At 43.7% G+C, this 143,582-nt stretch overlaps 4 protein-coding genes, 5 long non-coding RNA genes and 1 pseudogene across 11 annotated transcripts; 8 read left to right on the top strand and 2 right to left on the bottom strand.

Moving 5' to 3' along the window:
- The first annotated feature begins 27,890 nt into the window (after nucleotides 1-27,890).
- Nucleotides 27,891-35,910, top strand: LOC133510897 (uncharacterized). 2 transcript variants are annotated; one of them, XR_009797740.1, is made up of 4 exons: nucleotides 27,891-28,187; nucleotides 34,690-34,912; nucleotides 35,213-35,450; nucleotides 35,534-35,910. It is a non-coding gene; the product is annotated as an uncharacterized LOC133510897 (long non-coding RNA). The 2 variants fall into 2 exon arrangements; XR_009797739.1 differs by having other exon boundaries at nucleotides 27,897-28,187; nucleotides 35,213-35,910.
- Nucleotides 35,911-45,729: 9,819 nt separating this feature from the next.
- Nucleotides 45,730-67,514, top strand: LOC133511385 (BMP/retinoic acid-inducible neural-specific protein 3-like). Its single transcript, XM_061840262.1, has 9 exons — nucleotides 45,730-46,161; nucleotides 46,241-46,306; nucleotides 46,393-46,696; nucleotides 54,690-54,892; nucleotides 57,402-57,595; nucleotides 59,331-59,436; nucleotides 60,451-60,687; nucleotides 62,392-62,614; nucleotides 66,231-67,514. Exons 3-9 carry the CDS (start codon nucleotides 46,425-46,427, stop codon nucleotides 67,360-67,362), a joined length of 2,367 nt encoding a protein of 788 aa, XP_061696246.1. The 5' UTR covers nucleotides 45,730-46,161; nucleotides 46,241-46,306; nucleotides 46,393-46,424; the 3' UTR covers nucleotides 67,363-67,514.
- A 4,225-nt stretch (nucleotides 67,515-71,739) lies between these two features.
- On the top strand, nucleotides 71,740-89,178 carry LOC133511109 (uncharacterized). Its single transcript, XR_009797800.1, has 4 exons — nucleotides 71,740-71,781; nucleotides 86,282-86,369; nucleotides 88,680-88,768; nucleotides 88,895-89,178. It is a non-coding gene; the product is annotated as an uncharacterized LOC133511109 (long non-coding RNA).
- On the top strand, nucleotides 77,445-83,115 carry LOC133511108 (uncharacterized). Its single transcript, XR_009797799.1, has 3 exons — nucleotides 77,445-78,369; nucleotides 78,902-79,411; nucleotides 81,411-83,115. It is a non-coding gene; the product is annotated as an uncharacterized LOC133511108 (long non-coding RNA).
- Nucleotides 89,179-103,416: 14,238 nt separating the features above from the next.
- On the top strand, nucleotides 103,417-106,134 carry rgs5b (regulator of G protein signaling 5b). The gene is made up of 5 exons (XM_061839737.1): nucleotides 103,417-103,560; nucleotides 103,672-103,764; nucleotides 103,843-103,898; nucleotides 104,927-105,090; nucleotides 105,185-106,134. The coding sequence occupies exons 1-5, from the start codon at nucleotides 103,517-103,519 to the stop codon at nucleotides 105,392-105,394; spliced, it is 567 nt and encodes a 188-aa protein (XP_061695721.1). The 5' UTR covers nucleotides 103,417-103,516; the 3' UTR covers nucleotides 105,395-106,134.
- Nucleotides 106,135-106,518: 384 nt separating this feature from the next.
- On the top strand, nucleotides 106,519-113,660 carry LOC133511107 (uncharacterized). Its single transcript, XR_009797798.1, has 2 exons — nucleotides 106,519-106,661; nucleotides 112,538-113,660. It is a non-coding gene; the product is annotated as an uncharacterized LOC133511107 (long non-coding RNA).
- A 205-nt stretch (nucleotides 113,661-113,865) lies between these two features.
- Nucleotides 113,866-113,985, bottom strand: LOC133511591 (5S ribosomal RNA; annotated as a pseudogene).
- Nucleotides 113,986-117,457: 3,472 nt separating this feature from the next.
- dusp22b (dual specificity phosphatase 22b) lies at nucleotides 117,458-121,216 on the top strand. The gene is made up of 7 exons (XM_061839815.1): nucleotides 117,458-117,694; nucleotides 117,971-118,004; nucleotides 118,083-118,165; nucleotides 119,001-119,050; nucleotides 119,297-119,371; nucleotides 120,409-120,580; nucleotides 120,930-121,216. Exons 1-7 carry the CDS (start codon nucleotides 117,674-117,676, stop codon nucleotides 121,068-121,070), a joined length of 576 nt encoding a protein of 191 aa, XP_061695799.1. The 5' UTR covers nucleotides 117,458-117,673; the 3' UTR covers nucleotides 121,071-121,216.
- A 140-nt stretch (nucleotides 121,217-121,356) lies between these two features.
- Nucleotides 121,357-127,786, top strand: irf4a (interferon regulatory factor 4a). The gene is made up of 9 exons (XM_061839814.1): nucleotides 121,357-121,750; nucleotides 122,634-122,835; nucleotides 122,927-123,113; nucleotides 124,398-124,480; nucleotides 124,552-124,726; nucleotides 124,791-124,871; nucleotides 124,950-125,345; nucleotides 126,909-127,021; nucleotides 127,504-127,786. The coding sequence occupies exons 2-9, from the start codon at nucleotides 122,638-122,640 to the stop codon at nucleotides 127,642-127,644; spliced, it is 1,374 nt and encodes a 457-aa protein (XP_061695798.1). The 5' UTR covers nucleotides 121,357-121,750; nucleotides 122,634-122,637; the 3' UTR covers nucleotides 127,645-127,786.
- Nucleotides 125,137-129,897, bottom strand: LOC133511150 (uncharacterized). 2 transcript variants are annotated; one of them, XR_009797807.1, is made up of 5 exons: nucleotides 128,915-129,897; nucleotides 128,258-128,459; nucleotides 127,774-127,880; nucleotides 127,576-127,640; nucleotides 125,137-125,271 (listed from the first exon to the last, which is right to left on the bottom strand). It is a non-coding gene; the product is annotated as an uncharacterized LOC133511150 (long non-coding RNA). The 2 variants fall into 2 exon arrangements; XR_009797808.1 differs by lacking the exon at nucleotides 128,915-129,897 and adding an exon at nucleotides 128,572-128,902.
- Between the last annotated feature and the right edge of the window lie 13,685 nt (nucleotides 129,898-143,582).

Below are 143,582 nucleotides of genomic sequence, written 5' to 3'. Positions count from 1 at the left end.
TCCTATCGCCGATCGCCAGGCCAAAGTCCTCACGCCGTAGTGGATCTGAACCATTTTGCTTTAACATCTTCCAGTCAAGAAGAACTCACTGACAAAACGAAGTTGCGTTTTTCAGAGGAGTGTTCACAAAAACAAACAAAAAAAGAAAGAAAGCAATTGAACCGAGAAATGCAGTAAGACCTATTTTTATGAGACACGTTGGTGGCTTGCGACGCAGGAGACTACATACAAATATAATATCATTGTTTTTTTTTTTCCTCGTACGCTCGTGGCATTTCCATCAAACGTCTCCCCACAGGTGGAGGAAATGGAGGATTCACCTGAACTTTGAACCTTTTTTTTTTTCGTGTTTCAGGACCGTTGACTTAGGGACAAAGTTGCCTGAGTGAAAAGTTAAAAGTACAACTCTCTGGATGTTTTAGCAGCTTTAAGTCAGCAAGTACCAGTGAACCACATCATCATTTTCTTATGAATTAATGAATTAAGCATCACCAGCCGGCTTTTTTGTTTGCTTTTTTTTTTTTTTTTGGTCCTTTGTCTATGTGGAGATGGGAGACTTGAGGGCTGTGATGATTCACTCAATGGAAGAAAAAAAAAAGTATCACACGCACACGCGCGCGCACAAACACGAAATAAGATAGGTAATTCATTCATTCCCTTTTTCAAAAATCAATTTTGTATTCATGGGAGGCCGCCAGGGACCTGTGGCGGTACCGCCCTGGCAATATTCAGAAGGATTAGCGCTGGCGATGATAGAGGACACACTTGCGTTCCCACATTCCGGTGCAATAATTAGCAGGCCAAGAAAGACCTCTAATATTAATTATCTTTTTCAGAAAATTGCAACAACCCAACAAACCGCGGCGGATTATTATTTCTCCCTTTAACGTGCCAGTCAAGCGGCGACTGCGTGTTTTAGATGTTTGCCACCTCAAGATGCTTTGCGTGTCTTTCAAGATGTCCTCATCGCTCCCTAACAAAGACAACGTGGGAGCGAGCTGTAAATTTACATCAATTAGTCAAGTTGGCGAGATTAAAAGATAATTTCTTTCCCGAGGCCAGCTTGTCAGAAAGAAGTAGAAATTTTAATGTATTATCTTTTTTTCAACAGCAATCCCAATCATAGAAAGTGTGTGTGTGTGTGTGTGGAGCTGAATATATGTAAATGATAAATGTGTTCTTAAACTTGTATGCCTTTGACCTCATCAAAGGTCTCTTTTATTTTATAACAGTTATTATTCGCGCATGCATGTCAAGAATTACGTGCTATAAATTTTACTTCCTCAGTTTGAGAATTTGACTTTTCCTTCTCTTCCATATAATTCTACACAAGTTTTTTTTTATTATTATTCCTTTACAGTAGGTTTGATTTCAGAGCTTTTCACAGGCGTTAATGTAAATAAAAAGTCAAATTGAAAATGTAATTTCCCCCAAAATTGTGCGTAAATGCAAAGATGAAAGGTGAGCGAGTCAGTGGACGCAGTCAAGAAGACTGCTGGGAGAATATTATCATTTGTTTTAATCACCACAAAGACAACTCAATTATTCTTAAAAACATATTTGAAAGAAGGTGCACTTTCCATTTCAGTCATGCAAGATTGTAATATTCAAGCCACCGAATATTTGAAAACTGTCAGTTTGTTAAGTTTCCCAAACACAACGATCATTGTTTTACAAAAGCTTAATGATATCGTACACGGACGGGAGGTGATCCAAAACATTATGCAAGATTTAAGATACGAAGAATGAAAGGCGACGCTCTCAATTTACCGGTCGATCGACGTTCCTACCCTCACCTACGGGCAGGAGCTGTGGGTCGTGACCCAAAGAACAAGATCCCCGATACAAGCGGCCGAAATGAGTTTCCTCTGCAGGGTGTCCGGACTCTCCCTTAGAGATATGGTGAGAACCTCGGTCATCTGGGAGGGGCTCAGTGTCGAGCCGCTTCTCCTCTGCATTGAGAGGAGTCACATGAGGTGGCTGGGGCAACTGATCCGGATGCCCCCCGGACGCCTCCCTGGCGAGGTGTTCCGGGGACGTCTCACCAGAAAGAGACCCCGGGGACGACCCAGGACACGCTGCAGAGACTATGTCTCTGCGGCTAGCTTGGGAACGCATCGGGATCCCTCCGGAAGAGCTGGAAGAAGTGGCTGGGGAAAGGGAAGTCTTGGTATCGCTGCTGAAGCTACTTCTTCCGCGACCCGACCCGGAAAAGCGGTAGAAAATGGATGGATGTAGAATGAAAGCATTAAAATGGAATGCCGGGTATAAAAACGTTCACCCCCATCAGCTTCTCGTGTTTAAATTCCGGCCACGTATTCTCAAGGTTTTGCATCTCTTCTCACAATATAAAAGAAATGAAATTTTCCACAAATGTTCCAAACTTTTTTTTTTTTTTTAGTAGAATTGGGCCCAGTTTGTTTCATGCGTTTACCGCAAGAGTGGGGAAGAGTGGAATGAAAAGTTTTGGCTGTACTTGCTGTTGGGCCAAGTGGTTTCTGGAGTCTTTTTGATCTTGGAAGTATTGCGCGTCCCAGAAAGATTTTCCAGTGGGAGGCTCGCGAACGCCACACATTGGAACACAATATCGCGGCGAGATAACGTTGTGCAGACTGACGGGCGCCTAGAGTTGAGATTGCAGCGATTCAGCGCGGCCTAGGAAAATAATGAAGGCTGGAGCCCCTCATGCCCATCTTTGAGGCCTGGTCCCATCTGTTAATATCATCTCCCTTCATTTCGCACCATACTGTGTTGTGCTGTCTTCCTGGCAGAACGGGATGAACGCTTTAAGCTGAAGCTAAACGATGCAACCGCTCTCCCGCTTACGCTAAAACACGGCAAGTCGCGGAGATGGAACAGACGTTCTGACGCTCGGGCGGGAGGGCGTAATAAGGAACCGCGCTGATTGTTTCGACAACACAGCAGCTGAAGTGGCGTAAATATTCCCCGGATTTCGATGACCGGCGGCGGCAGCTCCTTCGCTCTGAAATGACACGTCACAGACACGAGGGCAACGTTTGCACATCTGTCACCAAGCCTCGAAACCGAGTACACGACAAACGGTGGCAGGAACAGTATTTGTAAGTCTGGGGGATCAGCGGTTGTGTGCGCTCTGAAAAAAAAAAACCCACAAAAAAAAAACCTAACGTGTACACACGGAAATCATCGGGCATCAGCGCTTCAACCGCGTCAACGTCAGGCGGCGGACAAATGAGACAGCTTTGCTTTCAAGGATTGGCCAATTGGATTGGATCGGAACACATGAAAATGTTCTTTTCATCTGCCAAGAAACTTTATTTATAGACATTCAAAAAAGAATGCCGAGGCAGTAGAAACTCCGACATTATTAGGAAAAAAATGAAAATGTTGGAAGTTATGAATTTCAATATAGAAGAAAGGAAGATGGTGAGGAGGGTGTTCTTCTGGTTATGCGCTGTTATTTTGAAATTAATGTAGCTTCTACAATCGTCAGGAAAAGAAATGCAACCCCACACCCTCCAAAAAAAAAAATCATCCACAGGATTCGCAAGGGAAGGAAACCAAATGGTGGTCACAGCTTTGCTAGAAGAGGAACGAGAATTACGAACACTTCTGAAACGAAGACAATTTGGGCCCAAAAGGTTTCGATGCTTGCTGAAGAGATATAAACATTTCTCCAGAGTGGCCTTTTGAAGACATACATACGGAAGCGTATTACTGCCACACCAAAAAAAAATGTATATATATATATATATGTATATACATATTTATGTGAAACTTTTCACGTTATTATATGAAACGCGACCTTTTTTTTTTGGGCGTGGCAGTAATACACTTCCGTATTTACAGTATGTCATCTCCTAATTTTTACATCTGATAACCAACCTAGCACTGTGTGTGTTCATTTTTGTCGATATGCATAGAAGACGAAATCTTGTATGTAAAATCTTTGACATTCCAATGTGCGTTGGCCAAACCAGAACACTTTTAGGTCATCCGACTCGGTGATGAGATCAATTGAGAAAACGCGATGCTTTGCTAAGAATTGCAGGACATCAGTGAAGTTAAGGTTCACCACATAATGGGCGGGTCTCGAACACATCCGAACATTTCAATTGATCATCCAATCGGAACAGCACCGGATGCACTAGAATGCACACTAAGACGCGCAACTTTCCCCGTGTTCATTAATTTCTCATCGGCCAATGTGGATAAATGTTTTCCACTTTGAAAGAAGAAAAAGTTTCCCGCTTTTACCGCCCGATACTTCCGCTTGCGCAAGACGACTCAAACAAGTACAGTCGACGTACTGAAGACAGCAAGAGCTAAGATTTCTGGGTCAAGATACAACAACGGTGGTCTCTTTTTTTAACACCCTCATAAATTGTCTCTCATTATTAATTGAAATTCTACATTTGGCACTCTAGCAAAGAACAGCAGGAGTGTATATGAGCACACATATAAATCTTGCAAAAGCAACCATCGTCAGTACTGTATCGTAAAAAAATATGGAACTGCAGCCACGATGTTCTCTTTGTTTGTAACCTTGTTTTAAATTTGCCACACAACAGCTCACGCAGTCTCTGCTGGATAAAACGTCGGCAGGTCTCTCTAGACCGGCTCCGTACACGACGCCGCAACCCCAGGAAGCCCCCCAAAAAAGCTCATCTTCTCTTTCTTTGCCTTTGCCTTTTATCTTTGCTCATTAAAAAAGAGCCTTTTAAGAAGAAAGCCCGAAAGACAACTCCATTCCTCAATGCACAGCCTCCCTTATCTTTGGTGGTCGTGAAAAAAGGAGTCCCGTATAGCGTTTCATTGGATCAAAGACTTTGAATGGAGCGACTGCGTCACTCCTTCGCCCTGCTATGAATGTCTGCGCCCCCAAAACATGTCACCTTGTTCTTAAGGTGAGAGGAACATTATAACCTAGATTGTACTAGACGCGCGATGACCTGAGGTAGGAATGGGAACAGGATGGAAAAATGAGGGTGGGGAGGGAGAGCACAAAAAGCTCTCAGGGCTTCCGCCACCAACCTAGCACCTTTAATGGAATAAAAAATGGACGTCGGACGCAAACTTGTATGGCCCCCATCTTGATCCACGCTGATCTAAAATGACTTTATAGTTCCAAAACACGATCGCGCCGCTCGCTCAGCCATCACTGACACAAAAGCATAGATTATAAATCCATTAAAGCGGGCGGTACCGCTGCAGAGCTGCCATTATCAGATGATGTGTCATTACTTTGCCTGCTTGCTGCAGCTGTGAGCAATGGCAGCTCCCGGTGGGTTCAAAAGTACAACTTGTCATTCTGTTAAAGGGGGCTGCAAATAATGCATGATGAGCGGCTGAAGGCTTTCCGGCCCAACGCCGGGGTGGGTGCTTACGGTACGGCACAACAAATAAATCAGTCTACATGGCGAGAGTACGGTATGTAACAAACCGAAAACGTAAACACAATACAAAATATAATGACATCGCTCATAAAAACTTCAGGACAAACCTTTGAGCTACTGCATTATTTGTATACAGGGTGGTTTGCAGCTACAATTAGAATTACAAATGACAGAAATTACAACTACAAAGGTGGAACAATTAGAATCAATTACCCAACCTGAACAATTAGAACACACTGGAAAGCAGAGGAATGAAGAACAGCCGAAGTAAAAGAGAATATATGTGCGTGAATGAGAGGGGCGGACGAGGAAGAGTGAAGCTCCAGGGAGAAGAGATAGCGAGCGTGGACGACTTCAAATACTTGGGGTCAATTATACAGAGCAATGGAGAGTGGGGTAAGGAAGTGAAGAAACGGGTCCAAGCGGGGTGGAACAGCTGGCGGAAGGTGTCCGGTGTTCGATGTGACAGGAGAGTCTCCGCTAGGATTAAAGTGCAAAGTCTGTAAAACAGTGGTGAGGCCGGCCATGATTAGAGACGGCGGCACTGAAGAAACAACCCTAGGAAGCAGAACTGGAGGTGGCGGAAATGAAGACGTTGAGGTTCTCGCTCGGAGTGAGCAGCTTGGATAGGATTAGAAATGAGCTCATTAGAGGCACAGCCAAAGTTGGATGTTTTGGAGACAAGGTTAGAGAGAGCAGACTTCGATGGTTTGGACATGTCCAGAGGCGAGAGAGTGAGTATATCGGTAGAAGGGTGCTAAGGATGGAGCTGCCAGGCAAAAGGCCGAGAGAGAGGAAGACCAAAGAAAAGGTTGATAGATGTTATGAGGGAGGACACGAAGATGCACGAGATAGGCTTGGATGGAAAAAGATGACGCGCTGTGGTGAACCCTAACAGGACAGGCTGAAAGGCAAAGAAGAAGTGTTTGACTTTCCGGCCCATTCAGTAAATGGCTAACTGTGACTTTTTTTGTATTTCATTCTACACATCATTGGTTGCTGTGCTTTTCTTTTTTTTTTTTTTTTTCGTCTTGCATGTGTCCAAGTGACTTCCTCTTCCCGCAAGCATTTAGTCAAGGCGTCAACTCGAGTTTGTTGATAGGACAGTTTTGCTCAACTCTGCACAGCGAGAAGTGGAAACGTGAAGCAAAAGGTGCTAAAAGTCATACATAAACATAATCAAGTCACAGTAATATATGACATTTGATTTTCCTAATACAATCTTAATAAGTTTAATTTGAAATGAGCTTCATTTGTCTGACTTCTGAGCAAAAAAAAAATAAAAAAATAATAATAATAATTTGCATTCATTCCTAGTGACTCGTCGTTGTCACGGCTGGCCAAAAAAGCGAGTCAGCCCACCAAAGTGCAGGAAAGCAGGGAGGCGTGACGGGAGTGCAGCAATCTCTAAACACAATATTTTCTAAAACAAACAGGCGGCGGAATTCTCACAAACACAAACCTAACAAGAAAGGTTCAGGTGACGAATAAATACTCGGGGAAAAAGTGACCCCCAACCAAAAACAAAACGCGACACCTGAAACAAGACTTGCAACGATCATGCAAGGAAACAGCCTGGCAGAAAACCGGCAACCCATTTCAAGGCACAACTGGACAGCTCGCCGGTGGCTGGGGGGAGCTGATTGCTGGAGGACAGGTGGAAACGAAAACCCAACGAGCGACACCAGACATGGACATGGACAAACAACACGGGAAAAAAAAAAAAAAAAAAAACAACAAAGTTTGACGTACCAGCTGCAATTTCAGTAGCACACGACGGCCAATTCAAACAAAGGCTGTCAATCAATTATTTATTGTTTTTAATAGCAATAATCACATTTCAACCTTGCGATTAATCATAGTTTATTCTTTGTGAAAAAACCTTCCCGGGACCAGATGCTGGGCTCTATTGTGCTTTTGTAGCGCTGGCGCCAATGAAAGCGCGGCAAGGTCTGCTTTGAAAACACGACCGTTGTTGCTGCTGTTTTGTTTGCGGCACAATAGCGGAAACCGGCAAAAAGCATCCCGACAAGACGTCCAAATCAAATGACAATCTACGGTATTTACTCAATTTGCATCGGGATTATGGCAGCGCCACCGACCGGACCCGCTGCATAGCAAATAAATGCAGTTTTTGTTGTATTTATTTTTGTGGGGGTTTGGGGGTGGGGTTAAAAAATTATAAGGAATACTGATTTCTGGAAGTAGGCCAACATTCAGAGGACTTAAATTGACATGATTCTTTTTTTTTTTTCCCCACGTTAAATCAATAAAGTTTAATTTCGTAAAATGCAGAAAAATATTCAATAAAAAGTAGACCTACTCAAATGTTTTGACTTTGTACTCCTCGTGTTACATGTACATATTAATAATAGGAAAGAAAACTTTATTTCTTAAGCGCTTGCATTAAAATTCGGTGAAGTAAAATGCATTTACAGGTAAGAGTACAATCAAAACAAAACACGGAAAACCATTTTGTACATAAAAAGAGAAACATAAAATAGGAAAAATGCAAAATTTTTTTTTTTTTGCTGTAAAAATGTCAACTGAGTCGGCTCAGCTGACAAGTTGAAGAGGAGGAATGACAATTTGAAATTTGCTTGGTGAGGTGAATTCAAAAGGACTCGATGTGGTGCATCCTTGACTATTGAGTGGAGAAGCAGCGATTTATAAAATAATTTAACATTTTCAGAAGATATGTAACTTGGATGTGACGATGAACAGAACCCGAGCAATTCCGTCTGTGTTGTTGCGTCTAGTTAACATTTCCATCAATGATGCAGTTTTGTGCACAGTACGTCCAAACTCCTAAATTGTTTATGCTTTATCGACAACGTTGCTACTGAAAGAGAATTCACCGAAATCCCGAGTGAGTATAATCCGAACAGAAAATGTATTAACATTTTTTACGGTAACAAGGGAAGACTTCAAGTTTACCAAGTACTCCGTGTGTCAAAGTAATGCTAACAAATTCCCTGCATCGTAATATTTGAGTGTGTGCATGTACGTGACCCGCTTGCATTGTTAACCGCGAGGGGGGGGGCGGCTGAACCTCCATAGTACACTTCACAAAGTAACTGCATGTGAATGATTCAGCAACAAACTTCATTGTCCTCCCCCCACACACTCGTCATCAGCTACCTTGACTGCCTGTACTTCATAATTTGGACAAAATTTTGTTTCATAGAAATTCACTTTTTACATTTTTTTTTAATTTTACATCCAAAAGCAGAACTCTATTTCGTTTTTTTTTTTTTTTTGTTTGTTTGTTTTTTTTTTTTCCTTCGGAGTGGTCCGTCTCCACGCTGCACTTTGTTCAAAAGAATTCAATTAACATGCTGGAATCAAAGGGGTGAAAAATTGATGGCGTGTTTTTTTTTTTTTTCCTTCCTTCCAGGAGCGCAAACAATGATGGCAAATGTTTCTTGCTGGAACGCTGCAGAGAAACAAGGGCTCAGATGTTCTCTCAATCGTGTGGGAAAGGGATCATATGTCTGTGCCAAATCATCTGCTTGTTGGTTTGTGTAGCAGGTGGACTTGCGCAAACAATAAAGCCCGCCACAATCCAATATGATTTCCGCTATGTTGTGCAGGATAGATAAGCTATAATCAAATGGCGTAGTGACAGGGAAATTAGGCCTTGGGAAATCACAAACAGAAGGCTTTTCTTCTGATAGATCCATTGTTGTCCTCTGCAGGGTAAACACATTTTTTTTGCTGTTTTTACTTGAAGGACCTAATATTCACCAGCAGACACATGCATCAAGCATTTATTTTTACCCTGATGACTTAGTAATTGATGTCTCCTTTAAGCAAATGGCTCGTTTTCACAGTGCAGATGGCCACCGAAAGCAAAGTCGTGTTGACTAATAAAAGACTAACAACTCTTAAGAGGACTTTAAATCCCTCTCTCGTATAACAGGTCCGATTCTATAAAACTCGCCCCAGAAAAGCAGTGAAAAGGCTAAATCTGTGTCCACGAGCCCAATATTTATCATAATCTGGCCCGATCTGAGGCTTTACGTTGAACGCACGTTCACCTTCAACTTTCTCTGCTGACATTATTTCCGCCATGAAGAAACATGCAAGCCTGTGGATTGTTTATGTAGCGCCTCTCTACGAAATATGAACTTAATGGTAATTACTCTCAACTTCTATGACAACTTTACTCTTTACTTGTGCACTTATACCCTCTCAAAAGGTCTCTGAAATCATATTTCTCCTTATGGGTTAAGGTTATCCTAATTTAAACAACCAAGCCACCATATACAGTAAACTCCCCACTTTTTTTAACTGAATTTCCGAGAATCAAATAATAGACCTGGCAACATAAAACAAAGAGTGAACATTTCATAATAAAATAAAGCTTTGAAAATTCAAAATTGTTTACAAAACAAAAACCCGTCTGAATAAATAAAGTCAACACAAAAAGTACACGATGCACAAATGAGCTAAGCTAAGGGCCCAAACAAACGCGAACATGGCCGGCAAACGAAAGAAATTCAAACCTCAAATGTCCCTCCAGCGTTTCAAACGGCAGGAGTGAAGAAAGTCGAGGGTTGCGTCCACTTGTCCAGCATCATCCAAGTCCTCGCGGTCCAGTCCATTGCGAATTATTCGTCCTCTTGTCGTCTTCTTCCTTGTTGTCCGACATAGGCCTCGCTAGCTTGCGTTAGCTTGTCCCTAGCTTCCTAGCAAAGTTCCATGCGTCCAACTAGCCTCTGTATTAGCGGCTAACTCCACCACGTTACGACGCGATTTGAGTACTCCACTCAAACGACACAGTATCACAACTGAACTTTCAACAGTCCTTGTCGAACACGTTGATCAATTTTGACAAATGTCCGACTTTACTTTTCTTCCAACCAGTCCTTCCCACTCCTGGCTTCTCCCTCTCACTCCCTTTCTCACCTCCTTCCTGTCCTTGTTAAACACAGGTTACAACAATAAAATGACAAACAAAAGTATTTCTTTCCACAAATGAATAAAACACATTTAAATACAAATCCTTGCAAAAGAAAATAAATTCAGCACATAACTTTAACAAATATTCCCCCACCTTGTGTAAAGAACCTAATTGCTACTCTATGTATTTGAACGTTTAACCGGAGCAATTTTTTAACTGGGTTACATTTACATTTTGGAACTATTTCTTTTTCCTAAGAAGAATTATGAGAATGGAAATAATCAGTTGCACGTCGAACGACTGGGAGGCGCCTCACCAAACTCATTTTGTCACGTTGTCAATAACATTTGACATCAAGATATGACATGAAACAAGAGATCAACAGTTAAGCGATTGTATCCAAGTATGTACTGTACATGTTGTATAAAAAAGAAACAATAATTTGATTCCAGTTTTCCATGATGAATGTGTCCTCACCTTTTGCGGCGCAATTCTCCATATTACAAGCCACTGCGCCACTAAAATAATCTCTGATCTTTTATTTTAAAGAGGATGGAGTCCATGTTGGTAATGTGACTTACATTCATTTTCAAAGACACCAGTGGTTCATTAATCTTCATAGCTACCCCCGCCTCATTGTACATGAGACACCGTATTCTTCTCGCGTATCGTTTTCAGCGGCAGCCATTAAATGATGCAAACAGAAATGATATAACGCCAATCATTTTCCCTTATTTGCATCCTCCTCTCCATAAAGAGACGTTTCTTTTCTTTTATGACCATTTCTGCTGCCGGCACATGCAAATGTAATATTTTTTTATTTTTTATTTTTTTTTGGGAAAACAGTCTCGCATCGGGATATTTTGACATCCAGACAGCACAATCTGAGATGTCTAAAAATATCTGCAGCAACCAAAATAAGCGGACGTTCAAAAAAAAAAAAAAAAAAAGAGAGACTTTGCGAAGCACAATCCATTTCCCGTTTCTTAATGGGTATCGCATTTTACTGGAGGAATAATAATCTCGCATTTGGTCCAAAAAATGATGGAAAACTGCGACGTTTCCACTCGTGCATTTGGAAATGATCAACGCTCGTGTGTGCGCAAATTGGGGAAACAAAATGATTGCATGACCTATCTGAGCTTTCTGCTGTTGTCAAGCTGGAAAGTGCACATCTGTTTTATAAATATAGCGCTCTCTGGTGACTCCGGTGAGTAAGCAGTGATGAGTTTCACCCCCGTTGTCAACAAGAGGTGGGAAACCAAGCAAAACAAAGCATTTCAACAAAGAGACGGGCCGATTCATTATTTTGCATCATAAGCCGCGGCAAGGTCGGCACAATTTGGTGAACGATAGATCCGACTAATATTATCTGCTCCGTACCTGCACCTCGAGGGTGGTTCTGGATTGATCGCATCGATTCATAAACGGGATGCGGCAGCCACATGAGCATCTGTAATGCAAATGCATTTAGGTATTTTTGTCTCTTAAGTGTGAGCGTCTTTTCGAGTATCTCGAGGTGGCTGTCATTTAAAAACAGATGCGAGTCAGTTCAAGGGTGAAGATGTGAAAGGTGCGTTCTTAATATTTAGTCGGCAACCCGGATCATACAGACGATTTCATTTCCAGAACGACTAGAAATAGCGTAGCGCGGGAATCGTTTTAAACTTTTGCAATCCCCGAGGTCCCTTTGAGCAAATGTGCAAAAAAAAACATCACGCTGCATGAAAAAGAAAAATGGTTTCATCTTTTTTATTTATAGGAAACAGGAATTGTCAACTCTAGAATTTACTCAAATGCCCCAAAAAGTAATCGACTATAACATTTGCTCAGGGTTAAGGCCAGTGCTATTTGGACAATGAGCAACTTTTGAGCGCAACCCGTGAAAGCGGAAAAACATTGTTATTGACTTGTGGTGGGGATATTTATGAAAAATAATAATGATAATCATAATATTGTAGTATATTGGTGATTGAATGGCTACCCGTTCAGCGTGTAGTCTGCCTTTTTCCCAAAGTCATCTAGAAAAAAAATGGATGGATGGAATGGATAAAGAATGGAAAAATATACAAATATTTTCATTGTTTCAAAATACTTCATATCCTGGACAATTTTTAGGAAAAAAAAAAAACGGTCCTGGCCACTTAGCATCATTTATAGAGAATGTGAATCCAATTACTATTTTTTTGTGCTTGTCCAATAAGACGTGCCATCCATCCATCCATCAATTTTCTTTGCCACTTATCCTCACTAGGGTCGCGGGGAGTGCTGGAGCTTATCCCAGCTGTCAGGAGGCGGGGTACACCCTGAACTGGTTGCCAGCCAATCGCAAGGCACATGGAGACAAACAGCCGCACTCACAGTCACACCTATGAGCAATTTAGAGTGTCCAATTCATGTTGCATGTTTTTGGGATGTGGGAGGAAACCGGAGCGCCCGGAGAAAACCCACGCAGGTACGGGGAGAACATGCAAACTCCACACAGGCGGGGCCGGGATCGAACCCGGGTCCTCAGAACTGTGAAGCTAACGCTGCTCCACCATGCCGCCTAGAATTGTAATCAACTGTAAATTTTGATGATTTATGAATGACTGAGGTAGAGCAGTGGAACGTGGAATCAGAACTTTTGCTTCACAGTCACCGGTTCTGGGCTTGAATCTTTTCCTTTTGATGACACTGTAAAATATTTGAAGGAGTTACCAGACAGTCATTGAGTCCAACAAAGAGAAAAAGCTACAAGTTCACGTTGTTAAAAAAAAAATAATAATAATAATCCCGAGGTGGGGGCAAAAGACACGATGGGAAAAACCTACGAGTGTGAAATTATTCACAAGGGGAAAATAAAAAAAAAGGGTCCGTGTGTGTCATGAATAACCCAAATCAGCTTCCCTTCGCAATCAACCGACTTCATCTGTCAAATCCAGAACTTACTCAGAGCCGAGCTGTCAAAGAGGGTTAAGCCTTTCAAAGTCTTGTGGGCAAACCAAAAGTCAAGTTTACAGACTTTTGCAAATTCTAAAACGTTGTTTAAAGAAAGAAAGAAAAAAAAATCTGCCTTTCCCCCTTCTCCTGTTAAAGGTCAAAGGTGAGCTCGAGTCCATCCCGACCAACGGCATCGCCCAGGGGGTCACCGACCTGACACCGAGCGGCTACTCCTTGGTTAGCGTTGAGAAGAGCTCCCATTTTGACGCACACTTCTGGTATTACAAATTTGCTCCAATTACCTTTCATTTTATTTTGTGAATATTTAATAATTTTCATCCGTGTGAAAACTGATTATTTGAATGACTTCTCACAAAAAATATTTAACAAGATGGAAAACATTTCCATATTAATATACAGTCCACCTTTATATTTCTGCGCAGGACATTTGTCAAACCATGGCTTCCGCCGTCCCTGATGAGTTATTTTCAGATACCCAGTTGGCTGCGGGCAGCGCGCCGGTGACCCCTGATATCATCAGATTAGCGCTCACACGGACCTTTACAGCAGCGGGCAATCGGTAGTTTTTGATGAAACTCCCATGCTTGTTTTTTTCGGAATGTGGAGGAAGCTGCCGAAGTAGTCGTAGAGATCGCACGCAAGTAGCCAGCCAGCGGCACGGGGGCGGACCCAAATGCAGGATTCCGAGGAAAGGGCATGATCTTAAGAATGGTTTTATTTCAGGAAGAGGTCGTGTACAGCTAATCCGTCTAAAAAGGTGGCAGTGCAACAACGCTAGGCAAGAGGCCAGGTCCAAAAACATGAAACGAGGTCCGATGGCTACGAGGCAAAACTTGGAAACATGAACAAAAACGGGACTTGACTGCGGCGGCACAGGCTCCCTGTGACAAAGGATTGCTCTAAGTTGTACTTGCGACTTACGCACAGTAGCGGATGATCCAGGGATGCAGCAAAGGATATGCAACGAACTGGCAATTGGTCCATTAGTGCCCAAAATGCAACACAGCTGTGACCGCTGACCCAGGGCAGGAAGCACCGCCCACATGACAAGTACAGAGAAAACATGCACGCTCCACACGAGTAAGGCGGAGTCTGGATTCAAACCCGGAACCACAGATTGTGAGGCAGACCTGCTGCCGTCATGCAACACAACGCTGCCAACTGAGTAGTTCCTTTCGCTTTTATTCCGGGATTCTTTCAGACGGTTGCGTCAGGTGAGCGAGTCATTTTCTCTTTTTGGCATTTGCCGAACGCGTTCATGTCAATGTTTCGCAGAAAAGCTCCAGTGCTGCTCCCGAAGAGTTGGATTCATTCTTTCGTGAATGAGGAGGGATGATTGCATTTTGTATTTTTATTTTTTATTTTTTTTCATTTTTTGGGGAGGGGGGGGGGCACAACAACATTAAAAGGCTTGTTGTTGGACTCATTTGGGAAGCCGGCTGCTTTCATCCATATTCCATTTGTTTCTGCGCTACGGGTGAGTAATATCTGAACAATTACAGCCCCAATTTATGATCGCAAGACCCGATTCAAGAAAAGGTGACCACGCTGAGCCGAGCGAAACCGTGCAGCCGCCTGATTGCCTTTTTACTCCGTTGGGAAGAAGAGAGAAGAAGAAGAAGAAAAAAAACCCCACATTTAAATGTGGTCGTGTGGCCACTGATCTATCTCTAATCCCAGACATAATTTTGAATATGACAGCGTCTCCAGATGGCAGCAGACGCGGGGCCACGTGGTCACGTGACCGCTGGTTCCTGTGAACTTCCTGCTGCGAGGAAGATGAGAGGATGCACTCTGTCTACAGTGACAGATTGCCGCCGCTCGTCTAAATAGAGAACAAATAAGCAATGAACCCAGTCCCATGTTTGGGGAATGCTTAAGTCAGACGTTTAAAATGAAATATTACAAGGCTCGTAATAACTGCAGTCATTTGTCAGCTCATGAATTTGATGCATCGCTGATGAGGCGTTTCAGATCGTTCCCGCTGCTGTCATTATTACGCCGATCGCGGGCTCCATCATACAATGCTTCACATACCAACAGCTTTAAAGGAATTAAAAAGTTGCTCGTTAATGTAGCCGTCCGACACTTTTACCATATTCTGGTCATTTCTGTGTACGTCAAAAATGTGCACGATTGGGTGTTCAGCCTGGTACGTATCACAGACCACTCCATCGCGCTACATGGGGTCGCCATGGCAATCTCGAATTCTAGCCAATGTACATTCGGTATAACCTTTACATATCGCTTAGGCTTGTTCAAAAATGCACACAGCAAATTATCGACATGGGTGGAAAATGCCGTATTTTGTATTTTACTCAGGTATAAAAAGGGTAATGCAAATACAGTCTTATTTTTGTTACTCACGTCACAAATCCTTCAATAATCAATAAAACATAAATTGTAACACAAATACTCAGTGATTCATACATTTGTTTATTTTTACACCTGAATTGTACATTTTCTTCTCCTAGTTTAAAAGGATTTATTTTTTTTTTAAAGAAACAATTTTTTGGGGGGAAATAACAAAATCAACTCATTTCAATTCCTAGCCAACCTGCTCACTCTGAGCGAGAACCTCAACATCTTCATTTCTGCTACCTCAAGTTCTGCTTCCTGTTGTTTCTTCAGTCTTCTTCAGCGTCTCTAATCCGTACATCACGGCCGGCATCACCACCGTTTTATAAACTTTGCCCTTCATCCTAGCGGAGACTCTTCTGTCACATAGAACACCAGACACCTTCCGCCAACTGTTCCACCCCGCTTGGTCCCGTTTCTTCACTTCCTTATCACACTCTCCATTGCTCTGTATTTTTGACCCCAAGTATTTCAAGTCCTCCACCCTCGCCATCTCTTCTACCCGGAGCTTCACTCTTCCCCCACTGCCCCTCTCATTCTTACGCATATATTCTATTTTGCTTTGGCTAATCTTCATTCCTCTCCTTTCCAGTGCGTGCCTCCATCTTTCTAATTGTTTCTCCACCTGCTCCCTGCTTTAACTTCACATCTGTCACGAGTGAGGCTTGAGGGCGGACCCAAATGCACGACTCAAGAGGTAAGCAGGCAGTACAGAGGAGGTCTTTATTTGTGCTGAGGTCGGTTACCAGCAGGTCAGTCCAAGAGAGCAGAAGTACTGGTAGTGGCAGGCTTACAAGGGTGGTCTGGGGACAGGCGAGGGTCGGTACACAGGAGATCGACCAAAGAAGGCAGAAGTGTCAAAGGAGTCAGGCTTACGGGGTCGGTGGGAGAACAGGCGGAGGTCGGTACACACGGGTTCACGATCAGAGATACGGGAGTGCTGGAACGGGACATGAGATGCGACGATCTGCCAGAGGACCAGTCGTCCCCTTGGTCCGATATATACAGGGGTTCATCAGATCGTATGAGGCGCAGGTGTGCGCCTCCCAATCAGCTGGCCACGCCCGGCCAGGACTGGAAGGCAGGGACATGACAATATCACAATATCATCTGCGTCACACATCATGGTCCAAGGGCAATCCAGTCTAACCTCATCTGTCAGCCTATCCATTACTACCGCAAACAGGAAGGGCCTCAGGGCGGATCCCTGATGCACTCCCACCTCCACCTTAATTTTTTCTGACACACCTACGGCACATCTCAACGCCGTTCTGCTGTCTTCATACATGTCCTGTACTATTCTACCATATTTCTCCGCCACATCGGGCTTGCGAAAAATGAAAAGCCACGTACTTTTCGTCAATAGAAATAAGTATTTTGTTCTCAGTCTTACCGATACAATAAAATACATCCAGAAAATCTCTCATCTTGTCCCGATGTAATTGATAAACAATTCGGTTGTCGTTCAAAGGTGAGAGGTCACGATCGCGCGACGCACTGATGGATGATCCTCCTTATTTGACATAGTGGACACAAATCTGTCCGCTAACCTAACGTCGAGCGTGACAGAAAGCACAATAAATGAAATATGAAATACACACTGGCACGCACACGCGCACACGGATTAGGAGAAGATCAATGACTTTCTCTTGGCTTTCATCGGTGTCTGTCAGCAAGGAAAATATGTTTTCTGACAGCCCCCCCCAGAGATTTATTTGCAAATGTCGCACACTTGTCAAATCGTCAGTAAGTGTAACTCCCGCGGATGCTTCGTCTGACCCGCGACGCACTCGGGGATGAATGTACACTTCAGAAACTACCTTCTGATTTTGTTATTGCGTTTCAATTTTTCAAGCGGCTGCCGTGGTCAAGTGGGGGCCCAAGCGAAGCTCCGGCCCCTTCTTTCCGACACTCGCGCAAATGCATAAAACTAAACGCGGGCCAAAGAACATGCTGGAAGTATCCGCGCATCAGCAGGCAAGCAGTCGCTTGTCTAGCACGTCTTAGTTTGTCTCATTAAAAATGTTTGCCTGGATGACAGCGCTCTGTCTTTAACCAACTGTAACCGTGTCAGCTGTGTTGTAAATTTGTGTGTGTGTGTGGGGGGGGGGGAGTACATATCTGTATTAAAAAAAAAATACATCTTTCAATCAGGCTTTTACAGACTTGAGAGTAATCACAAATGAAATTGTGACAACTGCAAATCTTTTCTCTCGATCGTGTCTTGTATTCAAGAGGCTAATGCGATCGTGGTTTCTCATCATTTCTTGCTAATGGGAAAGAAGCAAGCATGAAAATGGAGAAGTGCTTTTTGTCTCCGAAGCGGCAAAAAAAAAAAAAAAAAAAAAAAAAGTGCCACGGGGAAAGAACCCTTCCGTTCCATTCCATTTTCCAAGCCACTTATCCTCACAAGGAACGATTATAAAAATAAATTCTTCAATACGTGCTTGAAGGTTACCACATGATATACCAGCTGATGCAAATAAATCATTTGCCGTATTTCAGGTGTTAAACTGGTGGGCCGGGAGCCAGAATGGGGCCACTAGATCATTTTATGTGGCCCACCGATGCCAATCATCGTGTGCGTCAATTTTATGTCTTTGCTAAAATAGCAAAATTGCCAATTTTCTTCCCTTTCAATAATAATTTCAATAATTTTTTTTTTACTAACCCCTCTTTTAAAATAATTTGCGTAATAATTGAACAGATTTTTTTACTGGCTTCTGATTTCAAAACTAGCTACCCAACAATATGTTTTTTATATGTAATAATATAAAACCAGCATGCATTTATTTGTGCTCATGGTGAAAATGGTCTCTTGGGATACCATATCTAAAAAAAAAATAATAATAAATAAATTAAAATTAAAATCTTAAATTGACTAGCAGTAGTAATATGTTGGAAATCATAGCGGTGCAAAAAAAAAAAGATTTCCAACCGAGTTACTGTTACCAGATTACTGCTAAGATGAGTTGAGCATCCAAATAAATTTTACGATTAGTTGAGTATCCAAAAGAAATTTTACGATTAGTTGAGTATCCAAATAAAATTTGACTTTATTCATGTGTTTGAAAGAAATTAAGTTTCTTTATTTAATAGTAAAGGATTTCTTCATCTATATTTTTTAAACATTTATTTTCCAGGTGCCCGTGTGTCGGTAGTTGGGAGCAAACACGACAAAACATTTAATACGGTCAAATATCTCATCAAAAGTGTACCATTGGTGGTTCCACGGGATGAATTGAATTATGTGATGGAGTGTTCAATACATTTTTCTGGAAACATAACCAAAATAATGTTGACGCCGAAATTGCTCTGTAATTCCGTATTAGATTTGCGGAATATTCGCAACGCCTTTTCAATGTTTCGGATTGAATTTAATCAGCTTTGGCAGCACAACAGCGCCTTAGCTCGTGTGACTTATCATTTCAGTTTTTTTTTTTTATTATTATTATTATGATCAGGTAATTTTTTTTTTTTTTTGTGAAACTGTGCTCAGGGTTAGTGATTCACGGGGAGCCACACACGCACACGTCAGCTGACGGCATTGAGGTTTCGCCTTCATCCCGACTTTGATATACGACACTTTTAAGAGCCCCGTTTCGGGTTTACGCGCGTTCAAGAGCAACCACCGAGCAATACGTGCAGCAAAAACGTTGTCTGTGACACTGACATGTTTCTCACACACATTAATCTGCTAAGTCACATGCGTCTTAATTCTAATGTAACGGGCCCAACAATCCATTTAAGCAAAATTGAGGGAAATACATTTATACTGCCGCACTCTATCATTAACTGTTTGTATATCAATCAACTGTCATATAGCCTATACAATTAAAACATTATTATTATTGTTTCACAGCTTTAGTTTTACATTTTGATTCAGCTACTTTTATTTCATTTTTGATTTTTCTGCGCATTACAAATGTGTCATTACCTATCAATTATGACATTGTGAGATATTGGGTTCCAATTACCGCAATTTCTGGCTGATAATCTGCGCCTTTTTTTCCACACGCTTTCAACCCTGCGGTTTATGCGGTGATCCGGCTAATTTGTGCATTTTCCTAAGGGGGCACTCGAGTGAGTGAGACCGGTGGAATATATGTGCCGAGGAAGTGACTTTTACCGGTCCGGCCCTGTTAGCTCTGCGCTGACGTGTTACTGCCGTGTCTCTGTGATTTTTACCGGTATGTTGTTTTTTTTTTGTTGGAGCGGCGCTAGCGTTAAACACTCTGTGTACCGTCTTTCTTTGTAAATATCTCGTGTTTCAATGTGGGCACTTGCGAGTTTTACACAGCTGCGGCGTATGTATGTACCAAATGGTATTTCCTTTACAAATGTACATGGTGAAGTTTATAATCAGGTGCGCTCTGTAGGCCGGGAATTACGGTAAATTGTATTGGTTTTATACAAAATATGACAATAACAAAATTATCATCATGTCAGTCATTTTGATGTTTTTGTTGTTGTTGTCGGAAAAATCATTGGATTTTTCGGCTCCTAATCAAAATGCAAGTTCAGAAGTCACGTTACCTCTGATGAGTACCATTGCCCGACCGAAAAATGAACGCAATGAGCGAGAGACGTGACATCTGTCATTTGCGGCCTGCTTTCTGCGTGGCTACGTCCACGCCAAAACCTGTCGCAACGCCGTCAATGTTGCTGTGGATATTTGACGGGGGACCTTGTTTTTTTTTTTTTTTTTTGGTCTATGTCTATCCATCACTCCTCCGTGGTCATCACTTATCTCCTACACACACACACACACACACACACGTGGGCACGCACACAAAGAAACTCACTCACACAATTCCATGAAGAGCTTAACCTTCACCCCACTTGAAGCTGAAAATTTTGAATGTATTAATTGATTTTTTGGTTTTTTTTTTTTTTTACCATTTGCAATCTGTGTTCTAGTTTGCTCCATTAAGCAAAATGCAACATCTTGATTACTTGAGCATCACTTACCGAGCGACGGCCGCGTTCATTACTCTGCTGTCGTAATTCAAAGGACATCACGTAACTACTTGAAAAAGTGGGTCAAAGAAAGAAAACTTGAGCTGCAACCGGACCCGATTTAACACAGGAGAGCATTTTAAGCTTAGTCTTGGCTCTCTTCCACCCGTGACAAATCACAGCAGCCCTGAAACTAATATTCACAGTGGTGACGGCGCAGTAACTAAATTAACTCTGTACTGTATATGTGGCCACACGAGCGGAGACAGCAAAGGTAGAATTCACCTCAGGGTCGAGAACGTGAACACACAATCCGGCATTGCGGCGTACCTGATGAGGACATGTTTTTATGTATGAGGACTGCTGCCTCTCCTAATGCCCCCATGAAATGAAGTAGCAGATGGCAGTAAAATTCACGTCTCCTGATTGAGTCTTGGTGCGTTTCTGTGTCAGAAAAAAAAAAAAGGAACTCTATGACGTGTGCATCCATTATCTTATACGTCTTATCCTTGTAAAATTGTGGAGGGCTGCAGCGTATCTCAAGGAACATTAGGTGAGATGTGGGCTCATCCTGAGCGGCTTGTCAGTAAGTCATTGTCATCCGCATATAGTATAACATTCCTCAAGAAAAAATAATGGCAATTGAAGGGTCAAACATTTTCAATTACGTATAGCGTACGTATATAGAAAAGGTAACCACGGTCATTTTAATACATAAAAATAACGATTCACTCAGTAAAAAGACGTGCACCTTACGCAACTTTTCAACATTAACGCGAAATGTCGTAATCGTAAATCGTAAAAAGAAACTGGGCCGTTTGAATTCTGAGGTACCAGAATACACACCCGGTTAGTGAGAGATTGTAATTAACGGTGATGCATTTCACACTTCCACATATATGTGTGTGGATGAAACGGGTGGAGGGGGAAGAGATAGCGAGGGTAGACGACTTCAAATACTTGGTTGGGGTCAACAATCCAGAGCAATGGAGAGTGTGGTAAGGAAGTGAAGAAACGGGTCCAAACAGGTTGGAACAGCTGGCGGAAGGTCTCTGGTGGTCTATGTGACAGAAGAGTCTCCGCTCGGATGAAGGGCAAAATTTAGAAGACAGTGGTGAGGCCAGCCATGATGTACGGATTAGAGACGGTGGCACTGAAGAAAAAACAGGAAGCAGAACTGGAGGTGGCAGAAATGAAGATGTTGAGGTTCTCGCTCGGAGCGAACAGGTTGGATAGGATTAGAAATGAGCTCATTAGACGGACAGCCAAAGCTGGATGTTTTGGAGACGAGGTTCGAGAGAGCAGACTCCGATGGTTTGGACATGTCCAGAGGCGAGAGAGTATACTCATATTGGTAGAAGGGTGCCGAGGATGGAGCTGCCAGGCAAAAGGCCGAGAGAGAGGAAGACCAAAGAAAAGGTTGATGGATGTGGTGAGGGAGGACATGAGGACTGTGGCTGTGAGAGAGGAAGACGTACGAGATAGGCTCAGATGGGAAAAGATGACACGTTGTGGCGACCCCTAACGGGACAAGCCGAAAGGAAAAGAAGAAGAAGACGTGCGCTGCAGCACGGGGCGACAGATTCACAGATTCGAATCGCGCAACGGATCCAAAATTTTAAAATGACGACTACAGGTGTCGAAGAGATGCTAGTCTGCTTGCTGGCTACTGCGTAGGTGCCCTTGAGCGAGGCTCCGTCGGTCTCCACAGCGGTGCAGCACTGTTTGCGAGCCACTTTCACTCGGAGTCTGTCCTTGCGAGCCTGCACGCGTGGGATTGGGTTGTCTGTGCGGTGTGCAGCGCAAGAGGTACCACAGAGTGGAAATTGAAGTTCCCCTTGAGGGATTATTATCATGACTGTCATAAAAAATGACATTCAAATGATCACGGCCGCCGTAAGACCTCGTGACACACAAGCACATTCTTGAGCCATAATAGAACATAACTGGGAATTGACCCTGCCGCTTGAACAATAACAATTTTGGTATGAGGTGCCCATCCATCTAATTATTATTTCTATTTTTAAGAATCTTTCATGTCCTGCAAGTTCATTTGGTTGGGAACTGCCCAAAATGTCCTTGTTTGAGCAAGTGCATTTCGTCTTTTCCGCTTCGCACCTGAGACGCTCTGATTTTTCCTTGATATGCGACATGCAAATGAGCTCTGATCTGACGCTCGTGGCCAACGGCGCTACGATATTACATCACGTCTTGGCTGAATGCTGTTTATTGCTTTTTTTCCATTCAATGTCCAACTTAGACCAGGTCATCGACTCATTTTGACCAATGTTCTGTTCAGATGGAAGGAGAACTTCAAGCCATTTAAATTAAAAATGGTGGAAAGCATCTAAATACATCTTTTGGATACATTTTATAACCACAGTGGGAACACATTGATTTAATTCCAGCTCTCAGTTTTTACATCCGTGTCCTGGATATAATCATTTTTAATCCAAAATGATCCAAAAGTGAATTTATTCCATCTACTCGATATTGATCTTCTCATCTCACGTTTAGTGAGAAAGCAACACTTTTCATTTCCCAAACTGCCCAATTTATTCATTTGGAATTATTTCATTGGTGTCATTGGTCTTGGAAGGAATCAGGGAACTCCAAAAGGCAAAAATAATTAGAATCCAAGCGTTACGTAGGCCTTGGCAAACTAAAACTCTGCATTTGACCTATCCTGAATACTTGTAAATAGCTGGCCAAAATAGAGTGTGCATGGCCTTGACTTATCTCCACAGTCCAAAGAAATCAACAAAAACAAGAGCCGCATACAAGTTCCAGTTAAGTAAAAAACAGAAAAGAAAAAGAAATGATCCCATTAATACAGTAGAAAGAAACAAAGTAATTTAATTAGACAAATTTGCTGCAGTAGATAATGTCATGTCATTATTCAGGCCGCTTATCCTCACAAGGGTTGCGGGAAAGCCGGAGCCTATCCCAGCTAGCTTCGGGCGAATGGCGGACTACGCCCCGAACTGGTCGCCAGTCAGTCACAGGGCGGATTTCGACACCATCGCTGAGCCAATTGCAGCCGTGTGTAGCACTACACCATCAGTACACCTACAGGACAGAATGTGCAAACTGAAAGAGAGAAAGAGAAGAAGAAAAAGTAGACAAACAGAGAGCGCGAGAAGACAACCTCATCACAGGTCCATAGAAGAAGATGGCTGAAGCTCACAAGGTGATGCGTGGGTTGGATCGTTGTGGTGGTGGTGGGAGGGTGTTGTTGTTGTTTTTTTTTTTGCAACATTGGCCAACAACAAACTCGGGCATGTCCTGGTTTAAGCAAGCTCGCCAGTCAAAGCTGAGAGTTGAATCAAGGACAATGACCACCTTGTAAATATTGTAAAACGTGAAACGTAGCCTGGGTTTATTTTGGCCGCAAGACTAAAAAAACATCAGCGACTCTCTACTGGATGGATTGCATCCACTCTTGTTCTTTTTACTGAAAATGCAACTTTGCCACGGCCAAAGGTGTGACCAGGCCCCCCCCCCTTTTTTTTTAGGTGGGGGGTAAAGGGGGCACCATTAACAAGAGACTTGGTGCTCGCCAAAATTGTGAAAAAAAAATTTCTATTTCTCAAAGATTCTCATCAGAGGGAAACACGGCCAGCCTGCGGCTCTCAGTTTCCTGAACCCAAAAAATGACGTGTCCGTTACAAATTCTTCTTCAGCAAAGACCGCCGCTCGAAGTTCTTGAAGATAACTCGCGGAAATTTGCAAGATTAGGAGCCCGTAAAAGGCATGCTCGAGATTAAGACTGGCGATGGAAATTGTCCCGCGTCACTTACATCCACCAGACTTCGGAAGCAGACAGTCATAAACAATGCAAAAGCACGAGTCGGTTTGCCGTCATCATCATCATCATTATCATCATCATCATCATCATCATGCATTGTGCCGGCAGAGTAATACTGCGAGAAATGTATGAGAATTCTGCGCATCTCGACCAAACGCCAAATTCCATGTGAACAGAGTGAAAGTGAAGTCGATGCAAGTTCAGTGAGTAAAGCTCTTATTTTAATAACTGACGTCCAGAAGGGCTCAGCGGGCGGAGAGGTCTCAAGTCACCGCCGTGCACCCCCGACGACCCGCCGCCCCCTGCGACTGACCCGCGTTCATCCTGAGCGACTGACGCAGATGCCCAGCGAGGCGCAAGACCGTTTTGGCTGAGGGAAACAAGTCCGCGTAAACAATGAAGGAAAAACTTTGACAAGATAAGCCTTCATGTGGTGACTACATTATGTAGTTTCCCGTTTTTTTTTTTGTGGTTTTTTTTAAGTTTTTTGCTGGAGTTATGTTAGATTCTTTATGCTGGCTCATACACTTGTTTGACAATTTGACACTGGAACAGATTATTTACGATTGATATGATATTGTATGTTAATGCTCTTTATTCAAATAAAGAAATGTTTTTGGATAAAACTGAATCCATTGCGTCATTGATTTTTTTTTTTGCTTTTTCCCAATTTGGTCTTAACAACAACAATAAAAATAATAATAATAATGCATTGCACTTAAACGACACATTTGTAGGGACTCAAAGACCCTTTGCAATTGTACGCATTATTCATTCACTCCAAATTCCCAGCCTGGTGGTGCTAAACTACTAGCGTAGCCACAGCTGACCAGCAGGGGGCAGTCTGACAGAAAAGTGGCTGCCATTCTGCGCCTGCGGCCCCTCCGGCCACCACCAAACATAACAACCGCATTGATTCAGTCGAGCTTAAATTGCATTTTATTCTAGAAATTTGTACATAGATAATAATTTAATCTAATAATAGTAAAGCTATCGCTGCCCCTTTTTGATATTTCCCTCTCTCTCTCTCTCTCTACTTATCAAGACCACCCTCAAAATGGCTTTCAGTCCCAGCATGAATATCTCAGTGGAATGATGAAAGGTAACCATGGAGGCAAAAAAAAAACAAAAAAAAACGTGCAACACGCACGCACAGTAACTCTTCATCTTATCATGCAGAAATGTCCGTTTCTTGCTAAAAATCGTTGTTCACTGTCACTGCATGTCTTTTTCCGTCCAAAATATCAAATCAAAACTCAATCAGCTTAATGAGATCATTAATGACAAGAACACCTTAAATTGCTCAAACTACAACAGCGAGCACGCGAGACATTAATCGACAACGGCAATTAGGAGAAACCCGTGGGCTCCCATTAGCCCACAATCCACTTGAAGAATAAATACGAAAACATTCAGCCATCGGAAATGTCTTCTCAGCATTGTTTCTCCCAACGCTCACCGCGAGGAGCGACCAAAACCCCGCCGAGACTTTTTGATGACCTTTTCCAAATAGACAAGCGGGCAACGTGTGGAGAAGTCGATGTCAATTCTAAACAATTTCTCGTCGCACCTTTTGGTTTCCAAGTTTGAAGATCTCTCTGTTGTCATGACAACAGAAGTAACCTAGTTTGATGCCATGAAGGTGCATCTAAGAAGGAGTGCAACCTCGATTTCAGGGCCCCTGATTAAACTGACTTCAAATTTAATGGGCAGAAATTGTTTCCGTTTTTTTAAAATACTTTTTTTAAATTGTTTGTTTCCCCACGTGGCTCGTTTGCCGTTTTTGTTTTTGAAAAGAAATCGTCCGCGCTTCCCGGCATTTTGGATCCGCTGCCTCTTGCCTCTGACGCCACAAAAACCTGCCAACTCTGATTCATGGAGTTTGTTTGACATTTTGTTCACTTACTGTACCAAACGTAGATTTGCAAATATGGAAACGTGCCTGAATTTGGGCAGAGTTTTCCCCACAGCAAATAGTAAAGCACTGCAGTAAAATGTAGCCTTCCTAACTGTCATTAAAGAGAAAACTATATTAAGCACTGCTTTTATCGCGATAAAATCCCTCAGCCATAGCTTCAATGATTCATGACGATTTTGCTTTGCGGATGCAACCTCAAACATCTCATTTTTTAAACATTCGTCGTTGTTAAGCAAGTGTAAAACGTCTTGAGCCGCTGTGAAATGCAAAAACAACAACGCGTGCGCTGGAGCCACGGCTTGGAACGTGTATCGGCCTACTTCGGGCTTCCTCCAGCCAGCGCTAATTCTCACTGTTCTCCCGTTCTCGTTTCAACAGCCACGATTGAGGCTATTTGGAAAAGCCGCAAAAAGCCAAAGACGATCCTTTAATGAGGCTACGCAAACATCTTTATGCTGAGGTTTGGCTGCATTTTTCAATTGTCTACATGTAGCAAATATTTCCTTCTGTAGCGATAGATGAACCACATCATGAATGTACAAAACCCCCTGAACCTTGTACACACATGAGCTGATACAAATATGCGTCCGCACGCCAAATCCTGACGGTGGAGGTCGCCTGACATGATCTATGAGAGGGTTCGGGAACCACAAAGGCCAAATATTTTAAAATGTAGATTCAAAAGAGCCGCACAGTATTTTCAAAACTAAATACGGGTGTATTTGCGCATCTATGTAAGACCAACACTTTTAAAGTAGAATAAGTCTTTGTTCCGCTGTTGCTCACCAATGACGGCAAAAGTACTTCTTACCGTTAACGCGACAGCGAGTGCTGCGCGGTTTTGGTGACGGCTTTGGAGTTCGAGACTTCCATCCGTTCGTCGTGAACGGAATTCAATTTGATTTGCCATCATGCCGGTACGATGGTGAACGGTTCTTGCCGACAAAGCTAATTCTGTATTCTAAATACAGGAGGCAACATAACGTTAACCTGTTTTGGAGCAGGTTGCACGGTGGCTCAGCTGGTAAAGGGTTGGCTTCACAGTTCTGAGATCCCGGGTTCGATCCCGGACCCGCCTTTGTGGACTTTGCGTGTTCTCCCCGTGCCTGTGTGGGTTTTCTCCGGGCACTTTTGATTGTGAGTGTGGCCGTTTGTCTCGATGTGCCCTGTGATTGGCTGGCGACCAGTTCAGGGTGTACCCTGCCTCCTGCCCGTTGACAGCTGGGGAGAGGCTCCTGCAACCCTCGTGAGGATAAGCAGCAAAAGAAAACGGATGGATAGATGTCTTGGAGCATCATTCAGCTTTCAACATGCATTCTGCAAGCAATAATTCACTTTTACACCAAGAAAAACAGACGGGATATCATTGTGGGTTTAAAAAAAGAAAATGAAACAAAGTTGGAAGCGACATTTCAAATTTCTAGTTCATAGTTGGCTTGGTATGTATTTGTATTGTAATATATTTTTGTGTTTGTTGACATTTTCAGTGGAAGTTTGCAAAAAAAAAAAACCAAAATTGTTCTGATGGGAATGTAATTTGAAGCTTTTTATACAATTTAAATGGATGATACTGATTGACCACAATGCGATCCACAATGATATGATTGGTCGAGACACAGGAGTGGAAGGGAAACGAGAACAGGTGGACACAGTTGATAAAATGAGCACACTGAGCCCTGAAGAACATGGAACCCTGGAAAACAGGAAAAGGTAGACCATTACAATAATGGCAGCGATGCCAGGATTGACTGAAAATACTTTAAAGGAACATTTTTGGTGACGAATAAACAGCTTGAAGCAAGTTCACTTTGTACTTGAACTGCTAGCGAGGAAAAAAAATATATCAGCCAACTCCTGCCTAGCATAAACAGTACCAATTAAATGAGGAGTCGCAAGAAAGAAAGAAAGAAAGGAAGGAAGGTAAGAAATGTTCCGTGTATTCTCTGCACGTTGTTGTCAACATATTGGTTTCAACCAAGTACTTTATGGTATGAATATCTCGCTGGTGTGAACAGGACTTACAGTAAAACTGTAATACAAATCATCTCTCAAATTTTAGAGGTGTTGATTCAATTTAGGGCCAAGCACCACTGATCTAAAAAAAAAAAAAGTTGATAGCGCGTACAGATTGAGCGGTATGTCGATTGGTTGAAGCCAGTTGGTCGCCATCTTGGTACTCCCAAAACCGTGGAGAACATGGTTTATAGTTTGGATTATGGCAGTGTTTCCTCAATGTTTGGCACGTAGAATTAAAACTGGTCATGTGAGCTTGACAAGTTTTCAGTTATGCTAACATGAAAGATTTTTAATTCAACTTGGTAAACGAAAAAAGGCTAAGTGCAAAGGAAAGACGTATAACAGTGACTACCAAGAATCCTTGCATATTACCTAGGCCCCGATTTCTGTGACGTTAACTTTTCCCAAAATACGCTGTGAAGCACTATCTTTATAACATAGCAAAAAACTAGGCATTTTTTTTGTCAGAAAAACATGAAATTTTAAGACAGTTTGATATATTTTTGGAAATAAGGACTCTCAATGGGAAAATACATGCTAAACGCATTGTTCATTTGTTGTCTCTGCGATGTCCTATTTCAACTTGTTTCCTCGCATTTGAAAGTCACATTCAATTTTCAGACTTCTGTGTTATGAAATTCATAAAAAAAATTCAGAAATGTTTTCTTACTGGTTCACTGATGAAGTTTAGGAAAATATTGACATCACTTTTTCGTGAAAAACCATCGGCCTATAAAAGTAAAGCAGAGAGTGAACAACAACAACTGTAAACGAAACTTTGTCCGAGTGAATTAAGATCATCAGAAAATTTAAAAATAAAAAAACCTTTACAAACAAACTTAAACAGTGTCAAAGTAAATCTTTCGAACTTACCTGTGGAATGTTTACTCACAGCCACGAAACTGGCGATTTGGGAGTATCAAGATGGCGGGTGGCGACTTCAGTTTTGGTGGCCAATGAGCCAACCAGTCTTTATTTATTTTTTATTAGATCATTGGCTAGAAAGCCTATGCTTTCTGCATTATTGCGGGGAGGGGCGTTGTGAGTGGAGTGTTTGAACGTACAAAAAACGCACAAAGTGGTGTGATGCTCACAGTGCTGGAGAAAAGCCCAGTCATTAATGTAAAATAATGCTTATTAAATTCTTGTGAGAAGCCGACGCAGACCGAGCGCGTTGCCAGCGGAGCCGCGTCGTCGCCGATTCTGGGAGTCGTTCAGCTCTGGGTGTTTTCCTCGTCATGCAAATGTGATTCCAACATGCAGCTCCCACTGCAAATTGATGCGCTCCCACCCACCCACAATGCGAGATTTGGTTTCATTCTCTGATGTGTTTGCCACAAGCCACGTGTACGAGAGTGGTGGGAATGGGTTTTTTTCCTGGCACTGGCAAGTTGAATAATTATTCTCGGTTCAAATCACAACAACTCTCATGATGTGTGATGCAAAGTCATTATGAGCATACACGTGTGACAAACAGCGTTTCAGTGTGGATGCCAACGCCGCACTGCTAAACAAACTTGACATTCCAACAGCTTCTCCCTTTTTGCCTTTTAAGTTACAATGCCACTGTTACATGCTGCCAATTTTGTCTCAAATTTGTTGTCACATCACCGTCATCCCAATTACGCATAATTCGTGCCGTCACTGAAGTAGTCTTGTGTCTCCAAATGATTTGCACATCAGCTGTTGACTTCCACTGGCCGCTCAAGTGCCTGAGAACTTTCTGCACCATTTGAACAATGGTCATTGAACCAGACGACAGTATTCCTCTATTAGTCATTTCAAAGTGCTCTCCATGGAACTTTCCAACCTGTCAATCACTCGTACAATAATAGCCAATCAGATAGATGCATTGTCTTAACCCCTGGTTTGACACGCCCCTCTCGCCGTATTGTCCCACAAGCAATGCTGGTGGTCAGTAGCGTGCGCTTGGAAAAGTTCATGTTATGAAGGAAATGGTCCTCAGATGCGCTTGGGGACTGTGGAATTCTGATAAGATATCCTACTAGCTTACAAGGGGCCCGCTTGATTCATTTTCCAAAGCCTAAAACACAGTTGACGAAGTGTCTACGATGGATTAAGGCTCGCGGAAGAGCGCACGTACAACTAAATGTGGACAATATCAAGAAACGCAAGGCTGTATGTTCGAAGGTAAGTGAGGGAGAAGTATCTTCTCGGAGTTGGATTGAATTATTATCAGTGCTTTATACATTGCAGGAGAACAACTTTCACTTTGTTAGTGTATCACTGACCTATTGAATGAAGTGTGGAATGTTTTATGCCGAAGAGTCGGGTTAGTGATACGTAAATGCAAGAGAAATGTCTATTTGCCCATTTGTATCACATTTTAAGACAGGGCAAATGTATACGCCCACTCACCTATAAAGACTATAATGATTATTACTCGTGATCTTTCCAAGTAAAAAGTACTCACCCTGCTTTACATGCGCAGTACGATTCCACTATTTTATCCTGTTGGATTTCAATATGAAGCTTGTGAGATTGTCAAATCTTTTTTGCATCGATCGCCAACATTTCGCTGTTACTCTGACATTGTGTCCCGCTCCGTCCAAAATCTTAATTCCGTGTACATATCCTTGCGTGAAATAGTTGAGACCTCTCTGGAGAATTCTCTTGGACAGGTCTGACACATTTGGCAAAAAATCATACCCAAAAATCTGGAATACGCGATAATCGACTTCAAACATGTTTATATTGAAAAGCCATTTTGAAAGCTTGTGGGACGTGGCTAAGGGGGCGGAGCTTAAGGTCTCCATCGGAAAGGTCCATTGCCAGAGGATTCTGGATCATTTGCACAATTGTCAAACATCCGTTCACTAACCAAGCTCCTTATCCTCACAAGGGTCGCGGGAGTGCTGGAGCCTATCCCGGCTATCTTCGGGCAGGAGGCGGGTTGACAGCCAATCACAGGGCACGCATAAACAAAGAACCATCCTACAAAAAAAAAAAAAATTATTTATATATATATATATAATATATATATATATATATATATATAAGCATGATTCCAACATGTCCTTGTCAATTGTGAAGAACAGAGGGCGTACATGTCAACAGTCTAATCTGTCTTCACAACAGACAGTTACATAATAATGATTTTCGAGCCTCCGGGGAACATACATCAAGCCCATATATGAAAATATCAAACAGAGTTTCGTACAGCGCAATGAATTTTTCCATTTCGCTTCTCACAGCACGACACTTCGCGTAACCATTGGCAGTTTTCTCGCAAGAGAGCTTTTTCATATTGTTTTTACTCTTTTTCGTTTGAGGCTTTCATAGCAATTTGTAACAATCTTTGGACTCCATTTTGAAATTGTGGTGCGCTTCCGCCGCAAAATACCGTTTTCCTGCATCCTCGTACCAGTTGTACATATCACAAGATTGAATGTAAATTTGAATGAAGTATTTACTTTTTGCTCTTTTCTTTGGTTGAACTGTTGTATTGGATTGTGTTTAGCAAAGGAGCCGGCCGGGGAGCGTCACTTGATGCTTTCCTTTATATCGTGCGACGGAAGATGCTCGCTTGCGGGCGTCTGAATGCTTTTGTGTCCAGGGGGTACAATTGTGGGCATACACAAAGCACTTCTTTAATTTAGCTTGGAGAAGCACGGGGCCTTGAGCACATTCATGTCCGACTCCCGTTCGGCTCGTGCGTTTGGAATACTGATGACTTTCGCGCTTTGGAGCTCCGCGTTTGGCTTTGTCCTATAACGAGAAATCACTTGAATGCGTTCCCGTTAGCACAGATTAGCTTAAAGTCGTGTCACGGCGTCGACGCACGCACGCGGAACTCCAGCCGACATTTCCCATTTCCGATTTGCAGATAAAGCTGAAGAGTATATGCGGTGTTGATTTTCTCCAGAGGGTGCAATGCTGTTTGGGTGTTACTATGGAGGAAAAAAAAAAAACGTCATCTTTTGTCGTCCTGATGATATCTTTCCATTTTGTGGCGCTTCAAACGAAGCTGCCCCCTGGGGGGCCGACGCTCAGGAGGAATCTATAGCTCGGCGGACTCTCCTATCCGTACCTTCTCCGCTCAGCTGTCCCCTCGCACACCTCGCGGGGATTGAGAGGGGAGGGATCGATGCTCATTACAGAATCCCCCCCCCCCCGCTCATCTGCACTCGGGGTCTCTCCCACCTCCCATTTCACTCTCTCGTGGCTCTGAGGCACAAAAGAAGAAGAAGGCGGAGGAAAAAAAAACAGTCAATTGAAATATCCACTCGGGGAAAAAAAAACGTCTTTTTGGCTTTTTGCACTCCATAAAAGTCCTTTTTTTTTTTTTTTTTTTTTTAAATGTCATATTTAAATATTATACTTGCGGGAGTCTTACTTTGGACAAATTACTGAAATAGAGGTCCAGACCTCACTCACAATACTGCAATCCTGAACCTACTCGCATACAAATTATGAGAGGGTCCAGGATTGCAACTACGTGGAAGACTTAAAATATGAGAAATGATCCAATTTTTTTAAAATTACAATTGCCACAGATTATCCCTTAATCCACTATAGGACACATTTTAACACTACACCACACACATTACTTGATTAAATCTTTAAATTGTGATCTTTAGCGTCCACGTAAAAAAAAAAAAAATGGGGCCCAATCCTCAAAGCAGTATATTGTTATTCGTTTTTTTTTTTTTTTTTTTTTCAAATTGACTTTTCAAATGAAATTGATTGGTTTAAGTATTGTGTTCTTGGAAATGTTCCCCCGAGATGAATTGATATTGACTGCAGCTAAAATGAAAATAAATATTTTATGATGCATTACAATCCATCCAATACTGCAATTTGCGAGGGGATTGTCGACCTTATATCAAATAAAATCGCTCATCTGGCCCTCTGGACTTGCTGGCGGTAATCCAGGGACTCCTTACAAAACACCTCAGATGCTTTTTCCCCAGGTTATTTAAAAAAAAAAAAAAAAGTCAATTGGAATTTTGCTACCACTTCTGCAGATCTGGGCAAAAGCGAATTCCTTGTGTGCATATGGCCACCGCAGACGTTTTATTAAGACTACAAAAGAGAAGCCGGATTGAAAGGCAAATCACTTCAGCACCTGATTATGTAATCAAATGGTACAGTGAAGAAAATAAGTATTGGAACACCCTGCTATATTGCAATTTCTCCCACTTAGAAATCATGGAGGGATCTGAAATTTTCATGGTATTGGTAGCCCCATAGAAAATCTTTGGAGGGAGCTGAAACGCCGTGTTTCTCAGCAACAGCTCAGAAACCTGTCTGGTCTAGAGAAGATCTGTGTGCAGGAGTGGGCCAAAATCCCTCCTGCAGTGTGTGCAAACCTGGTGAACAACTACAGGAAACGTTTGACCTCTGTAATTGCAAACAAAGGCCACTGTACCGAATATTGACATTTGGTTTTCTCAGGTGTTCAAATACTTGTTAGCCGCTGTATCACACAAATAAATCATACATTGTGATTTCTGGATTTTTCTTTTTAGATTGTCTCTCTCACAGTGGACATGCACCTAAGATGAAAATTTCAGACCCCTCCATGATTTCCAAGGGGGAGAACTTGGAATGTAGAAGATGTTCAAATATTTATTTTCTTCACTGTATTTGGAAACACTTCATCTAATATTCTCGGTGCTCTAATTTTCTCTTTAAATCGTTTGTTTTTGGTTATAAACCGCAGATTATTTTCAAAGAAACATTTTAATATCTACTGTAAGTGTGTTTGACAGAGAAACTGACCACATTTTAATATTCATATATTATTCATATTCATTTCTGCTGTGCCCCTTTCATATGAAAACATATGAAACCGTTTAGGGATTGTGTTTATTAACAATAATGTTGATGGTTTACAGACGCAATTACATTTTGGAACCAGCGCAAAAATGTTCTGGATGTAAATGATTCAGTATTTTTTTTTTTTTTGGGGGGGGGGATGATTACTGACACCTTGTGAGTGATCAAAATCTTTATGAATATGGCCGCCGATCTGCGTGCCAGTTGTAATTTCAGCAGACAATATCCTGATCAGTCATAACCAACGCCAACTAATCAAAGCGGTCTTAATTTAGCCCAACAGCCACGCTTGTAAGACTGAAATGAAAGGCTGCTGTTGCTTGAAAGTGTTTGCCCTTGGAAAAAAAAAAAACAATCTTTGATCTCAGCTCAGTTGTTAGCAACAGAAATACAATGTTCATTAAAAAAAAAAGCTTATTAAACATCTTTCTCTGCTGGAAGAGAATCACTTAGTAAGGCACCCCCCCCCACACACACACCTCCTCTAAAAACAAAACACACCGAGACAGGTAAGCTGTTTTATTTTTTTTTGTTTTTTGTTTTTTTGAATTTGCTCCACGTATGTGATGTGTTTTCCAACTGTGAATTTCCCATTAAAATGCAGAGTCTACAAAGCTGTCAGAGTCCAGCTCAAGTGCATCCAAACTCGGCTCTTGGCACCATCATGATTCATTAACCCAGAAGCGTGTGGTGCTCAGATGCCTGTGGGCTCGCACACAAAACAACTCTTCACTTCACTTCTGCTTCTCCGGGCTGTTCTTTAAAAAGAAACATCTTCACGGCGGTTCATTAGACCTTCAAACGCTCCCATTGCTGAACACGCGCAGGTCTGTACTCACACGGGCCTTTTCTTGTTTGTTTGGTTAAATGATGGAATCCAGCGTTCCCATATGCGATTTTTGTCTTCCTAACATCATTAAGGTCGAGTACTGTAAAAGGGGGAATACAAAATCCAAATGCGCCCAAGATCTGACGCTTAATTAAACAAAACTGGGGAAAAATACAACTGCAAAATCATTGATTTCGAAGCTGACGTCATGACCTTGCGAGGAACATTTTCAACTAGCGTGAATCGTTCTTTTTTCTTTTTTTTTTTTTTTTTTTTTTCCCCCCCCTGTGGCTTTTAGTAAAAATGCCATTTTCCGAAAGGGTCAGTCTGGTGAAAAAAGATTGGCGTCAAGAACGTGTGACGAGAGGAAGTGGAATGTCCTTGTCGGCCGCATCACGAGATCAAATCCGCCAACCACTCAAACGTGTTCCCATACCTGTCGTCGCACTTCACTTCTTACTTCTGAATATTAACAGAGGCTATCTCATCTTTACGCTTCTGCGATTGATAAACTCTTACTTAAAATTGCTACCATGGTGAGTAAACAATTTTATGATTACAACAGTGTGACTGGAATGTAATTCTATTCATTTTATGTCCTATGGGGAAAATACTGAAGTCCACCAGCAACCCAGAAAAGACTGCGTTTGACCACTGTACACACTTTTGATTATATCTATTCTAATTATTGCCCTAATTGGGTTCCATGTATCACAGCGCATGTATTATTGAAGAATTAATATTTTCTCCTGTCCAATTAATTAAAAAACAGTGGGTCGCCATTCCTGGTAGCTCTTCCATCCACTACATGTTCAGAGTTTACTCAAGTTAACATTGAAATGCTGGCAGACTATAACGTCTCATTCATTCTTATCAACGTCTCAGGAAAAGCAATTTCAAGCCAATTTTCTTCCTCCTCCTCCTCTTCTTCTGCGTTTCGCCACTCTTTTGGCGTGGCCATGTGACAGACTGGCCTCTCGGATGTTCAGCTGCTAATCAACGGGATAAATGGCCGCCGTGCGTTCGTGACATATGTGTGGGGCTCGGCCATCTACTTCTTTGTTCCTTGGATTTACATGTAATGGTTCAGAATTTTCTTTTTTCCTGCCTTCTTGCGTGAATCTGCGCCATTGTAGCACAAAGAGGGAAAATTGTAATTGGATAGCCGCACAGATCGGACTTAAGCATGGATGGGGGGGGGGGATTATATATATATATATATATATATATATATACACCCACAGCCCTTCAGAGGGAGAATGATGTCATAGGAATATGCTGAATCAAAACTACGGCAAAAAACACAGACTATTGAAAATGGTCAAAATATGTTAGAATTTTAGACCGTTAAGTAATGGTTAAATAAGGAAAACCCTCGTCGAGTCGACACCTTATCGTGTCCGAATGAGCTAAGTTGTCTGGGGATTCATGCCCCTGGTAGGGTCACCCATGGCAAAAAGGTCCTAGTTGAAGGACCAGGCAAAGTACGAGTCCAAAACCCCTATGAAGAGTACAAAAATTGAATCTTGGTTTCCCTTGCCCAGACAAGGGTCACTGGGGCCCCCCTCTGGAGCCAGGCCTGGAGGTGGGGCTCGAAGGTGAGCGCTTGGTGGCCAGGCCTGCATCCATGGGGCTCGGCCGGGGAAAGCCCAAAAGAGTTACATGGGTCCCCCTTCGCATGGGCTCACCGACTTTGAGAGGGGACGTAGGGGTCGGGTGCGATGTGAGTTGGGCAGTGGCCGAAAGCGGGGCGCCTCCCTGGTGAGGTGTTCTGGGCATGTCCCACCGGAATGACACCTGGGGGATGACCCAGGACATGCTGGAGAGACTATGTCCCTCAGATGGCTTGGGAACACCTCGAGATCCCTCCGGAAGAGCTGGATGAAGTGGCTGGGGGAAGGGAAGTCTGGGTTTCCGTGCTGAAGCGACTTCCCTGTGACAAGACCTGGAAAAGCGGTAGACAATTGATGGATAAATAAGGAAAATGATGACAGTGGAGTCATGCAGATGTTACCTGCATTTCTGAAACCTGTTCCTGTCACGAGCAAGCAACAAAGGGTAGGACCCAAATGCAGGACTCTGAGGCAGGGTCATGATTTTGAGGGTAGTTTTGATTACGGCAGTGGTCACACACAGTTGAGCAGTCCAAAAAGGTGGAAGCACAAAAACACGAGGCAAAAAGCCAAAGTGCAGAACTCCAGAAGCGAGATCCGGTAACTACGATGCACAACTTGAATCATAAACAACGCTGTAACGAGGAAGGCCAACTGAACGCTGTACAATGTCAAATATTTTCACGATTTTCTTTTCTTTGTGTTGTCGTACCGAGATGTTGCCGCTTGTGCATTTTGGGCATATGCACATGCTGGTCGTTCCAAGTGTTGAATACATGTAAACACAGCAATGTCAGTTATGGTTCACTTCAAAATGTGCACGAAAAACACAACAAAACAGTAAATCAAAACTCTGTGCCAAGATGCAGTGTACAGCTAGCCTAAATTGTTTAGTCTTTTTGTGTGTGTATTTAAACCAGAAGACAGTCTTACCCCAAATGAACACTTTGTTCATTTCAATGGGATACGGGCTTGTGGAATTGGCTGTCATCTTAAATGCGACATCTCTTCAAGTTAAGTCTTGCGCCCAACTCTTAGCCTGGGCAAACTCTTAAATGGAAAATGAACTCCTAATCCCAAATCCTAATCCTCAACCGCTGACTCAGCAGCGTACAACAACGAACGGCTAAAATGACCGCACTTCCCCAGAATAGTCCGAAAGCTCAAAATGACACAAACAAAACAAAAAGGACACGGTCACACATTATATATCCTGATCCATTTTCCAGGCAAAGAATTTGACTCACTTGTTCTAGGGACAGCATGAAGTTTCACCCCGCTGTCTCCAGCGAACTAAATATTCCATTACAGAACAATGCGTGGTGTGTGCATGCAATGCGTGCAGTGTGTGTGTGTGTGTGTGTGCTGCCTCGACAGAACGACGACAGAATGGGTTAATGAGGATAACAGGTAGCGATGCGGGAGAGAGAGACAAGATTTCCACATAACGAGCGTCGTGCTGCAGACCAGACGATGGCCTGAGAGGGAAAAAAAAAAAAAAAAAAAAAACATTGTTACTGTGCGCTGACGCGCTCAGATTCTTAACTATCTGCCGGGAAGACAAACAGGAGTGTTTACAACCGTCCCGCTTAGCCAGGTTTCAGAGAGATTGAAGTAAGGAGAACATGTCACGCCACAGATTAACAGATAACTGCAGACAGAGCAGAAGGCGAGCACATGAAACTCACCGACTTCAAAGTCAAGAAGGCTTAGGGTGAGTGCAAAAACTATTTTTGGTGTCCTTTGGTTCGTTCCAAAGGCTGACAGCGTCGATTAACCTTAAAGTGTGAGGGCCACAGTCCAAGTGATTGAGCACCCTTGTATCAATAACGCTATCGGGCTCCGCTTCCAACAACATTAAATTTCGAGGGGAACAAAAACAAATCACAGGAATCCGCAGTATTCATGCCTGAGAGTCGAAATGTACCGTCCAGTGTGGAAATATCTGTTTGCTAATTTGTCCTGCAGTGCTAAACACAGATTAAAAAGGGTCCCTGGACTTTAGACCTATCCAGAACTGTCATCATGACATGATGAATTCTGACAGAGAGCTTAGGGAACGGCGAAAAAAATAGATATTTTTTTGTCATCTGGCGTTTTCTGGGGTCGAAATCACTTGCTGGATTTTTCATTTTGGTTTGTCTTGTCTTGCAGCCGTGCGAACCCAAATTCCGAAGCTTTTAAATTCTATTTAGATTAATTTTTCTGGATCTGGAAATATGATTTAGACGTGACTCCAAATAGCGTTCTCTAATTTAGGCCCCATGGCTCAGTGGTTCCCAAAGTGGGGTCCACGGACCCTCAGGGGGTCCGCGTCAGGATGTCTGATACAGAGTAAATCAGCTGTGGAATACTAGAGTATGTTCCCTTCGTTACTACGTACAAGTGTGAGCCGGGGTTTTCAACTCTATTAGATGTGAAGACGTTAAAAACGAAATCGTCTGGAAGCTTATCACGGCGTGAGAATTGCCCTTTCCAGTGTTGAACCACGTTTTCATTTATTGTGCGAAAATAAAAAAAAAAAAAGCAAGAGCACGTGACCCACTAAAATTGAGTATTTCTTTGTACCAGAATGGCAAAGCTGCGTGAAAGTTGAGGTTGGGGGGCCGGGAGCTTTTTGAACGGCTCACTGGGGGTCCGGGCCCAGGTTGACTTTGGGAAGCACTGGGTTAGAGTATTGGTTTGCTAAACCAGCGGTCGTGAGTTCGTATATCACTGGGGCCTCTACTCCCCAAGAGGGATTGCGTCAGGAAAGGGCATCCGGCGTAAAAAGTGTGCCAAACAAATATGAGCCTTCATCCGAGATGTCACGCTTTGGCGACCCCTAACGGGACAAGCCGACAGAAACTCTCTGTGTTCTCTAACTTCACGTAGACAACGTTCTCCATGCTACTATATAAACCGTACATTCTACAGTCAATTACAGCCCAGTAACACCTGAATGCGATACATGTATGATACAAAAATATTTTCAGGCTAACCTCATCTAAATTTGGTCATTTTTACCCATGACAGCGATTCTAAAATGAGACTTATATGAAGGGCTTGTAGCTTTTTGGTCAGTCTCGTGTCTATCTATGTGTCGTTTCTAGATGCAGCAAGCAGGCTGCTCTTTTCAGAGAGAATTCTCAATGAAAGCCTCTGTACACAAGCTTCTCAGTAGCAAACAGCAAGCAGAAAGCGTCAGCAATGATCCAGTAAACACAGCAGAGCCTTTGGCAGCTTAACGCGTTCTCTCTGTAGTTGACAGGGACTAAAAGCGCAACTCATTCGGAGGGACAATTTGACTCTTAAAGCACCAGATGGACGGAGAAAAGAACGGCAACCAAAATGGAAAAAGACGTATTTTCCTCGTTGGAGTGCAAATGAGCACCTGTGGGTCGACGTGCTCGAATGTTACGCATTTTCGGTGTTTCGTGCGCCGTGATTACATTGAAAGTCAATTCAGTTTGCGCGGATGGTTGCGGATCAATGCCGACAGTTAACTCTAACCCTAATGCTGAGGCAACAACCGTTTAAAGTAAAGATTTTTTTTTTCCGTGCATTCCGTCGTGAATATAGTACATTAAAAAAAACATAAATAAGAATTCAAATGTAAACAGGAATAGGAAACGGAGTATATTCTTGTCAGACGCATCGCATGTAGGTCACGTGCAAAGAGAACTGCAATATTCTGTTACATACTGTATTATTTTAAATAAGTTTTCAGACCCTTGGCACTCAAACAATACCAATTAAAAACATGACTAGTAAAATGTCATCTTGTGAGCAGATGAACCTACTGGGGTTGGTTTGTTTTTTTTTTTTTCCCACGTTGGTGGAAAATCAATAGGGGTCATAAATAATAACTACCTTTCCCTATCAATAATAAAGACCTCTATATTCCATTCACGTCCGGCTGAATGGCAAACTCTCGGTTGATGGCACGATGAATGCGCCGACAGGAAGATTAAGAAACGTTCTGCAAGATTGACAAAGTGACGGCTTTTTGTAAAACATCGGATCACCGCACTGCATGAAATATAAATATCAGAAAGAATGAAGAAGAATCCATCTCAGGTAAAACGTTATCATCAGGTGAGCGACTGTCTGTTGAAATCTGCATACCTCGACATTTATACTTTTATGACTATTGTGTTCATGCGGTATAAACAAATCTGCGTCCTCTTGCAAATTTTAATCCTGAAGGCAATTTGATCAAATATGTAAATCGACATGTTCACGAATGTACATCGCTCAGGCAGATGTTCTTCTGGTTTTGCGCATAAACAAACGACGAAACGCTATTCGTGCAGTTCATAAAAAGTAACAGCGCTACACCAATCACAGGAAATGGATCCTAATTGTTGGGATGTGTCGATTTTTGCATAAATGCAGACACGGTCATCGGATAGCAACCAACCTCAAGTCGCATCCACCGACGGCTGCGTTCGGGAGAACATCTATTAGCTGGGAAAGCGGTCTTGTTTTCTGGTCGCCTTCCCGCAAAGTACCTTTCCTCCGCACAGATGTTCCCGTCTTGTTTTGTGCCAGCCTTTTAGTATTCTGGGTCAGCCCCTGCAATGCCCCAGTGTGACTCAAGAATGAAAGGGCATGCACAGGGATGCAGCAAAAATAGCAGCTGGGCCCCACAAGCCAAAGATTTGACAAAGCCCCGGACATATGTGTCTCCTGACCTGAATGAGGAAGAGAGCTGCGGCTCGCTCAACCACGCTGACCCTCAACATGTTGGAGAACACTTCAACTTTTCTTCCTTCATCCGTTTGAACTTCCATTTTCGTCTCTCCTTACCTCACGCCCACAGCTGAAAACAATGTCCAAAAGCGTTTTTTTTTTTTTTTTTAGTATATCCCAAAAAAAAGTTGCATTGTAACACAAGAGCAGATGGAATAAAAAGTGCAACTAACTGATTTCAACAACTTCACACGCTGGTTTAATGGCTTGAAACAAATGATAACGCGAGAGCCTGCCCCCACTTGAAGGTGAGAGCCCCCTTTGCAATTTATAGTAGATTCCAAACATCCTTTCCTCAAGCAATCGCCGTCTCTACTCCGGTCTCGAATACAACGAATGGCTTTTAAAACCAAAGCCTCCTGATAATCCCATTTTAACATTCATAACCTGCCAACAATTGCATTTCCGCTCGGAGCGACTTTTTTTTGGGGGGGGGGGGGAGAGAAACAGTGGGAGTGCAGCAGCAGTGTGTCGGCGAATCTCTGCTTTTCACCGCTGTGCTTATCAGCTACAATTGATCCTTCCCCAATAAAAGGTTTCAAGGAAGCAATTACTCAGTAAATCACTCTAAGTGTGGGCCAAGCAGCAATATGGCGCCAACTGAAACACAACTCCAGAGCCCTTCAGCAAACAAACTCGGATGACGCCAAGCGACCGAAGTCACAGCCACAAATAGAGACGACGTGCGCTTTCTGCCAAAGTTGTTTACATCACATAAGGTGCTCTTGAATCTGTCACCATTTCCCCACCCAAAAACTTTCCCGTCTAACGCGGGATGAAATCACAATGCCGTTCCTGGCTCGTGATTCCTTTGGCAAGTTGCATGTTAGCGGGCTCGGGAAATTGGCGTTCGGGCAACGCTGCTGCGGTGTCACATCTTTTCACGTCATGTTCCTGGACTAAATTCTCTTTCTCACGCCATTTTATCTCTGCTGGCGAAGGTTGATTCATCCCCGCGGTTGGGGCACAAGTGATCAAACCAGCGCGCAGCCATGCTCGAGCTAAGCAAGAAGTTGAGGCGAGAAGAGCAAGAGCCCCGGTGATGGGGGGGGGGGGGGGGGTTGGGAGGAAATGAGTCAAATGAGTCATGACAGAGAATTCAAATAAAGAGGAAATAGGCGAGATGCTGAAAGAACACAGTGTGGAGGAGGGAGGAAGTTGGGGATGTCAGACAAGGAAATCACGATATAAAGCGCATGAAGGAAGCAAAATAGTGAGGCGAGAAGAAAGAATCTAGGAGGTGGGGGAAGGGAAGGGAAGGGAAGGAAAGGGGGTCTGGAACTTTTCAATTACAGCACTCGCAGACAACAAAGACCCAGATTTCAAGAGACTATAACAGTCTGCTGCCCAGAGGGAGAAGCTCATTTATCCTCCTTCAATCCTTCTATCTTTTTCTCCACACAATTTACAAGTTGGAATATTTAAAGTCTTTCTTTTGTTGCACAAGCAAATGCAGGCTTTCCTATCATTACCGCTGCCCTGACTGCCAGAACCAGATAGCACGGGAGGGGAATCTTGTTCGTCTAGAAAAGGAAACGAAAAACACCACCAACAACAACTGCTTCCTGCATTTTTGCATTAGTTTCCCCGAGTTTAGCTTGCAAGCTACGTGAGACTGAGCAGAAGTCTGTCAGCAGAAGTGACGGGGAAGTATAGCTATTTAGATTTGGAAGATGTGACCTCTTGATATTGAATTGACCGCGTTAATTTGAGAGGGGGTGGGGGGGTGGGGAGGAAATCGTTCCCCGCCCTCCCGAGGTGCTCCTGTCAAATACGATGAATGCCAAAGCAGATCAATGGAAGCAGACTATTGATTGGCGCTCGTCATGGATAACAGACGCACTTCTCGCAGCCCATTTAACGGTGTTTTTCAGGGGAAATGACATGTGTAATGACAAGCGTGCCAGAAAAAAAGAGACTCCTGACAAACATGCGATACAAACCCAGTGACAACTTCTGCTCAAGAAATTACCTTTTTTTTTTTTTTTTTTTTTTTTTTTACTGTTGTCAACGCTGCGGATCAAACACGAGAGTCAAATTACAGCTTGGGTTGCTGTACCTGTCCACCCACACGTACACATAAAAAGACACACACAGGTTGTAACCTGCTAAGATCCGAGTCCCCCGTCATTAGGACATCTGAGATTCGTATTCACCTCTGTATGTAAATTGAGGCACTCGAGTTCACGTCATCCCGGTACATGAATAAGCAGACGCCGAGAAATTGCCCCGACACAGATGAAAATGATTCCTGAATATGTTCAAGTGTTTATGCAAAATAAAAACGCAAACATCAATGTCGCTGGGCACCGTGACGCTTATCTCTGCCATGCAAAAAGGAAAGGAACAACGGTGGCCGGTCCGGCGTTATTTAGTGCAGTAGAGAGGTCACGAAGAAATGTAATGTTCCATGTGTTGGTATTGGATGCTGCATGAGGAGAGACACGTCAGGTGAAATGATTCAAAGTTAGCACGCTTATTTTGTACAATTTGTGCCATTTTGTGTTCTGCACCGACACTCGATGCCAACAGTATACGGCTAACCACGGCGTCGACATCCCGACCGTGTTTGTCGATGCACGTGCCTGCACATGGCCACGCACGTTGACATGAAGGCCCAGATCTGGCTGACGGGCCTTCCGTTTGAGACCTGCGCTGTGATCACAAGTGTCACGAACTATTAAAGTCAGCCGCAGCACTCAAATGTCAGGAGGCAGTCAACAGTAGAGGAAAATCGCTTTTACTTGATCAGACCAGATCAAACTAGAATTGGACTATTTGGTGAAACAGACCATAAAGCTGTCCATTCTTGATAACTTCAATAACTGGGAAAATCGGCTAGCCCACAGGATATCAACAAATAGTCAAGAGCAATAAAAAAAAAAAAAAACGCTGTCATCATTCATGCGGCGAAAAGAAGACGCACAGCGACACAGAAAGACACCAAAGAGAAGAAGTGTTTGCTTGGCACTTCCATTTCGTCACCAAGCGTTTCAGGAATGTTCAGTCCCTTTGTCGCCCCAACTGAACCACAGCGGAGTTTGTTTGGAGCGCCGCGGACGCCAAATTGAAAGAAAGAGCGCCGCGGTTGATTTGGTCCTCACCGGAGTCTGATTACTGAGCGCACACCCGATCACACAAATGCACCAAGGAGGAAAATGAACTCCGGTTTGATTAAAACGTCCTAAAACGTGCATCAAAAGAGGAGCCCGGATAAACAACAAAATTGTCTAATCATACAACCTGCGCCATTAAAAATGTCCCCGACAAAACCCAGCATGTAACTGTGATTATCTTGTCCATTTATTTTAATTCTAGTGAATTTCAGTTTTCACTTAGCAAACAAACGGCCATTGTAGTGGCAGACTTTCAAACAATCGCAGAACGGGCGCTTTGAGTGCCCAAGATCGGTGCACGGCATCTTTTGTAGCAGCTGGAAGCACTCAGCCACGCGACACTGAAATTCACACTTTTCATCAGGCGTCAGACTGATGGATAAGGCTGACTTTGGACAATATAACGGTCGGGGGGGGAACATACAATCGGCCTGATTGCGACGTTGAGCAGAGCGAGAGTAATGTTGGCCCGGCCTTCTCGTCCGACTTCAGCGACTTCGCAAATGCTCTTGGGGATGACGTTCCCAAGAAAGCTGCTTTTTGCTCACCTGACGTTATTTGCTGGAAAAACACGCCTGGTCTCAGTTTTGGTGTGCGCCATTTAAACAATAGCACTACTTTACTACCTGCCTGTGACATCAAAAGGCAATTACAGTGCAGTATGAACAAACAATAAAGGGGTCATGTTGTCACAATTGTTTTATCTAAGCTGCCTCTTCCATCTTTGTTTGCAAGTGTAAGGCGGCGTGGTTTATTATATCTTTAAGCTTCACCCGTCTGAGAGATTTGTTGAGTGATGTTGCGACAAGGAAGGTGAAAATATCTGCACACCCACCTGCCCCTACAGCTGTCTTACACCATCTCCATCTAGGAGGGGCGGGGATGAGACCATTCCAGATAGAATCGACACTTTCTCAGCAGCCAAGGTTTTATTTTAGCTTTTTTTTTTTTTTTTTTTTTTTTTTGCACAGATTGACCTAACCTTGACTTTAAAAAAAATCCCAAATGAAAAAGATGGAGACGAGAAATTACTGAGCTTGCAAGTGTTGAACTAAATGCGCTGATTACCCGAATGTGTCATGAAACCCGCCGCCTGATAATGACCAGTAATTACTTTCACCGGTAAATCCAGCAGTGGGCATGTCATCCTCGTATGAGGCGTCTTTACTCATGCAGGCCCTCGGCAGTAAAGCTGTGGCACCGGACAATAAAATGGAAAAATAGAAGAGATAATGAGCCTATTATAAGACTCATTTTAACACATTTCTGTGCACGTGGAACACGCTGCGATCCCAAATAATGAGGATGAATCGCGTGAAGGCGGTGTTGAGTGATAGAAGCGTTCCTGATGCTTATCATCCCGCTGTCCTAAGAACTGCAATCCACCGAGACTGTACACATCACCCGCTCCCTCGCTGGCTCGGGGAGAGAGGAGCGGGTGGGGTGGGGAGGGGAGGGGGTAAGGTGAGGAGAAAAAGCTCTCTGTGTTGAAGCAGCCGCTCATTCACCAAGCAGCTCACACAGCACAGGGAGGAAGAGGAGGAGGAGGTGGAGAACAGCTGCTGCAGCAGTGTGCACGCAGCGTTTTCCTTGAAAAGAGGAAGAAAAAGCAAAACGAGAGCTTTCAGAGCAGCGGTCAGCGCCGTACGGGACTCGCGCGGGGACGACGACGACGACGACGACGACGACGGCCGGCCGCTCGGACCTCGGAAAATGAAGTGCGTGTTTGCGACTTGACGAGCGGAGGACGCGCGGATGCTCGGGTTCCGCATTCCCGTGACAAAGTTGAGCAGGAGCCGCGATCAAGTTGAGAGGAAGAAGAGCTCGTTGCGATTTCAGTGCCTTTGTCCCATCCGCGTTCAGGAACAACTGGATTCAGAGCTTTTACCTCCTAAAAAGTGCATCATTTGGTCCTAATTGCCAAGTCGGGTGAGTACAATCAAACGCCGATTCGTTGTTCTTTCAAAAATTGTCAGTAGAGTTCTGGTTTATTTTCTTTCTTCCAACGCTTCCAGCCCAGAGAGAATGAGGTGTCGTTGGGTGAAGCATGAGCTGTCAGAGGACCAGTCATAAGCGGCTGTCTCTGCTATGGACCAGCGCAGCCCTCGGCCTCTGGCTCTGTTGCTGCTGCTGCCGGACCCCACGGGCCGCAGCGGCCGCGGACGCGGACGCCGGGACCGCCGGACCGACCGGCGGCTCCTTGGCTGGCTCGCTCGCGTGGCTTCTGTCGGATAAAGGACCTTTCCAGCAATCGGTGGAGTTCACGGAGGCCGCGGAGAGACACCAGCAGGGCTTTAGTACCAGATACAAGATCTACAGGTGAGAGTGGCGTTTTTGTGTGATGTATAATTGATGTATTTTGGGGCAGTGCACAGTATGCGGCTGTGATTTCTCCTTTCACTTAACATGGCACTGAAAAGCAGAGTGGAATTAATCAGGGAAGGCAGCTGCTGTGGAGATGGACTGAAAGGCTGCCCACTCTCAGGTTTGCCCTCCGAGGTATTGCACCTGCCAACACTCGGATTTGTGAAATCCGGCCAACCTGCCTTCGCATATTCCCACCGAAAAAGAACAAGAAAGAAACTTTCACTCGTGCGACACGCTGTGATCACAATGCACGCAAAAAAAACAAACAAACCAAAAAAACCTCGTTCAAGAAGGGAGTTCGATGAGTTCCTCAAGTGCTGTTGCTGATTTTTTTTTTTGCTCTTCTAGTTTTTATTCATTTCGTTGATTTACACTTAATTGATTGACTTTTTTTTTTTTTGGTTCACGGCTCAACTCAACTTCCTGAGCCAAGTAAGCCCTTCTGGATTCAAACAATTTCCCTGGAAAACTGTGTTTGATGGTTCTTGTCTTGTCTTTTGAATGAACGAAATGACTCTTTAAGGCCAGTGGAATCTTTTCATCTTTTTTTTTTTTTTTTTTCTCGTCATTTGCAATTTGCATTGACTGCTGGGTCTCAGGCGGCACGGTGGTTGCTCTGCTGGTAAAGCGTTGGCCTCACAGTTCTGAGGTCCTGGATTCAATCCCAGACTCGCCTGTGTGGAGTGTGGGTTTCCTCCGGGCAGTCCGGTTTCCTCCCACATTCCAAAAACATGCACCGTTAATTGGACACTCTAAATTGCCCCGAGGTGTGATTGTGAGTGTGGCTGTTTGTCTCGATGTGCTCTGCGATTGGCCGGCAACCGGTTCAGGGTGTCACCCGCCTCCTGCCCGTTGACAGCTGGGATAGGCTCCAGCATTCCCCGCGACCCTCGTGAGGATAAGCGGTGAAGAAAATGGATGGATGCGAGGTCTGAACTACTACCACGTGTCAACGGTATAATACCTTTCTTCCAAACGTGTTGATAGCGTGTTGACTGGGAATAATATGACCATTGATGACTGGTTTCGGATTGTAAACCGAAAACCATGAACCATTAGTCATTATTACAACATTATCCAGTAATGTGTCCGTTGCAATCACTTATACACTGCAATCCATATAATTAAGCAAATGCCATTGTTGTTCATTTTCAAAAGTAAACAATTAGGGACGCTACACAGGTTCTCCATCGGGTTGAGGCCACAGGATGAAATGTGGACTTGCTTTCGCCATTCCTTCCCTTCGCAGCTAAAGCTAAATCGCAAATGCTATTTTGTGCAGTGTGGGGATGACGCGTTGTCTTGGCATGGTTAATATTTCGCAGCAGAAGGTTCAGTTCTTTCTTCCGACTTTGTTTTTTTTTTTTTTTTTTAACCTGTGACGTAAAATCCTTAGTTACAAACTCCACGTATTTTTCAGCGGGTCTTTTTACACCTTTGAGTGCCTTGAAGGCCGAGCATTGTCATCGCGATGTACAACGCGGGTGTTGTGACAAACAACGCTGGTCTTCCGAAGTATCGTGACTCAGTGGTAAAAATAAGAAAAGGAACCCGTTTGGACATGCTAATAGAAAGAATGTACTCCTGCTACATTTCCTATTTCACTCTTCAGAATGAAACTCGGCAGGCACGTGGCAGCAATGAGCGAGGTGTGTTCAGGGACACTACAAGAAATGGGAGTGAATGTGTTCTTTTGTAAGGCCCCACACGAATTCTAAAAATGGATCACTTTGGAAACGATTATTTGTATCAGAATGCATGTTGTTTCGCCGGAAAGAGCTATGAATAATGCAGTTATCAATGTCGTTTAGCCAGCCTTCCCATCATCATGTGTTGCGTATTTTTTTTGTTTTTTTGCACAGCGAGGACGTAACTCCTGTTTGTGTCTGAATTCCTCCTTCGAAAAAAGACCGGTCTCTCAACAAATTTGTCCCCTTGTTTTCGAGATAGTGGGGTGAAAGTTGCAGCTGGCTGCAAGTGCGGACCAAATGGGTGGCGACAACGGGAAAATGAAATGAAAAAACTGAACTAGTGAATGACTACATGGTTTTTTTTTTTTTGGAACACCAAACTCAGTTGAAGATTTTTAATGATGATCTATGAACAAAACTAGTTCATTTTTGGAAGAATAAACTGAACTTTGAAGTATGTTGTGTTGAAAATGAACTCTCCTAACACTGATCCTGCATTAAATCATATCACATATCTCACAGGTTTAAAAAAAAATATCACGTCAGCCCTGGTTCCAATCATTCAAGGGTAAAATGCAAGCTGCACAATACTGGCTATATTTTTGATTTGCCCGCCACGCCCACGCTTGCCTGCAAGAGAGATGTCAGGGCGAAAGGGGCGAGCAAGCGATGCTGCTCTTCATGAGCGGGGGGGAGTGGGAACATCGCCATGCTCAAGGGCACCGGAAACAGACTAGCAGGATGGCATCAGGGTCACGCTTGGCGTCCAGCAACCACCCAGAACTCGGCCATCCAAATGACATTCATCACATATTTAACCTGTTTGAAAACGACTCTTCGTGTCAGGCCTGTAAACATTTCTCCTTGTGAAGTGGAGCTCAGTGGTGGCCGAAATTCATCTTAATGTCTTCGGAGGCTCAAATATTGAAAGCTTTCTTGCGGCTCCGGTGACACCCGCCTTCAAATACCTGCTTTTCTGCTCGTCGGGGGCTTTTGAACAGCTGCTCTCCAAACGCGATGCCTGCACCTGACCAAAACCGTCTTTAATACGCTCTCTGAGTCACACACAAATGACTTGACAGCGCCACGATTTTCTCGAAACCTCCGCAGTTTCCATTGTGTTCGCAAGATAATCATGCTATAAATCAGCAGAATTATATTCCCAAAAATATGGAAAAAAAATTCAAACTCTGAAGCTTATGTAACTTGAGTATTTAATGATAATATGGAACACAGTAGGGACATTATGGACACATCTTGTTTCTTTAAATCATAAAGAGGGAGTTATGTACTCCCAAGAAATTTACTGTACCTGGGTAGTATCCTCAAAGGTTTTCGTTGTAGCAACACTTGACTTTTACAGTTGGAGCATGCACCTGGAAAAAATACCTTGGAATACCCTAAAGGATGACTAAACCACTATATAGATTTCTCCTGACCGAGCAACTGATACGAAGCTAGCTCGGGGCTAACGCTTCGCTGCAACCTTTCTGACATCTGTGACGGACAACTCGCCGAGCGCCAGTGATTACTTGGTCTAGTTGCTCTTTGGATGTGCTCCCGTTTCGCTTTTTTCTCTCTCTGCTCACGTGCTTTCGCCACAATTGATTGCTCACACTGCATGTAATAATCTGTCATGTTCAGGATGGAGTACATTCCTACAGCAAACAATTCCCTGGTTGCCATATGTGCCTACTGATGGAATAGCTGGCAAAAAAAAAAAAAAAAAAGTCTACAACGCCCATCTGTCCGTCTGAGGTGCGGCCCGTCCGCTCGTAATAACGATTGGCCGTAATGGCGCACTCCATTCACATTGTCCTGCTTCCCCAATTATTTCCTCACGGCGGCGATTGCCTCCCGGAAGGAGAACTTGTTACACAGAGCAAGCACCTAGCGGCACAGTGGGAGGAGTACAATACTGTACCGTGACCGATTTTCAGCCATTGACATTTGCCTCCAAGAGACTTGTTCAGTTGCAGCGTTATGTTTTCAAGCCTCGCTTAAACTCCGCGCACACAGGTGGTAATACTGCGGTGAATGCAGCAATCGAAGCAGAAAGCCCGCCCACTGGGATGCTCATTCCCGGGGGGGGGGGGGGGGGGGCACTCGTACAATCCCCAATTAGAGCCGAGAGCGCTCGGTCACTGATTTGACTCGATGAGGGCGGCAGATAGCGAAATGCCGGCTGAGGCTGTGTCTTGACGCGATCTCGTCAAAACTGCACTTTTTGTGACATGCGAGTTGGATGGATGGGCGACAACATTGGCGAAGCAATTCCAGTTTACGCAGAAAGGCAAAAACAACTCATTCTAATATGCACCAATTGCCTGTCTTCCCGACAAAATCGTATATTTTTATGTGTATTTTCCGGCCGACAATAAAAATTGCGGGATTATTGTGTCACAACGAGTCAGTTATTTGGAGGCGCTTTAGCAAAACTGCTTATCGTAAGTGGCACACACGCAACAACAGGCGTGTCCCGCCATTGATGAATCGAATGTGACATTCTCCGACATAGCCACACTCTTGTTTTTCTCAATTAACCCTTTTGCGGTTCAGGCGAGAAAAAGCAAATCCTTTTTGCCACGACACGTGCTTCTGAAAGACAGGATTTGGGGCATTCTGGCTCCAAGATGCAGCTGTCATATCTTCAGCCAATAGTATAATTGCACAAAACATTGAACGCATTTGGAAGACGAGGAAAAACATCAATTTAACACACGAGTCCAGCTGCCACCATTCCACTTTTGCAGCTTACCGTGACCTGAATCATCGGAGATAAAGACAATCACATGACATAGAGAAAGAGACTAAATTCTGAGGAAGAGCCTCGCATCTTTTAATGTGTATCTATGTCATGAGCAGGACTTGGCCACTGCCAAGAGGGGCGTGGCCAGGCCACTGCTCTGGGCGGTGACGCCTGTCACCGCTCACAACCGTTTCACATTGCGACTGCAATTAGACGGCCATTTAAGTTGGAGTTTTTGCCACTGGCATTGGCCCTGAGTCAATGAGTTGCATTCACTGACAGTTTGAATCTCCACCACTGAGAATAGTGTAGTGTTGAGCTCTCCTCGTCACAGCGTTTCTGTGCCACCACAGTTTAGGCCCGTTCTTAGTTTCTGTTTCATAGTCATAGTCAAGTCCTAGTTCATGTTTCCTAGTTTGTCTCCTCGTCATCAGACCTTGCTTCACGTTTTCGGATCCTGCCTACGCTTAGCGTTTTGTGCCTCTGCCTTCTCTGACTACTTACGCCGTGAATGACCCTGACATCATGCTCGCGTCTCGGAGTCCTGCATTTGGGTGCAGCCCTGCACCGATGGTCCGTGACAATATATCGTGACAGCAAGTTATCAGCTATTAAGATGAGACTATTTAGAAAGGGTTAAGGTGCTGTTGCAGTACATGTCTGTAACTGGCATTTTGCTCAAGGAGCTTGCGGCCACCTTTCTGCTGCTCTTATAAATGCCAAACTTGGATTAGTAAATATTTCCAGTGAACCCATTTCGAGGCAAGCCATTGGTCCGGCCTTGTTTCCCCTCCAAAGACGATTTTTCAAGATCTATTAGTATCACCTTCTGATGATACTTTGACTAATTGGACTCATGTGGTCTTTATCTCAATTGAAGGTGCTTTTATATCTCTAAGCGAACAAAGCATGATCTAATGAACATTTGAGAGTTTTTGCCATCTGGACCGACTGACACGACTAATCAATTTTCTTCCAAGCTTTTCTAGAAGGGTCTGTGCTACTCCATTAGAAAGGTTTAGCTTAAGCGTGATTTGTTGACTAGACAGATGAACAATTTGACTTCACTTATTTTTGATGCCACGCTCCCACAATCACAGCAGTACTCAGTAATCAACGTTAAGCTGGAAAATCCAGACAGGGTCTCGCTTCTGATGCCGAATGATGACTGCATGCTAATTTACCTGCGTCTCATCTGCCTATGCTTGACTGGAAGAGATAAAACCCAAGAAAATCAATCGTTTGTTTTTTTTTTTTCCAAATCCAAAAATAAGCTTAAAGGTACAGACCGCTTGCTTTAGAAACAAAATAAAATTACTCAACTCACTTTTTAGCCTTTTTGCACGACATTATTTTGTATCAAATCCTACATTATATTGTATTCAATTTTAAAGTAAGCAATATATATATATATATATATATATATATATCTTTTTAAATATTATTATTTTGTTATTATTAATTTGCCCAAGGCTTATTTATTACTTTCATGTTGGATGGGTAGATTGAGTTAAATATTAATTATTGCACAGTGGCTATCAAAGAGTTCGGCTAAAATCCCTCTATTTTTGGCCCACGCTTGAAGCCAACGCTCTTTGAATCGTACCACAAATGTTAGCAGTGTAAATCCAGTATTCAGATGGTAGAAATCAAAGTACATGAAAAAAACTTTTAAGTTGGTGCAAAGACTTCACACAGCTGATCAGTCGGTTGACGAGTTGATGATGTCTTGTCATTTTCCATCACACTCGGGAGAGTAAGACATATGCAGTACTTACAGTATTTGTACATGATACACGCAAAATTGTCAAAAAGGACGGAAAATGCTTTTATGCACACAGACTCTCAACTCATCAAGTGATTGGTAAAGTGCCTGAAGACTTTGCCGCAACTTGAAAGTTTATATTGACTTTGATGTCTACCACCTGATGTCTGCATTTGCACCGCTGACATTTATAGAAGGAAGTACGAGAACTAGATTCAAACGTGGAACAAAAATAGAGAGGAATTACAGTATGTTGAATTAGAACATTTAATTGCCACAGCCGTCAGGCGTCGATGGACACCATATGTCATTCTTGTATTTCTTTTCTCACATATAGTTCCATGTATTATATTTTAATGTCCGTTCACACACCGCAGTGTGTCATGGGCATGAGGCAGGGGGCTGGACCCAAATGCAGGACTCCCGGGCAAAGGCATAGCGTTGAGGGTGGTTTTTCTTTCAGGCTAAGATCATACACATGTAAGCAGTCCAAAATAGACAGAAGCACAAAAACGCTAGGCAATAGGCAAGATCCCAAAAACATGAAGCAAGGTCCGATGACTATGAGGCAACACTTGACACTTGAACAAAAAAACATAACAAGTGGATTCTGTACACAAAACTAGCGAACTTACGCACATTAGCGGAGTATCCCAAAATGCAGTACCGCAAATGCAACGAACTGGCAAATCCCGACGACACATTCAAAACTTAAATGCCAGGTCTAATTTGTGTAGTCTGGCAGGTGGTGGATGCATATGTCCAGTGAGATGAACAAACGCGCTTTTTTAATTGTGACAAGAGCAACTATCATCTTCAAATTCAGAATTACATTTGAAATCCATTTCAAATGAAGGTTTGGTTATTTATTTCCCCAAGTCACCGAGAGCCAAATCTGATATATATATGAAGAAGCCACATGCAGGTCTGAAACCGCAGGTTGTAGACCCCCATCTGTCTGGGTCTCGTAGGCTCAGAATTTCTTCCCCAGCGGGGAGTTTTCCTTTGCCTTGTTCTACCAACGCTTGCTCATGTGGGTTTCAACCGACCTGTTAATAATCACAGAGTGTGCTTTGAGACCTGCTCCGCGTGTGAGACAACTTCTGCTTTAATTTGGCGCCGTATCAATAACGTTGAAATGCATTTAACTGAATTGAAACGGACCGTTTCTCCATCCTCTGAAGCATTATTTCGACAATAGTACACTGCAATTTGGACAAGAAAATCAAGTAGCAAAAGGGGAGGGGGGGCAATATACATAAAATCTCACAATGGTAAAATAGCGTCGACACAGATTGAATTACGACAGTTCTTTTGTTGTTTGCTGCTTTTAGACTGACGGGTTAAAGAGACACGTTCAAGGTGTCTGCGTCCAAACGCGAGTCCTCACACTCACGGGGGGGTCGAGATCGTGTCCATTACCGTCACTTTACATTCCTCATCTAGTGTCAAATTTGACTTCGTTAAACCGATTACACTCCATTCGGCAGCAAGCTAATTTGAAATGTACGTGAAAGTCTCGCACCCTGCCAGGAAGAATCCTGATAGCAAAACCTCGCACTTTGTTATTAACTCGATTTGGAAAGATGGTGGGTGAGAAATATAGAAGTACCGTTATAAAAGAAAACCGTCTGGCACCTACGGTGACCTCTGTATAGCGCTGACTTCACGGAGTGACTCATAGGTGACAAACGGCCCCGTAGGCCACATCCAAGTAAGAAAATGTGTTTGTGTTTCCAGGGAGTTTGGTCGATGGAAGGTCAGCAGCCTGGCGGTGGAGAAACGGGACAGTCTCGGCGGCAGTCGCGGTCTCGATTTGCCCCTCGACCCCGAATTCGTGCACACCGTCCGGCAGCTGGGAAGGCGGCCGACCCTGCCCGCAATTACCGAGAGTCTAATCAAAAAATATGGCACCCACCTCCTCCTCTCTGCCACCCTGGGAGGTACGCTCAAACACAGACCTCAGACCTTTTACTGTATGGTACATTCCAACACCAAAGCAAGTAATGCCATTGTCAGTTGATCGTTTTTTTTGCCGTTTTTTTCTTGTAGTAGTTTGTTTTCACGAGTGAAGAAAACGATCCAGATTTTTGGTCTTGCGTCAGACAAAACCGACACTGCTATTTTCTCTTATTGAAGATTTCCCAGAAATGGCTTGTCACAAATGGTAAATAATTAGAATCTTTGCACTCCAATTTTAGCTAACTGAAGAGTTGTTATACATTTTCAGTTCAGTGGAATATTCCAGAGAATGCTAGAAGCTAGCAGGTTCCTTTCCAAACAGTATTAGAGAGTGTATCTTAAAAATGAGATCAGGAATATGGTTTTCATAACCTGTGAGAAGAAAACAGCAAATCAATGTAATGTCTGACACAATTTACTGATTTTTTTTTTCTGGCTTTCTTAATAGCCACAAGATACTTGAAATCAGATTTCACTAGAACTCAAACTTTGGGCAGAATTTGAACACTTTTGACCTTTACATTTGTTCAAGGTGTTTGTTTGGTATAATAAGGATGTAACTAAGCCTGTCTCAGTCTTGGTAAATACCAGCTGTATGCGGTCCCAGTCTGTGAGTGTGTGTGTGTACATTCTGGTGTGCATCAGAGGTCACGCTAGTTGGCATGCATTTGGTCATTTAATTACGCATTTGGCACTGCTGTCAAATAATGTAGTGGAGTGCTGTGGATTAGAATTGAATTTCAATGGCATGCTCATTAATCGTTAATTATCGCTTTGGCAGGCATTTACTCAGTCCAGCTTAGAGGGAGATGCCGTCACTCCACCAAATACATCCTGAACTCACATTTAAGCGGAAGTGTGACGCGCCAAGAGTGCATGTATAAAATATGTCATCTACACATATTTCACTCAAACTCAACCACTATACTGAGTAATGCAATTTCACACAGGAGTTTATGTAAAGTATCTGCGGCTTGTAATTGACTGGGGACTTGTCCTGGGTTTCGCCCCCCGCTTATCTAAAGTCCGCTTGGGTAAACTTCACCTTTCCAGAACCCTGAACATGACAAGTAGTACTGGAGAAAAATGGACTGAGATTATTTGGACCTTTGGTGAATAGGCCATTTTGTCATTGTACTGCTTTAGTAGTTTGCATCAGGGATCCGCGCTGAGCCCCTTTCTGTTTGCGGTAGTAATGGATAGGCTGATAGATGAGGTTAGACTGGAATCCCCTTGGACTACAATGTTCGCAGATGATATTGTGATCTGCGGTGAAAGCAGAAAGCAGGTGGAGGAACAATTAGAAAACAGAGGCACGCACTGGAAAGGAAAGGAGAGGAATGAAGATTAGCCGAAGTAAAACCGAATATATGTGCATGAATGAGAGGGGCGGAGGAGGAGGAGTGAAGCTCCAAGGAGAAGAGATGGCGAGGGTGGATGACTTCAAATACTTGGGGTCAACAATACAGAGCAATGGTGAGCGTGGTAAAGAAGTGAAGAAACGAGTCCAAGCGGGGTGGAACAGCTGGCGGAAGGTGTCTGGTGTTCTATGTGACAGAAGAGTCTCCGCTAGGATGAAGGGCAAAGTTTATAAAACAGTGGTGATGCCGGCCATGATGTACGGATTAGAGACGATGGGACTGAAGAGACAACAGGAAGCAGAACTGGTGGTAGCAGAAATGAAAATGTTGAGGTTCTCGCTGGGAGTGAACAGCTTGGCTAGGATTAGAAATGAGCTCATTAGAGGGACAGCCAAAGTTGGATGTTTTGCAGACAAGGTTAGAGAGAGCAGACTCCGATGGTTTGGACATGTCCAGAGGCGAGAGAGTATACTCATATTGGTAGAAGGGTGCCGAGGATGGAGCTGCCAGGCAAAAGAGCGAGAGAGAGGAAGACCAAAGAAAAGTTTGATGGATGCTCTGAGGGAGGACATGAGGACAGTCGGTGTTAGAGAGGAAGATCCACGAGATGGGCTTAGATGGAAAAAGATGACACGCTGTGGCGATCCCTAAAGGGAAAAGCCGAAAGGAAAAGAAGAAGACTGCTGGAGTAGTTTGCAAGTTATTTCATGTGTTCAAAACAATGTTCACGCATAATCCAAACCTCATTTTTGATGCGGCACTAGTGAGGGGAGTCATGTCATTACACGTTTAAACAGAAAAGACAGCGACAGTGCCATTCTTATCAAAGATGTTTTTTATTATTGTTGTTGTACACGTCCATCGTAGTTTGGGATAGCTCCGTTTGCATCGGTACCACCGATAGCGAGAAATATGACATCACGATAACGCTGCAATGACTGCGATTAATTATGATAAACGATCTGTTCCTCGTCTACGCGTTTCCCCCAATTCATCCAAACCTTCAGTTCCTTCACAGTACTTCATTACTACTTTTCAGTCTAACACGCAGCGACACTAATGAAAGGTGATTAGCGTCGCTCTATCAGAGCTAATGAAGCTCGCACTCGCTCCCTGTGACTGTCACCAGGGGAAGAGTCCTTAACCATATTTGTGGACAAAAGGAAGCTGGGTCAGGAATCTTCGGTGGCGGGGGCCGAAGGCAGTAAAAGCAACAACACGACGCTGGAGGCGCTCCACCAGCTCGCCGCTTCCTACTTCACTGAACGGGAGAGTACCCTGCGCAGGCTGCACCACCTCCAGATCGCCTCGGCCGCCATACGGGTGCGTTTAAAAAAAAAAAAAACCGAGAGACGTGTCGGGCGATGGGGCTGCTCATCTGCACTGCCTCGGGCCAGCTGGCCAGCTGGCCCGCTGGCCCGCTGTCCGGCTTAATCGCTGCACGGATGACGCAAACTGCTCAGTGTTCTTTTAAATTCTGAATCCTTCCCCATCATATGCTTCAACATGATATTCCCCGTTCAAAACATGATGTACGGCGTGATGTAGTAGGACACCGAAAAGAGAACAACAAAAAAAATGGTCATTTAAAAAAGAAAGTTGTGATTATTTTCAATGCGGTCCTTGCAGCTGTGCTTCATATTTTTTTTTTCAGAGAGGTGTTTTTAATCTGTAGGTTATCTTATTTAGCGAAATCAGAAGGAAGAACCATGAGAAACGCTTCACACTGTGTGTGACATATTGCAGTTGCAAACAAGTAACCTTGGCAGGCTTCCGCAAGACCCTAAGAGACCTTCACCTTAATCCCCTCGCAGGCGGTGTCAGTCAAAGTAAGGCATTACATTTTAGACGCCTAAAGCAAGCATTTTCAATGCCACTCTTGTGCTCAAGTTGTGAGCGTACGCATGCACGCTTGTGATTCAATGCGAAATGTGGGCGTCCGAGCGTCCTTAAAAAGTTGCAAATAGATATGAAACCAGTGAAAGCGTTGAGCCGATGTCCGCGCAAAAGACCTTGAGGTTTCCGAAGAGTGCGGACAAAAGCACCTTTGAGGGACTGTCAGCTTCGCTCTTAAGTGAAACAATTCCTTTAAACGTTCAATCAGGTGAGATGGACACTTATGTGCGCAGGTTACGCTGCGGTACTGCGTGCAACTCGGAGATTTATCCTGCATTTCGCTTAACGTTTGTCAGATCAATCCCATAAATGTATGGCACAATAGTTGAGTGTAACATTGAAAGCAATACTTCATTGTGTAATTCAAATGAATAGACTGCATGCGGGCCTGCCAAGCCCAAAGGGAGGCTTAAGAGGAGTGGACCAGTGCAGCAGTTTCAAGGCCTCACAATGAAACACCAATCATCCGTTTTAACATCTAAAGTAGCTATTAGAGCCGACGCATCCATCAGCCTGAGGGGAGAACGTAGATGCTCAAGTGAGTAGCTGCTGATGAAGACAAGTGCCACCCCACAAACATCTTCCTACCGTCATCCGTCGGCTTGATCGATTCCAGATTTCAGCCTATTAATTCCGCAGGCCGGCTGTCTCACGTTCGTGCCACATCCGAGGAGGAAGAAGGGAGCCGAGGGGGAATGAATATCGCGTTTTATGAGGGATGTTAAAAGAGAAGCCGCCGTTGATATCCTTTCATTAGAATCCTTCAATGGCGCAAGCCAGGAAGGAGTTGTAAGTTAAACCTCTGCAGATTTGTCTTTTCAAACTTGTAAATTTAACAGCGGGGTCAATTACTGGAGGAGGAATGAAGTTAGGAGCAAATCAGTCCGACGTTAGGTGGTCAGAGCAAAGTGGATTTCCTCTCTCTAATGCTTCTCTCTGAGGACTAGAAGCTTGTAAATTGAAGACCTTTTCAGGATCGCTTCACAGTGACTCGCATTCAAATGGGATTCGAGCTACAAAATGCCCTATTTAAGGTTCCTTAGAACGACGAGCAAAGTCAATCAACCGTTGAATGTCAAGGTGGCTGATGAGCTTAAAAATCTAGTTGTTTCCCTTTTCACTTGCAAAAAAACAAATCTTATTTTATTGTAAATGTTTGCAGGTGACCGAAACTAGAACCGGGCCACTCGGTTGCAGCAACTATGACAATCTGGACACCGTCAGCTCTGTACTCGTTCACAGTCCGGAGAACAAGGTCCAGCTGCAAGGTACGAAAATGCTCCATTTTGTCATGGGATGAATATCTTGACACCTTTATTTACTGTATTGCATATTATAGCATTCCACGAGGTCACCGTGGGCGCAATTGCGTACGGACCCTTCAGAAACGATGCGAATCCTGAGAGTTGTTGAGCTGAACGACAAAAGAAAATACCAAAAGGGGGACGATAATGTATATCTTATTAAAACATCCAGGCCGGCGAGGCACAGCAATTCCACGGCAAATTTGCCCACCTGCGCGGTGTGAGAAACACTACGCTTTGATTATTTATCTCGAGTGCCACCGGGTCCAGTCTTGCTTCAGGAACGTGGTAATTGAGTACCCCGAGTAGTATTAAAGATGATGCCAGGTTATGAGGAGATCGCATCTACGGAGGTAAATTAATTTATGAGTGACCCAAATTAGGACAAATTTTACATTTGGAGCGAGCGTCAAATATGCCGGCATTCGGATTTCTTTCAGACTCCAACTGCGCATAATTTTGAGTGTATGCTGTTGTAATGCCGCTTGAAACTGTCAACACTCCCGTTGGGCTGGATTCGGGCTTTTGGAGCTCAGCTGAAGTTTTTTTTTTTTTTTTTTTAATGTACTCAGTGTACCCTTTGCCTTCAGAAGCCGCCGTTGATGTAATTCTGCTAACACACCTGCAAGTTTGAACGTGACCTAGATCAATTTTTCGGGAGACTATTTCAGCAGAACCTTGTCCCTTTCAGAGAGAATTTCTAGAAGCAGGATGGCGTGAATAAGACGGCCTCCAAAGAAACTTGTGTGCCCGGGTGACATTTAATAGAGGAGCATCCAGTGAAGTAGTGTCGCGTAGTGGTTGGCCATAAGTAGAGGGTGCAGAAAAATAAAATCCATCATCCTGGCGGTAACCACACAATTAGTTTGTCAGAGGTGTCATGCGATTTGCTGATGATAATTCTTGGAAGCAGCCTCATTCGCTATCTTTCACAGGGCGGCGTCGTAATTGCCTTGGTGTGTCTTTCACGCTCCGCAGGGCTGCAGGTCGTCCTCCCGAGCTACTTGCAGAGCCGCTTCATTCAGGCGGCTCTCAACTACATTGGCTGTAAATCCGAGGGTCATTTCATGTGCCAAAACGGCGAATGCTGGTGTGAGTGCAGCGTGGAATTTCCTCAGTGTAACTGTCCTCACGATGACCTGGACACTCTGGAAAACAACCTAGTGCGCATCAGAGACGCCTGGAGGCGGACCAACGAGGAGTTTGAGGCATCCGGTGAGTCACGGGTTGCAATTTATGGTTGCCCTTAGGAATAGTGCGCGAATGTCAACGCGACGAGTGCCATCGGAAAGCTGCGGCGGGAGCACTATCACTCGAAATGCTTCTGAACTTTCGGCTGTCGTTCTCCGAAAGCAGAGCAACAGCCTATCTTAGCACTTGAGTGCTAACCTGAACAGAAAAGTCATGTCTTGTTCCTGTTCTGAACTTTTGCTTTGCCGCCAAAGGTTGTCAGTCTGAATCAAAAGATCTGCCACTCAAAGTGTCAGAGCTCAGCACGCAGTTCTTCGTAGGTGTCTGAGCCTGGACTTGACGTTCAAAGTCATTTTCCTCCTGCAAAATGTTGCCGTGAGTCACGATTGGAGGAATTTAATTATTAGACTAATTCAATCAGAGCATCTTTGATAAAGTCACGACCGCACCACTGCAGTCAAAACATGACTGTGCTTATCACCGGGAGTCGTTAATGTACCCGTAACAGCGTCCAGCTCGCTAATTGATTGTGTGACCTCGACGAAGAATCCCCGTCGTCCTCACTTTGTCCTCATTTTGTAATTTCCCAAAGTTTTGCATTGAGCAAATCGGCTTTGTGTACAAATAAACGCTCCGCCGGTAAAACAAAAGCACAGCTTGCGTCCCACAACCCAATAATGCTAATATAGCGAAACAAAGCTATCATTACGATAAGCGCAACATACCTGTCCCTGATTGGATTAGCGGCCTCAACTGGCATTTACCGAGCAATTTACGGAGAGGTTTGCAGAAAATCTGATCTAATCTGTTTTGGGGCTCGAATAAAAAGGCGTAACTTCAAAAGTAAGGTGATTCCATCCCTCCACTGTGATTCAAGATCACATGAAAGAAAATATTTGGATTTTAGGGAGTATGTTCATTTCCACATCCACCTCACAGCTCTGAAGGTGAGGGTTCAAATCCCAACTCTGGCCTTTCTCTAACGTGTTTGCGTCTTCTTCCTGTACTTGCCCAGTAAATCCATTCCGAAAACATGATTCTTAGAGAATAATGAAATGAGACGAAATTATCCTTCAGTGTGAATAGAATCATTTTCGGGTACACCACGCCACTCGCCCAAAGTCAGCAGTATAATATCCATCGTCTGCAGCACTGAAAAAAACAACTAATAACAAAAACTCCACTTAAACAATAAGTTAAACGTTGGAATTTCGAAAGGACAATTTAGTGACGTAAGCAGGGAGGACGTCCAACGTCTGCACAGCAAGGCCAGAGACCCGATTTGAACCGCAAAACTAACAAAGTGGATGTACAAAAAAACTCATTCACAACTTCCTTCAACCACTTTGTCGAGAGAAGAGCAGTAAAAATGACTCACAGTTGATTTTTTTCCATGTTTTTTTTGATGCGTTAAATAAAAAGAGTTAACCTTTCAGAAACTTTTTTTCCTGATTAATCTCATGGCAGCAACTTCTTTGACATTATTGAAAGCTGGAGACAGCAATCAAACATGAAAGCCATTTATTCTTTGGCATGCTGATAAGATCAGCGATTCCCAACTTTCAAAAAATACATACTTATAAGCTCTCTTGGCATATTTCTGTTAACATTCCACTTGAGCTGTTTGACTTTGTGGGACAAACAATGAGGACTCGTCGGTATTTCAGTTCAGACCTGGATAATAGCCATGAGCGGAGTTTGCACCTTGATCCGTTTCTCTCCTTGCAGAGCAATTCCAAAGCTTTGTTGGAAACCTGCCAACACATTACGCCCTCAACACATCTGTTGTGGAACACTTGTGGAGGACAGATGCCAGCCTCCTCCAGCGCTACAGGCAACTGGAGACCAGCAGCCAGCAGCTCTTCACCAAGGCTCGCCGCGCCGTCAACAAGCTCTTTAGCCTCAGCAAGAGGTGCCGTAAACAGCCCAAAATCGTCCTGCAGAGGCCCAGGTGAGATGCAAAACAAGCACAAGTGCAATTTTTCAAAACTCGGCTAAAAAAAAACAAGGCGCTGCCAAGCTACACCATGACTGCTTTTACACAATCTAGTATTTATATTTGATTACATTTTTTGAAAGGCTTGATATCCAGTTGCTATTTTTCTCCCACCCACCCGTGTACGACTGAAACACGGTCAGATGTACAGATGTGACCAGACGGCTTTTTATCCCGTTATTTAGCAGTGTGGCCAGATCTTTCCAAAGATAGCCGTCTGTCTCTCGCCCGAAGGTGGCAGGGGCAGGCCCGCCACCCGCGTGGTGACAAGCCTAACGGCAGATGACAGAGTAAATTTTATGATTCTATTATTTTATAAAGTTATTTTTACGTGTTTAACAGTGGAAGGCAGGTGTCTGATACCATGCCACAAACGGTCAGTAAAAAACAAATTTTCACTTTTACACCTTGAGGGAACTCCAAGTGGTTTACCGTCTTAACTTCCTCATTATTCCGTCCGAAAACATTTCCCCTAGTGTGCACTGGTTAGCGGTGGCCGCAAAAATACAGCCTTTTGCATGACTGCGAGCCATTTGGCGCTCCGTGGGACTCCAAAGCCACCAAAAGCTTCAAATACCTGATTGCTGTTCATCTGTGACTTTTTCACAGCTGCTCTCAGCCAAACGGCTCATTATGATGCATTAGCCTGAGAGAAACTGCATTAATTTGCCTTCATGTGAATCACACATTTTTGGGTGTTTTTTTTTTTTTTTTTCAATAGTACTATGAGTTTCTTGATGTGGCATTTCATTCCTTTTACAATTAGCCTTAAGATCCTTCTCTTTCCCCATTCCCGCATTGTTGTATAGAGCTCGTGCACCAACGTCATCAAGTCACATGACTTTTGTTTACCTCGCCATATTGCCGGTCAGGCTGAGCATTGCTCAATGCTAAGTCGGTTGGAGACGACATGGAAATATGTCTTGTAGCACGACTCCCAGAGTCTTGTCGGATACCGTTAGACATTTAGAAGGGGAAAATAAACGACGATACGTGGAAAAATTTGATAAACTCGGCATAGAGGACCCATTTTTAATCCCAAAGTCGATGTTTTCGCCGCTAAGAATTTGGACTGTTAACCAGCTTCTGCTCGTTTTGGACAACTGGATCTACACATGGATCTGGTGAGTGAGTCGTCGAGATTTACACGGAAACGTTTGAAAGCGTAGAAAAGTCTGGACGCATACGAATACTTAGTTGCTGGATCTGTTCTCATCAGGAATAAATCCCACGTAGTTTTGACGGCTCATGAACGCGGAAGTGTGTTTGGCGACACGTTAACCTTTGCCGGAATCCATCCATCTTTTCAGCTAGTATTCAATACAAATGCCAATATTTAAATAAATGACCCCTGGTTTTACACAAACTTGCATTCATTAATTATGACTGAGGAAAAAAAAAAAAAAAAAGAGGACGGAGTCGTCTCCAAGGAACGTACACGGAAGCGATTGCGTCTCCACTTAACCTCCGTAAACCTCTGCGACAGACAGTTTATTTTAACATGCATTGTTCTCAAATGAGCCAACTTGGCATTATAAATACTTTTCAGTAATTTGAGATTAATAAGAATAATTCCTACCTGATATGAAGCGATGGCTACACAGGCGTGTGTGTATTTTGGTTGGGCACCATCCGCCATGTTTCATTGCCGAAATCCATCAATCTTTTCTGGTCTTTTCAGCTGGTATTCCATAGAATGATCTCTTTGAATAATATCTGTCTCGTCTGTTGTGACAACCGACAGAACAACAGGTCTCGGGTATAGAAAATATTCTCCCCTGGTTCAATGTCTACCACAATGTCAAGCAGCTGTGTTTGACCGGCAATACGGCGCCGTGAAAACGGTGATGTCACACGCACGAGCTCTATATGAAGCAGTACTGCTCTCTGACGTACTCCACACTAGATGCTGATTCCAATGTCATCGAATTCCCTTCTTGGCGATACCGTGTCAGCGTGGAAAATGCAATATCCTGTCTTTAGTGGGTTCAAACCGACGGCAGCGCAATTGAAAAATATCTCATTTAAGGTGCAGAACAGACTTGAGAAATTCTCCATCCTGCAAGTTTCTTAAAAGGTTTGTCAGATACCTCATTCTTAGTCCTGCTAACAATATTGTTTTGTTTACCCCCCCCCCCCCCCCCCCACAAACACGTCAGAGGAACACTTTACTTGGTTGCCAACTACCTAAAAAAAATTCCTGGTTCAATTCCCAGTTCCTTCCCAAATTCTGTGAAAGCAGCCCTGAGCCAGATACTAATGGCGACAGGTGCAGCTCACGCTGTGACACGAGTGCGTAAATGAGCCATATACTTTATTTCCGTGCCAGGCAGTATTAAGCATTATTGCGGGACTGAGTGAACACTGTAAAAGCACTCAGAGTAGTCTGACGTTGGAAAGGTGCTCAATAAATGCAGTCCATTTACTGTTTACCATTTTTCAAGAACTTCAACTGCGGCTATTTTGTCGCTATCCATTACTGCTCTATCTCCTCCTGTTCCTGTTCCAGCTGCTGTTTCAGCATACAGTAGATCTCACCCCGACGCTCGCGTTTAGCAGCTTATCTCGGCCACTGTGGTCGTGACTGCAGTCCCCGTTGGTTACGGTTTCTGGACGGAAAACTCGTGAAATTGCACAGCCCGTCGGATTACTAGTCAAATTTCGACACTGCCCACCTCGGTCTGAAATCCAATTATTTTTGTTTATTACACACTGTGTGCTTGTGAGATAAAATAAAGACGGTATTGGTTTTGGGTCAGTCGATACATCTGTTTCTGTTATTGTTTTGCATTCCTGTGAAACATGTATACCATGTGTTTGGATGTTTACGTCATATTGCGAATGTAAACATTTTTTTCATGTGATGTATCATATAGTAATATAAATAACTACAGTAAAAAAAGACAGGGGTATTTCTGTCTTTGCCCGCATATCTGTTGTTTCTCTTTTTCAGTCTCTGAAATCTGTCTTTTATTTGCAAAATGGGGGCTGTATTATTCTAATCAAAATCTAAAAAGAGACCAATGGCCCTTGTAATTTAGAGGGACTGTTCAGGCAGTGAAATGCGCTAATAACTCTTTTGTACCAAAATGTGTTGTACCAAAAAAAGTCCTTATCGTCAGCTGCTGAAGAACGTATCACTGTCCCACCACGTAATGCTTCTGTTGGCAATTTTTATATTCCACAGTTGGTCCTTCCCAGTGAAAAACAGAAGGGTGAAATTGACTTTTCAATTTCTTTCCCTTTGCATTCGAACAACCACAGGTCCTTTAAGAGCTCGTAATTGCTTAAAAAAAACATTCTGTGCCCACTCCTAAAGATCCTTTATGCCCCCCAAGTGGGTCAAGAAAACTGCTAGGAATGGCAAACGGAAGAAACTCCACACTCTCCGGCTTCTTCTCTGAAAACATGATTCTCCTGTCAGGATATGGCGTAATTATCCAATATGTCATGCATTAAAATGCAAAGGCGCTTCTCTGTAATCTCCTAAATGAGATTGTTTTCAGGCAGAAAAGATAAACAAGAATGCGAAATGCAAATCAAACCCTGACAAGATGTGATTCTATCCTAGGTCTCTGCACTCCTGGTTGAGCTACACGCTCTCCATCTTGTACTGCAGCGAGAACAACCAAGTGGGTGTCTACAACGCTGAGAGCCGCAGATGTTCCTGCCCCTACAGTCAGCCGCCTTGCCAAGGCCTCATCCCGTGCTCCGTGGGGGCTGGATCTCGCTGTTCAGCTTGCTCCGCTGAGAATCGCACACGATGCTCCAGCTGCAATCCCGGCTTCACCCTCAACCAGGGAGCCTGCAGGCACGCCGTGCCCGACCCCACCGACCCGTACCTGGGTTTGGAGAGTGACCAAGACTTGCACGACACGGAGCTTCGCTACCTTCTTCGGCGACGCGACCGGCGCATCACTCTGCACGCGGTGTTTGTAAGCAACGACGTGCGGATCAACAATTGGTTCGACCCGTCGTGGAGGAAGCGAATGCTACTGACCCTGAAGAGCAACCGGGTGAAATCTAATCGAGTTCACGTGCTCCTCGGACTGTCCCTGCAGTTTTGCCTCACCAGGAACAGCACGCTTGAGCCGGCTTTTTCGCTCTTCGTGAACCCTTTTGGGGGCAGCCATTCGGAGAGCTGGACAATGCCTATAGGCCAACATGGCTACCCTGACTGGGAGCGGACCAAATTGGACATTCCCATGGACTGCTACAACTGGACGTTGTCTCTTGGAAACAGGTGGAAGAGCTTTTTTGAGACGGTGCATTTTTACCTGAGGAGTCGAATCAAGGAGGGCATGTCGATAGGATCCAAGAACACTTCGGTGGACTACGAGGCTCTGGAGCCGACAGACTCGACACCCAACAACATAGGTTACATGAAAGTGAACAGCATGCAGCTGTTTGGATACAGCACGCATTTTGACCCTGAGGCGATCCAAGACTTGATTCTGCAGATAGACTACCCGTACACTCAGGGATCCCAGGACTCGGCTCTGTTGCAGCTGGTGGAGCTGCGCTACAGGGTAAACCGCCTCTCGCCTCCAGGGGCCCCCCACGTGGACCTTTTTGCCTGTCTGCTCCGCCACAGACTTAAACTCTCCAGTGCGGACGTGACCAGGATCCTCACTGCCCTGCAGGCTTTCAGTGCCAGACAACCAAACTACACAGAGTATGAGGCGACTAAACTATGTAGCTAAAGGCTCCCGTTTTCTGTTTTGTATTTTCTTGCCACGTTCGGGCTTGCATCCTCTTTCTGCTGGATCCATTTGTTGTCAAGTGAATGGTACATTGTTCAAGGCTTTGGTGTACATACCTAAACTGTGCGCAAATAAAAATGATGCTTATGTCAATGTAGTTTTATGAATAAAAGATGTTTAAAGCTTTGGTTTCAAGCCTATGCTTCTCATTGGTGTTAAATAGCGACAGACAACAAGAACACTCAATCAATTCCATGCACACCATGTGAAGGGATTCAATACAATTCGATTTGACAGCCCAGGAACAAAAGCTGCAGAATGTTCCGGTCCGGACTCTTCGCAACCGGGTTTTTAGGTTTTGTTCCAAGGTCCGCCTCCTGTCATGAAGTCAAATATAAAGAAATGACCACAATCTGCTGAAACAAATGCAAAACTCTAGCTTGATGGTTTACAGGGAAATATGCAGTGACGAAATCAGGTGTTAACGCAAACGATCACTGATATGGTCCAAATATCAAGATCCAAAATAACAACGCAAACAAAAAAAAATGTATTAAGGGGAGACAGAGGACCCATAGCATTTGACATTTTACTGGTGAGACCAACTGGAAAAAAAACAGCAAACCAATGACTAAATGACTGAAGAGACAACGAGGCACACTTGAACATAACACGGCGCCTGAAGGAGCTGATTGGTGTACACAAGGCGCCAGGCAGACCGATGAAAACCGGCATTAAGAGCTGACTGGAAACACAAGAAGAAACCATAACATCCATCCATTTTCCGAGCCACTCATCACGATCCGGAGCCTATCCCAGCTGTCAAGGGGCAGGAGGCAGGGTTCAACCTGAACTGGTTGCCAGCCGGGGCACATGGAGACTGACAACAGTGGCACTCACAATGAATGCACGTTTTTGGGATGTGGGAGATGAGTTTCACATTTGAAGGAAAAGTGAGAGCAAAAAAAGAAGACAAAATACACAAGAATTCCTGAAAGTCCAGATTCACTGAATAGAATTTCTCAATTAAGAAATGCAAGACGGCGGCCTCGTTTGTGACATTTCAATCAAATCCAATCATTTAGATTGGAGCTTTGGGGGGGGGGATTCTTTAGCTTCCGAGTCGGACTTTTGTTCTGGTGTGCTGCAATTCATCGTTTTGGTTCTAAATGCGTTCTTCACCCCTGTGGCAAACCTGTTTACGCACTTTGCGCAACATCTTTCCGACCAATGTTGCGGACGACTAAGGTGATCTGTGGGTTGCCATGGCGATGACAAAGATAACGTTCTCGTGAAGATGTTTTATTGGGTTAAAATCACCTTAAATAGTAGAAAAAAAAATGGGAATAATTTTGTTTAAACGTTGACCATTAAAAGTTACGACCATTTTCAGTCCAACGCTGCTCCGGCAGGCATCAACATATGAGCAGTCTGGCGTTTTTATCATGGACTCCACTGGAAAGCCGCTGTCGTGTGTGCCGTTGATGGTTTTTTCTTTTTGGTTTTTTCGCTTTTTTTTTTTTGTCTCCCATCTGGAGCTTCAGAATACAAGGTCTCCATTCTGCTTTTAGGGAATAGCCTTGGCAAAGATTACTAAGTATATAGTTGGAGCGGGGGAGGGTTGGAAGCAGCCCTCCCCTGATCCTCTGCCGTCCCTGTCTGCCATTCACACTTACTGTGATAGATGAGCTCGGTGGGCAGTGAGACATGACCGGCATCAAACAGCAGTGGTAAGCTAGGTATCGCCGACGAGGATAGTCCTCTCGGATGGTGTTGGAGGGACAAGAGCGACTTGGACCCAAAGGGAAATTAGCTTAAATCCCCCAGGGGCCGTCAGTACAGAGCAGCCGCCGGCAGTGAATCAGATCTTTGCATCTGAAGAGCAAAGACAAAGCTTCATCAAGATTCACCCAACATGCTTGCCCGCAGATTAAAGCTCTCGCGCTATTGCTCACGGTGAATACAAAAGAGCTTCGTATGTATTTTAATTTGAGATATGTCGTGCATGCGCTACTGACGGAAAGAATAAATGGAAACAATAAGAGGAGAAAGAGGAGGTGTGGTTGGGCAGGCAACATTTGTCCTGAAACATTGATAAGTATTGAGCACTTTTGAGAACGTTGTTTTTTTTTTTTTTTCCCCCCCCGGGCTATAAACACAAATATCGGCTAACGTGGTCAGGATTTTGAAACTGCATTTTGGAATTCTACCGCCAAAATATTTGGGATGGACGTCAAGAATAACGTGGCAAAATTCGACTGCCTTGCAGGGGCGATTTTACAGTGGTGTACTCAGCTCCGGTGCAGCCCGAGGCGAAGATATGTGTGTTTTACATTGTTTTATGGTCCCAAAATACAGTTGGCTCTGCAATCAATGCCCACCAGAGCGCTTTTGGATGTAAATTTTGATGTGTTTGTTTGGGTTTTGCGTAGGTAACAGGTATAAACGCAGTACTGTATACAAACCATAAGAGATAAGTAAAGCAAATATATTTTCTTGGCGTCCACTCAGCCTCAGTATTACTCCACTGGACTACCTCGACTTACTTAATGATGAACACATCTCCAGTTTTCAAAATTTGGGTCCTCATTTGAAAGAGGCCTGATTGTGATCCCAAATTTTACTAATTCACATGCTCCGTAATTCTGTCACTTCAGTCGTCGAGTGTAAATCCAGCCTAAAGTTTCTTTCGGCTTGTCCCGTTAGGGGTTGCCAGAGAGTAACATCTCAGATGAACGCACATATTTGTTTGTTTGGGACAGTTTTTTTTTTTTTACGCCGGATTACCCTTCCTGACGCAACCCCTCTTGGGGTCTTGAGGCCCCCAGTGAGATACGAACTCACAACCCCTGGTTTACCAAACCAACGCTCTTACCGCTGAGCTATGAGACCTCGGTAGTGTAAGTCCAGCCTAATTGTTGAATTTACTACAAAGTATATTTGATCTGTACAAGCCATATTTTACTTTTAACATACATTCTCTTAAAACGGGCAAGTAACAGCTGCAAACCAATTAGAGTCGCTTTTAAATAACAACCGGGATCCCCATTTTCCGTTAGAACCGGACAGAAACATTCATTCGGCAAAAGTACCGAAGCTTTAATTGGTACAAAAATGTCCGCTTCTTGACTAATCACTGCATAACAGCTGAAGCCCGGATGCGGAATTTCACGGGCTCATCCCGAAGACGCGGAATTTTTAGAGCCGTGAGCAACAGCGCCGTCACACCAGGTGCCGTGACCCGTCCTGTGAACATTTCAAGTCTGAATTTCCAAGCGGTGATGTTTTCAACACATTCTGCACATTGGTTCTATTTTTGACGGGCCGGAGCTCAATTCTTTGGGGAAAAAGGCGTGAATGCTCGTTGACGTGGACCTCAAAAGTGATACGACATGCGGAGAAGTGCGCATCGAACGGCACCTTCAGAACACTTCCTGTGTTGAACGAGGTCCACTTACACTGCCGTACACTCCAATAACCATCCGGCACCTGAAGGATTTGCATGTGTCTACGAGAAACTAATGGATTCCGGGCGTAGTCCTTCACTGTTCGATACATCCAACACACCGGAGAGGAAAAACGTGGCCGTTTGGTTAAAAAGCGGACGTCCACACGGGGGGTTTATTTGAGGGCAGCAGTTTTAAATGCGCTCGAGCAGCTGATGCGCACATGCCCGCTTGGACTGTACACTCGAACACGGGCGCGGAGGCTGAGTGATAAGCGGCTGCTTTGGGTTGGCAGTTGCGTGAGTCTCGGAGGAAACATGAGCTTGACTAATGGGAGTGTCTGTTTAATAAGCATGCTGGGGGCTCGATGAAGGGGAAAACGTTTGTGGAGATGCCGATGATGCTTGAGCGCCACCTAGATAGCCCGCGTTAAGGGGGGGGGGCGACGACGAGACGACGAAAACTGCCAAAAGGCGCATTTTGATGCTGCTGACGTGATAACTGGGATAGGCTCCGAGCACTCCCACGACCCTTGTGAGGATAAGCGGCTTGGAAAATGGATGGATGGTTTACTTCGATTGTGTTTGAAAGTCAGTGTAAAATTTGATCAAATTGCATGAAGCAGTCAAATGGAGATGAGGTCATGATGATGTTTCTCATTGTATTTATTGTGTTTTGTGTTGTTTTTTATTAGAACTGTGATTGTAGTTTTTTTTTTTTTGTGTGTGTGTTATGTAAACCGGGGTGCACATAACAGTGCGCACTGAGCATCCATTTCAACTATTTCCTGTCATGAGCAAGGCATGGCCACTGCCAAGAGGGGCGTGGCCAGGCAACCTGTCACCAGTCACAGCTGTTTCACATTGGGACTGTAATTTGACAGGCATTTAAGTTGGAGGTTTTGTCATTTTCCAGTTCGTTGCGTTGTGTTCGTGAGTTGCATTCACTTCATGTGGACTCTCCGCTTCTATATGTAAGTTAGAGTAACCCTAGTAACAGCAATTCTGTGTCCTTTTGTTTGATCCTGTCCTGTTGAGTCTGTTAGTTTGCCCCAGAGTCATCTGACCTTGCTGTATATCTTTTGGATCGTGCCTAGCCTAGCGTTTATGTGCCTCTGCCTTGTCGGACTGCTACACCATGCATGACCAAGTTTCTGGAATAAACCACATTGAACATTATTCCTCTGCCTTGAAGTCCTGCATTTGGGTCTGCCCTTGAGTCAGAGGTGCTTGACATTTCCTCATTTTATTTTTTGGGGGGGTCGGAGGGCCTCTGGTTTCGGTCTGGCTGTGCCGCAACTCAGTGATAAAAATTCACGATACATATTGCAAAATAACTGTACTTTGGTACACATATAAGATGCATTTAAATAGATTGTATTCGTCGAAGTTTTGAAAGAAAATGTGAAGAGCCAATAATAATGAGCATTACCGTACTGAACCGTGTCAAGTTAGATTGACGCAATGGGCTGCAGAAGTAGGGGGGGGGGGAGAAAAGGAGTGTTCTGGAACATCGGGAGGCACAGTAGGCTTAAAAAGAAAAGTTCGGCAGTGCGTGCCAGAGAATAGCGAATACCACCATTTTTTTTTTAATTTTTTTTAACCACCTGATGCGGTGCCACCTGCTGGAACCCACTAAATGTAAGACTTTCAAATCCGAGACAGCAGAAAGGCCTGAAAACGACGCTCGCACGCCATGTCTTGGGATACAAAATCGAGGAGACGCAGAGCCATCTCAAATGCAGGATCTTATTGCATCCCAAAGGACGTGCTACTGCTATGAGCAAGTTTGAAAATAAGTGGATAATGTACACGTTTCCAGTTTACTGGGCGTGAATTGGAAGACTTTGGCCTGGTCACGAATATGTAATCTTCATAGTTTCATTTGGGCGGCACGCTAGCTCAGCTATAAAGTGTTTGCTGCACAGTTCTGAGGTCCAGGGTTTGATCGCTGCCCCCCCCCCCCGGTGTGGATTTTGCATGTCCTTTCTGTGACTGTGAGGGTTTTCTCCGGGTACTCCGGTTTCTGCCCACATCCCAAAAACATGCAGAATTAATTGGACACTCTAGATTGCCCCACACCCCATTGTTAGTGTGAGTATCTCTATATGCCGTGTGATTGGCTGGCGACCAGTTCAGGGTGTACACCTCCTGCTGGGATAGGCTCCAACACTCCCGCGACCCTTGCGAGGACAAGCGGCGAAGAAAATGGATAGTTTCATTTGTCTGACACAGTTGTATAATTTTATGTCAATCAAATGTATCTTTTATCTGGATGTAAATTGTTACGAGTAGGATTTATTCCCGTATCGCCCGGCCCAAATGTGTTTACGTGAAAGCGGGCCTTGGTGTAACAAAGATTGTGGAACGCCGCCTTGGAGACGTGCGCCAAATCAGCCGTTGCTGATTGTAAGTCTTTCGGTTCAGGTTGCAGTCAGGTCAGTGGGTCGAGGGGAAAAAGCAGCACCGAGCAATAACCTCTGGTGATCCTTTGAGACCTGGATCAAAACTGTCTGCGTTTTGCTTTTGAGGATTCGTCTTCTTTTCCCGCCTGTCTTCCTCGCTGGGTTTTCTTTTGCACCTGTTCTCGTCAGCCCGGTTCCTTATCTACCAATCAGGACCACCCCCCCCCCCCCCCCAGTCACTTGTGTGCCTCATTGTCTTGTCAGCTTGGTTGTTTCCTGGTTTCTTTTCAAATGGGTCTGGGTCTATGTTGTTGCTGTAGCTGAATGTCCTTTGTTATGTTGGTGGCGTTATCATGATTCTTGATTCTCTAGCGCTTTATGATGTTAATATTTAGATTTTCCCTTGATCTTCTTTTTGTGTCCCTCCTTACCTGCATTCGGGCAGTCGACTCCACCGCACAAACCAGTGCTTGGGACAAAATGCGTCTATAAATAAATATGTTGGGATGTATTTTGTACTTTATTTTTATAACATTCCGAGTATGCAAATGAATAAAGCAATATAAATGCATGTTTGAGATGACTTGTTATAAGTAGAATTAATTTCACGTCTAATTTGGTAATCAATTATTCCAAACTGTCACGAACCAACGGTGTGGGGGCGGACCGAGATGAGGAAGTGTTCTACGTTGTTTCATTTCAGAAGCAAGTCGATTCCGAAACAAGAACGCTAGGCTAGGCAGGATCCATAAAGATATTCAGTAAGGTCCGATGACTATGGGGCAAAGGACAGGATGGGATTAACCAAAGGGCACAGAATCGCTGTGACGAGGATATTTTGTCACTTGTCAGTTCGTTGCTTTGTGTTTGTGAGTATTCTTCACCGCATCCCGAGTTACTCCGCTACTTAGCTTCATAGTCATCAAACCCTGTTTCTCGTTTTTGGATCCTGCTTTCTTGTCAGTTCGTTGCTTTGTGTTTGTGAGTATTCTTCACCGCATCCCGAGTTACTCCGCTACTTAGCTTCATAGTCATCAAACCCTGCTTCTCGTTTTTGGATCCTGCTTTCTTGGACTGTGTAATTGTGCATTTCTTTTGTTAAGAATAAACCCCACTGAACATTATGCCTTTACCTGGGAGTCCTGCGTTTGGGTCTGCCTCAGCACCGCTGGGATGTGACGAGACAAAACGTTTTTCAGCCAGCAGTAATAAAGGGATCTCGGGGAAAGTGGAATAATCACAATAGAAAAGTGGAATAAGTGCAATCAGCAGCTCAGACAAATGTGCCACTTTATCCAGGAACGCGATAAGACATTCACAAACCAAATGAGATTCAGTGTACAACAACTTGAACACTGTGTGTGAACATATTCCGTGTGGTCATTCCTGCCTCAACGTTATTGTATAAACAATCATTTGAGTTTTAGACTTTGTCTGAAATTCCGTTTTCATTTCAACAGTGAAATTAAGATTCTTTATCATGTTTGTGAGGTGTCTAATTGTATCACATCACCCTTCACTGTCTTCTGAATAATTCGGTGTGGCTTTTTTTTTTTTTTTTTTGTTCACTTTTGTAAGTCGTGAATGCAATTTATAGTAAAATAAGTCGTTTAAAACAATTGACACTTATATAAGCTTGAGTTTTAATTGGCTTGTTCATCGCGCAGCCTCCGTTTTCTGTCGTGTTTGTTCTGAACAGGGTCACAGGTGAGCTGCTTGCTAGTCATTTGCTGGCCTATAATTGGGATTTTATTGAACAGAACTGAGGCTTTGTTGGAAATTAACTGGGTGCAATTAAAAACAAATGCTAATGTCACCGCGGTTTAATGGATTAAATGTTTAAATCTTCAGTTTCAATTAGTGTACATGCTGTGCAAATGTATTAAATTGCTCAGTCAACAAGCATCAATCATCGCGCATCAATCTACAGGATTTCACAAACACAGGATTGGAATGATTCGATCAATAGCAAAGTAATTTTCTCCGTGAGCACATTTTACAAAAGTAAGGTCGAATACTTTTCATTTTTGTGCTCCGAGCTCCCTCTGGACCTATGAAGCAAAATATAAATCAATTGCCGCATTTGTTGACGAGCTGGCCACTGTGGGAACTCAAACAAAACTCAACGATCAAGCCTTTAAACGCGGTCCCGCCATTTTTGCGGATTTATTTCATTCATTAAATGGGAATGTTTGTTTGTCTTTTAGTCAGACACACACATCGCATCTGGAATTAAAATGCACAAAAAGTAAAGACAGAATGTAGCCACAGTAGACATGAGCTGCCACAGATCCCATTTCTGTCTGCGATCACAGACCTGGTACTGGATGCTCCCATCCATTTTCTCAAGTGCTTGTCCCCCTCAGGATTGAGAATAGACTGATGCCTTTCACATCTGATTTTGAGTAAGAGGCAGGAGAACCCCAAACTGGTCGCCAGTCAACTGCCGGCCTAGGAATCCAATTTTATTGAACAAAACCACCGCAATGACGTCACAAAGTACAGTATCTAACAAACATGTTTGTAAATACCTGAAGACAGCTGGGATAGGCTCCGGCACTCCTTGTGACCCTTGTGAGGATGAGTGGCTAAGAAAATGGATGGATGGTGTGGCTTAATTGAGTTTCTATTTTTTTTTTTTGTGGTTTTTATACTTGTTCTAGTACCTAAAAGACAAATGTTATATTCCTTACTTTATCAAAATAAGTTTTCGAACCCTGCGGCAGAGAAAATGGATGGATGGATATGCATAAGAGTTAAGTTGAAATTGTTACTGAAAATATGTTACTTGCGCATTGGCAAAGCCTAGAAAAGAAAGACTGGGACGGGATTTGAAGTCACAACACTGCAAGGTGGTGCCAGCTGTGCATGTGTGTGGTGGGGGTGGGGGGTGCACTGGATATAATATGAAAGCAATAGAAGGTAATATTAGACAATACAGTTAGCAGTCATTATAAAGACATTCAGCACCCAAACACGCATGTAATCCCATTAAAGGTACAGCACAGAGACACAATACAAAACGTAAATTTGTAAGGCCAGGAAAAAACCTAACAAGCCATATTTAACGTTTTGAAAAAAAAATGGACGTGCATAAATGAATAAATATGTCAGATTAGAGAATTGAAATGGCCAGGGAGAGTCCAAGAAGACGATGCCCGTCATAAAACAAGTATTCCCTCCATGCGTCGACAAAGCAAGACACGGATCGTTGCCCCCCAAGGATGGACCTTTGTGCCGTAAAAACAAATGAGGTAACTGATGAGATGGTTCGGAATAATTCAGTCCTGGCCATTTGCCCCTCGCTATCAGCCGTAATCAACGGCATCATCTTATTTCATTTGGAGAGCTGTGAGCTGCACAATAAATTGCCGAGGATCACTTCCTCGCGATGATTAACAACAACAGAGGCTTCTGGATTTACATAAAGTCTTTCCATAACGAGGAATTCTCTGGCACGCTCTCTTAGGCGCTCGCGCGGAGGTAACACAAAGCCGAGGTTGCCGTTCTTTACCCCCACCCGCATATTATTATTGCCCAAAGTGCTAATGACACAGTGAGGATCAAGGCGCCGCATGCAGATGAAAGAGGAGATGGGGAGGATTTACAATGCTCGGCAGATGACTGACTGATACGCAGGGCATAAACACAAGTGTGCCTGGGGTTTGCACCGCCAGGGATTTGGGATTTTTGTCTCCTGATTCGGCGTCATCCTCTTTTAACTCGCAGCATTAGAGAGGGAAAGAGCAGAAATCCCGCTGAGGGCCACGGGAGCGCCAACCTGCAACATCTAAGAATAAATAAGAAAGAAATAAAGGAATAAACAGTTGCTTTGGATTGGCAACGCTCGCGCACAGGAAGTGCGTGCTATTTCCTCTTATTAGCGCTGCAAAGCCTGACGTGTCCTCCAAGCGGCTCTTGAGCGCAACTGTATAATTGTCCATTAATCAGAATCCCGGGAGTGCTTTTCATCTTGAGAACCTGATTATTTTAACAGATAATCAAGGCTTTTATTCGCTTAGAGTACGTAGAGAGTGACATATGCGACACGCAACGCGTGGCAACCGTTGGAGGTTCGTTTCGTCATCTCATTAAGATCTTTGCTCCGGCGGTGGCGTCCCCCTTTCAAATGTTTACCCCCCAAAACACAAAATAAGCTGCTTTAATTCGAAAAAAGACACGGTCTGGGGTTTTTTTTTTTTTTCTTTGGGGGGATAAAATAATTACAGCAAAACAAAATATTTCTAACGTGGCTTCACTTCTTCCGAGGTTTGCGCAAAACGATCCACGCTAGCCCAGTAAAGGTTTATATGAGAACAAACCGGCTACGTATTTGTCCCATGCGATGTTTGCAGGAAATGGCTCCACATACTGCGCGCTGTATTTTTAATGGTATTAATGTGCCAATTCTCAAACAAACAATTAGCATGGTTCATTTGTTGAGCATTGTTGGCTGCCTGGAGCTCGGCAGCACTTTCCGCACTCCCTGATCACATTAATCAAACTGTAGCTTACACATAAAAAAAAAGCATCTGAAAACCATTTTGTGATTAGGTAGGAATAAGCTCTTTAATAAAAGCCATCGGAATCAGCACTTCCAGCCCGTGGGGACTGTTAGAAAGCAGAAGCTGCCATATCTGAACGGACGGTAATCTCACAGCTGGGGACCCGGTGGGCAATTATTGGGAGGAAAGCAGCATATCCACGCGCAGTTTAGAGAACCTGAGCTGGATCTAGTAATTACGTCTCAAAATCGCAAGCCATTGATCTCTCTAAATGTGTTGTTTGCCAGCGGAATAAACGAGCAGATGAGGATCGTTTTGGTCGTCCGCGCGTCGAAGTCACGTCACCGATCGTGGGCGGGTGACAAATCTCACCTCGGGTGGAAATAAACTACCTGAATGCCCTTTCAATGTAGTTGCCCCCCTCGCTCGCTGGGCTGTCTCTTCAATTAAGAGAGAATTCACTACAGCCGAGCAGCAAAGGCTTCGTCTTAACTGGGTCACAGTAAATCCAGTCATATGGTCCAGGCACATCGTGTCTTTTGCGGGTGCGCCGAGTAATGCCACTGAGCTTTAAATCGGCAGCGCACTCACTGAGTCACACATGGAGGCAGGCCAAGTCAGGTTCAGATAACCTGAGGAAGGGCACTGAGATGTAAGCATTGACTTGCGCTCTCTTTTAACATTCTGCAACACTCTGCCCTCCGCATCGCTGCACTTAACTTCCGCGCACGTGTGCCAAGTATCGTTTCTGAACTGATTGGAAATGACAAATTACATTTTGCTGCACCGGTTCGCTTGCCTTCGGATAGTCACGGGGGGTTAATAACTTGGAGGGGTTGCTTCTTGTTTGATGAAAACAAAAACAACAACAACAAAAAATGAGAAATAATTGATTTCTTGACTTCATTGTAGTGATTAAGACAAAATTTTCTCAAAAATCTAACATGCAGTTAAAACCATTATGATGGATGACATACTGAGAATTCCGCAAATCTACTTTAGCTAATTTTTTTATTTTTTTTTTTTTTTTTTATCCTGGGCACACAATCCTGATGGGGAAGCAAAGTGGGAGCCCTAGCTCTTGAGCAAAAGCACCAAAGTCGAGCAATTGCCGACTTGTACACACTCTGACAGAGACCTTCTCGTTCTCTGACTGCAGCGTGCCCTCAATTTATTTTGTCCAGGTATCCTAGTGAGGAAATTGTCCTCTCTCAGGTGGAAAGCTAGCCCAAGAAGTTTCAAAAGATGAAACACACCACTGGATTTGCTGCAAACGCTGGAGATTCGACCTAACAACTTCCAGCATCCAGAGCTTCCAAAGTTCGTGAAACAAACGTGTACTTGGTGACTTGTGTTTCTTCTTCCTCTTACATTTCTCTGTTTCCTGAGAAGTGGAAGCCTCGTCCGAACACCACGCAGCAGAAACTGAATCGATTTTCCCCGAAGTGTGTCCGTGGCTTTTTCGGACTATGGAGCAACCCGTGACAGTGCCATCCATCCATCTTTGCCTTTTTCCGACTCAGTAGCAACCTGTGACAGTGCCATCCATCCATCCATCCATCCATCCATCCATATTTTCCAGCAGTGATCCCATTCAGGCTCACAGAGACCTAGCTGCTTCCTAACCCAGGTGAACTGGGGGAAAGACAGAGACACGAGGAAAGAAAAGAAACAGACAACCATCCATATTGTCAGTGAGTAGGAATTGATCCCATGCATGAAGGGAAACGTGCGACAACGACGGTGTGATATCGTGCCTGGCTGCTCATTATAATATAAACAATCCCACCATTTGATATCAATTACTTACACACGTTGATTTTACTCAGCAGATGCGAACATGAACAGCATGCAACTGACGCATCATCGCCAAGATCCAGCACAAAAAATAACCGTTAAGGCCTGCAAAGTAACCTAAATAGAAATAAAAAAAAAAAAAAAAGAAAATGATGAATAACTGAATACAGCCAGCATCACAAAACCGTTTGACCTTGGATGTTCAATTGTACGGATTTTTGTGCAACACGAGGAAGTCTGCATTATAGTTCTTCGAATGCTGTTTTGCTGGAATGATTTGTAGTGCTTGCTTGTGGGGATATTGAATCATGTTGTTCTATGTATTAACCATCCATCCACTTCCCGTGTGCCTGGGTGCACCCCGAACTGGTCGCCGCCCAATCGCAGTACACATAGACACGGGCAACCACCGGCATCTCTCAAATAGTTGACGCGCCACCATTCTTTTTGTTTGAAAAGAAAATGCTCGTAACAGTGGAAGTGCGCGAAACTTCACAGTATCTTGGCCCCAGGACGGCAAACACGTAAACTGAACAGACAGAAGATGACAAACAGACCCGCATCCCGTAAACCAAAACAGAGTGAATTCGCCAGCGACGTGACACTCGAGTGACAGGAATGAAAAGCTCAAAGAAGTCTCCGCTGACACGCTCACAAGAACCGGCGCGTCGCTAATGTCTCCAATTCGACACGACATCAGTTAACTGTCAAGGCGACCAAACGCGGCGAGATGACAAATGCGCTGCCGTTGTTTGACGTTTTTAACTGGTTTGATGTAGTTCAAGCGGCCGACGCGTGGACGAACGGGTCGCAAAACTTCTGCTTTTACTTCACTTTTTGATGGCTGTTATGGACCAAATCAGTAAATGAGTAGTCATCAATTTGAAATAACTGAACGTTTTTTTTAATAGCAGGATGGACCTTTTTGAAATCCAATTCACAATTGCCGGATTATTGAAGTCATTAGTTGCGGCTCTCATTGTGACTCATCTTTTTTTTTTTTTTTTTTTTTGTAAGGGACAATGTGGCAGAATGTCGATCCTGAGTAGTCCAGAACTTGCAGTTGTTTTGTTGACTTGAATGTCTGCACTTTTGTTTTTTTTTATAATTTGGTGTTGTTGTTCTTGTTTGGAATTTCGGTGCTTAGTGTCTGTCCCTGATTGAAATACATTCACAGCAAAGTTTTTTTTTTTTTTTTTTTTTTTTTTTTCATACTCCGGGTCTCGGCCTTGAGAACTTTTGGATGCAATTTCTGCTCTTCGAGTTCCAGTTCATGTCAGAGCTCTCGGGAAAGTTGTTTGTCTCCCATCTGGAAGCTTTTTGGACTCGTTCAAAATGGTGGCAAGTGTCTTCTTCATTCTGTCCCCCGGAGCAGCATCTCCACTCTCCCGAGGATGACAAATGATTCAAAGATTCGTTGAGACTGAGGGGATCGCATCATTCCCCCCCCACATTTCCCATCAGCCTCCGACACACCCTGGACTGTTTCAGACCAACCTTGAGCATCTGTCACGGGGGGAAATGGCCTTCAACCATTCTAATATCTAGCAGTCATCTGCAGCTTAATGAATATCGACAAAGCATATGCTGATGACAGCCTGCTTTACTTCCTGGTCTTGTAACTTATTAAACTCCTCAACTTGTCAAAATGAGGACATGAAATGCGTGTAGAAAAAGCATCCAGCAGCTCAAGTACAACAAAAGCATTTTTTTTCCCCCCTGCGCACTCTTTTAAACACTGCAACAAACACTCAGAGGCCTCGAACACTGATTGTGAACTCCGTATCATATGATAAGTATATCAAATCCGTTGTCAACATTTGATCGCTTTCATCTCAGCTTACTTGCAAAGTTACTCTTTTGCTCTCATTCTGACGGCGGCGGTTCTCTCTGCAGGATTCCATCAGTCGCCCGCAGCTCGTTGGAAATGTGACTGCTCGCTGGTGCCGAGAGACCGCCGCGCTCGTGTTCTGTCCTCTCATCGCCGACCACAATTTCAATTTACTTTACAATTATCTTATTATTAACGGTTAGCTGGCGCCAGCTTATAGCCCTCGTCGCTTCTCAACCACAACGAAGCCTTTTAGATTGACCGGTCTGCTTTGCGCAAGAATGTGGATGTTGGAATTTGACCTTAAATAACAGCAGAAAGCGGCTATACTGCTGTTTCATTGTAACGGAGTAGCCAGCACGGCTGTCACTGCCGCAAATCTTGACAGCTGCGAGTGTGACGGAGTTAAAAATTGCTCTTGTTAAAATTTAAAATGAATAAAATAGCAATTAGGTTATATGATTTCTTTATACAAGGCGGTGGAATATTTGTTAAAGTGTGTCCTGAATTTATTTTTCTGTTGAAGGGCTTTGTATTTAAATGTGTTTTATTCATTTGTGAAAAGAAATACTTTTGTCTGTCATTTTATTGTTGTAACCAGTGTTTGAGAAGGACAGTGACGTGTTGAGGAGACGCTGGAGAGAGAAAAAAAAAAGATAGATGAAGTGCAAGAACTAGTAGTTGTTTGAGGAAGAGACAAATTAATGGTGGATATTTATCAACACTTTCAAGGACTGTTGCCAGTTGAATTGTGATAATGTGTGGTGGAGTTAGCCGCTGATAAAGAGGCTAAGTGGATGCACAGAACTTTGCTAGGATGCTAGCGACAAGCTAACGCCAGCTAGCGAGGCCTCTGTTGGACCACGTGGAAGAAGACGAGGACGCCAGCGATGAGCAAATGCTAACGAGGCCCGCATTGGAGCACAAGGAAAAAGCTTTCGCAACCGATTGGACCCTTAGGACTTGGATGAGGCTGGACAATTGGACACAACCCTCGACTTTCTTCATTCCCGCCGTTGGGAACAAAGACATTGGGGTTTGAATTTCATTTGTTTTGCCGGCAATGTTCATATTTGTCTCGGCCCTTATAGTAGATTAGCTTAGTTCAGCTAATGTGTGCATCTGTTATGTTGACTTTGTTTATTTGACTGTTTGTTTTACCATTAAGTTAATTGATTAGTTCCTAATTTAGATTGAGGAAAGAACTCAGGTTAGCCACCTCTTGTCAAAGTATTATATACTTGAGAGGCGCTACACGTGCACAAGGTTTTACTAAAATTTCTTAAAAGAGGACCTGAGGACTACTATGCTGTTTTTCATCACTTATTGATCTTTTGTTCTCTTATTTTGTTAAAATCCAGGCTGCAGATAAATTACACCGCCAGGAAAAAAAAAATGGTCATAACAGTGTTAGTCCAAGTCAATTACGCAGGAGGAGGCTGTCCAGTTGGAAAGCAATAACAATGAGGACTCAATTTACATGATTATGCAAAACAGAAATTATTAGTTGGAAAACTGCATTAAACCAGATTTGGATTGTTGTGTCGCACCACAACGGTCCACTTGTCACAATCTAGAACGTTTGCCACAGATCTGGATTCAGTCCTCAACGGGTTAATGAGTAAGGTTTTTACCGATTTGTTCTTTAATTCGTTCTGATCTGAACAAATTTTAGTATATAAGCAGGAAATGTGCTTCATTTATCACGATCTAAGTGATTAAAGCAATGCTTTTTAACGGCACTGTAATTTGTCCCCGCCGGTGTCGTTTCATCTTTCCAGTGGGCGATGTCTTGTTCTTAAGCGTCTGAAAAGCACACAGAATGCAATGACACCCGTCCGGAGATATTCATCATCGATCAAGATGCGCAACACAATGGAGCTCCTCACGTCGCTTAACTTGCGTTACCTTGACAACTGACTCCTCCGTGCACCGTGCGGGCGCCCAATTTTGCCTTTTAATGGTTTCAGCTTTAATTTTTCTTCTCATCAATCAGCCCCAATAAAAAGGATAGTTATAGTGAAAATAATTGTTACCTTCCCCTGTCCTTTGCTGTGTGTGTGTGTGTGTGTCTGCTGTGTTCTCATCGGCTTCAAAACAATGGAGCCCCCCAGTGAAGAAGTAAAGTGGTTAAAGATCCTCTTTGAAAAGAAGACATCGTTCCTTCCTGCAGCTCAACGCATCTGTGGCATGAGCGTGCACTTTTTATTTTTTCTTCCGACGATGAAGAAAGAGAGGCTCAAGTCCTCCCCGAAGATGAAAGCGATGTCCGCTCCTCTCTCCGGATTCATTACTCTCAATTGGGGCGAGGCTTACGCGGTGTCGCCGACGCCACTTCGTGTCAGCGGCGGCCAACCCCGCTCGTATGTCACGTCCCTCTTTGTGGCTCAATCGAGTCCTCTTCACACAGAGACGTCCGCCGGACGGATCAGAGCGATGCTCAAAGCGCTCTGATGGGGAAATGGAGACAAATTGGATGAATTTGGGGGATGGTTGTTACGTTTCGCTGACTGACTTTGTCGTCGCGCGGCTCAACGTTGAGGCCTTTAAGAGTCAATCGGACGGCCAACGTAAACACGAACAGAGTGGGCATGGGTGGGGTGGGGGGGCTCACTCTCAAGGTGTGCCTTTCACCTCCAGATCGTTTAGTAAAGAAGGATTTGGACTCTTTGGAGTTTCTCCAAGCATTTGCCTCGTACGATTTTACCACTGTCAGAATCCCCAGGGGCCACCTGTAAATGAGATATTGTGCCCTCCCCCCACCCCACAAATGAGCGTCCCCTGCCACATTAAACCTTTTTTGTGACAATTTTCATATATCATTTTGTCATTCGCCGGCACGGTGCATCAGCTGGTAAAGTGTTGGCCGCACAGTTCTGAGGTCCCGGGTTCAATCGCGGACCCGCCTGTGTAGAGTGGAGTTTCCATGTTCTCCCCGTGCCTGCGTGGGTTTTCTCCGGGCACTCCGGCTTCCTCCCACATCCCAAAATCATGCAACATTAATTGGAGACTCTAAATTGCCCAAAGGTGTGATTTGTGAGTGCAGCTGTTTGTCTCCGTGTGCCCTGGCCTCGTGCCCGTTGACAGCTGGGATAGGCTCCAGCACTCCCTGGGACCTTCGTGAGGATAAGCGGCAAAGAAAATGGATGGATGGATAATTTTGTCGTTCTGAATTGATGTATTTCAACCACTAACGGCGAGATAAAGATAATCTAAACCGAATGAAAATACGAAAAACCTTCAGAGGACAAGCAGCTTGGAAAGCTGATGGATGGATTTTGTAAACACTGTATTCACGTCACTTCCTGTCAAAGAATGACTCGTGGCACTCGTCTGCTTGTCAGTGAGCCGACTGCTTCCAAATTTAGTCTCGCATTCGGCGCCTCCACAGCAGAAGAGTACGTGAGAATTCTTCCCCCGGCTTTGAAAAATGCAGGAGCACAATCCGACAAGAAATGAAAGGCCCCACCAATGTTGGCTCAGCAGGCATTTGAGGGACGTGACCCAAGCGGGTCTAGAGCTTGGCGACTCGTTTGCGGGACTCTTTGGAGGCTTGGGAAAGATGACGCAAAGAGGTTTATCAAACATTTTCCACGTACTGTTGTTTTATTTTCACCTTCTAAATGTCATGACAGTATCGGACAAGAATATGGGCGTCGTGCTACAAGACATATTTCCGTGTCATCTCCTACCAACTTAGCATTGAGCTCTGTTTAGCTTGACCGGTAATATGGCGAGGTAAACAAAAATCACGTTGATTTTATGACGTCGGTGCACAAGCTCCATACCAGCATGGCGGCCATATTACGACTCTTCTACTTTGGGCGCCTTGTGGCCCTAAACGTGGCCCGAACAATACCGTTTCCTGCGGATAGCTGACATCAAAATTAGCATTCATTTACCGTAAATTTTCATTGAGCTGACTTTATTCATGTGTGGAGTTCTTGTCTTGCAGGTTTTGTTCTTCAAACACCGGGACTTTGTGCGCCGTTTGTTCACAAATAAAATGTATACTCGTTTTCACCGTGAAAGAAACCATATTTTGATGTCGCAGTTACGAAGGGAAACACAAATGTGCATATAAAATTTGCGGGATTCCATACGAGGTTCAGAACCAGTGATCCAAATGTTTGCTTTTGGCATCAGATCAGTTCTTCAAATTTGTGTGGCTACCGTGGCCACAAAGGGAAGCTTGAACGTGACCCAGAAGGCGTGTTATCCACTGTTAGTCAGATGTTCCATCCACGGAGAGCATTCGCAAGTGATTCTTAATTAAACATAATCAGCGCTGGCTTGGTGTGCATATCTGTCTTGATAAGCCATAAGAGCTCTCCTGGGTAAAACACGAGCTAACATGCGTGTGGGCGGATTACGAGGAGCCGGAGCCTCGGCTGGCTTCCATCTTCTGTCCTTGTACGTCCTCGACAGGCCGCGACACCCCAGTGACTTTGCTTGCTGTGGATTTTTGGCCTGCGGTCGTTAAAGAACTCCCAGTTGCAGCCGCTGTGCAGCCTCCGCGACTGACATTTGAAGCCTCGTTGCAATCGACTGACTCGCTCTCGGTGTTGCCCCTCCAAGAGAGCTGAAAAATATTCTAATTTGATATCTGAAGTCTTAAATATCTGTGTGTGTGTGTAGGGGAGAGGGGCGGGGGGGGGGGGCATTATTGCAGTAGCAGATGGATAATGGCCTTAAATGATAGAATATTTTCTAATCGTCAAATGTAGGCAGCTCCAGGCAGGACAAATAATTGGACACAGCATGGTCAGCAAAGTCCGGAAAAATTTCAAGTTTTATGTTGAGGAGAAAATAAAAACATGCAAGGTTACGCACTGTTTTTTTTTTTTTTAAGATTTCTTTTATTCATGGAATATGATATAAAAGTATGCTTTCTTCAATCCAAAATGCAATTTATTCCTTCCCTTGCATCGCACAGGTATCGTGCGGGTTAACTGGTTGGACCGAACTGAATGACACCTGCTACGACGTGAAATTCTGGTTGCAGCGTCCTACTGGCTCCATAAGTAAGTTAAAAAAAATGTTTTACTTTGTAGAGAGGAAACAGTTTGTAAAGATTTCTGTCCATGTTTGGACGTGTTTTGAATGTCAGGTGTGACGGCTGCCACATTTCCCTTCAGGTCAGCCCAATTTTTCAGCTTGCCTTGACTGTGCGCTGAATATATCCATTTAAAGCGAGAGTATCACATTTCCCTCACATTTTCCTCCCAAATCTCGCCCTCCGAGAATGGCGTGAAGCTTTACAAAAGAGATTTTTCCGTCGAATTCAAAGACGCGCGCATCAGTTCCGAACGACGACTGTGTTGAGGTGGAGTCTGCGAGCGCTCAGGAATGGCGGTTGCGGGCTTGGACGAGAATCCTCCCTTCGGGTAAGCGCCCAGGCTATCGTTGTTGATTTGAAGACGTGATCGTTTCCGGAGCTTTTTCCTTCGTCATCGACGTCTTGTTATTTGTGACTGAAAATACGATAAAATTCTCTTTTGAAGGCAGACAAATCACCTTAAAGGAGTTTATCTCCATTTATGAAATGACCCTTTTATCTTTAAGTGTACTGATGCATATGTTCAGAAGTTGATCGTGCTGAGGGTGTTGTCGGCCTTTTTCTTTTTCATCCTTGGACAGCCACAATTTTCTTCTTATATGTTGGAAAATTACTTGTCATTCTGCCTTAAATGCTCGTTTGAAATAATAATAGCGACTCTTGCGGTCGTCGCTATGGATACCCAAAGTTGCAGTCAGCTCCATATTTTTTGGTGAATGGAATTTGATTGGATTCGTTATTCTCACAGGTTTCGGAAAATGACTTTTTTTTGGTTATTTTGAGCTGCTGTTTCCATGCCAGCGCGTTATAGCGTTCAGAACAATGTCAACAGTCGCCGTGGAAGTCTTGGTGGACGTTGGTGTCATGTGCAAGGCTGGACCACGGCCAAGAAGGGCGTGGCCTGCCCACCGCTCTGAGCGGTTTCATCTATGACACATGTCGCCCGTCACAGCTATTTCACATGAGGCACTGTGATTAGACCGTGTTTTTAAGTTGGACATTTGCCAGTTCCTTGACTATGCTTCACCGCATCCAGGGTTACTCTGCCACTGTGCCATTATAGTCCAGTCACACTTTTGTTATGCGCTTTAGTTGTCTCATAGTTATCGGACATTGTTTCTTGTTTTTTTTTTGGATCCTGCCTTCTTCGACTGTGTTGTCGTGCACAATTTTAGTTTAGAATTAATCCCACTGAACGTCATGCCTTTGCCTGGGAGTCCTGCATTTGGGTCCGCCTCCGCACCGCTGGTTCACGACAGATGGCACTTTAGCTGGACGTATCTTCCCACAGCTGATGTCGCGCTCTTCTTCCTTTGACTCCAAACTCATTCAAACTGAATCGACAATGCAACCGGCGCACTTCATTCTGTTGAATTTTGCATTGATACGCTATTAATCCACCCTAAATTTTCCACAGCCAACCAAATCCAACATGTTTTCATTTTGGCAGGTGGCATGATTGAACCCTATTAACATTTCCAAGCAACAAGTAGGCAAACAAATGTGTGAGGGGGGAGGATAAATCAGAGAAATGTTCTTGTTATTGCAATTAATTTGACACCTTTGGAAGGGAATTTTCAACTTGGAAGGTTCAATATCAACTTGTACGGTCATTTTGCCGACGTGTTGCCTTTTTGCACTTTTCCCGATGAGAGTATTTTCAGCTGTTTAATGCTCGCTGAGCAAACTTGATCACCCATTTGCTGTTCACAATTGTCGTTGGCCCAGCGACTGTTGCATTACTAAACACCCTCCATGCCTCAAATGATCGATTGGTGAATGGCGGCGCACAGGCTGCGCCACATCATGAGCTCGCTCATGCTTCCCCTGCAGAGTGTACACTTACTATGATCAGCAAAAACAAATTACGGCCATAACTAAGATTCTAAACTAAATCCTGCATCTACTCAGTTGTGTATTAAATATATTCTTTTGGATAAGGCCGCTCGGACGTGGGGTTGGCGCGAGTGTAATGTGGGCATTATTCAAATGAGAGTGTATTCAGGTGTTGTTGCAGCTCATGCATGTGAATAGGGTTCATTTCAATAATGTTATCATCTGTACGGGGAAGTTTTCAAAAAGGCAAATAAACAAAATCTTGTGTTCAATCTCTTGGCTCCCTTCCTGTCCCAGCACGCATATTTTGCTTCATATTCAGTTTATACTGTATGCAGCCACCGTTTGATCATGTGACTCTCGATCACAATAACCTTTTGAGAGTTTTCTATTTCTTCCTATTGTGTGTGTGTGTGTGTGTGTGTGTGTGTGTGTTCAGTTATGAGAAACTCCTGTGGATATACCCATGTTCAAATGAACTAGCTGGGAATGACAATATGTGGCGATTCTGAAGGATGAAGGATTCAGGTATTGTATGGGCTAACTGTCACTAACTTGTGGGTAAAAAGGCCTTACTACATTTTATGAAAAGTGTTTTTAAGCACCCATTCTTGTATATTCTTGAGTTTTTTTTTGGTCTCATTCGGGTTACAGGTGAGCTGGTTGCAAGTATTTTGTTACGAAATCCTCACACACAGCCTGGTGCCATCCAAGGTAGGACCATCACTGCCCGGAGTCTAGCCCAGTTGATATTGGGACACCCTGAACTGTTTGCATAATCAACCAACTCTGCCCAGTGACATTTTAGAATCTTCAATTAACTTCCATATTTGATTTTGAATTGTTTGAGGAAGCTGGAAAAAAAACAAAACAAAAACACCTTCATCACACTAGAGGGCCTGAGGGAAGATCCCGACAAGAACCTGCGGGTCATTTACTGGGACCGGTAGCATTTTCAGATCAATGCTTATATTTGTCTCATTTTTGGCTATTGATTGCACAAATATTAACACGTGTCAACCTCATGAAAGCACACTTGGCTAATAAAGTTCTACAAATACTGAGCTTTTTTCGAATTGAGCCTACGTATGTTCTGCCTTGCCATCCAGCTTCCCAGCATGCAACCCTTTGAACGTTAACATCTGGAGCCTGTCCCTGCCGATTTAGAGGAACTGATTGGCAGCCAATCACAGGGCCTCAATAGGCAAACTATTTACGCTCACATTTAAACCTTTGGGAAAATAAGCCCAATATTAGATGTACATAATATGCATGTTTTGGGAATGTGGGACCAAGCTGCAGTACGCAGGAAAAAAAATAACATGCAACCTCCACAAGACTGAGATGAGATTTAAATCCAGATACTCAGACTGCGAGTCAGACGTGTTTCTCGCCATATTCTCAAAATAAAATACAAGAATATAGCTCATGGCAGTGCAGAGAGGGACTCTTTTGTTTGTGTGCATTGGAAGGAGAGAAATAACAGTTGAAATGTTTACGTTTCGTGCCCCATGTAGGCATACGTGATCAAATGTGTGCATAATTCCACACATGCAGACAACAATAAAGCATGAAAGCGTCGCGCACTTTTCCACTTTCGTTGACGTTGTAAAAATGCATGCTAATGTGATCCTTGGGGAGGAGGATGCAAGAAAAACACTCCACCGTAGTAGTCGAGGATTTCTGCAGGGTAGCGAAATTGATCATAAAGACAGAATACACATTCTCTTTCTGTCGTGTTATTCTACCATCACGGCAGATTGTGTGAATGCGTGAGCTCGTGCGTGTGCGCGCGCGCGTGATGCAACTTCATCCACGGTGTTAATTCAGTCGCTGGGAGGCATAAATGCACACGCAATCCCATTATGTGACACAAAAGCTTGCTAAATGTTTCGAAGGCTCAGAGTGTACTTTTCTTAATAATCTGCAACTGAAAGTGTGTTTCAGTTTTGAATCAATTCAGAATCCCTTTTCCTTCCTGACATTTTACTTTTTTTTTTTTTTTTTTAGCTGCAAAGTAAGGCTTGGTGGCACAATTAGTTCCTCCCGTCCTTTCGTTGCAAAAATGGGTGCGACTCTGCTGCCACCAGCTGGCTGTAAGTAGAAATGCATGAATGCGGTAGGCCGACCTTAATTTATGCACATTTAGGTGCTGCGCAAATATGGTTTTCACATGATAACTTTTGAATATGAAAATAAATAGCGGTAGTAAAATGTGTATTATGTCAAGTGAATGCATATCATGTTGAACAGTGTCATATTTACTGAGAAATGTGGGGGTGGGGGTGGGGCGGGTGGCTCATTGACTGTTCGAGTCATCTAAAAAAAAAAGAAATTATGCGGCAAGTATCTGCAGTTTTGAAGCGTGAACACAAAAGTGAGGAGTGAGCCTTTCCCCCAAAAATGTTTTCGTTCGGATCGTCTCGCATGCAGTGGGGGTCCTAGCTTGAATGTGCGAGACCCACGTGCCTCAATTAGCTTGTGGAACGATTTCCTGGAAACAAAACAAGGCCGAAACTGCCAGTTGAAAATTTCTATTATTCCACTTTCAGTTAACTTTGTAAAAATAGACATAAAAGTTATTTAAAAAAAAAATCAATTAGTGGTAGTAACTGCTATGTATGCTTTACCTACTTGTTTTGTTGCGCTGTTTTTTAGTTTGTACTGTGACTAAAGTTAGTATTTTGACTATGCTATGAAAACGTAAAAAAAAAAATAATAAATAAACCAAAACTTAATATTTGACACGGGCATTGTCTGTAATGGCCCAGACACACATTTTCTCTTCAATTCATGCATTTAGGAGAGATGATGTGTCACCTTGTGGGGGGAGGGTGGGAATGGTGACGTGTGTGCGTGTGTGTGTGTCTGTGTGTGTGTGTGTGTGTGAGGGGCGGGGGGGGGGGAAATGCCAATCGTTGATATTTTTGCAATCTATTTCAAAATTCATATTAGGGGGAGGGGTGTGTGGCTATTCTTTTCTTCCTTTTCATCACTGGTAACGTGCTGGCATCACTATATATACATACATACATATCTTCTTCCTCTTTACCTTTCGGCTTGTCCCGTTAGGGGTCTCCACAGCGTGTCATCTTAGATGAACGCATATTCTGTTTGGCACAGTTTCACGCCGGATGCTGACTGGCGACCAGTTCAGGGTGTAGTCCGAAGCTAGCTGGGATAGGCTCCAGCTTTCCCCCAACCCTTGTGAGGATAAGCAGCTTGGATAATGGCATGACATATATACATATTAAGTTGAAATAATAATAACAATGCATTGTCTAGCAGCAGGAGAAAGCTGTAAATTGCTCCACAAAACTTTTTTGTTTGAAATTATTGATAATATTAGGCCCAGTTCCTGTTATGGAGAGGTACAATTAAATCTTAGAAATGGTGAAGAACTCATAAAGCAGGAATTCTGGAAGTGTGCGCAGATACTAATGGATGTATATTGCTTTCCTTCGCAGATGTTAAATTTATTTGACCTTTGGGTCATTGCTAAAACGGATGCATTCATAACTTCATTCCTGAATAATTTCCTATTTTGAGCGTCTTTGACTTTTGGCTGACGTTCTGATTTCCTTGCTGAACTCTTCTCTGAATGTTTTAGAGATGTAAATAATCCCTCTTTCTTCAGGAGACATTTCACCTTGGATTGATTGATCTTTGTTTGTTTTGTTTTCAAAAGCGAGTGAGTTGGGTTGCGTCTCCCACAGCGATGCGTGGCGCCCCCTCCCACGGCGGGGGGGACGACAATTCCCACACGAATGTGGCTCGTGGTCACATGACTGGAATTTAGCAACTTGGGAAAGTTGTTCCCGGTCATTCCTGTCACATTCACTAAGGAAGATGAAGTCACAAACAGCTGTCAGAATTTTCAGCGTTTATGTTAACAATCGGGAATTTATAATTCTCCTAAGAGCCGTCATGGAAAGAAACTTCGTTTTTAGGGCAATTAAGGCTCTAATGTTTGTATGTTTGTAGTATTTTATAAATGACTCGCTTATTATGGCGTTCTGAGAGGACTGGGAACAGCGGACTTCCTGCTGGTATTCACCTGAATTGCGTGCGTTTAAAAACATCACGTTGTCGCTGCAGTGTGAATTTGGCTTGTCGGCCTTCATTGGACATCATTTCCACGGCGGGACGAACATATTGTCTTGTATGGTGAGCGAGGGGCAAATCCAGCTAAATGTTTACCCACCGCTCGGGAGAATTTGTCACGTTTGAAAACGTGTACAATCATAGATTCATTTCAGTGCATAATTGTAAGTCTCGCCGATATATTCCATTTGTGCTGACAATGTCAGACAAGGCACTCTTCCCGGGGTAAGCGAAAACAATGGCTGTCGGGTGATTATCAGAGTTCAGCCTGACGCATTTTCAAAAAAGAAGCCCGGGCAAGAATCCGTGGAACAACTGCCGTAGGCTTGAATGCAATATACTGTAATGTCTTATCACTATTGTTGTGATCTGAGTAGTAGAAGCGCGAGTCATACGATTTGGGCATAAAAAGTAGTGCTGCTGTCGGTGTCAATGACAGTCAATAAATGGACAATAATGTTATGACACCCCTCGATGGGGGGAAAGAAAAAAATAAAAGCAATCAGTTCGTCATTTCAGGAAAACATTGCCGACAATTCCATTTTCTTTTGTCTTCCAGTACGAAGTCCGGAAAGCCACACTTGGATGGGTTTGCCTGTGGCCAATCGCGCACGCTTGGGTTGAACTGGCCAAAATTGATGTTGAAAGACACGACGCTTCCGGTTTTATTTCTTTTTACAAGATTGTCTTTTAGTTTTTCACACTTACCGGAATTTCCGGACTGTAAGCCACGACTTTTGTCACACGGTTTCAACCCAACTTCAATTTATGTAATGATGCAGCTAATTTATGCATTTTTTTATAACAGCCGACAGGGGGCGCTCGGCAGAAAAGGTAAGAGTGAGACAGGTGGAATAAATGTGTTGAGGAAGGCGCAGGTTTTATGTTACTTCCCACTTTGTGCATGAATAAAATTGGGAAGTGCAAGAAGAAATGAATATGACGCAGCTTTCAAGTGACAAGCAATCGAGCTGTCCGATAAAGAAGCAAACAGAGCTGCTGCACGTAAACTTGGCATAAATTAATTGATGGTGAGACGCTGGAAACGGCAGCGAGAAGAACTGGAGCAATGTAAAAAGGCGAAAAAAGCTTTCAGAGCTTTAAAAACCAAAGACCAAGTCTTTGGTGTTCTGATTGATTCCGACCTGTCAACAATCATATCAATTCAATCACAAAAAAATGCCTTTTACCATTTGAAAAAAAACATCTAGAGTGAAGTATTGTATGTGTCAAGCAGACCAAGAAAAGCTCATCCGTGCTTTTATCTCAAGTAGACTTGACTGTTGTAATGGTCTTCTGACTGGACTCCCAAAAAAAGAGTATTAAACAGCTGCAGCTCATGTTCTGACCAAAACAAAGCGGTCAGAGCATGTAACTCCAATCCTAAAGTCCTTGCACTGGCTTTCAAGTCAGCTTTAGAATAGATTTTATAGTTCTGCTACTGGTCTATAAATCACTAAATGATTTAGGTCCTCAATACATGAAAGAAATGCTTACTGAGCTCTGAGGTCGACTGACTCATGTCAAATAGTGGAGCGCAGAGTCTAACGCAAACATGGCGAAGCAGCATTTAGCTATTACGCTGCACACAAATGGAAGAAGTTGCCAACAGAAGTGAGGTCAGCCACAGATGGGAATGTTTTTCAATCCAGGTTGAAAACTCTTCTTTTTTCTTATGCTTTTTACAATATATCCACTTTTTGCTGATATTACTGGCACTGTTTGCGGTTTTAACTGTCTTTTTTTAAAAAATATATCTTCTTTGTCATTTTTATTGTTTTTATCCCGTTTTAAATACTTTATCTCTTTGTTTTCAAATGCTTTTAGTCATGTAAAGCACATTGAGTTACCTCGTGTATGAAATGCGCTACACAAATAAATTTGCTTTGCTTTGGAGGTAATTAGAGCAGGTGGCCTGAACCGTATCACTGCTGTGTTACTGGTGCGTCACAGGCAGTGCTTGGAAAGAAAAGGTATGTTACTAAGAGGTTGAAAACTCTTTCTGTGTACAGTCTTTCTTTGTAGATATCTCATGTTTCAATGTGCGGCACATGCGGCTTGTAGACAGGTGGGGCTTATGTAAGTAAAAAATGTTTTTTCCTTTCAAAATGTACTGGGTGAGGCTTATAATCCGGTGCGGCTTATAGTCCAGAAAGTTCGGTATTTTGGCTAATTGTACTGAATGAATTTGATTTGACTGAAGGAGTGATGACATGCAGATGTAGATAGAAGATCTAATTGACGTGAATCTACGTATATTCTAAAAAACAGTTAGCTATGGTGATCTCCGCAATGAAAACAAGACAACCCGCCATCCCTAACCCCGGGATGAAGTCGTAGTGGACCCCCTCCAGCCAAAGACGCCGCCGTGCACCGGAAGCTGTGGCTTGACAAAATTTTGGCCCAGGCCGCCCAGCACTGCCCACGGCGGGCTCCGCTTTAGGCGGTTTGTGATCACGTGGAGGCCACGGGGCTCTTGTTCTCGAGTCTTCATTAAAATGCAGGTATCAACGCCGCCGTGTATAAATATCTCAATACATATGTTGGGTTTGAATCATTTGAAAGCTGCACAAGGAAAAAAGATCAGAGTAGAAGTTTTTGCGCGCGACATGAAGGATTGGCGCTGGGCTTATCTAAGAATAGAATGTTTTTATGTCCCCGTCTTTGTAGGCCTATTTCACCCTCTGCGTTTTGTTTTCGGCACCACACCGGAGCTGTAACTTTGTGTCTGTGCACAACTTTATTGTCGACGTGCTCTGTTTGTGGAAGCTTTTTGTTTGGTGGCTTACATAGAAATGGCTCCTCTCCAATATTTTACGTGTTTCTCTTCAATGTCACCTCTCTGTGTTTTAAAAGTCCAAACCGTGGACCAAAATTCTCGTCTGAAGCAGCAAGGGTGAGATGAAAAATTGTGCTGGACCGGAAGTCATCTACGGCACAATCAATGACCTGGCATCGATCTCAAAGGCTCAGGTCTGTCCAGAAGGTTTTTAGTTGGTCTCTTTTCTAATATATCCATCCATCTATCCATTCATTTTCTTTGCCGCTTATCCTCACGAGGGTCGCGGGGAGTGCTGGAGCCTATCCCAGCTATCAACGGGCAGGAGGCGGGGTACACGCTGAACTGGTTGCCAGCCAATCGCAGCGCCGTTCTAATTCTAGTTTTATATTCCATTTACATTTGAGTATGAATTTTAGGCATTTAGAATCTAGAGACTGAACTGTTCTTGAATGATTCCGTTTCTGGATGATTTTTACCTTGCACTCCCCTTTTTGTCTCATTTGTAAATAATTTCCCATCTTTTTCCATCGTGTATGATTTACAAATTTTCGTGGGCAGCGTCCCATTTTTGGGACACCATGACTTTCACTCACTATATCCTTCAGTATCTCAAAATATTTAAGTGTTTCAAGATAAAGCCATCATTTGCTATCAGGAGAGGATAACTCATCGGTCAAAGTTAGCGCGGCGTTATTTCCCTTTCCTTCCTGACCCAACATGGCTGCCTCAAGGACACATGGGAGCGTTTTCCAAGAGAAGAAAGGCAGAAAGCTCAGTTTGTCTTCAAAATGCTAATCCATCAGCATTATTAATGCGTAAGTGTCGTTCTAGAAGAAGAATTCATTAATAAACTCTTAATATCTCTAATATGTACCACTTCACAGAACTGATAGCATAGCCGTCCCGCTATCTTTTTTTACCCTTTGTTTTATGCGTTATTTCCTTGATTGTGGCCTGTTGGGAGACTTTTATCTCAATAAGGCAAAAAATTGCCACCCTGGCCATAAATGGGTTATAAAAAAAAAGCAGTGACCTGATCCAAAACTATAACCAGGATGGAAAATTGGATTGACACGCTCATCGTGGTTTGCATTTAACGTGTTCAAATAGTGGTGAGAGCTGTGTAGTCCACGCCATGTACTGAGAGGCGTCTCAGTTTTGTTTTTGTTTTTTTAGCTTATTTAGCTAAATGAGACGAGTCGCTAATGGAGCGTCCACTCTGCACACAATGAGCGGCCATGCTGACTTCACGTCGGATTGCGCTCGACGCTTCGCCGTGTGCGGTCCTGAGCACGCTGCGAGCATGACTTGGCAGTCTAATGAGCGGCGCGCGCAGGTTTGCTTTCTGAGACGGACGTCTACCTGCCACCGTTTCTCCACTTGAACGTTGCCGAGCAGGCTGTCAAATGCTGGCCTTTCAAGGTCCGTCGAGGTTTAAGCCTCACCCGCCTGCGAAAATACTTCCCAGCCGGCGAGGCAAACTCGTGTTTACCTTTCTTGGGGAAAAACAAACTCCAACAGCGCCCGGGGCGAAACAATCCCAAAGGTGACATCGTACTTGTTGACTGACATGGGATGGCGTCGTACAAGTTTGTCAACATTAGATTTGCGCATAATCCTGCTAAAGATTCAGCAAAAAACAAACCAAACATAATAAATAATAAAAAGGTCTGGAAATAGCGTGATATGGCAACGAGGCTTTCATCTGTTAAATAGTATTTCTTCACTGTCAGATTTTCGTTGGGTTACAAATGTTTACGTACGTAGAGATAATAATGAGTATTACATTACGGTGTGATAATAGATGATGACGACAAAGATGAAAGAGTTGATAATTGCGTCTCAAACTCAATTTACCTTGCGGGCCGCTGAAGCTGGGCCGCAGATGCACATCCATCCGTGCGCAATTTAAATTGGAAATTTTTAAAAAATCTAATCTTCTCAGACATGTTTCTCATTTTTAACACGGTGACTCAGCTGGTAAAGCTTTGGCCTCACAGTTGTGCGGTCCCAGGTTCAATCCCGAACCCGCCTGTGTGGAGTTTTCATGTTCTGCCCCGTGCCTGCGTGGGTTTCCTCCGGGCACTCCGGTTTCCTCCCTCAACCCAAAAACATGCAACATAAATTGGATACTCTAAATTGCCCCGAGGTGTGATTGTGAGTGCGCCTGTTTGTCTCGATGTGACCTGCGATTGGCTGGCGACCAGTTCAGGGTGTACCCCGGCTTCCTGCCCGTTGACGGCTGGGATGGGCTCCGGCACTCCCCGCGAGCCTCGTGAGGATAAGCAGCAAAAGAAAAGTGATGGATGGATGAACAAGATAAACAAAGACACCTTGTGTGCGAAACTACTCTCCATGGCAACGCTGGTGTCAATTTCACTCACTGAAAAGTGTTTTTCTGCTTGTATCAAGCCCGGTCCATGTCATCCACCGTACCACGATCGGTAGGTTTGTCAGCTTCGCACACAACACCAAAAGGGCCAGTCATGAAAAACCTGAGGGCCGTGCAAACATTAATTTTTCACATTAAGGTGTAAGGGCCGCAAATAGCCCACGGGCCGCCAGTTTGAGACCTCTGGAATAGAGAGTAGTAAATTAAAAATAATTGTCATTAAAAAAAAAAAAAAAAGCTAAATACATATATGTAAATAGAATGAACATAAACAATCGTTATGGGCAATCTAAATAATTCATTGTATTTCCCCAAATGATCGAAGGTGGCATTAAGATGCCTTAGAATTTTCTGCCGCTGATTAAAAGTATCAAACTATGGCTCCGCCTTCATTTCTCTCACCATCGTGAATGCGTAACCCTGATTCAAAGTAAATTGATCTCTGTCCGCTCAGGTTGGAAACACGGCAGCATTTGGCATCCATCGGGGCGCACAAAATGAGCACGTTGCGCAAGTCGATCTAATCAGAGTCGCAATAAGCCCGGACGAGATGCCGGCGCCCTCATCACTCCGAGGTGACATTTGTGCCCTGTTTACCGACTGCCACCTTCTGCTCCCGCTCAAGCTTGTGTCAACGAGCGAGTATATTCCAGAATAAAAGTGGGAGCATTAGCGCTGTTCAGGGGCGCAGACGTTTCCTACAAATCAGGTTTCTCTTGCACACAACCCATTTGCGGCAATGTACCCAATTAGCGTTGTGGCGCACATCCTGCTGGTGCCTCGCAAGCTCCTCCGCCAGCTTATTTGTTTCTATGCTACTGAGTCCAAACTTATTAGCCTCCTGCGGGGTATTCTTTGGAAAATGAAATTTCTTTTTTTCTGACTCATAATTCATAGAAGGACTTAGCCAACACATTAGAATGACAGCGGAGTCCTCGTTAATTTGTCAGAAGGCTTATTAGCATCGTCGTGAGAACTAGCGTGCGCAGGTCGATAGCGGTTGGGTTCAAATCAACTCATACACGCGTTCACTAAAGTCAGCACAATTAAAAATATATCTCGCATTCGGTCGCTGGAAGGCAGGGAGACGGGTGTATCCGCCTTTTCTTTTTCACGTGCCATCATTGATATTCTGCTCATGCTGAGGCTGCTTAACATTGATTTGTCATGCGGCAAGAGCACATGTTCGACGTCCAGTTGACATTTGAGAACCCGCAGATGGCAGCGTGTGCGCCGCTGGCGGCCTCGAGCCGAGCGCCTCGGTCGCGATGCATCAGGTAGTCGGGCCTCCACCTGTTTTGTGAGAAGGATGACCGGCTGAATATGCAGATGATGCCGTCCGCGGCCAGATGGCTCCTCTTGATCTCCGCACGCTCGCCGTCGCCGGCATGCAGGAAATAGAGGCCTAGCGTCGGTGTGATTCTCGCTTTTGACTTTCTACTGTAAACAAAAAGATGTAGACGCAATGAGAGCCGGAAGAGGCGAAAAGCTGGAAACAGGCGGCGGAAACTACTTTTGTCTTGGACGCGTTCCAGATGAAATCTTGGCTCATGTCAGCTGGGAAATGGAGTGACTATTTGGGAATTCCACAGTACTTCCCGCTCTTCCAGAAACAAGGCGGCGGCGCCACTTGATTAAATCTTTCTTGCGAGAGAGCGACAGGAAGTGGTGACCGTCCCCAGAGTATCGAGATAAAGATTTTGACACAGCGGCGTTTATCGGGAAGGATTGTGCAGCGTTTCAGCCCCCGTAGTGTGACAAGATAAGGCCTTTCGAGCCATAATGGAATGAATTCACAGAAATATCAAATCGATGAGTCCCACGTGTCCCCTGGTCGAAAGGTTTGGATTTCAATAAGAACTCGGTTCAATGACTGAGACAAGGTGGCAACATTTAGGTCTTCACAGTCAAGTTCGATTTGCCTCCAGATTTGATGACAGCACTCAAGTGATGTTTTGTCAAATTTGATTTGCTTCAAAGTTGTATTGAAGTCTCAAATTAGACCTCCGCGGGGTGTCCGGACTCTCCCTTAGAGATAGGGTGAGAAGCTCGGTCATCAGGGAGGGGCTCAGTGTCGAGGAGCCAGATATGAGGTGACTGGGGCAACTGAGTTGAATGGCTCCCGGACGCCTCCCTGGTGAGGTGTTCCGGGCATCTCCCACTGGAAAGAGACCCCGAGGACGACCCAATACACGCTGGGGAGACTACGTCTCTCGGCTGGCTTGGGAACGCCTCGGGAACCCTCCGGAAGAGCTGGAAGAAGTGGCTGGGGAAAGGGAAGTCTGGGCATCCCTCCTGAAGCTACTTCCCCCGCGACCTGACCCGGAGAAGCGATAGAAGATGGATGGATGGATGGATGGATGGATGGATGGATGGATGGATTAGACCAAAGGAAAAATAAGATGCAAAAATCATAATTAGAAGAGAATAACTTGAGAGCTCTGTATAGTGCGTTCCATCATAATGTAGCTTTCATGACCACTACAGAGCTCCAGATTTCTTTTTAATAAAGATGCTGAACACATTCATAATCGCAAGTACGCTTGAAAATGATGCTCACCTTTGTTCAGTGCACTTCCCACAGGACCAAACGAATAGCCCGGTTACATCACTGCTGATGACTGCCGTGAGAAATCGTAACACGATGAGTCTTGTCCCAGAGACGAGAAGCGTGAATAATTATAATAAGATAATTAAAGGTTATTTGGGCAAATTTGTCATTTCAGAAGTATGCATCAGAGTGGACGCCCTCCACATCGGTCGGTACCCGACGAGTACCGTCACTCTTACTTCCAGAAAGCTCGGTGACCCCCGACCTCAGGATATTCACCATCGATATTTATCGATAAATGTTCAATATGTTTGACTCCACAGAAATGCTGATTGATGCGATTGTGAAGGTCGCTGAGAGATCAGCTGGTACTCGGCGACACGTAGAGACTAGAAAAGTGACTGAATGAAAAATGAACTCAAACGACGACAAACGTTTAAGCGGCGTCTAAGAGAAGCTACCAAATACACGCAAACATTTTTATGCAACGTTGGGCGACCGGTTTGCACGTCTGCCTCACACTTCTGAAGTCGTGGGTTTAAATCCTGCCTGGGTCAGAGTTTCCTCGCGCGCCTGCGCGGTGCACTCTGCTATCCTCGCCCGTTCCGAAAACACTCACGCTAGGTTCTTTGAAGGGTTGAGAGGTTGCGTCTTTCATATGTGCGGGGCGACCAGTTCAGGGCGTGGCCCCGGACTAACCCCCGCGACCCGACTGATGATGAGCGGCGCAGACAATGAAATGGAATGGAACAAGTACTCTAATGTACTCCGTCAAAGTAGGTCAGTGCCTCTGCTCGTGCGTGGCCTGCATGATCGAATGCAACACGATCAGCGCGTTGTTAATTAATCATTTCATTCTGGCTGAGCCGTACTGTGACACATCAAGCCAAAGAGGAACGCGAAAACCACTCAGGTAACCTACTTTTAGGAGTCATTGAAATGCTGATTATGTCACTCTTTTGTGACACTGAGAGCTTCTTGAGGCTTGTCTGTCCTTTTTTTTGTTTGTTTGTTTTTTCGTCGTATGCAAGCCACAGTGAGACTTTGTGACATACATGGGTGCGTGTTTACACATGTATTACCTCGAACCCAGCTATGACATAAAATCCTGGCGAAACTGTGTCACTGTACATAACAAGACGGAACCGGAGAAAAGGCACGAAAATTACGGCAGCGGTTTTTCCTGTGAGATAACGCCGGTAGTGCATCGTGCATTATATAATTTGTTGTGTCTCTAAATGAAAATGGGAAATTCGAAAGAGTGTGTGCTATCTGCACAGGTACCAAAAAAAAAAAAAAAAAAAAACAAATGTGAAAATGACATAACTGTCACCAAAAGACAAAAAGTGTTCAACTGCACAACTCCCAGAGTCGCAACTAATATGCTGTGAGGTCGATCACGTTTAACGATAATTAACACTAGAAACCGCTGACTAAAGTAACTCGGATTAGATGGAAATTCAAAACTTTTCAGCAGGGGTAAAACAAAAGTTTGGTTTTGTGAAAATTGCTCTTAAAGCTTGAAAACTGAAGAGTGAATCCTGATTTAATAAGAACCATTTCATTTGAAATTGTTTCATGACTGATATATAAATTAGAAGCTGGGAGGTCTTTTCTACTTGCTTGCTGGGCGCTCGTCACCGTTGACTTAGAATTGGGTTTTTTTTTTTTTTGGGCCAGCGAATCACAATGCTCATTGAAATATAACAGTTAAAACTATATTTTTATGATTGTTGATTGTTGGCAGCATACTTCAGCTGTAAAAGCGTTGGCCTCACAGTTCTGAGGACCCAAGGTCAATCCCAGACCCGTCTTGTGTGGAGTTTGCATGTTCTCCCCGTAGCCTGTGTGGCTTTTCTCCGGGCACTCCGGTTTACTCCCACATCCCAAAAATGTGCAACATTAATCGGACACTCTAAATTGCCCCTAGGTGTGATTGTGAGTGCGCCTGTTTGTCTCTATGTGCCCTGCGATTGGCTGGCGACCAGTTCAGGGTGTACCCCGCCTCCCGCCCGTTGACAGCTGGGATAGGCTCCAGCACTCCCGTGACCCTTGTGAGGATAAGCGGCTAAGAAGATGGATGGATGATCTGATTCTTAAGTTTGCTCAGCGTGCCATTAAAGTCACATCGGCATTCAGAACATTTCCTCCACTAAGTGAGAACACAAATATTAATAAAGTTCTCATATTCTTCCCATTTTGGTGGACTGCTCCGTCTTTGGGCATTTTACAAACATGGTAATTTCATCCTGTTGTTATTCATTAGAAGACGTGTGTGAGCACCTCATTAGTTGACCGACTCTGATCGGGAACTGTTTGCTAGCAATAGCAGTTATGAAAGGGAAAAAAATGCATTGTAATGGTCTACTAAGGAAATCGACTCGGACGTTTTCCATGAGTCGTTTTTATCTCTTGCCCTTCATTTTCCTTTCCAGATATTTTGTGAACTCGTGCCAAATGCCGCATTTGCTTAAAAAAAAAAGTCCTCCTTCATCAAAAAATAGGTTTCCTCAAACATAACACTATTAGGCGTATATTTATATGGTCTATGTTTTACCCAAGAAAAGAAACAAACAAAGGAAATGCTTCATCATCACTTCCTGTCGACGGGTATGTGTGAGACATGGTGGAGTATTTCATTGTTTTGTGATTGCCCATTTAATGATGATAATTAAATATATAAAATCAGACAAATCACTTTTCACACATTTGTTAATTGCTGTAGAACTTCTTTTAGAGGCAACCGACAATCGTCCCTCTGCTGACTTTAAATGTGGAATACGCTCAGATTTAAACACATTATCTACAGTATCGTAACTCCTACCAAAACATTTTGTTCTTGATTTGGACTGATTCATTATCTTGATAATACGAAGAAAAGAAATATATTTCCATGTATTGGAAAAGCATTGCCGCTGTATAATTTTGTTGCACAGCACACAGAGAAGCATATGAAACATAAAGCAAAAGATGTCTTCGCTGTTGAGCTGCCTTTAGGGGAGTGCCCCCGTCCCCCGAGTGCCTTGCTTAAAAGCATCTTGACACCGCTCAGGATTCACACTACCATCTCCCCAGCGACCACACTAGAGTAACTTTGTCTTTGTCCAGTTCCAAAATGCAAAAAAAAAAAAAAAATCGCTTTCATAACAGACGAGCGAGCGCCGCCTTTGTGTGCGATCCAAGTCCACAATGAGGTCCTCGCCTTTCAGCGAGCATCGGTTGAGTCCGGCGCTGAGGCTGCGGTCCGGCAGGAAAACGTCTCCAGGTCGTGCCGCTGCTCGTGCTCCATTGGCTGAGAGCTGTGACGTCACAGAGCGGGCCGCCCTATAAGAAGGCCCGCTCCCCCTGAGGGCTCGCATCCCTCGGAGCAGCCGGAAAGCGACCTGCTAAGTCAACAAGCAACCGCACCGGCCTCTTTTCCCCGCAAGCCCCTGGAAATATCTCACCATGTGCCGAGGACTCGAACTGCTGCCGATCACCTGCCTGGAGAGGTGAGCCGCGCTTCTTCTCATTCGGATGCGTCGCCGACGCCTGCCTTCCACCCTCCGATGCTTTTTTTTTTTGTTTGTTTTTTTACATTTGATATGTCTTTGTCGTCACAGGGCCAAAGAGCTGAAAGCTCTGTTTGGAAGTTTGCTGCACAAGTCTGACCACAGCATCCCTGCGCAGCCCCACAAAAAAAGCGAGACTCAGAGGTGAGGATGAGCCGCCTCATCTTGACGTGCGCTCATGACTTTTCCCACTGACATATGTTTTGCTCCTTTGCCTTGCAGTGTCGATGAGCGGCTGAAATGGAAGGAGTCGTTTGAGAAATTGCTGTCAAGTCAAAGTAAGCGCAGCTTTGCCAAGTCACGCGATACTTTCACCGGACACAGCATTAGGTACACCCGCGCTATCCAACGACCGACCCTGCCGACATATTTGATGGCGCCCCCTATATCTGTATTTTAAATTTACTCACATTAACAGCAACAAAAATCAAATTGCGTTGTTCTTTAAGATAACGTGTTGCCCGATTTCAAACACAAGCACTAAACTGCAGTTTCATATTGCATGTAGCAATCTCGAGTTATGGACAGTTATTAAGAATAGTTAGCACTTTAACTGATGTAAAATTATGAACATGCTTTAAACTGTTTGAACTGTAACACACCAAATAAAATGAAATACAGCCAGTTGTAAAATCGTATTACATAATTTGTGCTGTTATTAGCTAGTGATATTTTTCAAGTATATAGTTGTTACTTTTATTTTGCTAATTAAATCATTAAGGTTGAGCTGATTGTGTGACTTGTTCCTTTTGTCTTCAGGGAAAAAAAAACTCCTTGGGAGAAAAATTAATTAAAATAATAAGTGAAACAAATGATAATTAATGTGGAAAATATGTACCTCAAAACTGGAGGTAAATAGTAGTAACAGTTCTGAAGGTCATGTTTGTGGCACCCCTGGAGGCCAAAGCGCTGTACCCATTTGCTTATTAAAAAATCTCAATATAATTTCCTTGAAGGATCTGCAGTGACATCCAAAACGAAAGATGCCGGTATGCTAATAACGCTCGCTTTTCAGCATGGCTGTCTGAGCGTTGTCAAACTAGCGCGGTGTTATCACCGTTTCACAGCTGCACACCATCATTCCGAGAGGCGCTCTGATTATTTTGCCTTCCTTCTTTAGATAAGAGAAGAATAGGACATGCACCTTTCGGTGTAAGATGCAATGCTGTTTGCTCTTTGTAGCGAGATTAAATTCTATGCTAGCTATATGCAATGGATGGTTGTTATTTGTTCAACGGTAACGTCGTAGCTTTTGAGTCCAAAAGGTCACGACCTATGCTGACTTTGACTCTTTTTTTCTTCCTAGATGGTTTGTGTCTATTCAGAGCTTTCCTCGTGTCAGAATTCAGCGAGGAAAATATTGCTTTCTACTTGGCGTGTGAAGACTACAGGACCACGAAACCCTCGCAAATGTCGGAAAAGGCCAAGCAGATCTTTGACGAGTTCATCAGCGCCGACGCACCCAGAGAGGTAAATCGCAGACGCCCCGAAACGGGCACTTTAGTTAGAGAAGGACGTGAGTACTAAGAAGTCAGAGATCGCTAACTCGGTTCCCCTTTGACAGGTAAATCTCGATCACGTTACGAAAGCCATCACCAAGGAGAACATCGAGCACCCCACCCGGTCGTGTTTTGATCTGGCCCAGGCCAAAATTTATACTCTGATGGAAAAAGACTGCTACCCTCGTTTCCTGAAGTCCTTGAGCCAGCAGAGCGAACAAGACCGGCTGAGCGACTTCCTCAAGAGCTGCGCGACCGGCGGCCGGCAGATGTGATCCTCCCGCCGGAGGACTTTTCGTCAGCTGACTGACGCCTAGCCGAAAGCGATGCGCGACAAATACCTGAGACGAGGAGTCGCGCGCCAGGTTCAGCGGACTGGATTCCGAGCTGAAGGAGGACGCACGCTGAGCTGCTCGTGAGAAGACCCGCCAACGAGTCCTCGTGCAAGCCTGACAGCCAAACATGAAAAATAATGCCGTCTTGCTTTCACACTGCCAGTACTTTGCGCCATTAGTTAATTTATTCTCGTTCAACTGAATGTGTATTTATAAGGAAATGGAAAACAATCAATGTATGTTTATCAGCTGTTTTACCTTTTTTTTTTTTTTTATTGTGAAAAGAAATGCACCAAACAAAGGGAGACACAAATTTCTCTGGAATGTTCTGTCGTTGTAAGCCACTGACTCCTTTTAGCCAATGAATGCAAGAGATGAGACCCTTAAAAATACATTTTTACTCCTAGATGGTATTCAAGTATGTAGAATGTCAAGTAGATGCCACTTGAGTTGTTTGGGACTCCAACAGACAACAAGAGCGCCAACTCGCAACGATTGCTAAGGTGCCATTTCATGTTTAAGCATGTTTTCAACTGGGAATAGGAAAAAAAAAATATGGCCAGTTGTTTTCTCAACAAAGCTTTTTGTAACTCGAAAACAGAAACAGATTCCAATTCTTACTGTGAACATGTGCTGTTTTGACAACATTGTCAGTTTTTTCCAACTCCTCAAAATTAAAACATAAAATAAAGTTTTTGTTTCCAGTCTGGTCTATTTTATATGACAGATATATGGACTAAAAACTGTTTTAGCTCAAAGTGATATGATTGTAATGATGAGAACAATATTTTTCTCATGGCCACGGTGTGCCCCGATCATTTATTTTTATTAACTGGCCAGCCCATAATAAATTCAAGATTGTTACTTTCTGCATTGAAGTAACGATCCATTAATCCACTATTTTCTGAGATGCTTATCCTCACGAGGGTCGCGGGGAGGGCTGGAGCCCATCCCAGCTGTCATCGGTCAGGAGGCGGGGCACACCCTGCACTGGTTGCCAGCCAATCGCAGGCCACAAGGAGACACAACAGTCCCACTCACAATCTCACCTGGGGCCAATTTAGAGTCTCCAATGAATGCATGTTTTGGGGATGTGGGAGAAAAGCCACGCAGGCAAGGAGAGAGCATGCAAACTCAGTGACTCATCTGAACCCTGGTCCTCAGAACTGTGAGGCTAACCTATGTTAGCCTAACTGAAAAGTTTCAGGTGAGGTCTAAATTGCTTTTTTTATCACTATTATAATTATTGCTCGGTGCCACAACTACTCGCTGTCGTCTACTGGCGTTTGTGTTTTTATTTGCATTTTTCTAAGTGTAGTCTTTCAAACAAATAACTCCAAAGCAAATATCCTCAGTACAGTATTGCAATCCTCGGGTCGCAGCTCGCATCTCCGGCTCACGAAAACTCCTCTGGCCAGTCTTTGTTTCGTCACGTAAGATCAATGAACGGAAAGTTTTGGTGCAACCCGTCAATGGAACTGCGCATACGTGTGGGATAATTGTGAGTTTGTTCATTTTCCATGGAGGTCAGACCTCCTCGGGGCCTGGCTCTTCCCGAACGGGATTTTTTTCCACCTTTGCGGGTGGAGAGCGCGTGGGAGGCGCGCGGAGAAGTTACGGTATGACGCGCTGCAGCACAATGAAAGAAGGATACTTAGGCTGACTCAGCCGGCGAGCGGCTTCCCAGGAAGGAGACGAGCTTGCCTGCGCAGGCCTCGCTAATTGCCTGCCCACCTCCGACCGCCGCACAAACAAAGATGTTTTTCTTGCACTTATTTTATTTTTCAGTAAATGCAAAGACGCTAATTTCGCGCTACGTATGACATTATCGTCAGGTTCTCGTCTCGATGGGTGTTGTAACTACGAGGCGTGCGGGATTCATGCTACGAAATGGATTGTAATTTCAGTCAATGTTAGCTGACGCTATGTAAATACCAGGAGTGACATGTTAGGACGGATTAGGGTTGGGGTAAGGGTTAGGCCGGATTAGGGTTAGGGTCTCCGTCTCCATCAACAAAACCTGACACTCCGTTCTTATTCGTCTTTTTCAAAAAAAAGAGCCAATTATCGCGCCATGTAAGATTGAACAATTGTTCGTTCTTTCCCAAGTGGCGTGGTACTCGTTCCGCCCTGGAACACCAAAGACAAGTTGACACGCTGTGATAATGTGATCTAAAAGGAAGTCATCTGAGGTGGTAAAAGTACTTACACTCTGTGTAGAAGTCATTATCATTCTGTAAAGAAAAAAAAAAACAGCCCGGTGAGAGTGGGGGTAATGATTTCATTCCTTAGTTTTGCTAACATTTTGAACTGACTACCAAAAAATGATGAACTAGCTGATAATAAAAATATACCTTATTTGTGGTTTTTTTTTTCCTGGTTATATGTCTCATTCTTTGAGCTAATATCAAGGAATTATCTTCAATAAACCCAGAAAACATCTTTTATCTCCAAATTTGTTGCATCATCGTTGTTAAAGTTTCTCCAGTTGATATTGGTCCATGTAGCTGCCTTTTCTCTTTTATTCTGTTTTTATAATATAATATTCCCTCAAATCTCATTCAGTCAGTCATTCAAGGTCTCCACTAGGCTTGAATTGCATCAAATTAATTCTTTTTTTACATTGTGTCATCACCTGCGGGGTTCTAATCCTTATTTTGATAAACTAAGGAATAGAACATATTTGTCTTTTAAGTAGGAGTACAAAATATAAAATCATAAAAAAGTAGACACTCAGTTAAGGCTTCTTCCAGGGCCGCCAGCCTGTTGTAGGCTGCGCTCGAGAGAGAGCGGAACAGGAACGGTAACATCCATCCGTCCATCCAGCCATTTTCTTAGCCGCTTATCCTCACAAGGGTCGCGGGGAGTGCTGCAGCCTATCCCAGCACTCAACGGGCAGGAGGCGGGGTACACCCTGAACTGGTCGCCAGCCAATCGCAGGGCACATGGAGTCAAACAGTCGCACTCATAATCACACCTAGGGGCAATTTAGAGTGTCCAATTAATGTTGCTTGTTTTGGTGATGTGGGAGGAACCCGGAGCGCAGGGACCCTAACCCTAAGCCACATATATCTGGCAAATCTACCACACCATCAACAAGTATTTGTACTTTGTTGAACTGTGAACAATTGTTTAAATAGTAAACTCCTTTTGGCGTGAACACTGAGACGCGGAGGATGAGCTGGGCGGCGTTTCATATTTAGGAAGTGTAAAGGGGGTGCAGGTCACGCTCACAGGTGACGGAGCCCAACTCCGACATCTGCGCCACGTCGACTCCCACCTAACGGGGAGTGATGAGCCAGCATCCTCATTTTAAAAACTCGTTTTCCACGTGACCGGTGATGAATAGCGTCGGTAATAGTCCTTGAACGTATCAGCGCGGTGGAAAAACAAAGCGCGGCGTTCGGGGTAACCGGCGGGTTACCAAGGAAACTCACCCATGCGGCTCACGTAACCGACCCCGTTTGCTTTCCCGGCTCACCAAAGCGTTAACTTGTTGTCACTTCACTGGCTACTGTGTTCATAGGTTAAAAATAGTTTCGCACCGAGTCTCATCAACACTGCTCTGATTGAAATAACCCAAAGTGCTATAAAAAAAAAATTGACATGTGATTCATGAGTACACAATCTAACCCATTATTGTGTTGTTTTTTTTTTTTTTTTCCAACAATGAATGTCCATTAGTTCTTTACCATGTTAGGAAGGTAGGTAGGTATGTCGGTAGTGGGCTAAAGTGTTAGCCTCACAGTTCTGAGGTCCTGAGTTCAATCCCAGACCCGCCTGTGTGGAATTTGCACGTTCTCCCCGTGCCTGCGTGGGTTTCCTCCCACATCTCAAAAAACATGCAACGTTAATTGAACACTCTAAATTGCTGGCACTCCCACGACCCTCGTGAGGATAAGCGGCTAAGAAAATGGATGGATATTCATACATGCAATTTTTTGTCTGGTATTAGCTTAAGCACTCCTGTTTGTTACTCGTTCAGGGTGTACCACGCCTCCTGCCCATTGACAGCTGGGATAGGCTCCAGCATTCCCATGAACCTCGTGAGGATAAGCGGCTAAGAAAATGGATGAATATTCAAACATATAATTGTTTGTGTGGTATTAGTTTAAGCCCTCCTGTTTGTTATTGGGTTGTAGACAAAGATCAGATGGCCTTTTGTGACCAATTTATGCAGAAATTTAAGGGTTCATATACTTTTGCTTCGGCACGCCGGTTTCCTCCCGCATCCCCAAAAAAACATTAATTGGACGCTCTAAATTGCCCCAAGGTGTGATTTTGAGTGTGGCTGTTTATGTGCCCTGCGATTGGCTGGCAACCAGTTCAGGGTGTACCCGGCCTCCTGCCTGTTGACAGCTGGGATAGGCTCCAGCACTCCCCCGACCCTAGTGAGGATAAGCGGCTAAGAAAATAGATGGATGGATGGAAGGTAGGTAGTCAGGTAATGCATCAAATATGCTGAGTCATCAGCACAATAAGGCGACAAACTGTATGTGTGCTATTATTACGGACGTACAGGAAGCACAACACGAAGAGGTTTTCCTTCATTTTCACTTTGTGAAAAAGTAGTCACAATGGATAGCAGGTCAATGTGTGCCGCCAAGTCACATTCGCAAAAATCTAAATATATCCTGTTTTCATTTGAAAAATTGCCATCGTGTTGGAGGATCAGCCATGAAGAAAGCGCCTCCGCAGTTGGAGGCACAAAGTCGGAAAGTTTTGATTTTGTATTTCCCATGACTGCTGTGACCCGGGCGAGCTCGGGAAATCTTCAAACGGGACAGCTTAATGCAACCATATTTATCTTACTTTACATTTGCTCAAAACGTCAGGGCCCCGATTTTATACAAACCATGCATCCATAAAATCTGGAACGTGAAACCGGGAACTGACTAATGGCGGCAAAGATCATGAGACGCGCTTAACCGCGTTGAGCAATTACAGAATAAGGCGGTTTATTTGTGTCGCAAAAGCTCACAAAATATGTATCTTGACATTTGACATGTGACTGACCTGAGTCATCCTCTTCTGCGCGTGTGTGCGTGCGTGTGTGTGTGTGTGTTGTCACCCTCGCCTGCAGAAATGTGAAAATCTGCTGCAAATGAGTTTCCAATCTTGGGTTGAAGACACATTCGCCCACTGCTCGGGTTTTTTTTTTTTGTTTTTTTTTTCAACAGTTTAAAAATTAAAATTAAACCATGAGGTTGTGTCATATGAAAGACAATGTATACAAAATACTGTGATATGACATGGTAATAGGAAAAGTGAGATAAAATATTGAATTCAAGGGGAATTCGGAGTTTTCAAAAATCACGTTTATTTCATTTTTGTGAAATGAACTCACAGAAAAATATGTAAAAAAAAAAAAAAAAAAATCAGACGTCTTGCCCCATTTTATGACCTTTGAGGAAGGAAAAATAAATAATAAATCAAAACAACCAAGTCGTGCCCTTCCCAGGCGTACTCACAGCGGGCACGGACCTGCAGCCTCATGCTCTTACCGGTTACATTGGGTTTCAGGAGCTTTGCTGAAATGAGATGAATTTATCCTCCTGCAGTTGGCAACAAAAGTTTACAATAGTAATTGGACAGCTTCTGAGACAATAAAATATGATAATAGGAGTTACTTTTTACAGGTGGAGGAACTCAAAGCAGTTGATTTTATTACATAAAGATGGATTTTTATCAAGCTGCACAGTTGTATGTATTTGTACTGCATTTTTTTTTTTTTTTTTTTTTACTTTGCTGGGTGCAGCCAGGTCAGCATCACAGATGAAAATTAGTTCTGAAAATTCAGATAAATAAAGAAATGACAAAATTACGGGTGGCTCAGATGGTAAAGCGTTGGCCTCACAGTTCTGAGTACTCGGGTTCGATCCCGGCCCCGCCTGTATGGAGTTTGCATATTCCCCGTGCCTGGGTGGCTTTTCTCCGGGCACTTCGCTTTCCTCCCACATCCCAAAAAAACATGCAACATTTATTGGACACTAAATTGCCCCTAGGTGTGAGTGTGGCCTGTGATTGGCTGGCAGCCAGTTCAGGGTGTACCCCGCCTTCGGCACTCACACGATCCTCGTGAGGATAAGCGGCTAAGAAAATGGATGGATGGATGAAATTAGAGATTATGTACTGTATTGAACGAATTGCTTTGCACAATTGCTGAACTCCATCTGACATCACCCCCACATGTCCGAGGAGTTGGCATGTCCGTCCGCACGCAGTCCCAGTTGGCGTACGATTATCTAAGTCTTAGACTTTCCCGTGCCAAAATCTCCCTCCGCCAAGCGCGTCTTTTAGTTCTCAGTCCGCCTCTTAAAGGCGCACTCGTGACAAATAAATGACGATCTGGATAAAGCAGGCGTCGGCTCGCTTCCCGCACCAAGTGACTTTGGTCAGTCTCGATGGGGGGTTTAGCGAAGTCATTGAAATCTCCTGAGCAGTTTTAAAAGTGAGAACTGCCCTTGAATTCATTTGATGGTGAAGTTCGAAGGGCTGACCCAAATGAGAGCTTCCTGAAGGCGGCGAGTATCTGGGCAGGCTTTTCACGCTCAAGCTTAATTGAACGTCCGGCCCGCGTCGCTTTGTTTGGTTTGGGTCCTGGGAGCGCTGAGTAAACTGGTCAACGAGCTGACTAAATGCCTTGTGACGTACGTTGCGCTGCACTTAAAGTGTCCAAAGTGCACCTCCCAAGATAAATAGCTGGTCTCCGAAGAGTTTTTTTTTTTTTTTTTTTTTCAACAAAATGCCTCTTGACGTTTTTGAGACAGATGTAACTAAACTCAAATGTCGGCATCTCGCTTCGGAAATCATTTCTCTCCACTCCATGAAGGTCGCGGTGGGGCAAAGTGAGCTGTTTGCCTTCTTGTCTCTCGCTTGCCTCAAATGGGTTTAAAAAAAAAAAAAAGAGGCAAAAATACATTAAATTTGCTTGATATCGCAGGAATGATCAACAACTTTAAATGGCACCCTAATATGAAACGATGTATGTAGTATCTCACATACTCGAGCTCACTAAGGTCATTTGTTTATTTTGGCCATCCATCCATCCGTCCATTTAACCATTTTCTACCGCTTTTCCAGGTCGGGTCGCAGGGGAAGTAGCTTCAAGAGGGATACCCAGACTTCACTTTCCCCAGCCACTTCGTCCAGCTCTTCCGGAGGGATCCCGAGGTGTTCCCAAGCCAGCCGAGAGACATGGTCTCTCCAGCGTGTCCCGGGTCGTCCTCGGGGTCGCTTTCCGGTGGGACATGCCCGGAACACCTCACTAGGGAGGCATCCGAATCAGATGCCCCAGCCACCTCATCTGGCTCCTCTCAACGCGGAGGAACAGCGGCTCGGCATTGAGCCCCTCCCGAATCCTCACTTGGGTCACAATTTTCTACTTGATCATTCTTCTGCTTGGAGACAGGCGGGAGTAGTGGCAGGACAACTCGCGACAAAGTGCCAATCCGCTGATGACGACTCCTGGCTGAGAATGATGCGGATCTTCCAGGGAATCCATTTCAAAGACACGGACGGCATCAAAATGGCCGAAACCGAAGAGCTCCATGGGATCCTGGGAGGGTATTTCCAAGAGTACATGAAAACAGGGCAGAAAATTACCATATTTTTCTAGTTTTGCGTTTGAAATGTATTTTTTCTGATGTCATTCCTGGAAGGTTTAAAGAAGACGGAGAGTTTTTAGGTTGAAGAACTTTTTTTTTTTTTTCCAGCGAGGTCATTGAAGTATATGTCATTGATTAGGCTGCGGAGACTTTGGTCTTAAATGAAAATCTGTGTCGTGAGCCAGGCTGGACCACGGCCAAGAAGGTCGTGGCCACTGCTCGAGGCGGTGACACCTGTCAGCGCTCACGGCTGTTTCACATTGGGACTGTAATTAGGTTGTGTATTGAAGTTGGAGTTTGACACTGGCATTTGCCAGTTCGTCTTGCCCTGATTTAGTGAGTTGCATTCACTGACAGTAGGAATCTCCTCCACTGAAAATAGTGTAGTGTTGAGCTATCCTTGTCACAGTGTTCTGTTTAGTCCTGTCTTAGTTTATATTTCATAGTCGAGTCGTAGTTCATAGTTTGTCTCCTCGTCATCAGACCTCGCTGCATGTCTTTTGGATCCTGCCTAGCCTAGCGTTTCTGTACCTATGCCTTCTCGGACTGCTTACACCGTGTATGACCTCATCTTTGAATAAAAACTATGCCTAACATCATGTCCCCGTCTTGGAGTCCTGCATTTGGGTCCAGACAATCTTGCCTAATAATAAGATTAATAATAACGCTTCTTCTTTTCCTTTCGGCTTGTTCCATTAGGGGTCGCCACAGCGTGTCATCTTAGATGAACGCATATTTGTTTGGCACAGTATTACGCCGGATGACCTTCCAGGCGCAACCCCTCTGCATTTAGCCGGGGAGAGAAGCTTGCAGCACCTGGAATTCCCTGGCGGTCTCCCATCCAGGAACTAACCAGGGCCAAAACCCGCTTAGCTTCCGAGATCTGACGAGATCGGGCGTTCTCAGGGTAGCGTGGCCGTAAGCCCCTAATAATAATAATAATAACGACAGCACAATAAAGACAGATTCGTGATCTGCACCTGTCAGTTGAAGTGATGAACCGAGAGGTGGCTCCTCTGTGCTGCTGGTCTCGGTTGAGTCGGTTCTTCGGTCTCACCATCACCCGTTGGCCTGATTTGCGATTTGCTTTTTTTAGTTGTGGGGATAAGCATTGTACACAAATAATGATGACTGGGTCAAATCTGAGTGATCATTTGCAGTGCTGATCCAAGCCAGCAAATCCTGGGGTGCAAAGTGCGTACAGTGATTTTCTGCCTGCAGAACGAAAGGGGCAGATATTTGTGAATGATATACAATACCTGTTCAATATTTTGGATCCCGAACCCAAACCTTTGAGCACCGGTATTGTAAATTGGTTGTCAGTCTGAAACTGGAACCACTGAAAGGATTAAATGATTGCAAACACTTCTGAGTGCGGCGCATTGCACCATTTGACCCTTTGTACTCGGTTATGAAATAAATGAGCGTCCACACCGCTCTGACCTCACGTGGAAAATGTGAGGTGGACGGACCCGTCGGATGCTAGACTGGATCCAGACAGAGCAGCGTGTGGCGCTGCGGGTGAAAAGAACAGCTGACATAGATGTCATGTTCACAAAGGGCCCTCACATGTTGATGAGCTGAGCAGCATCGCTCATAAAGCGGAAAAGGGGGCAACGCCTGTTCGGTGATTAAACCTTGTATAAGACGGCGTGTTCTATTTCGTAGGCACTTCGAGCACCTGAAAGACGGTTCACCGTAGGCGTGGGCGTCGTTGACACGGGAAGGTCTCCTCGTGCAGCCGAGAGAACATTTTGTTCCCCAGGTCGCTGGCGGCCGGGGCCTTCTGCTCCTTTTGACCTTGATGCCAGCCCCGTCAACAACAACAACAACAACAAAAGAGGGCGGCAAGCAGAGCGAGAAGCTTCTCGATAAATTGAGCTTCCGCTTTGCCTTTCGAGGCCAAAAGAGTTCTGCTGCCCTCTGCTGGCTACAAAAAAAATGTGACGCAAAACGCAGCTATGGCAGAACATGATGGAAGCCGCATCCAGCTCCCAAAAAGACTTCATTGCTGTTCTTGTTTAACGTGTACACATCCATCCATCCATTTTCTTTTGCCGCTTATCCTCACCAAGGAGTGCTGGAGCCTATCCTGGCTATCATCGGGCAGGAGGCGGGGTACATACCTGAACTGGTTGCCAGCCAATCGCAGGGCACATTGAGACAGACAGCAGTCGCACTCACAATCATATCATACCTAAGGGCAATTTAGAGTGTCCAATTAATGTTGCATGTTTTTGGGACCACGGAGACATATTTTTTTAATTTTGTTTACAGTGTAGGTTTGCGCGTTCTCGCCATGCTTGCCTGCCGGTTTACTCTGACTTCCTCTCGCGTTGCAGACAAACAGATTCCATCTCCCTTGCAAGCCCGATTATTTATTATTCCGTATATAGTGATTATTTACAATTCAGATTTCAAAATATGAGAGTATGATTCATCATGAAGTGTGTGCTTGATTCATTCTTTATTTCAAAATTGTTTGCAGTAGTTTAGAGAAATTAGATTCGCTCAATAGTGTCACCAAAATATGAGGAACTCCTTTCAGTTTTATGCATTTATGCTTTTTGATAACAACCTTAACATCACACATTTTGTAAAATGAAGACTCTGATCTCGTCAAAGTGTTTTTTTTTTTTTAAATCACATAAGGAGTTTTTAAAAGATCTTTTGTATGGGATCCGATTGGCAGTGCATAAAATGTTTTGGTAGCAAAAAGCATGACTTTCTTCCTCATATGCCCTTCATTGAAATATTTTTTTTACACTCATATTTCATAGCATTCGCCATATATATTTGTAATAATGACATCATCAGCGGCAGCACATTGGATCAGCTGGTAAAGCGTTGGCCTCACAGTTCTGAGGTCCCGGGTTCAATGCCGAACCCACTCTAAATTGTCCCTAGGTGTGATGGTGAGTGCGGCTGTTTGTCTCCATGTGCCCCGCGATTGGCCAGCAACCAATTGCCCCTCCGTGGATATTGCGCAATCCGCGTCACTGACCAATCAGAGTCCAGAGATCTGCATAGACCAAACCCCGTTTTTGCTCCCGCCATTTTCTCAGACAACATTGCATGGTCCAGTATAGGTTTAGTTAGCGTTTTATCGCGTATTTGGGTTATTTAACAAAAAATATGGTTAAGAGGTGTAGTCACTGACTTTGGAATAGTGACGACAGGTATCCCGAAAGGCTAGTTGGTGGAGTTCGATTCGTACCCTTTCCAAAACCGAAGACCCAGTACGAAAAATGCCTCCGATGGGTCAAACTTTGTGGAAGACCGCATCATCAACTAAATCTGTCTAATATCAACCGGAACACATGTTTGCACGAAGGTATGCCCTATATTTGATTTTCAATACTTGAATTCGAAGTTCTTCGCTAGCATAACACTGCTACGTGTGAACGATTGACACACTTATTCTTTGTTGAGCGATATTTAGCGATGATCGGACTGCACAAACGTATTGATTTCTTGCTGGCTCGCGGCCAGAACCTTAACCAGATGGTGTTTGCACAAAGATATGCCCTAAATTTGATATTTAATACACGTCTCATATCAATGAATGAGACATTCTCCGCTAGCATAACATTGCTATGTGTGAATGATTGAATGAAATCAGAAGCATGGCGTCTCTCTCAGTTAAGAATGTATTGTATTTAGAATCTAGAATATTTCGTTGATTTGAATGAAATCAGAAGCATGGAGTCTGTCTCAGTTCAGAATGTATTGCATTGTATTTGCCATTTTTACTGTTTGTCTTACGTCAGCGCACGTGGCGTGACGTCACTTCAGGAGGCGTGGTTAAGTGCCCTGTACGGAGGGGTCAATTCAGGGTGTAGCCCACCTCCTGCCAGCTGGGATAGGCTCCAGCACTCCCCGTGACCCTCGTGAGGATAAGCGGAAAAGAAAATGGATGGATGGATATCATCAGCAGACTATAACTATCATTATAGTGAATTACAACCTATTAAGTATTGTCTTGAGCTTTCTTTGCCGATTGGCTGAAGGAATTTACGTGGTGGTGTCCATTTTTTACGTCCATCTAATTTACAAATATTTGAATGACTTTGCATTTTTAATTTTGCTGTTTTTTTTTTTGCTTGTTTTTTGCGGGGGGGGGGTATATTAAAAAAAATATTTTGACTCATGGATAATTAATTACCCGTGGATGCACTACCTATACGTGTAAGATGTTAAAGCCCCCCCCACCAACTCTCTGCCCATTGACAGCTTGGGTAGACTCCAGCACTCCCACGACCCTTTGTGAGGATAAGCAGCAAACAAAATGGCTACATGATGGATTGATGCATGTTACCGTTCCTGTTCCTCCCTGTACGGTGGCCTGGAAGCGCGTAGCCCTGCCTGGCAGTCCGTCCCTCTTCAAAGCTTCCTTATTTGGCGTCCGAACTCCAACTCCCATGATGCACCGCAAGGAGGGGGGGGGGGCGAGGTTGCCTTTCCCCGTCTGCTTCCGACACACAAACTCACATTGGCGAATATGTGAGCAAAGTTTGTGCTTTTTGGCGAAACCGTCAAGCGTCAATAGTGGTTTTCCGTAAACCGGGGCCGCTGCCGGACCTGTTTTTGTCGTAGTTCGCCTTCTTTCAAGATGGGAAATGGCGTCAATAAGGTGAGTCGCACATGAGGTAACCAGTTGACAGGACGTTCGTGAAGTAGGAGCAACGCCTCGTAATGAACTCTTTTTGGACGCATATGCACCTCTAATGGTTGTTGAAAAACCCACCATTTGACGTGTTTTCATAAATTGACACATGATGCCATTTTTTATTGCTGGAGTCATTGTCTATGGTTAGGTTATCAACAGTGTGTGGCAGCTGTCTACTCAGCTGTTGCAATGTCGTTTTCTTTCACGATGGTTTCCTCTCATGCTTCTATCCCCTTGTAGGTCCTGCCTCATTTGTATTTGGGAAATTTCAGAGGTATGACTCGCTATAACTGATATCCATCTATTGCGTATGCTATATTGTGCATATTTTGTCATGATTTGTGCATACTAGACGGACGAGACCGAGAGCAGTTGGCCAAGAACAACATCACCCACATCCTCTCCATCCATGACAACGCGGCCCCCATCCTTCAGGTAAAGCCGCTTTGCTATTTTTCATTTTGGAACTTTACCCTGGCCCAATTTATATGGGTCATAAGAAGACCCTGCACTCTCAAAAACAGAATGTCTGCCCCAAACAATACAAGGATAATAAAAAAAAAATGGATAGAAAGGACTTTTTCTTCATGTCTATAAAAATAGATAAACCATCAAATTATTTAATGGAAACATGAAAATGCCTTACATTAGGTTTACTTGATATTGATTTTTTGCTGAGTCATGTAAGATTTGCTTTTTTTCTCTCTCTCGTTGGCTAATAGTTATTAGTAACAGGTTTGCATGTGCATAAATATTTTTTAAACATCTGTGATAAAACAAGGTTTTAACATTTGCATACTCATACCAAACAAAAGCTCATTTAAACATATTTTATCTGTCATACGATATTTGAAATAGGAGTTGGCAAACAAGCTTGAGAATTGAGGTGGGGAAAAAGTTAGTTTCGCAAACCTTTTTTTCCTGATGTCAATATTTCTTAATCCATTTTACTGAATCCAGCTCCAGTTACCTTACATTTGGTCTCAGGATGTTTTTCCAAAAATAAGAATTAAATTGGGAATTTACTATTTGGAGTGTGGGAATGGATTCAACTCATTTACATTGTTTCCAATGGGAAAATTTGTTTTGGAAGGTAAACAACTCTGAATTTGAACACTTCACAAGAACGAATTGTGTTCAAATTCCGAGGTTGCGCTGTATTTGCTTTCTCCGCTTCTGCCGCTGCAGACCACGTGGATCGTTAGCATTTTTCACCGGATCCTAATTGTTGCTGTGCTAATTAAAACTGCCGGTACACTTGGTCCTCCAGGAGATGACCTATCTTTGCATTGCGGCGGCCGACCTGCCTACGCAAAACCTGTAAGTTCCACACGCAAACAGTACACTGACAGCTGTGAGTTGGTTGGCTGTGGGCGGCAGATTGTGCTTTTTCGAGCGGAACTTGTAAATGATATGCTCCTGCAAGCTCATTTGGTACTGTCGTCACATTCAGCGTTTAAAGACGCGTTCAAAAATAAGCACACCCACAACTGCGTCCACGTCCAAAATAGAGAAGCATGGAGTGACATTTGCTTTGTTGTTGTTGATTTTCTTTGCCCTCCGCAGGACTCAACACTTTAAACAGAGCATCATCTTCATGCACGAGTCGCGACTGAAAGGAGAAGGCTGCCTGGTTCACTGGTGAGACAGAAACCGTGATGACGCAACCTTAGACTGACATTTTCCTCCTATGTGCCGCTTGAACTTGAGCCAAGTATTTTCCTTCGCATACACTGCTCATTAGTACTGGTATGTAATTAAGTAAGCACTATCACATTAGCCTAATGAAATGTCCTGTTTTGTCCTTCCGCTCCCGGGATGACACCATGAAGAAATCTTCAGTAAGGAAGTACTGCAACAGTCACTCACATTTAACGGGCACAATCACGCCCGTGCGCCATCACGCTCGCAAATCTGCACAGTCGAGCACGAAAAATCACAGCATAAAGTTTGTTCCGAGTAGAAAAAAAATAGATATTGAAAGATGTCGCTTATTTTGTGTAGTCTTGACATTAATTTACGCGTTTATTTCATAAATATTGGTAAGAAAACAAACCTGATCCTAAACATTTAGTATTCACCCGGAAACAGGAAATGCAAGTTAACCGGACGGAGCATGTACGGAAGTGACGCCAAAAGTGCGTGTTGTTCGAGCGCATTTACGTCGAAAGTCATCAACATCATGAGCCGTGTCAAAGGAAATTCAGTTACACCAGGGGTGCTCAATGCGTCGATCGCAAGGCAGTTTTGGTTGATCGTGTGGCGGGGTGCCCAAAAAACAAACAAAAAAAAGACGTTAGACTATCGTCCACCTCGTCGCTTGATTCAGGTGTGGCCGATACGTCGAGCGTACGCAGATAAAGGCGCGTTCTAGCAAGCCGGCCTCCTATTTAGTCGCGGCGATGCACGCGTGCACCCCCACCGACGCCACCAATTTAAATTATTTTTAGGTCTTGAGATTCCATCCCTAATCTCACCCGTAACTTTATATCTGCGGGCATGACTGACCACACCCGTACATTTTTCAAATGCGAGTGACTGCTGTAAATAAACAGAGCCAACAGGACTTCTCGTTATATTTATATAGTTAGACCAATATTTTCTTCCCGGTGGGTCATGTATGTGGGGAAAACTGGACAAAAGTTGGTTACGCATGCGCCGTCCTTTTTCCGGTGCAGCCTGGCAGGCGTTTCCCGCAGCGTCACCCTGGTGGTCGCCTACATTATGACAGTGACGGGACTCGGCTGGAAGGAGGCGCTGGCTGCCGTGAGGGTGGTCCGGCCCAGTGCTGGGCCCAACCTGGGCTTCCAGCGCCAGCTCCAGGAGTTCGAGACGACTCATCTCCATGAAGTCAGTTGCTTTTGCCATTTTGGGCTGGATTTATACTGCAAGTTAAAGTGCCCGGTTTTGATTTAATGCTGATATCCGAATTGCTTGTTTCTTGTGTTTTTTTTTTTTTTAATATTTCATGTTTTTGCATTCATAATTTTTGCTCTTGAATGGCCAAGAATATGAAATAATATCAGTCATAATTATTTTAAAAATACTGGAAATGATTATTTCAATTTAAATGATTAACTAATGGAAAAAATACATTTTTTTTTACTTGTGTTTGAGCTATAAGATTCTTTGGTATTTGCTTTACTTAAAAAAAAAAAAAAATCATAAAAATATCTCCCCCTGCCCCAACTTGTGACAGTTCAGGAACTGGCTCCAGAGGGAGTATAAGGACAAAGTGTTCAACGATGAAGCAGACATCCAAGAGCTGCTTGCCAGAGTTTCTAAATTCAAAGGCGAGCAAGAGGAAAATCAGCCATTGACCCCACCGGGACCCCTCTGAGCTGCTCGGCGAACTCGGCCCGCATCACGCCACTGTGAATGCGCCACACAAGTCGGAATTGCCGGATTGCTCACACCAAAAACAAGGACTTGTTTTTATAATTGATTTTTGTCCTAAACATACACCTCACACTGTTTTTTTTTTTTTTTTTTTTAACCCCATTTGTTTTGTTTTTCCCATGTCAAGATGATTTCATATTTGGAAATAATAAAAACAGTGAATTCAAGTACTGTGCAGTAAGACTGAGGCCTGTGTGCTGAAGCTGTCGACGCGCTTCCTGTTTTCTGATGCGCATGAGAGGGCCTGTGCGGCCACAACAAAAACATCAAGAATGTTCCTGTGTCAAACTGTCTGTGCACTCGGTCTTGAGAAATGACACCTCCACAAAAAGAAACGTGCACTGCGGTGGTTGTATTTTGCCTTCTGATGTGATTGGCGTCTGTGCAGTCGGCGTACCAGCGGAGGGGCTCTCCAGAGCGGCACGCTCTTGGCCGGGAGGGGGGGGGGGGGGGGGGCTGAGAGAAGGCACCTGACTACCGAGCATCTCTTCTGCAAAGTTCTTCGCGCGTCAGGCTCCTCCCTACTTCCTTCAGCCAATCCACAATTGCTCAGAGTTAAGATTCGGCGCACCGAGAGAGCGAGCCCATGCGGAGTCTGTGAGGCAACTTGTCTGCTGAAAGGTAAGCCGCTGCTCAGACTTTTATAAACTCCCTTTGTATCATGTATCATATCAGATATGATGCGCTGAAGAAAAATGTGCGTCAATCGCCATTCTTAATTGATCATATTCCAATTTCATCATAGTATTTATCGTGATACATGGACCTCAAATAGCTTGATTTGTCGTAAATAACTATTGTCGACATGTTAGATGAAATTTACATCTGCATCGCGTATAGCTACATTATGGTTCCTTCAAAAATGACAAAGTATGAGAAGTATGAGTCTGGATCGTTCTCGTACATAAATTCAGAGCCATGAAAATCTTTATTATTCAGTATGATTAAAAAAAAAAAGTTTGTGGCTTGTTGTTCTTGCTGTAAGAGATATATGTATATATATTTACTTCATACATGTGCACTGGATCAATAAGCGATATAAGTTGTGGCATTTGTGCATTAATACCACTCAACAAGTCATCAAAGTGATGAAGATGTGACACACTAATAATGGAACAACATCCTGTGGAAAAGGTCACAATTATGCTCCAATAGAAGTGAGGAAAAAAATGGCAATGTTGCTATTAACCTCTCGATCATGTTGTATTTTTATGACTAGTAAATGATGATTATTATTGCAGTTGACAGGGATAAACTGCATTTCAAATCTGAGTTTTTTTTTTTGCGCGGAAGAGTTAAAAAGCCTCCACCAGGGACACACAATTGGGTCACCTTCGCATCCATTCTCTTTCTGTTTCCATGAATATTCATGTACGGTATGTTGGGACGCCAAACGGTTCCTAAAAAAATAAAAACAAATCCGCACAAAATGTGTAAAATACAAACTAGCCTCATAGATGGAAGTAATACCGCGACCTGCTTTTCTGTTTCGATTCCCTACCAGAGAGATGAATTTGGGGGAGCACAATGGCCCGGCAGCGGGCTGTTGCAACGGCAAACTCAGGCAGTGGCTGATCGATCAGATTAACAGCAGGAAGTACCCCGGACTGGTTTGGGAAAACCACGAGAAAACCATCTTCAGGATTCCGTGGAAGCACGCGGGAAAGCAGGACTATAACCGAGAGGAGGACGCGGCGCTCTTCAAGGTCACGCTTCTGACTTCCATCTCGTTTGAAGCAAAATTCGATGTTTGAGATGGAAACGCACAAAATGTGTCTCGTTCTGTGACCGTTCCAGGCGTGGGCTTTGTTCAAGGGGAAATACAAAGAAGGCGTGGACAAGCCGGACCACACCACGTGGAAAACCAGGCTTCGCTGCGCCCTCAACAAAAGTAACGACTTTGATGAGCTGACGCACAGAACCCAGCTGGACATCTCGGAGCCTTACAAAGTCTACAGGATCATTCCAGAAGCGGCCAAGAGAGGTAACGTGGAGGCCGACGTTCGACTGTGCGGCAGGAAGCACAAAGGAAGTCAAAGCCTTGTAGCAAAAAAAAAAAAAAAAAAAAAAAGGACTTTGTGCTTTTTTTTTAAGAGGGCTTCGGTTACCAGAGTGCGGCGTACACTCGGGCGGGACACCACTAGTTGAACGTAACTCGCCTTTTAGGTACACAAACAAGAAGTGCAATATCAGTTGTAGATTTACAAGACTTAAGTACTCCTTCACAAATGAAATATATTTAGAGCGGCACGACTGGTTTGCACATCTGCCTCGCAGTTCTGAGGTTGCGGCTTCAAATCCGACCCCACCTGTGTGGAGTTGGCATCTGGGTTTTTGTGCGGGTATTCTGGTTTTCTCCCACATCCCTAAAACATTCCCGGTCGGTTAAATGAAGATTCTAGATTGTCTGTAGCTGTCAATGCAAATGGAGATTTGTGTATATGTGCGCTGCGATTGGACGGCGACCAGTTCAGGGTGTACCTTGCCTCTCACCCACTGCCAGCACGGCGGCGCCCCCCAGTGATGACAAGCGGTGTGGAAAATGGATGGATGGAAATTTATTTAGGATCTGTAAAATTCCTCTCGAAATTCCTTGTTTTCTTTTTGTCGTGATTATTCTTAGGGCAAACAAATCCCTATTTTAAGGGCCTTCCCATATTCAAAATCTTTTTGAAAATCAGAAGTGTGTAGTCAGCAGTTGCAGTACTTTCCCATTTACTGAAAGGTGCCGTATTTTACCAAACGTAGTACAACTGGAACCAGGTCGTGGCGCATTGTTCTTGTGGGGAAAACCCAACTTTTCTTTCAGTTCATTTCCAAGTGACCACAAAGTTTGAAAAGTAGCGGGCCCAATTCTCATAGATCAGCGGTGTCAAACTCATTTGTGTCGCGGGACAGAAACCTGTAGTTATGGTTTCTGTCAGAGGGCCGCTATGACTGTGAAACCATAAATTTGTTTCATCCCCTTATCGTATTTACACATGATAACTAGTTTTGGAATCAGAAATCAAGGGTAATGTTTTTTTCAACGAATGTTGACGTTTGGAAACACAAAAATGCTTGCAATATTTCAATGTTATCATTCATGATATAAGAATTTGAAATTTTCTACAGATTTTAGCAGGAACCATGGAAGTTGACACATGGTTTGCCTTCGCAGGCCACTTGAAATCATGTGGCGGGCCGGATCTGGCCCCCGGGCCTTTAGTTTGACACCTGTTCATGGACGTTTGCATTATCGGGTCACTAATTAGAAAATCCGATCCAGGTACAGGAACAGGGACGAAGATGTGCGCCACGATCGGAGATCCATCCCATTCCTTTGAAATGATGCCACCATATTCAACACTGGTAAGCGCATTCAAGCTCAGATTAAAAATGTGTGCGCATTTTTACCAACCGATTTCATTCTTGGTCCCCAGGTACAGACGCAGATGGTTTCCCAGGAGATAAGAGAGTGGAGAGATTGCAAACGCCCCGAACAACACCCCATTCCTCCCGCGCATCACTGTGGATCGCGCGGGGAGCTGGCGTACCCTCAATGTCACTTCCCTTCGCCAATCGGCCGAGCTTGGCCCGAGCCGCAGTCGGAAAACGGTACAACATTTGCACACAAGAGTGCGCGTTGATCATGTATCAATTTGTGTCGAATGCTTGACAGGGTTTCAGTTCTCCTTCCACCCGTACATGTCCGAGGCCCAACAACCTGTGTATATGACGGGGGACAGCGATATCATAACAGGTTGACAAAGTGGACGTCGGGGTATCAAACAAGATGCGACTCGTACAAGCTATTTGTCGTTCTGTCTCTTCCCTCCAGATTTCAGCCTGCATGTGTCCCTATTCTACAGAGAGTCTCTGGTGAAGGAGGTGACCACCAGCAGCCCCGAAGGTTGTCGCATCACGCCTCCTTCCGCCTCCTCCTCCCCCACGCCGCCTTCCTCTTCCCCGTGGCCCCCAGAGTTTCACAGCGGGGCGGATCTCGTTCTCTTCCCGCTGCCGTTCCCCGAGTCTCAAAGGCAAGGTGCCGAGAGGCTTCCCGATATCCTGGAGCGGGGAGTGATGCTGTGGATGACGTCCGACGGCCTGTACGCCCGGCGCCTTTGCCAGGGCCGCGTGTTCTGGGAGGGGCCCCTCGCTCCCTATGTGGATAAACCCAATAAATTGGAGAAAGAGATGCCGTGCAAACTTTTTGACACCCAGCAATTTCTGATTGGTAAGTGCAAAGGTGTTTTTTTTTTTTTTTTTAAAAAGTATACAGTACGGGTGATAAGGTATCATTTTGTTCACAATGTGTCTTAAACAATAAATGCTTATTATTATTTCGTTAGGTTGCTTTCATTTGTTGTATGCAACTTTCTGTCTGAAATCTTTGAGTGGCAGCTAAATTCCCCCATTTTGGGAATGATAAAGGTGAGATGAAACATTTTTGGTGAGAAGACAAACATTGATGAAATCACAAAACATCTCCAAAGTATTCTTTTGTAATATGGTGTGAATTTGACTTTTTTCTTGAGGCATTATAGTGAGTAAAATTACGTCAATTCAATTTTTTTTTTTTTAAATCCCATGGAAGTGCTATCCGATACTGTCCATGTCCCTCCAAATGAACAGGGGGCAGCTGAGAGTTCTCGATTTGTGGCCAAATAAGCTAATTTTACCTCACATCCTAAACGATGTCCACGTGCTAAGTAGTAAATGTCATTTTTAGCAGTCGTTATGTGTCGAAAGATGTAGACACGGGGAATAAAAATAAAGTAAAACAGGAGTTTTCTGTCAAGGCGGCTTCTTTTTTACTTTTCTTGTCCTATGGCTAGCGTAACCGCTAGCAAAATGGGCCCTTCGGCTATTTGCTGGCAGTGCAAAGATCCGTGGTGATGCTGAAGGTGAAGAAAGCCGAATTCAAGTGCTCTTTCGGTGGGTAAGTCCCTGTAGATGTTGATGCCACTCGCACCTTCATCATGGGGCCACCCCCTCTTGTGGTTGACCGCCAACACGACTAATGTGTTTCTCTTCTATACACTTTCATGCCCCACATTTCCACTCAACTCACTGGAGGCTTTCAGATAAATTGTCTGATAAAGAACACGTCACGAGGGGAAAATGTACTTTTTTTTCCGCTGTGACATTTTAAAATGTGTGTAATTGGATTCATGACGTTCCTATTAGTGGAGGTGTCAAACGTTTGCGCACGCTTTACTTAAGAAGTACACGTACTTTTGTAAAAACGAACGCAAGTTGAAATAAAGATTCAACATTTTTAAAACCGCGCGCTAGCAAGTGGTCAGGCTAAGCTATCTGTGGCGTTTATGCTGTCAAAAGTGTCTTCCCATAAGTGTTGCTAATGTTGTGAACTGACGAAAAATGCCAAAACCTCTAATAATAAATACAAATAGATCTCATCATTTTTCAATGGCAGAAGGTGGTCATTTTCAGGTTGGCATTAAACATGACACATTTGCCAAAAATACTTCTTGGACCAGGCCTTGGATGGGCATATTTTACCTGATTGAGGCCTCGACTGCGGCTGACTTGAGCACTTTCTGTTTACGTTTTTTTAAGGTCTTTCAATAGCCACGTGAATTTAAAAAAAAGTAGCGGCCCTATTTTGATAAAGTTAGGAGTATTAAGTACAGCTACCTCTATTCCAACGTAATGATGAATCGTAAAAAGTAATCCCAAACAATAACATCTGAGAATTCTACGTAGGCGCAGTAATGATGTACTTGTACTTTACTTCCACGAGTTAAGTGATCGCCTCTTTTGTCCGTTCACTCAGAGCTGCAAGATTTTGCCCACAATGGACGACGTGTACCGAAACACCAGGTGGTCCTCTGTTTTGGAGACGAGTACCCCGACCCACAGCGTCCAAAAAAGATGATCACTGCTCAGGTAATTTACAAATTTACCATCCAGCAAAAATTTTCTCCGTAGCTGTCAAACTAACGTGCGAAACGATCCAGGTAACAAAAACAACAAAAGAGCTTTAGTGGTATCTTTTCGTGTCAGGAGTTTCCACACCAATATCCATCATCCTGTTATTTTGAAGTTATGCAAACCTGTCTGAATGAAAACCTTTACCTTTCCTATTTAGCGTAATCTCCATTTCATTTGGTCCCTGCCATGCAATTCTCCAAATAAAACTTGTAATAGAAACATTTATTCCACAAATGCTCATTAAATAGGACAATAAACATTTGTTCAGTTGTTCCATCATATTATTTCATAAGTTGAGCTAGCCTTTGAAAGACTTAATAGAACCTGAAATGGCCGCTGTCGGGTGGGGGGGGAGAAGAGGAACGCCAACCCTTATGTACGTGTAAAAAAAATCAGTCAGCAGTAACCGACATGTTTCGCACACAATTTCCTTTTAGGTGGAGCCAGTGTTTGCCAGAAAATTGTTCAACTATTACCAGCAGAGCAATGGCCACTACTCGCAGACTTACCAACACACCCGAGAACAGAACACATCGAGTCCAAACGGCCTCCCGTCCCAGAGACCCTCGCACATCTAGGAGTGACACACACAAGGGCAACCTTTTATCACACCTTTCAATGACGCAACGTGGAGAAGCCCCAATGAAACTAACACCGCCCCCGTGCCGCCGATCCCACCACCATCCCCATACGTTGCTCAGCTTTACCAAGATTTGTGACTCTGTGTGTAAAGGATGCGGTTTTGCAGCGAGGGTACGAGGTGGGGGGCACTGTGACGGGAAGTACTCGCACAGGTGCACAGGAAGTACGGCCGCTGACAAAAACACAGGGATAACGCGTTCTTTGAATCAATAGTTATGTCATACAAATATACCAATAGAAGGTGACACAATAATCCATAGTTGTGAGTATTTGTCAACATGTGTACATCAACTAAATATGCTGTAAAGTGAGATCATTTTTGTCCATCTGCAGCAGGTATTTTTTATTTTTTTTTTTAAGTTTTTTTACATGGAACATGTGCCTCACTTTTTAATTATGTCGTATTTGTAGTAGTACTTGGGACAAAAACTGTATTGTCATTCGTGTCCTCATAAATTCCGTATCTTTTTAAAATACTGTTCCACTTGATGTGATCCTACTAAGTGCATGGTTTTTATAAATGGGCATGATAATCAATTCATCTCATACCTGACTGTTGGGGGATTGCGATGATCGATCAATCGTGTCTTGAAGCGGTTGAGCCAAAATGGAGTTTAAGAACAACAAGGCGAAGTCAGCTGTGAGGAGTCACGCTGGAGCTCCGCTGTGGCGTAACCCGTCCGGGCAGTTTGAGTTAACGCTGACATGAAAACCGGAGTTCAGAACATTCCAAATGAGACTTTCCCATCTCCTTAAAAAAAAAAAAAAAAAAACACAGGATTAATATGAAGTAGTTGATCGCTAATATTTCCTGTATTTGATCTAGTACATATAGATTTACAGTTATCATCATTTAGTTTTACCCTTTGGGCTTGACTTTTACAAACATGTTTCTGTAGAAAACCTTGTAAATGAGCAAAACTTTATTCCCTCCATTGGACAAGGTGGGCGGAATAAATTCCAAAAGAGCAAAAGAGAATTTCACAATAAATGCCCTAATATTTAATGTCGCGTGTCCGCCGCTTTATCTGCAAAATGGCACTATGCTGAATCTAGACTCAAGTCACTCTATGGTCAGCTATTTTCTTTTTCTTTTTTCAACAGCTTGCTTGGAAAGGGGACATTTGTCCTCTAACCCGCAAGGAAGCTGCTGCAGTTTCCCCTTAACCTGAAACTCGCAGCCTTACAAATGAGAAGAAAAACTACCTCTGTGGTTTCATGTGCAGGTTCGGTCAGGGTGGCGCCTTTTTTCGTCTGCTCTGCGTTATCGGACTTGCGCGACTGCATTCAAAGTGAACGGATTGTCGGTTCCCGGTGACAACACGTTGAATTTAACAATGGCGTGTCATCAACCATATGGTTGAAATCCTGTTCAATTCACAGGTTTTATGATTTTTTTTTTATTTTTTTTTCCGGTGGTGCAGAGTTTCAACAGGCAGCGTTAACTTCCTTTTCGCTCCAAACCACATCACTCTCACAAGATCTTCAAACGTGTAACCAAAAATCAAAAATCACATGCTGTAGTGGCCTTCATTTTGCGTGGGCGTGCGCGTCCTTCCCCTCGAAATCCTGTTGTTCCTCTTGTTTAAGTGATTTGATTTTGAATGGAAATACAAATAAGTCGGCGTAAAGTTGTCTGTGGATCTCTTGTAGTTTCATGACTAAAAGTACATGAGATTTGTGGTCGTCCAAAAACACGTGTAACTCCCCCGCCTACGCTGTCTGTGAGCCGTTTTGATGTAAAACCAAATTGAAGCATTGTAGTCAAATGGCTCAGAAAGTCACAGTACAACGAAAGCAGAGCATCAATAATTCTTGTTTCAGAATAAATATAATTTGACGAGACAACCTGATGCCAATTTGTTTCATCGGGATTAACTCAGAGACGTGGTTTAACAACAAAACAACTTTTTTTGTTTTGTTTTGTTTTTTTCACACATTTTGCCTCGCGTTTCCCCTTTCCGCTCTGCAGGAAGCCACATTGTTTGTAGCGTATGTCAGCCGTTACTTTACGTGGCATCGCCTTCCATTTACAATGCCTCAAACATCACCGCATTTTGGCTTTCGCACAGAAATGAAACTGGGCCCCAATCTGTGAGTGCAGCGAAAATGTATACGGTCAAAAATTGCTCTGGCCCCCCTAAACCTTTCTTCCAAGCCTTCTGTTGTCTTCCCCCTATAAATAGATCCTTTTGCTCACGTTTTATCTGCATCTACAGTTTTGTTTTTTCTTAATGAAACTCACATTGATGTGTGGCTACAGTAAAACAGTTGCATGGGATTTTATTGTGGCTTTATAACTTCCAACAATGATAAAGACATATGCAATTATGTATACTTACCATTAAACTTGATGGTTAAAGTGTTTTAATGCATGTACAGCAGCCTCTACTGGTTCAAAGGACAATCGCAGGCAGTATTTTATCACCTCATATAGAGCTCGTGCACCTACGTCATCAAATCACGTGACTTTTGTTTACCTCGCCATATTACAGATCAAGCCAAGCACTGCTCAATGCTAAGTCGGTTGGAGACGACACAGAAATACGTCTTGTAGCAGGACGCCCAGAGTCTTGTCCGATACCGTCAGACATTTAGAAGGTGGAAATAAACGACGGTACCTGGAAAAATTTGATAAACTCGGCATAGAGGACCCGTATTTAATGCCGAAGTCAAGGTGTTCGCCTAGAAGAAATTGGACTGTTAACCCGCTTGCGCTTGTCTGGGACAATTGGATCTACACACGGATCCGATGAACAAGTTGTTGATATTTACACGGAAGAGTTTGAAATCGTAGAAAAGGCTGGACACAACAAATACAAATACTTAATTGGAATAAATCCGACATTGTGACGGATTGACTGCTCGTGAGAACGGAAGTGTGTTCGGCCACACATTAACGTATCCATCGGTCTTTTCTGCTAGTATTCAATACAAATACCAATATTTAAATAAATGTCCCCTGTTTTTTTTTTTTTTTTCAAACTTTCAGTCATTAACTATGATTGGGTAAAAAAAAAAAAAGAGGAAGGAGTCGTCTCCATGGAACATACACTGAAGTAATTGTGGTCTCACTTAACCTCCGTAAACCTCTGCAACAGTTTTTTTTTTTTTTTAATATGCGTTGTTCTCAAATGAGCCAACTTGGCATTCTTAATACTTCTTTGGAATTTAAATTTAATAAGAATTCCTACCTGAAGTGAAGCGATCGCTACACACGCGTGTGTGTATTTTGGTTGGGCACCGTCCATCATGTTTAATTTGCCGAAATCCATCGATCTTTTCTTGTCTTTTCAGCTGGTATTCCATAGAATGATCTCTTTGAATAATATCTGTCTCGTCTGTTGTGAAAACCGACAGCACAAGAGGTCTCGGGTGTTGTAAATATTCTCCTCCGGTTCAATGTCGAGCAGCTCTGTTTGACCGGCATTATGGTGCCGTGAAAATGGTGACATCATGTGCGCGAGCTCTATACAGTAAAGACTCTCTCCAGCAAGAAGAATCTGTTGTGATATGACGAATTAATTTACTCCCAAGTGTGATTTTTTTTTTCTTTTCCCCCATATCAATTATTATTGGACAGCTTTCTAGTTCCCAAACAGAATCTACATCAGTCACAGATTTACAGATGATCTTTGATTTAGGACAAATAACATCCACCCATTTTCTGAGCCTCTATATTTAAGCAAATGCTGCACAAGTAACGTTATAATTACACTATGTATTCGTTAAAGAAACACTTGTAGGCCATGAGTGAAGTGAAGAGTCCAAAATTAACCCACAGGTCAGGATCAACTTGCCACCGTCACACAAAGAAAATGCAAATATTTATTGCTGAAGATTTGTAACCCTTTTTACTCCGGTCGAAGACGTGTGCGTCAGTCACCTTATGTTATACATATTTTACACAACCGTATTATCGTGTATTGTGAATGAATGCCTGTAGTGTTGAGTCTATGTTGGAAGTATTCACATTTTGGGGGAAGAAAAAAAAAACAAAAACTAAACATTGTGCTAACCTTGTGAGCGCCTTTGACTTTGCGCATTCACCGTTTAGGGTGGAAAAGCAGCGTTCAACTGACTGCTTGTGCTTACTTTCACATACCTGCCGTGGTAAGCGGACACCAGACTCAAGGCCCGTGACCTCGGCGTGTTTTCGGGGTCGGGTGCAACCGAGCCCCCCGCCCGCGATTCGATGACAGTTTTACTTAACCCTCGCCGACTCTGATCCCGCTTGTTGACCCTGCGGTTAGGGGGCGTTGACCTCATTTGCCGCTTTATGTACTTTCCGTCACTCGCCGACACCGGGCGTCACTCAGGCGTCCTTCGCTGAGGCGCTTGAGGATGAATGCTTGAAAGCTGGTAAATATCCAGACAATTTTGCGCGCGTAGAAGGCAGAAATGAAAAACACGACTTCTGATCTGCATATGATTTGTATCGACTGATTTTTGTACACGCAGTAATTTCACTTTCTAGAATTTTCACAATGTACCAGTTTAGTGCATGCTGCTCCCCGCAACCAATCTTTTATGAATCCATTTTTAAAAAAAATCAGAGGTGGACAGTGACAAATTATTAGTATTTAGCTTACTGTAATTGCTTTTGTGTGTGTGTGTGTGTGTGTGTGTGTGTGTGTGTGTTTTAAATTTGTAATTGACAAGTTGGTTGTGTTTGAAATACTGAATATTTTCTATATTGTTAGATTCGAAGTACAGTTCAAAATCAAAGTGTATTATTATTATTAAATATATCTTTTGATCTTTTCTTGTTGCACATTCATTGATAAAGTATGAAATTGTAATGGTCCCATTCTGAAAAGGAAGAAAAAAACAAAAACTATAAATGTTAAGTCAGAATCTAATCAAGTGGTAGATCCACCCCCCCCCCCCCCACATACAAAAAATTGGAAAAATTACATTTAAGAAAACACCAATTTCTAATTCTCCTATATACTTTTTTTCGGGGGGCGGGGTGAATAAATTTCAGTGTGGCCCCAATTCTTTGTACTAAATGTTTTTTTTTCTTTTGTCAGCAAGGTACATCTTTATCTTTGACTCAAGTCTATTTTTTTAGCTATTTGCTTTTACTTAAAGTTGTGTACATAAATGTAGCATTGTGAAATATTTTATCACAGTTTCCAATAAAATCCTACACTTAACTGCCACGACAAACTCTATAGTCGAACGTTTTTGTCACAACTTGCTCAGGTTAACAGTAATAGGTTAACAGTACAGTAAACGACCAGCAGGGGGTGCTGTGCTTCAGGTGGGTTCTGAGATTGTCGGTGAAATGGACCCTAAAAGTTCCGAACTCTGAAATCAATTATCAGACGATGGGTCGCTCTTAATGGACCCTCACCAAAGGGAAACACGGCGGTTCGAGCAACCGATTCCCTCAAGGCTTTCCACGGCCGGACGTAAGATTTGGTCCAGCTTCCCTCCAGAAGCAGAATTTGGGGAGACACAGACGTACTTTGTTGGGCCCGTCATGTGATCAGCGCCCGCGGTGACGAAAGAGGACGGCGAGTGACAGCTCGGCCGCCATGTTGCGTGAGACTGACTGGGCCTGTTCTCAGATGCTGTGTGGTCCGGGTGTGTGGTCTCCAGCTGACGGGCAGAGGGGAGGACGGGGAGAGCCCTTCCATGAGCGCATTCGTGCGCGTGTTTACTTTATCCCGAGTCGGGCCCGGGATCTCTGTGGCCACAGCTTGACGAGAAAGCCCGGCCTTCCGGCACTCACTGAGTTTCAGTGGAAATGGATAAACACTCCCTGCCATGTCTCTGACACGGCTCATCTTAAGATCGGTTTTATCCGTGTATACTTATGGGACCAATGAGACCTTCATGCGAGAGGGTCTTAGGGGTCGGTTTGTACTCTCTGAAAGCCAAGCCTCACTTAAAGCCATCATTGTATTGATCTTACTAAGCGGTTCAGCTTTACATGCGCCCAAGAATTCCTCCTTTCATAGATTCTGTTCTAGGACACCGCTGCACAAAAACAGAACACGATCGTTTTCTTTGTTTTGGACTTTCTTTTTCTTTTCTTTTTTTTTTTTTTTTTTTTTGGAGGGGGGTGGGCTGCTCATAGTTCCCCTTTTCCAATTTGGTGCATAATCCAGCAAAATATACAATTATCTGCCAAGCTTAGTTAAAATAAATCGGCCCCGCACACTTTTTGTCATGGTTGGCCTGGTACTTCATGTTGAGAGAGAAATATCATTGACAGCCCCGTCAGTGGGCTGCACGCGTACCGATTTTTTCACATTCGAATTGATGCTCAAAATGTGAGAGACCCCCAACGGGACAAGGGCGATGAACAATTTGCTTTTTATCATTCTTAGAGTATGCGACTGATGCGGCGCGTCACGCGGCATGATGCCAGTCGTCGTACCAAGTCTGACCTCTTGATGGCAGCAGGGTGCCACTGGCCATCAGGTCTGCCAGTAGAAGAAAAAGGAACAGAAGAAGCTAGGCAAACTGTGATTTTATCTTGTAAACTTGTACAACTCTTCTCGTTGTACATTTTTATCGTGGGGAATAACTTGAGACACATCCAAAAAAGTCAACAGAACCGGTCGCTCCTGGACTTGTGGCCCGTAACAACGCAAGCTTGGCTATCTTTCCACATGGAGTCTCGGCACAATTTGGCGCACGCGCACAAAGATTTGCGATCATAAATACTGAGCGGGTTCACCATCTGCGGTTATTGGACTAACTGTTTTCCTTTCACAACGCAACCCACGCAGCGCAGGAAAAGCCGACTATCACGCCTTTCCTAATTTTCTCCAATTCCCGATGTATCCGTACCCTACTCTGTTAGCGCTTCAGTGCTAGTTTCAAGCTTCTGCTGCTGTTTCCGCTCCTGTTAATAGCATATTTGAGTATCTCACAATGAAGCCTATAACTTTTATTGTTTTCAAGACAAAAGTTGAACATGAAGGCGAAGCAAAGGAAATAAGACCTCGTCCAAGCCCTTCCCTCGCACACATTGGACCAACGGGCTCCTCTCCCTCTCCCACAGTGATCTCAAGGGAAGGCTATGTAATGCAGCACTGCTGAGAACGCGCCATGAAAATATAAATACAACCTCGCCGCATTTCAACCATGCAAATAAACAGGGCCACCCGTATTTCCAATTAGAGCGAGTGTGGAAGGCAGGAAACGTGCTAGACGAGGAGAGACCACACCCCCGCGCCCATTTTCTGTCCATTTGTCTCTAAAAGGGTCCGGGGTCAGCGGCATGTGGCGCGAGGGGGGAAACAATGGACAACACATGCAGCATTCACAGCGTTCGCCGCTACGATTTGAACTTGTTAGCGAACAGTAGAGTCGAACACACTCTGCCGAAACCTTGATCCCCCCAACCCCGATCTGGAATCACTTTTTCCTGATAGGGAGTATGAACCAAAACATGTTAATCACTGTTGCTACTAAAACGTTAAAACAATCACATTGACAAATGAAGATGTCTTATATCAGACGTGTCGGTGAGCAGAGCTCGTTTTTAATGAGCGCATAGCGAATGCTAAATAGCAGAAATGAAGTGCTAAATCCATTTTGGAGATGCATATTGTAACTCGAGAATAACGTCTGGTTTCTGTTTTTTATGAAAGTGGGGTCGGGAGCCGTTGTTATATTGTGTAGGACTGTAAAGAAAAAGCAGTTAACTCTCACAAGTCAACCGCAAAAATGTGTCAAAGCCAAAATTTCTGCCCCAAGACAATAAAAAGTATTAAGAAATGCATATTTGTTCTTCCTGGAGCGACATGGCCACTGTCCATGTTTACCACACCGACATTTGTTGCAGACGGATACACTGTTGGGCCCGTGAAAAACATTGCCAAAAATAACAGAGGAGGATATGCATACCTGTCAACTCGTACGGTTTAGCCGTCGTTCATACGAATTTTGTGGCGAATCTTACGTATACGGCTGTATATCACAAACCATACGGATTTTTTCATTATTTTTTTCATTATTGCAATGCAAAGTCAATATGGATGCATGCTGTAATTTCGAGCCGAAGGTTCAGCATTCAGAGTTGAAGAAAGTGACACGTAAATACAATTCTGAACACAGTAATGGAACTAAAAAGACTTTGATAATTAGACATTAACGTCAGATATTATCATTAAGTAGATCGACAATAAAAATCATTGAAAAACTTTTTTCCCTCCGTTATTTTGGCATATAATTTGTTTTGGTAAGGATTTTTTGCTCTCTATAAGGATTTTTTCATAGTTTTTCAGGTTGGCGCTCCGAAAAGTTGAAAGTATGTAAGTAAGTGATTTGTAAGGCACAACTACATGTGTAGTATACATATAAATATGATGTATGAGTGAGATGCATGGTAGTTTGCATTTTTAACTACTTAAAGTGATGATCACTACGGCATTGATGCTAATTGCGTATGCTAATTTTTTTTAACAAAGGCTAATTATGTGGTCTCAAATTTTGTACAGAGTTTATACCATACACTCAGTACCAACGTATGGAGTTGAAGGATACAAGTCCAGATGCCATAAATGAGAATAAAATGAAACAAAATGAACTTTTTAGTGGGAAGGGCAGTAGCAATTACTTGAGTACTGGAGAAAATATCTTTCGGATCATCGATTCTAAAAATATTTCACTGTGACAGCCCTGGTTTTGTAGTTGGTTAATCTTTTAAGCCAGAGGAGCATACACAGGTCCATGTTGCTGAGATTCCAAACCGGAGCCCCTAAACTGTGAGGCAAGCCCGCGAATTACTAAATCCCCACCATGCTGTTCCAAAATGCTGTTTGAACCTCGAAAAATTGGATCCCGCTTAATTCAGATTTCAAGTCTCCCGCTCAAAGACGCAGAATCGTGCCCCTTTTGCGAAACCAAATCTGGCTTTATCGTTCCCATCTAACGGTCTGAAATGAGGCCTTCGCACTGTATTCCCTGTTTTTTTTTTTTTTCCTGAGAACAACCAGGCAGCGTTATTGCATCGCTTAGCCTCCAGACCACCCAGGAGCAGCTGCCAGCCCGGAGTCCGGGTCCTTGTTGTGATAAGAGGTTGTCTCCAAGGAGATTGTGCTTTGATAGTACGGCGAGGTCCACCTGATACTCTCCTACTGGATCTCGGACTCTATGGGAAGCCGATGTGCCTGTTGGTCACCGCTTCAGCACATCAAGGGACCTATTAGCGAACATAAACACGCAACTTAGTGTAATTGCTCTGGAGAGACGCCGAGTAAAGAGTCACTTTTACTCCAAATATGGTTCCGAGGACATTTGGGACATTTCTCAGTGGTTCGAATACTTTCGGAGAGAGCGGAGTTCATCGAGGATGTGTGCCGAGTCATCCCGAATGGAAGCGGCGCCGATATCCGTTTGGATCAAATCCCTTTTTCCCGTTGTTTACGTTTAATTGACTCTCGCGGCGTGCAGGAACCCGGCAGAATAAACACAAGGACTCGGGAGATCCTCTCGGGTCTTCGCTCTGAGCTGTAAACACACACATGCACACACTGGCTACTAAATTTGCTAAATTTACTAAACTTTGGTGAGTTGTGTGGACCGTCACTCAAATAGAATTTATTTAATCTTCCTACTTGGGACAATAAGATGGCTGACAGTTCAGGACTCGCTCAGACAGATTTGATGTCATCAAGTCAGATCCGCGTGTTCTGTCCTACCTGAATTGCAAACGGAGTTAAATAGCTCAGAATTCTGTTGATGATTGTTGGGCCGCTGGTTTGACGGTGCCGGGAGAGAAGTAGAGAGTTGCGGCATCTGGAAAAGTAGGCAGTATCATTTCCACAACTGGTCTCAGCGCAGTATTTCTGGAACCCTACGGAAAGGGTCTTTATTCACTTTAAATCACTTTATTCTCAAAATGAGTACACTCTGGGGGGGGAGTGATTTTATTCTTGTAGGGATACACGGTTATTCTTACCAAATAATTATTTTTCTTTTCGGCGTGGCCCTAATACCGAGCGTTAATCCGAAAAATCCTCAAGAACCAGGCTCGCGATTTCAAAAATCCAAACATGAAATTGGAGGTCCGACAAGGCGGAATCTCACCCGTAGCTTCACCGACAACGTGCGGATAATCGAAACCGAATTCAAGTACCCGTCGGGTATTAGCGACCGCAGACCGTAAGGCGGCGTTAAGTCTTCGGAGCGGCGCCGCTGTTGTACGAGGGTGAAGTGTGAAAATGAAAACTGCGAACCAATGTTGACCTTCCATTAAACGAGCTTTCGAGTGTTCTTGTCCTGCCTTTTACACGAAGTCCGCTGCGAGGGAATGTATTGAAACCGCCGCGTACAGGTTTGAACGACCCGGGTTAGAACAACACACCGACCGACTGGTACGACGGGGGAAACACCCCGCGTCCGGATTAAACGCTTTTGCACAACATCTCGGTGGAGCCGGCCACCGGAGGTGAGCAAGACATTAGTCGGACGGTGCGTGTTGTACTTAACGTTTCACTTGTGTGCCTGCCGCTCTTTGTGAAAGTGGAGGCACTTGTCTGTAGTTTTAGGACTACTTTCGTTCACTGTCTGGATCGCGCTTGTCAAGATTGAAGCAACATTTCTAGGATTTTCTACAAAAGACACTTCTCATATGAGACCACAAAATGTGAAATCTGCTATTTACATTTCCAATGTCATCTTTGAAAATATTTGGAAAACTTTCATACTGAATTGGTGTCGCGCACACACAAGTACTAAGCCAAATTGGAATAAAGAAACTGTACAGTGTATAATAATTAAAAGCTATTCGTACAAGGAGAGTGTAGTCAAAATATTCCGAAGATCCTTTTCTCTAAGTTAAAACATCTTAAATGGTACCAAAGATGATGTAGGTTGTATGATGCATTTTTACCTTTATTTAAAATCTGGATTATTCAAGGTATTTTGCTTGAATTTAACTGCTCTCTGTATAAAAACCTGCAGCAATTCATAAATACGTATTCCATCTGTAGCAGAGCAAGAGGAGAAATACTTTTCAACTGTCCAAAGATGACAACTTTGGCCCACCAGGTGGCGGAGTGTAGTCAGCTGTTCATTTGGGAAACGAGGAGTTCTTTTCAAACTGGCTGAAGTCGACATAAGCACTTTTTAGAGGCCATTGACGAGAATGTAAATAAACTTTACATATTTATACAAAGATACAATAATTTTACATTGTTTGTTTGTGTGAAAATATTTGGTGTGACAGGCACTGCTGTGTGATTCTATGGATGTATAGCGTCACTTTCACCTGTTTGTTAAAACATAACTCAGTTAATGGTAAGAAAGGGGAATTTGTATTTTTTTTAATGCAATAACTATTAACAATACTTCGGTTGAATCAAGAATGAGCAGGATCAGACAAAAAAGGGTATTTTTTTCAAGTAAAAAAAAAAAATTCTTTCAGAGACACTTGTTATAATTTATGAATTAATGTGTTGGTAATTTTAGAAATTGTTTGTGCAGAGTTGTGTTTCTTTTGTTTGTTTGTTTTTATTTCTCCTGAAAGTGTTTGTCAACCGAAAAAGTGGCCTGCAAAATTTTTCTGGTCTACTGACACCTCAGTGAAGTCGTCAAAAATAAATATTCAAAGTCAATTTTTTAAATTAGTGCATCTTTTAAAAAATATTACAATTTCACATTCTTATATATATATTTTTTTTTAAATAACTTCCTCCTCACCGTACGAAGTTGTGCGGAAATCTGTGGTTTCTTTTTTCATTGCTTATTCTTGCTAGCCGGGTTTATTTTTAAAATTTATGTATTTTTTGTAACTTTCAAAATGAGGTGGAAACAACAAAGCAGCAGCAGTGGATTAAAACTTTAGCGCCGTGTGTAAAATGTCTTGTAAATCACATGCTCTTGTGTTTTAAAACAAACAAAAGTGGAAGAAAGTGTGGTGGGTATGATTCTGATCTTTTTCTTTGAATGTGCATAGCTACATTTTCATTTCAAGCCGTGCATTTTCATCGGGTAAACTCTTTTACTGCCCGCATAGAGACTTAATAAACGCGCCCTTATTGCTTCCATCTCCCTCCCTTTCTTGCTGGGCATTTCCATCGTGATAAAATAAACAACGCGCACGCCAGATTGATTAACGCAGCCTTTTCATCCCCCATCGGGAAAAGGCACGAAGCTCCCTCGTCGTCGCGACGAAACCATCTTTGTGTCGAAAGTCGACGGGTTGTAGCGGTAACGGCAAGGGACCGGCTTTAACCGGAGAGGGCCGCGTAGGTGAGGGCTACGATGGCGTGACTTGTTACAAACCAGCTGTCCAGAGGTGTAGAAAGGCCTCTGGGCCGCGCTCAGCTGTGAAAACAGCTGACAAGACTTACACATTCGCACACCCTGCGTTTACCAGAACCACACCAAGTCCGGACTGAGACAGATCTATTGTCCAATGCGCCTTTTGTCTGCAATCCTCTTATAGGTGTGTAGTGTTCTTCTGCATGTTTCCAAGGCACGCATGCCTGTAATTATTAAGTTAATCATTTGTATAAAATCCCCGGCAATTCATGCTTCCTGTCTTGCATATCAGCAAGTCCACAGAAGCCAGTCTAACCTTGGAAAAAAAAAAAGTCATTGAATAGCCGTAGTACTGTTTGAACTGGTGACTCCGTTTGATAAGACGTAATAATATTATCTAAATGAGCATCCGCGCGTCATTTGGCCCAAGGGAACGCTGCCAGATATGCTTCTACAAACCCAACAAATGATGCTAGCGCTCGCTAACGAGTTCTCAGCGCAATACGGCGCATAAATCATCCGAGAACATGTCAGACTATTATGATCTTCCAGAGCTGACCCGTGCTTCCTGTTCTTGACCCAACTGAACCTACGCAACCGTTGCACTATCTGTTACAAATGTTCTTTTGATTGTGTCGAATATTATTTTGCTACTGTCCGGCCGCTCGAGCTAAGGTCCATTCTGCTTGTTGGCATCATCGTTAGCGATGGCAGATAAGCACTGTAAAACACTTCCTTAATCAGGCATTAGGAAGAAAAAGAAATTCCCAGTAAGCGCCTTTAAATGGGTGACATTTGCCTTGAGTTACTTGGCTGATACGACTGATACTGCTAATCATGGGGACTTCCGAGTGCTCCGAGGCAGAAAGCTGCCTGATGCAGCCGCTCTGATTCAGTTTCTCTTTTATTTCTTTGATTCTTTCTACATAATTGTATTTTTCTCACCTTTACTTCATATAGATTTTTTTTCATGCGGAAAAACCTCCAGCATCAGTTATATGTAACAGACAGATCACATGACAAAACCGGGAAAACAAGTTTGTGGACTTCCTGTGCATTCTGCGGTAGCTAGCGTAACTACACGTTGGTGGTTTTGAGCTGAACTCGCTAAAATGTTATATTTGGACAAAAGTTAAATACACGTGCAGTATATCATTTATCTTTACAAATAGAATATGATATTTGTAAACAGAATATTGCCTTCTTCTGGAAGGCGTCTTGTGCAAAATAAAAGTAGACGTTTGAAGTTAGCGTGGTTGCATTTTCTCTCGCTATAGATTGCCGCCATGTAGCCGAGCTGGAAAGAAGTGCGTTGACCTGTTTTACGGAATGCGAGACGTTGGTTGCGCATACACATACATGACGTGAAACATGAATATCAGCTATTAAATTAAGGTGTTGACATTTATTATTTCGGTGCTGTGAACAACGGCTGAGGGGAAAGGAAAGGAAAGCTTTGTGAGCCGAGCAGGAAAGGGGTTCAGAGTTGCTGAGCGGAAAAAGAGGGGCTTAGCCTTGAAGTTGGAGATCCTCAACCAAAATCTGGAGCCCGTTGAGGTAGACCATAAAATACACAAAAAGACCTTTTTTTTTTTTTTTTTTTTTGCATGACATCATTGTTTCCAGAACATATTATAATCCTGAAAATGATTCAAACAATAGAAAAAAAAACATTTGAGGTTCTGAGCTAAACCTCTTTCCATTGAAATGTAAAAATGTCAGCGTGTCGACAAACCCGCCGCTGTGACGTGGATGAGAAATTAGGCTGCAGGTCCAACGCTTCAATTCCGATCGGATATCAATAATTGTCAATTTCCAAGTGACCTGTATTAAGGTTTACACTGCCAGAAGCACATGAAAAATCCTGCATATGCAGATGCCTGAATGGTCACTACGAGGACTCGGAATTAAATCTCAATCACAATCAAATTGATACTACTTTCTAATATTCTGAAATAATCCATCTATCCATTTTCTTAGCCGCAAATCCTCAAAGGGGCCCGGGGAGTGCTGGAGGCTAACCCAGCTGTCAATGGGCACGAGGCAGGCTACACCCTGAACTGGTCGCCAGCTAATCGCAGGGCACATAGAGACAAACAGCCACACTCATAATCACACCTCGGGGCAATTTAAAGTCTCCAATTAATGTTGCATGATTTGGGGATTTGGGAGTAAACTGGAGTGCCCGGAGACAACCCACGCAGCCACGGGCTCCACACAGCGAGGGCCGGGGTTGAACCCGGAACCTCAGAACTGTGAGGCCAACGCTTTCTCGCTGCGCCACCGTGCCGGCTATTCAGAAATAATAATAATGAAAAATCGAAGTTGATTATTTAACTAGTTCTGTGAAACCAGAAAGGGAGCACGCCATCGCGTTTTGGCTGTCGCTTTTCCATCCGCAGATGTTCGTGTTTTTAATTTCAAATGGCTCGCTTCAACTACGACCTCTCATTGGACCGTGACTCAAAATAGAACCCGGGTTAGGTCTTGCGTCTGTCATCGCCACAAATCCTTGTTGCCTTGTACTAGCCGCCTCCTTTCTAGCTAGCCAGTAGGCTAATGACCTCCTTGGGGTCAGACGAATGCACACTTTATTCTGTGGAGGACGATAGCTACAACTTTATACAGGCACCAAAACTACACGTGTTAACTCCAAATAGCATCGGACATTTTCAAAGGCGAAAAATTATGAAATACTTATTGTATTTTTAAGTAAATCCAACGTGCAGCTCTTTGCAGAATAAAGTAAGTAGTTTGTTATTTTTATATTCTCCATGATTCACATTCAAAAATCTCAAATGAGTTGTTTTCTTTTCCTCACAATTTTTTTTTTCCCAGTCACGCTCAACAACGGCCAGCGGCAACGCAAAAATAAACAATAATGCATGTTTAATGCATACATGAAACGTTATATAGCGTTTAGTGGGCCTGGGTTGACTTTCCCCCTTCAGTGGTATAAATAAAGCTTACACATTACTCGACTGGATGCCTTAGGCAGGTGTTTAATGATGGACATACTGATCATGTCGTTTATTTTGACCTCATTTTATGCTCCGCTCGCAATCACGCCGTTATCCGCAACTCGATCTTAAAATATACATTTCATGTTTGTATGCTCCCACAACGGATATTCCGGTGGTGCCACCTGAGCCACACGGAAAAAAAAAAAAACAGCCCATGTTTACTTGAATACCGATTTTGACAAATTGCAACATTTCCATTTCTATTCACAATACTCGATGACGTTCTGAAAGGTTTATCGAACGCGACTCGGTCGCCGGTCTACCAGCGCCAGCTCGAATCGACTCGAGATCGAAACTGCGGGGCGTTCTTGCAACAGAACGGTTCTGCACGTTAGCGTTGGGCGGAGCCAGACGCTCGCCTGTTTATGTTCCTTTGCCCACATCGCGTGCCAAATGGGAGTCAGCCGTGTCGACACCAACGCCGAGATAGAGAATTGTCCTATGTTGAGACATTAGTCATTACTGTTTGCTACAAGAACTATTCAGCGCTCTTACTCAACACTTAACTTATTAAGTAAGCGCTCACAAATCCTAAAATAATAAAGTGGAATCCTGTTTTGTCAGTGTTTTTGCAACTCAGTGCTTTGCCTCAGATGTTTGCGACGCGGGGCCTCGATCCA

Source organism: Syngnathoides biaculeatus, chromosome 13 (genome assembly GCF_019802595.1).
Source record: "Syngnathoides biaculeatus isolate LvHL_M chromosome 13, ASM1980259v1, whole genome shotgun sequence".
NCBI lineage: Eukaryota > Metazoa > Chordata > Actinopteri > Syngnathiformes > Syngnathidae > Syngnathoides > Syngnathoides biaculeatus.
This window is presented reverse-complemented; position numbering and strand designations above follow the sequence as displayed.

What these genes read in the sequence shown, in the direction of transcription:
- rgs5b (XM_061839737.1), top strand. Translation starts at nt 103,517, where the DNA reads ATGTGCCGAGGACTCGAACTGCTGCCGATCACCTGCCTGGAGAG. An exon ending in CCGATCACCTGCCTGGAGAG is followed by an intron (nt 103,561 to 103,671) that starts GTGAGCCGCGCT and finishes TTGTCGTCACAG; the next exon opens with GGCCAAAGAGCTGAAAGCTC. An exon ending in AAAAAAAGCGAGACTCAGAG is followed by an intron (nt 103,765 to 103,842) that starts GTGAGGATGAGC and finishes TTTGCCTTGCAG; the next exon opens with TGTCGATGAGCGGCTGAAAT.
- LOC133511385 (XM_061840262.1), top strand. Translation starts at nt 46,425, where the DNA reads ATGAGCTGTCAGAGGACCAGTCATAAGCGGCTGTCTCTGCTATGGACC. An exon ending in GAACAAGGTCCAGCTGCAAG is followed by an intron (nt 59,437 to 60,450) that starts GTACGAAAATGC and finishes CACGCTCCGCAG; the next exon opens with GGCTGCAGGTCGTCCTCCCG. An exon ending in CGAGGAGTTTGAGGCATCCG is followed by an intron (nt 60,688 to 62,391) that starts GTGAGTCACGGG and finishes CTCTCCTTGCAG; the next exon opens with AGCAATTCCAAAGCTTTGTT.
- dusp22b (XM_061839815.1), top strand. Translation starts at nt 117,674, where the DNA reads ATGGGAAATGGCGTCAATAAG. An exon ending in GTATTTGGGAAATTTCAGAG is followed by an intron (nt 118,005 to 118,082) that starts GTATGACTCGCT and finishes TGTGCATACTAG; the next exon opens with ACGGACGAGACCGAGAGCAG. An exon ending in AGACGACTCATCTCCATGAA is followed by an intron (nt 120,581 to 120,929) that starts GTCAGTTGCTTT and finishes AACTTGTGACAG; the next exon opens with TTCAGGAACTGGCTCCAGAG.
- irf4a (XM_061839814.1), top strand. Translation starts at nt 122,638, where the DNA reads ATGAATTTGGGGGAGCACAATGGCCCGGCAGCGGGCTGTTGCAACGGC. An exon ending in GGACAGCGATATCATAACAG is followed by an intron (nt 124,872 to 124,949) that starts GTTGACAAAGTG and finishes TCTTCCCTCCAG; the next exon opens with ATTTCAGCCTGCATGTGTCC. An exon ending in CACCCAGCAATTTCTGATTG is followed by an intron (nt 125,346 to 126,908) that starts GTAAGTGCAAAG and finishes CCGTTCACTCAG; the next exon opens with AGCTGCAAGATTTTGCCCAC.